This window comes from Pelmatolapia mariae, linkage group LG4, assembly GCF_036321145.2.
Source record: "Pelmatolapia mariae isolate MD_Pm_ZW linkage group LG4, Pm_UMD_F_2, whole genome shotgun sequence".
In the NCBI taxonomy this organism is placed as follows: Eukaryota; Metazoa; Chordata; class Actinopteri; order Cichliformes; family Cichlidae; genus Pelmatolapia; species Pelmatolapia mariae.
The window spans coordinates 7,165,195-7,309,373 of NC_086230.1; the positions used below are offsets into that span (position 1 = coordinate 7,165,195).

Below are 144,179 nucleotides of genomic sequence, written 5' to 3' on the forward strand. Positions count from 1 at the left end.
TTGTCGGGCATAAACCGGTCCGTGGCGCAAAAAAGGTTGGGGACCGCTGATTTAGGATGTAATTTAAATTTAGGAATCTGTAACCTGCAGTACACACCTGCTAAATAATGCAGGATTTCCAAACTATCTATCCAGGCATCCCAGCTAACACTCGGATATGAATATATATTGGAATTAATTCCCCTTCAACACGTAGAGAAACAAAGAAGCTTGACATTCTTGCTTGCTGAGTTCTGAGCTATTGTGTGCTTAACCGTATGTAACTCTGACCCCAGTTTTGTGTCTTCTCCCACTCAGATCCCCGACTACCGAAACGCTGTGATTGTTGCCAAGTCGCCATCTTCTGCCAAAAGGTAGGCTCATCTTCTCTCGTCTGTATTTACGAAGTCACCTTTATCTGTGTTAACATTCCTGATGAGGCCAGGTTGTTGCCTCACTCACTTTCTTTTTGTAGTGCTTTTATTTTTGTCACAGTGTGAACACGAGTTCAGGCTGGTTTCTGTGTATCTTGTATTGGAGTAAGTTATGAAGCGCTGCTGACTTTGTGTGCGCAGGGCTCAGTCATTCGCCGAGCGGCTGCGTCTGGGTATCGCAGTGATCCACGGAGAAGCTCAGGACGCCGAATCAGACCAAGTAGACGGCCGACATTCCCCACCCACCGTCAAGACCACCGGAGCCATTCACCCCAGCATGGAGATACCATGTAATGCACACACACTTGCAAAGAACTCGTCACACACAGGACTTTGTGCACCCCGTATGAATCACAGCAGGACTCACTGTCTGTGTTCATTTCCAGTATTGATCCCTAAAGAGAAGCCCCCCATCACTGTGGTGGGAGACGTCGGAGGACGCATCGCCATCATAGTGGTGAGAGATGACGCACAGTTTCCGAATTTTGGGGTGTCAATGTAGACAATATGTCAAATCTACCCACTTGAAAATGCGTGTGAGTGAAAGTGGCTGCAGTAAACTGAGCCAACACTTTGAGAAGTCGGTCAGCGGTAACTGCAGCCATAATGAGTTCACAGTAACAGTGAAAGTTAATAGTTTGCTGAGAAGATGTAGCTGTGAGCTTCCTGACAACTCGTGGTAGCTGCTCCCTGCAATTAATTAACAGTCTAACAAAAAAAAGCCCCAAACGAACACGAACATGATCAGCATGAACTGCTGTGAGGAAAAAAGTCAATGTCCTTTAATTACTTCAAAATGAAATCCACCCTTTCACTCGCTGAATCCTTTTTGAGGTGAACCAGCATTAGATGTAAGCACAGCGTTACCATTAGCAGTAAAGTCATCTCGTTTTCACAAAGAGTGAAAGGAAACTGTGAGAAAGCGAGTCTAGCCACTCAGGAGTCATCTTTGTAGTGCAGTAGTTAGTATGAAAGTGTGTCACTTATAGATTTATTAGTCATAAGTGATTAGAAAACACACTCAAACACACTTGAATGGTGACTTGTTGATCTCTGTTACACACATTATACAGCTTCATTAATGGCTACTTTTAATCTGTCTCTCTGTTTACTCATACCAGTTCCAGCACTCAACAAATACCCTGATAACTCATGCTATGAATACAGTTAGCCAAGTACAGTTACCTCCATTTTTCCTTACATATTTATATATATATATATGTATATTTTAAACTGTCATGCATGCATCAGTGCCTCAGCACACGATGCTGATCCTGTCCTTGTGTGACTGTTGGTTAGATCTCTCGGGGCAGAGGTGGGACAGCCTCCATGTTTCCCTCACAGAATATATTTCTATTAATGATTCTTGGAGTGCCAGCTCACTCACTCACAGGTCTTTCATACAAACATGAAGTTGAATTCAGTCACACTGGTAATCTGCAAAAATTGGCCTCTAAAGACTAGCAGGACAAAGAGTAGATAGTTGGACACAGCTGTTACAATAACATATTTTCATAACGTAACATTAAATCTTATGATTTTGCTCATTATTGTCCTGTCGAAGTTGGACCGTACATCTCGACCTGTTCTCATAGCGTCAGTAAGGTGGCATCAGGAGAGAGTCCACAGTCTGTGGGACAGTCCCAGCTGATGTGTTTTCACGACAGTGTGAAGGGAAATTTTGTGACAAAGTTGCAATATTTCAACTCGTCTAGATGTGGATTTGTCTTTTTACCTCATTGCATAGTTTTTATATGTGCAAAAACTTTGGGTTTAGCATGAGCGCTCCACTGATGGCAACAACTCTGCATCTTTTGCCCTGAACTGTCTGGATGTGGGTCGACTCTGTCACTCAGTCAGAAAAGGAGGAATGTTATTGAGTAATGTGGAAAATAATCCCCCTCCTCTGTGCCCTGAATGACCAGTTTTAAAACCTTGGTATATATCAGTACAGATCTGGCTTGATGACCATTAGAACAGCTTCTGGGTGTCTTCCAAAGATTAGCCCCAGTAAGCTGCGTAGTCGCTAACTTCTGACGCAAACTCAGACATTTTGTTCTATAAGCAGGCCTGAAGTATGAGAGAAACCGCTCAGTTCAGAAAAGAGAAACAAGCTTTACCTGCAGTAGGTGTCCAAGGTGGAAAACATTCAGTCTGAGAATTTGATTCTTTTCTTTGTCATATTTCAGTAAACTGCAGTTCTGGATGGGTGTGAGTGTGCAAATCAGTTGATTCTAAAACTGATCATTAATTGGAGCACTAGAAGATTTACTGAATGTAAGTGTCCTGAACAAATTACCAATGATGTTAACATAAAAATAAAAGTTCAACATCCATATGGGAAGAACTGAGAGAGGATGGTGAGCTAGGCAAAATTACTGAGCCGGATCAGGAACACTGAAAGAAGGTTCGGTGGGACGGACTGTCCTCAGCACGTTTAAAACCATGCCCGTTTGTCCCCAGGATGACATCATCGATGATGTGGACAGCTTCGTGGCAGCAGCGGAGACGCTGAAGGAAAGAGGGGCCTACAAGATTTTTGTCATGGCGACACACGGCCTCCTCTCCTCAGAGGCCCCCAGGTTCATAGAGGAGTCGGCCATCGATGAGGTGAGTTGTCGTTCTTAGGCTTCCATCAGCATGGCCGCCGCCTCCTCCTCACGTCTGTCATTGTCTCCAGGTGGTGGTGACCAACACGATTCCCCACGAGCTCCAGAAGCTCCAGTGTCCAAAGATCAAGACGGTGGACATCAGCATGATCTTGTCAGAGGCCATCCGCCGCATCCACAACGGAGAATCCATGTCCTATCTGTTCCGCAACATAGGAGTGGACGACTGAATAACCTGTGTCTCACTCAAACACACACACACACACACACACACACCATTTGCCTTCTCAATCCTCTCCTGATACATAGAGATGAATGATGAGCATAGTCAGCACACTGAAGTGCTACCTCTATCATAACATACGAATATGAATGCTAACCTGTCCTTTGATTGCAGCTGAAGGATGTGGTGACTGAACACACACTCTCATACATACGTATCTAAGCACACCTAGTTTTGTTCATAGCTTTGACCAAACACACACACACACTCTGATTAGTGTCCCCAGTGGACATTAAGGGATTACTGCCGAGCTCTCCAGTGGCTGCGCTCCACACGCCTCAGTACTTTTTGTAGTGAACCCTGTCTTGTATCTTTTCCCCCATAGAAATGATATCGAGGTTAAATCAGCTCATGTTAGTACTCATTTGTTAGCGTTGAATGTGTCTGATGTTATTAGTAAAGCAGATTGTACTGATAATGTCAGTGCCTTCCACAGGACACAACACACAGGCCTTCGCTGCTCTTTTACACCTCGCCCTCATTTGCAACTCTGGAATATACAGCTTCACAGCTAATGACCACATGTTGTGCATGTTCAAATCCAAATCTGTGTTTGATTATTTCTGTGGTGTCTGAATGTGCAACTAACACAGCTCATTTCGACTCGTCCCAGCAGCCATACGTCTGAGTGGATGCCATAGTGTTTAGACGTTAATCTGGTGTCAAATCTACTAAATGCTAATGTTGATCTGGATTTAACAGGAAGTCTTTGGATCTTGATAATTGGATGTTCTATTTAATGACAGTAAGTCATCCATATAAATGTGCCATCATCTCAATACTTAGTGTTGAATATTTGTTTGTCTCACAAATAAACACTCCCAGGCTGAAGAGGGCTCTAGATGATTAAAAACTGACGCTCCAGTTCCAGATTTAAAGTACAGTCAGTCTCTGGTTAGAAGTTTGAGGTTGTTCTTAATAAACTGGAAATCTTCCATTGTTAGATCCCTGTGAAGGAGACTGATGAAGTTTGCTTCAACACATTGTCCAAGTTTAAATAAAACTTCAAACTGTGGCTAAAACAGGAAAAATACATTTTTCTGACTAGCAAAACTTGACTGAAGCGGGTCTTTGTCACTTTATCAGATGCTCCCAAAATGTTTTGTATTTATTTTCTGGATTTAATATGAATAAAGATAACCTATGAAAGGAAAATGTCTTCTGCTGTGGTGGTTTCTAGCTTCATAACTGGGACCATGTTTGCTTGAAAGCATGAAATGCTATTTCCATATTAATGTAGTAATATTACTCTTAATATCTTTACTCGGTTTTATCTAAGTGGACTGGATGGAATCAAATGAGTCCAGACATATTGAAATATCTGTTTAATGTAACTACAATCATATACTGTATTTAAAGGATGGAATATTGATGATGTCACCCATCGGTTTGTACGATACTGCGAACTTTAAATACTTTGAATGTTTAGTCAAGATGGAGAACTGACTTTGGTACAAAGTTGGCAAAAGTACAGATATTCTGTACTTAAGTAGACGTACAGATACTAGTGTTAAAAATAGTCCAGTAAAAGCTGAAGTACTGATTCAACCTCTTAAGTAAAAGTGAAAAAGTACAGGCTCTGAAATGTACCCAGAGCGGCTATTTGGAGGATGTCTCTACCAGCTATTTCTGTGCAAAGCTGGCTGAAACTTGTGCTATTTTATGTAATATTAAAATAATATTAGTAGATAGGAAAGCAAACTTTATTTGACTCAAAGTTTTAATTCTAATAAAGGTACTCAGCTTGAATGAGTTAAGCCGAACATGAGCAGAAAAATGGAAAATCGCTCTGTTGTCTGACGCCTACTAGACGTGACTGAACAGGAAATAAGTAGGGAAGAGGTCAAAGTGGATTCAGCAGGTGGGAACCCTAAAATCAGTTGATTTTCAGTAGATTTTCTTAATGTACAAGCTGTGATCAGCTGATTTGGGCTACTACTGCTCTAAGGGTCACTGCTCTTTGTGGATTTACACAACTGAAATGAACAAGATGTCAGCAGATGTTTCCTGAGGCGTCCTGGCTGGTTTCCATCCTCTACACTGACAGTACACTGTTTATGCTGTCTTTAAATTAGAATAATGTTGGTCAGTATTATCAGCTTAACTTCACTTACACTATGTGTAACCTCACTCTGACCATGAAACCACAGACACTGTGCACCAGTCACGCACTGTTCTTTACCTTAAATCTAACCTCTCTTCTTCCTCTGCCCCGTCTTTCTTTCTCCATCTCTGAGCGAAGTTAGCTGTCCTTCTTTTCTCTCCCTCTGAAATAGAGTAGCTGGACCTTTAGCTAGCATCGCACTGACAAACTGCACACAAACTGCTTGTGTGTTTGGTGATGTTTGTTGTGCTGATAGAAAAGTTGCATTTGAATTGACCTGATTCTCAAAAACATCACTCCCTTTATGATTACTCCTCCTTTGTAGCGCTAGCTACATTGATGAGCATCCAAGATGCTTCTTCATGGGGAAGTTACACTGCTTGCAACCATTCAATAGGCCTCTCCTGCTTTGTCTACTTTGCTTGGGAACCATAATTTTACATCATAAAAACCACATTGTATTAAACTAGATGTAAAATTAGCAACTGAATGTTTTTAGGAAAGTGTTCACTAAGGCAATTAAAAACAAAATACTCATGATCATTTTCTCCACAGACTTCTATACAACTGTATGCGGTTCTGGAACTATTCTGCTGGCCATTACCAAAAATGCATGTTTAAGGGGTTTCAACATGCTGGCTTCACTTTTCAGACTCCGAGGTAAAACAGCTTTATTGAAGCAGGAGGTGAATTGAGGTAATTCTCAGTATTTCTTCCATCGTCTTGATGCATGCTCAATCATCCAGGTAAGTAAATCTCCAAAAGTTGATTCTGTTCATCTGGACGTAGCGTTTTGTGGGGGAAACATTGCATCACTCATCCAAGTGACTTCGTCAGTCTCAGCAGACTGCAGGTTTCCCCAATCTTATAAACAGTACATTTGCATAATGACTGAAACCAGCCACGTGAAGGAACAATGGGCTGGGAGGTCAGTTCCTCAATCTTAATTATGCAAATTCTCATGACCATTGATCAACAACCACTGACCAAAACCCACTGATCAAAACCCACTGATCAGTGGCCATGAGAACCATTCACAGAGAGTTGGGAAATGGCTGCAATCACAGCATTGTAAGATGGTGAAAGATGTACCCTTAGGCCCCCTCCTTGATTCAGAGATGGTCTTTCCCTTTTCACGTAAATGGCCTCCTTGACTCCGCGCTCAAACCAGCGTTCTTCCCTGTCCAGGATGTGTACATCCTCATCATTGAAAGAGTGTCCACTGGCCTGTAGGTGTAAATAGACTGCAGAGTCCTGGCCTGACGAGGTAGCTCTTCTGTGTTGTGCCATCTGCTTCGCCAGAGGTTGTTTGATTTCCCCGATATATAAGTCCTGACAATCCTCCTGGCACTTAACAGCGTACACTATGTTACTCTGTTTGTGTCGGGGGACCCGATCCTTGGGGTGGACCAATTTTGGTGCAGCGTATTTTGGGGTTTAAAAGCCACAGAGACCCGGTGTTTAGAAAAAAATGCGTCTCAACTGCTCCGATACTCCTGACACATATGGGATCACTACAGGTTTTCGCTTAGGCAGCAGTTGTCCTTCTCTCCTGGATCGGCTGAACTTTCTTTTGGCGCCTTCCCAGCTTTGACAAAAGTCCAGCTGGGAAAACCACATTTACTCAGGGCCTTCTTGATGTGCCGTTCTTCTGCCTCCTTGGCCGCTGTGTCTGTGGGGATGGTGTTCGCTCTGTGTTGTAGCGTCCTAATGACACCCAGTTTGTGCTCCAGTGGATGATGAGAGTCAAACCTTAAATACTGATCCATATGCGTAGGTTTCCGGTACACATCGTCATGTCCCCCATTACTGATGGTAATCTCACAGTCTAAGAAGAAGAAGTCTAAGAAGGCTAACCTGCCACTTTTCATATCCTCCTTGGTGAATTTGATGTGTTGGTCCACCGAGTTAATGTGATCCGTGGGTTCCTTCACTGGGCTGGTTTCAGTCATTATGCAATGTACTGTTTATAAGATTGGGGAAACCTGCAGTCAGCTGAGACTGAAGAAGTCACTTGGATGAGTGACGAAACGTTTCTCGCTACGTCCAGATGAACAGAATCAACTTTTGGATATTTCTTCCATCATATTTGCATACAGCTGCTGCTAAATGGAAGGTGATTCCAGAGCATCAAGAAATCCCCCTTGAAGCCTGAGGCCATTGTGTTGCCCTTCTTCTTCCTCCAGTACTCTGAGAGAACAGTTAGCTAGAGGTTGGGGAAATCAGATCTGTATATCAATGCACACTTAAAACATATGTGAACAGTGAAATATGAAGTTAAATAAAATGCCGCCATGTTTTTTTGTTGTCATATTTTATCTTTATTAATGCTGACAGACAGGTATTGTTTCAGACAAACATGGTGGCATCAACTGAAGAACAGAACCAGGCAGAGAAGGAAATCTGTTTCAGACCCGAGACACACTCCGAGGTCAGATTGTCCCGCTCTCATCATTTGGCACCGCATGACTGTTAGTCTTTCAAACCACATGACTTCACTGTCTAATTTCAAGCCAAGGACTAATAGTTTTGTAAAGAAAAGGACAGAATTGCTCCAAAGTGCGGTAAATTTTGGCGATGCATGAAAATAGAAAAAACAAACAAACAAAAAACAAATTGCAAGGATTCTCATAGTGCTTTTGTTTCTTGTAACAAGAAACAAAAGCACTCCCCCCCCCACCATTTTTCTTCCAGTTTCTTAAAAGTTGCAGTGTGACACGCATGATGTGAGTACAAGATTGCATCTGCTCTACATAGCAAGCATCTGTTCTTCTAGTTCTACAGAGTCTGGGTGTAAAGTGTTTAAAGATTGGCTACCAGTGGTTACAGCACAGAACATGTCAGAGTGTAGTTTTTGAGCTTTTCACCTTGAAGATCAAAAACGGTCATTATGCGAACACAATCAGAAGCAACTTGACTTTGGGTCCTAGCATTTCAGTGCAATTTGGACTGAGGCTCATCAACCAAGGCGATCTGAAGGCAGAGATAACAGGAAGTACATGTACAAACATCCATCCATCCAGTATAACTTATCAAGGTCTGAACTGCAGGGTCAGCAGTTCAAGCAGAAGTACCTAGACCTCCATCTCTCAACCATCTCCAGCTTTTCAGGAGGGTCACTGAGGTGTTCCAATGGCAGCCAAGAGATGCAATCTCTCCAGTTCATCCAGAGTCTCCTCCCAGTAGAATATGCCTTAAACACCTCACCTTAGAGGCATGTAGGCAGACACCCCAACTGGCTCCTTTCGATGTGGAGGATCTATTTCGAGTGTGTCATCTTATCTGTAAGAGGAGACCAGACGCCCATCGGAGGAAGCTGATGCTTGTATCCACTATCTCAATCTTTAGGTCACTGCCCACAGCTTGAGGTCACAGGTGATGGGGATAGATAGATCCAACCAGTAAATTGACAACTTTGCTCCACGCTCAGCTTTCTCTTCACAGCAATAAGCTGGTATTACATCTGCATTACTGCAGACCCTTCACCAATCAATCTGTTAATCTCTGGCTCCACTTCTCCAGTATTGGAGAACAACCAGTGATACCCAAGGCAGGACCTCATCCCCAATTAGGGGCAGGGCAATTCTCATCTTCCCAGAAAAGCACGACATTGTAAGCTTGAGGTTAACCACTTGACAAAGCCTAAAAGGACCACATCACTTGTGAATTCCCAACGCCACCAAACCAAAACCAATACGCCTTTTAGCTACATCTAGAATATGTTGTCCATAAAGGATATGAACAGATGGAGAGGCTAACCATCTGACTTTCGCAAACAAATCTAATTTTGACTAACCTGAGACACTTGTGAATGATCTATTAAGCAGTTTCTGTGTACTGGCTACTTAAGACTAATTATAACCTCCCCCAACAACAACAATCAGTTTTGACTCCTTGAAATGTACAAAGTGATTAGACAAGAACCGTAATCCTTTACCTACAAGCAAGGCACTGAACCCTCTCACTTCAGAGGCCGCCTGTTGACGAAAATGGTTTTGAAGGTCATTCCCCGAAATATGAATTGGGGGCAAATGATGAGTTTATTATCAAAAATCAATCTGTAACAGCTCTTACATGGCGTAGTGCTACAATCAGTCAGTCTACCAATGTGGCAGTTTGTGTGTAATCACTGGTATTATCTTTAAACTGATGAGGACAAGCTAATTTTGTTTTTTCCAACGTAGACACAGCGGATGGGGCGGGATGGGTAACAAATGACAGTCAGCTACAGTTAGCAAACATCGGAAGGCTTTTTAGAGGCAAAAGCAGCAGGTTAACTTATAGGTCATAAAAAGGCAAGCTGATCACTTCCTGTGTTTAGACATTAAAACCCAAAGTGACCAGGGTTCAATTTGGTGATACAACAGCTTTTGTACAGCTCACACTGTTTCAACACCGAGATGAAACTGTAATAAAAAATACTTAAGAAATAAAAATACTCAAGTGAGTTGCTTATGGCTGATTTTCATTCCTTAAAAAAAAAAAAAAAAAAAAAAAAAAAAAAAAAAGCTCTTTCACCTTTGTTTCCATCTATTAAGACAACACTTTAAAACATACTGCAGGTTTGGAACAAATACTTGGTGTCTTTTTAGAAAAAGAAGAATTCTTACATGAAAATAATCATACATTGTGATTTTGGAGTTACTCCTCCATGTTCATCAGCCAAACAGTACAAACACAAAAAATAATTTTCTGGTGGTTGAATGTCCTCATATTCCTGTTTGTGTCCAAGTCCCCCGACAGTTCTCAAACAGAAAAGTGCACAAAGACTTAGAATTCTGCTCCCATGTCTCTCTAGATATCTGTTAATGCACAAATACTGTAGGTCAAAGGTGAAGCACAGATTCAGATCAGTTTCAGCTCCAACAGAGTGGGTGTGAAGAACAAAGCCAGGCTGAGGCTGAAGGCAGGGGCAGATTGGTCTTAGCAAAACAAGCTTTTTTTCTTTTCTTTTTCTTTTTTTTTTAAAGCAAATACCTCAGGAAAACATGCTTCTACCTAGCAAGTAAGCTTGGAAATGCAACTTTTCATTTTCAAGCAGATAGCAGCTTTATCTAAATAGTTGTGATTTGTCAAAATTATTTTGGGTTTCAAAGAAATGACGATACGTTTTCAATGTAGCCATGCTATAAGCTTTGTGATGCTATACTCAGGCACAGCAGTGCTTCGAAATGCTAACACTGGCATATGAACGTGATCGCAGGCCCAGCAGGGTAATGTTGAGCAGGCTTACCGTGTTCGTGAAATCCATTCAACACGTTAGCATGCTAACATTAGTGGATTTTAGAACCTTAATATTTGATGAATTAACATTTATAACCGGCTGTTGGTGCAAAAGGGAAACTCGGTATGCTTCCTCTGGGCACTATGAATATGAGTACAATGGGTTTGAAGATAATGAGAGCAAAGTTACGATGCAAATTGTACCATTCTCAGAACCAGGGTGCTAGCATGGCTAAGTTTTGTGAAAAAGCTATAGAGATTGGTTTTAACTTGTCAACCTCAAAACTGCTCCATTCATTATGAGTTAAGCTTAAGTAGCCTAATTAGATCTCTGGATTGTACTCCACTTGTGGTTTTTTCAAGTAATGTGACCTAATCAGAGCTTGCCAGCAAGCTCTACTGTCTTTACTCTCTCTACTATCTTGATTAACACAGGAGCTCATAACAACAGCTACCACGGGGAATGACAGCAGCAAAATACATAATCTACTAGTTCAGAATTTTTTTTCACATGTAAAGGCCATCTTTCAGAGCACCATTTTGCCATTCACATGAATACAAGTTTCATATTTGAAACGGTCCACATTATAATTTTCACATTATTTTTTTTATAAACATATAGAGCGTACAGTAACCACAGTGTCACAGGTTCAATCCTTATCTAATTAGTCTATTCTCAGCAAATCAACCTTTTGATTCTGCTAATCTTAAAAAAGGTTGCAACTCATTACATTGATCTGACCAAAGAGGAGTTTGGGGAAAAGAAAAGAAAAAAAATCATATTCGGGTAGATGGAGTTGACACATTGGTTACTGAATTCCTGAAGAAACACCTGACCTTTAATGGCTATAATAACACTTTTAAATTCAACCAGTATTTGGACTACGTCAGGCATGTATTGCTAACTTAAATTCATTTTCTATAGGTATAATACTGGCACTGGGACCCTCTACTTTTCTCCTAATGTAAGATATGTGGAGTGTGTTTACATGCACACAGTTTTCTGAATAACCCCGATGCTCATATCCGTGTGACGGTCTTGTTACACAAACACTTCAGTGGCTACACTATCCTGCTAGCAGGCTTCACTAGCTAGTGAGGTGTTACTAGCTAATGAGAATTGATAAATACTGATACAAATATCAATATAAAACAGAACTGGCAAAGACTCTGGCATCCTTGATAGTTCTAGTTTGTGATTTTGGGAAGTTAAATTAACATATTGACAGCTAACAACTACTACTGTCAGTCGACACTTATAGCCTAACAAGCTAACCGACAGCCAAATGACATTAGCCAATACAGAACCACAGAGAAATGTCACTAATTTAGAACTAGTGACATTTGACTAGTCAGTATGTAATGTTCAAACCAAAGAAACTATTAAACTATTACAATAACACTTACAGAAATAGAAACCACTTTTAGCTAAAGGTAACTTTTAGCTAGTAAAGTTTAAGATTTTATAGGGGTTTTTTTATGTTCAAAAAAATAAAATATAATATTTGAGTGTCCAGTGTTTCACTATACTCCGTTTATATAATGTTAGTCAATTTATGATCTGGAAATTTAAGTCAGCCAATAAAAAAAAAAAAACAACAACTAGGGGATCAATTTTAATTTTTTCAGTAGTAGTTTCCACTTACTTTTTATACTTGCTAGTTTTGGAAGAGAATTAGTGTGATAGTTCTGGGGGAAAAAAAAGTTAAATTCAAAGTTGGATTTTTAGGGAGTCTTGATGCATGCTCAATCATCCAGGTAAGTAAATCCCAAAAGGTTGATTCAGTTCACCTGTTTTTAGGGACAAAAAAAAAAAAAAAGCCCCCGTGGCCATAGTAGTCTTCCATACTAATAAAATAATAATAATTAAAATGAAAATTACATTTCATATGAGTCTTTAGTTAGGTATATAATTGCTTGGAAAAGTTTTACTGCGCAATATAGGAACATTATTATTGATGGGGGATATTAGTGGCAGTAATAATAGTAAACTCCAATCTAAAAGCTATTAATAATTGGACCTGCTTTTGGACAAATTATGAATTTATCTTTTTAGTGAATATCCAATATATTGTTATAGGATTTTAAATGAGCAAATTCTCTAATCTTAGTCCAGTTTTCCACTTTGGATTTGACCTCAATTGCTAATTCAATGAATCAGTTTCTATCTGTAGTCATTCTCTGCTTCCATGACATGTTAGGACGATAGATTTTTTAATATTTTATGTATATGGTAGTAGCTAAGAGTGCGAGCTAAGAGGATATTCTAAAACTAGAAAGGAAGCCTTCCTACACGTGAGAATATAGTGCACGGCTGACCTGAAAGCAGGTTTGTGTGCATGTAAACCCACAGATTATATAGTAAACACCAACAGATATACACAATTAGAAGTTCTACAAGCACAAATTAGACTATTCACACCCTGTTTGCCATTGATGCTGAGAGAAAAGAGATGAAACAGACTGAGGACTACTGAACCATTCCCTCCACAGTAAGGCGTCACCGCCTTACTCTTAGATTCCAGATCCATCTAATTGCTTAAGCCACTTTAACACTTTTAAATAAATGTATAGAATATATACAAACATTACGCCACGTAGTTCAGACCTGAAACGCACACTTCTTCTTTACTAATACCACCGTTTGCAGAGAGTTAGGTCGGAAAAAAGAAAGCAAAAAGCTGGGCTTTGACAGTTTTGAAATGCGGAGGCCATCTTGCTCCATAGTTTTTATTACTTCGCTAATGGGCGGTAAGGTGGCCATTTCAGAGTTTTGTCGAGTCTTACTACCGAGGTTCCACTTCTTGAAAGGTGTCGTGTCTCTAAAAATAAGGTCACCGCTTCTCCTGGTAGTTTCAGATGAAAACGAGCATCGCCACTGGCAGAGAACACGCTCGTCCTCTTCTCTTAAGGGATGGTTCGACAATTGCGTAGTTCAAAGGTCGTATAACAGCAATCCTTTTGTCCCTTTTGCTCTGCTTCATTCCCTCTGTCGCTCTATAAAGCACTTTGTGACAAGCCTGGTTATTAAAAGCGCTTTTTGTTTTTAATAAATCGGAATTATTCATAGAACCTGGGTAAGATGCTGCTAAAGAGAGAGGAGAAAACACATCGTCTACAAACTGAGTTGCTGAATATGGTTTCCGTGTTGAACGCCAAGCCAGTTGCCAGGAAGACACATAAGGAGGATTCTGGATATGACAGAAGATGCATTCTGGGATTTGTTGTTGACTGACGGAGCACTAAGCCACTGGCAGATGTCACATGAGAGGTTGAGTCTTTCCTTCTCTACGGTCCTCTCTTCTACAGTTATACTTGTTGGGATTTTTTCCCTCCTCTGCTACCTGTCCGTTGCAGTGAATGGTTGATTGGAATAAATTACAGCCCCCCTGCGGTAGTATGATGGGGGAGCTCCTCCTTCAGTCACAGACAGGAGGCGGGAAGTAGCAGCAGTCTAGGAGGGTTTGGGGGTCTTCAAGGCATCCACTTTGGTCTCCAAGTCTGTAATCTGTGGAAAACATAATTGATGATAACTTCAAGAAATATAACGTTAAACCTTTTATGAGAAGTGTTAAAGAAACACTTAATTGAAGCAGAGCATCAACTGAATGAAACCTGTGGGACGATAATCTGTAGGTTGATCATTTTCATTTTAAACCCTTTTTCCTAACACATTACCCGCTCTGTAACAGCATAGACTGAGATCAGATGTGTTTTCAAAGTGTTCCTTTAATTTGTTTGAGCAGTGTACTAAAACACAATGGAGTGACACTGCCATCAAGATTTTACAGTGAACTTTTATTACTTCATAACTTGTGTCAAAGGACTTTTTAAAAGGTAGCTTGTGTGACCCAGCAAGCTATGACGGTGACCTGGCGCGCACTAACGCGGGACCCTGGTTGTCACTACCCTAAATGGAATGCAGCCTTTGTTATTAGTGTCTCCTTTGCCTTTCCTGCTCTGAAAAAGCTACCTGCTTGACAGTGAGAGATTCAGGTGAGTCTACTGCGTACCTTTTCCTGCAGGTTGTCTGTCTCCTCTTTGTGTGTTGCCTCACTCTCTTCTTGTGCCCGACGCTGAGCAGTCTCTTTCTTCAGGTACTCGATCTCCCTAAAATACAGACACACACACACACACACACACACACACACACACATTGGAGTGGTGGTGTTTTTTTTTTTACTCCTTTTATCTTTTTATTTTGTCCCTCCTTCTCCTTCCTTACTTCTGCTGGTATTCTTTAATCAGCCTCTTGGCTTTGCTGTATTTCCTCTCCAGGGTTTGATACTGAGCCTGAGTTTCCTTCAGGTGTTCATCCACAGCCTGAAAAGACAAATACTCGCTGTGAGTAAATGATAACAAAACTAGTTTTAGGGTGACAGTGAGCTCATTTTTTTAGTTTTTAAGGGATGAGGAAAAAAAAAAAGAACCACTTGATTCATTTGTGCCTTTTTGAAGTTTAAGTTTACTATCTTACCTTACATAGAGACTGTGCCTCCATCCAGTAGCCCTCAAGTTTTTCCATCCTCTCTTTACTGTCCCGGATATTTTGCTCCAACTGAGCACGCTCCATCCGCCAACGCAACTTATCCTGCTCCGCGTGAGCCAGCTGGAGGTAGGGTGGGGGTCAGTGTGGGAGGAGGAGGTGGTATGTGGGAGGCATTAAGTCATCACAGAGCCAAAAAGAACTGGTGTTATGCATGTGTACATTCTCTTCTGCAGTGCAACCTGAATGTGCCGTTGTTTTGAGTTTTTTTTTTTTGCCTGCATGTGTATAAGTATGTATTAAACAGGCTCACCTTCCTCTTGAGCAGCTGGATCTCAGCCTGGGTTACTGCATGTTTAATCTGGAGCTGCAGGCAAAGTTAGAAACAATCTGATTTCTTTAAAAAACAAATAAACATAAGAAAAAACAAGCTAGGTAAAACTGGAAACAAAAGACTGAATAGAATAATGACATTTAACATCCAAATAATTTATATCACATATACCTCTTTGAACTTGTGGGCCAGTTTCTCTGGGTCCAGCTCCACAGGGGACAGCATTTCCTGGTTTTCTGCCAGATCAAAAACCTCTATCGAGTTCGGAAACATCGGACTCATCTCCTCCTCCTCGTCTGTCGCATATTCACCTGTCTGCAGGTAAACACACACACAAGAAATACAGTTACATTTGGTAATAGTTGTGATATTTTATACATATTGTATGAGTAGGTTTTACAGGTATAAGGTTACATAGCAGACCAATGATTGCATCCGATATGGAGCTGGAGTAGCTGGTTAGTATAGATGGTATAAAAGACTTCCAGGTTTGAAAAGGGAAGCCAACACAGAGTCCCTTAATCCCTACATAATAGCCACCAGGAAACAATACATGTGGTCGTAGTCCAATAGAAGTCTGTGGCATTGACTTCAGCATAGACCTCTAGAGGACAGTAGCTATGAAAGGTGATGTCCTTCATTAGTTTCTAGTCCATCTCTATCTTGGTTTGAAAGGAAAACAAAACAAAACAACAACAACAACAACAAAAAAACACCAGAAAGAGGAGGGTTGGGTTTGACTGAACCCGCCGGCTCACTGCCTGATGCTTGTCAATCTCCAAGTTTTTAGCCAAAGAGCAAATCAATGGAAAATCCAATGGAAAAAAGTTTCACCAAAATAGACTAAATGTTTTATTCAGTATGACCCAAAACAAGTAGCTGACCAGGAAACTGTCTGCAGTCAGGTCAGAAAGCCTTTTCCATGGTCCCAAAATCTTTTTGCAATCAGAGCTATCGCCATCTGGTGGCTTTCAGATCTAATGCAGGCTTATGGCACCACCACATTTAGTTGATTTTTCTAACCCAGAAGCAATGCTCATGTTTGATACACTATACACCGTCCCATTGGGTTTATGAGTTCAGTTGCGATTGTTTGAAGTCAAAAGTCCATTTGGTAAGTTTTGGTCATTCCAAGAGTCAAAAAGGACTCTTGGCTAGGCTAAGCTCATGCATGTGGTTTCACAGTTTGGTGGCTTATACTCTTTAAGCTAGTTAGCTTAAAAGCGTCTTATGCTAATTAGCGCACAGCTAGGTTGCTTTGGTAGACAAAAGGTATCTCAGTCACCTACCAACATCTCCAAAGGTAACCGTTTCATGTTACAAAAAAACTCTAAACATGATTAGTAAAGTCTGTCTTTCACTAAGTTACCTTTTGAAAATTATTTTTTCAAACAGAACTTAGTCATTTGTTAGATGTTAGCTAGCTGCTGGCATTAGCTTTACACTCATAGCACTGTGTGGTACATTTCAGTCGTCTGTCTCTTCATAATCTAATTGGGAGGAGTACCTGTCATATAAAATGATATAAATGGCAACTAGGTCAAGTATGCAGTCACAAATTAAGTGAATGAAACGATCTGGTCAGTGGTTTGACAGTTCAGACTCATTCCCTTGGAACAAAATGCAGCCAGCACATCGGTCTTCCACTAAAAGCATTCACACAATCGATAACAGCCTGCTGATCATTTGTCTTATTCTTCTCTTTTGTGCTACAAAGTAAATTAGCCTCACATTAGCCCGTGTCCAGCATGTTTTCTTCCAGGCTAACAAACGCATTAACTAAAATGTATTACTTAATACATGATTGCTTTGCATAATGACTGTACTGTATCTTCCTCTCTGCTTACTCTTTCTACTCTGACACAATTTGAGGTAAATACTGTAAAGTAACTGTATTTATTACAAGACTGCAGCAAACCAGAGCGCACGCTGCCGTCCATATCAACATCCTCTAATAAATGCAGCTGTGCTCTGTGGCTTCTCTGGCTAACCAAACCAAAGTACACAAGCCTTGAGTTGACAAAATATTTGCCCCCAGGCATGAAATCAGAGCTCTTTCATTTTAGGCTATAGAGTGATGAAATGTTAGGAGTCTATTACTCGCAGTAGCTCAATTGGACAAGGCAAACAAGCAGATTCTCCACAGGAAAAGTGAATGCACAGTGACATTTATTTTTTTTATTTGTATCTCAGCACATTATGACTTTCCCAAAGTTTAAATCTAGTGGGAATTTGTGTTACCTGTTTTGACAACTTTTGGTTTTTTTTGACAAAAACTTCCATAATGTATAAACAGAAATTGGGAACGGACACTTCGTTGCAATTTTTTTTAAAAGGTTATCACTGGGACAAGCCACTAGGGGTGGGTTTTGATTATCGATTTTCCAATTAAAATCAATTCTAGCTTGAGTAAGGCCATATCATTGAAATCCTTAATCGATTTTTAAATATAAATCTATTTTGCCCGACATGCCAGAATCTCAGGTTAAACCTCACAAAATTTCGACAATAACCAAACAGCTAAAACAGCAAACCAGAGCAGGTACACGGATTCTGCACAAAGACGTAAACACAAAGTGCGGAGTGCCGACGCATCAGAGATGTCTGCTTTCTCACCCGACTGCACGTAAAGCCGACAGCGCACAGATTCTGATGCGTCGGCGGGTCCGCGCTTTGTGTTTACGTCTTTTTTGCGCTAGACTCTGAAGCTGCAGGTTTCAGTACTCTACAACCAAAAACGACTGAACCAGCAGCAAAAGAAGATCCAAACTAAGCTTCACATAATCATCGTCATGAATTTCCTCTTACTTTTGCTGTTTTGCTTCCACCACAATAAAATGACACTTCATGCACAGCTCTCTCTCTCTCTCTCTGTGTGCTTCAAGAACAGTCTACTGTTGTGTACAGCGCTGTCTGCTGCTGTTTTTTTTTTTTTTTTAATATTTAACTGATTTCCGACAAGAAAGTCTCATTTCTGCTGTTCAATACTGAAGAAATGTAAACTTTTTAAAATTATGCGAAATTGCAAAATGCTTAGCTATGTCTCTAATTAAACCTCTGTAACTTTGCTCTGCTTCACTTCAGCAGCATCAGGTAATGTTTATATGTTGATTCATGCTACTGCAGAATATTTTTAAGGTTATGTGCTATAAAAACCCAGGCCAGGAAAATCTCCTTCATGTTTTTCTCTGTTTTATGCTCAGTTACTTTGACACAAAAGCATCTGCTGTGATGCTTACACCTTTGATAAAGTCTCACAAGTGTCAGCTTTCTTTTTATAGCTATAAAAATATGGATATGTACCGATAAATGATCAGAATTATAATATTTCTGACTGTCTGAGGCAAAATTTCCCCGATTCGAATCGAATCAGGACCTTGTGAATCGGAATTGAGATGATTCTAGAAATCAGTGACGATACCCAGCCTACAAGCCACACTCTGTCCCATGAGCCATGTTTAGGAAATAGCCTGGTCCCACTGTTTTAATTAATGAAACCTGACGCTAGAAACTAGGAATTTAAATGATTTCTGTATTGATGCAGTTTCTCTCTCTGACCAGAAGGTGGAGATGCTGGACTGAGTTTGAAATGGCATGTGGTGGAGCACAGACAGGCATTTTCCCATGCACACATGTTGGATTTCCTGTGGCTAACAACCACTTACACCATCAAAAGGCTTGTGAAAACGAATTTAATGAATACATGCAGGATATCTTTGTGAAGTAGTGCAATGTTGTCTTCCAAATGCAGGCCAAAGTGCGTTTGGAATCTGTGTTTACTGACTAAAAACAACTACTTTGAAATAGTCCCAAATAATGACAAAGGACAAAGGAGGTGCAGTGAGGAGAACTGACCGTCTATGTTTGAGCATTCACAGTGTTTATCTCCCTCTCAAGCTGAGAGCACTGCTGCTGCAATGTGTCACATGGCATGTGTCAAGAACCACCCCTCAGCAACGCGTCAACAGGAAGACCACACGCAGGGCAGGACAATGAAATGTCATGGGGGAGTTGCCTACTGAGCCATGTCTACGCCGCTGCTTGTCGAGCTCTGCCGACAAGCAGCGGCATGCACCCAGCCAACGCTGGTGCGGTAGCTGTGCCTCAAAAATGATATCAGTGGCTGTTTTTTTCCCTGCCACGCGACTTAGAGAGGTTTAGCATGTACCTCCTCATCATCATCCATGTACTGTTTGTATCTCTGCTCCATCATCTCTCTCTGCCACCTCTCCTGTTCTAGAGTCTGCTGGATCAGCTGAGCCACTTCACTCTGTTCCCCCGGCTTCTCCCGGCCGATCACAAACCTAGAAAACAGTATCAAAAACAAAACGAAAAACTTAGGATTTATCATTCACAAAAAAAGGAAAAAATTAAACATTTTACACAAACTAAACTGTACACACTGAAACTGCATATGTGGAAAACATGAAAAAATTCACACTGTATCAACAGCAAACCTGAAAAACTCCAGAGCTTTAAAACACACCAACTAAAAAAAAAAGAAGTAATAATATGCAATTTATACCACTAATGGACAAAAATAGCTTCCATAATATAAAATGTGTTTCAAAAAGGGAGATGTGGGGACCACACATTGGAATGTTACTATACTTGTGGGGACCAACAGCCCTTATGGGGACAAAATGCTGGTGCCCATGAGGCTCAAAATGTGGTTTTAGTGTCAGGATTACAATGAGGTTATGGTTAGGGTTAGGCATTCATTTTTGATGGTTAGGGTAAGCAGCTAGAGAAAGCATTATGTCAATTGGATGTCCTCATGAAGATATGAAAACACAACTGTGTGCGTGTTTAGAGTGAGTGCGAGACAGACCTGACTTTGCCGGTGGTATTGCGGAGGACAGAGGCAGCAAAGCTCTGAGTAACACCGACCAGGCTGGTCCCATCAACCTCCACTATGAGGTCATTCACCTGGATCCTACATACACAGACACAAAGAGAACACTGTATGCAGAGCGATGTTTGGAAAAGACCAAGGTCGCTCAGTGAACACACTTTTTTAAATCTTCATCTCTCACATGCAAAGACAAATGTAACTATGACTCTGTTCTCTTTGACCAGACAGGATTGTGGACTAGCACTGGCTCCATGTAATATCCTAGCCTATGGCATTTTATGCTTTTGCCTGTTTATTTTAAACTGTTGTCTCTAACAAAAAGCTTTAAAAACTTGCACTGCACACTAATGGGAAGAAGGTAACAGTAGTGAGCAACTAGCTTGTAAGCATATTGGTGCAATTATCAGCTAAAGAATCAAGTTTGCAAAGAAATACATTTAAGGCAAAATGTACTAGTGTACATTTTGCTAATAATCAATAATCATGTCTGCTGTCCAAAGAAAAATAGTGCTAAGCCTACAAAAAAGGCCCAACTATTACTTTTTGACAACTTTCCTTTTTGATAAAGCACATAGTTAGGGTTGGATCATGTGACCTTGAATCGTCCCTTATGCTGCATTAGGTCTAGGCTGCCACTCCCTGAGCCTGGTTCTGCTGGAGGTTTCTTCCTGTTAAAAGGGAGTTTTTCCTTCCCACTGTCACCAAAGCGCTTGCTCATAGGAGGTCATATGATTGTTGGGTTTTCTCTGTTTTCTTTGATTTGTTGCAGGCTCTTTACCTTACAATATAAAGCACCTTGAGACAGCTGTTGTTGTGATTTCGAGCTATATAAATAAAATTGAAAGAATGAAAAATGCGTAATGTTATGGTGGCTACTTCCAACTTTTAGATACAGGTTTTGGTCAAAACCAAAGTCGGGGCAGGTGCAGGCAGGTTGAAGAAGGTACCTGCCGTCTCTCTGCGCAGCTCCACCCTCAGTGACCGTCTTAACAAAGATCCCCAGTTTCTCCAGGCCCATATCAGCTCCTGCACCCATACCAATGATACTGATACCGAGGCCGTCACTGTCTGAAAGACACACAGACAACAGAAGCATATCTCAGTGCTGAAAATTAAAACATAAATACATCATTACTGTTAATTAGAATCCCATCATATTTATTTTGCTATCATAATAACTAATCATATTATAGAGTGACAGAAAAAAAAGCATGTGGGATTTATCCACATTCAAGGCTATTAAATATTAGTCAAATTATAGCTATTATACAGTGCTGAGAGCAGCCGTCACGCATGGTTGCTGGTTCAAATCCATTACCTTCAGAATTACTGCCTACTAATTAGGCCAATCTGTGCTAAATTTAATCCCATAAGGGGATAATGGAGCTGTTAGCAGAGCGACAGTGTATGTCCACTAACAGCAGCAGCCTGTCACTCTTGTGTGAGTGTGTACAGTTACATAAGAGGCTTGACTGAGTGACTCTAGGTGACATGTAAGACGCGTGCAAACCTTTCTCCAGCTCGACGGGAAACAGGTCCAACTTTTCGACCCTCTTCTCCAGCTCGTACTCAGCTGACGCTGCCATGGGGTCAACGTCATCATTACGTCGGTCGTAATCTTCATTAGAGTAGGTGGTAAAGACCTATACAGAGGGCAAAAGTAGGGATGGGTATCGTTTAGGTTTTATCCGATACCGGTGCAAAACCGGTACTTTTGAAACGGTGCCGGTGCTTAAACGGTGCTCGAACCGGTGCTTAAAGAATGGAGAACACAAAATTGGTCCAAAAACCTCTCATGTTCAGCTGTTTTTTTGTAAAAAGATAACAATGTTAGCCTTTTCTTCAGCTATAGGGCATATATGGTCTCACTCTTGGCTGGAAGCAGTGCTTAAACAATGGAAAAAACACAAACTTTGTCCAAAAACCTCTCATGTTTAACTGTTTCCCACTTTTTCTTTGGTCATTTTAGCCTTTTTGGCCAGGGTGAAGGGAGTATCTGTGATCAAACAAGAAGACAGCCGCATGTAACTACGACGGTGTTTGCTAGTTCATCTTACATGTATTAATGTAATAATGTGGTTAGCCTACTCAACGTAAATTACACACGAACAACATTAAGCTACTCACGCAGAGAAGAACAGCTGCTGCTGCCATCATCATCGTCATCATTTCTGCTACACTGGCAGGGCTAGGGGCCAGGACTCTACTCTTCGGGTTTTTGGGGGATGTTGCTAACTCCGGTCCGATAACAGACACCACACCCGCAGTAGATGTGCTCGGTGTGAGGTCCCGCAGCAAGCTATCAAACACGGCGCATTTCTCGGCTTTTAAAAAAACGCTATGCGTCGCCAGGTGTTTCATCGGATTCGAGGAGTTACCTCCTTTGACAGTATCACAGTATCACCTTAAAGCACTTGTTGCAGGCTGCTGAGTTTGCATCTTTTGCTGTGAAGTACAGCCAGACTTTTGACCGCTTCGCCTTGGGCATTTTTAATCTGTAGCTCTGCTCTAAAAGAACGTACGTACCTGGGCCCGCCTACTATCCTCGGAAACGTAAAATGATTGGCTAGAATTGGCTCAGGAAAAAAAAAAAAGCACCGAAATGTGCGCTGCTTTTCGGTCTGGTTACTACCGTTTATGTCAGAACCGGTGCCATCATGGCACCGGACACCGGTACCCATCCCTAGGCAAAAGATCAGATAGCCCTCTTAGTTAGATGCATTTGGATTAGCTAAGTGTTGGACAAAAAACTGTAAAAACAGAGGCACTCGGAAAGTTCCCTGAGGAACTCCTTCATAAAAGCCTCATAAGTTCACAGTGACTGGTGAAGGTTTGATGCTAATGTGTTACACACGTCTTTTTGCATGTTCAGGTATATGTCCCAATCATTTTCCATACAAAAAATTGAAATATTTAACCTTAAACATCATCAATCAAACTGTATCTGCCATTTGAAAAAGGTATTTTTCAATCAACTGTTTGAGGATATTTTGCTCATGTTTTTGCTCACGTTGTAGACAAGAACGAAGATGGCTACTATGTTAGCAACACCTGTTCAACCACTTGTTAAACCGAATATCTAATCAGGAACTTTGTGCACTGAGGTATGGTTAAGAAGACCTGCTAAAGTTTAAACCAAGCATAAGATTTTTTTTCTCTCCAATTATTCTTTTTTGGGCATTTTTTGGACAGGGACTGTAGAGAATAGAAAGGAAACAAGGGAAGGCACAAAGAAGAATGACACAGAGGAAAGCAGCCTTTCAGCATATGCATTGCTGCCTGCTCAACCAAATTAGCTGTAGCTGTGCCCAAAAGAAAGGTGAGCCTGAACATATTGTTGTTGACAGGTTGGTATGAGTATTTCACAAACTGCTGTTCAGACAACACTTTCAGAAACTACTAGATTTCCCCACACCACCATCTGCAGGGTTTACAGATGGCCCAAAAAACAGTTAATATCCAGTAAGCTTGTGTGATGAGTCTCATTTTCTCTTACTCTCAGAAGTTAGAATTTGCCATAAACAGCATAAAAGCATGGACCCATTGTATGCCTTGTATCAGTGGATAAGGCCACTGGTGGTGTAATGGTGTGAGGAATATTTTAATGGTAAATTTTGGGCCCGTGAGTACCAACTGAGCATCATTCTAACACCACAGCAGTATTGTTATTGACCATGTGCATCCCTTTATGACCACAGCGTACCCATATTTGATGGTTTCCAACAGGATATTGTCCCATGTCACAAAACTCAAATCATCTCACACTTATTTTTTGAACAACACACTGTACTCAAATGGCCTCCTCTAGGTCGTAAATCAATAGAGCACCTTTGGATGAGTAGGCAACAAATCTGCAGCAACTGTGTGATGCTGTGATGTCGATATGAACTACAATCTCTGAGGAATGTTTCCAGCACCTTGTTGAATCTATGCAATGGATAATTTAGGCAGTTATGAAGGGAAAAGTGGTTCATCCTGTAAGGTGTACCTAATTAAATATTTTAGACACCTCTTAGTTGCAAAACAATTGATTAATTAATAAAAAAATCACAAATTAAAGCTCAGAAATGATCATAATGTGAAAACAACACCTTTTTGAAAAGGTATGTATGTATATACTTAGTGTGTATACTATTATTCTTGTATTATTATTAGATTATACATATGCTCTCATCATACAGCAACATTTGAGGCCACTTAAAGTTGTTCTTCCTGTCCACACAGTGAATAAGCTCTATATGCATTTACCTCTGGCTTCATCTTGATCAACTCCTAAGAGAAACTGAAAGCTCTCCAATGGGAAAGAGAGCAGATGAGAACGGTGAGAGTCAATCAAAAGGTGCAAGGACACACACCAAAACTAATGAGCTGAGGGGAGCTGGAGAGCCTCATAATAAACCTCCGTCTCAACACTTTTTCCATTCCATACAGCAATTTTGATCCAGTGCTGCTTTAAAAAAGGTACAGCTTTAGCTCTTTTTATTCTAGAGCCATAAGGTTACATACACAGTACACAGACCAGGACATGCAGGAGGACGCTGGGTCTTGCTGTGGCTTGGTTTTGACAGTTAGCATGTTTGCATGCTAGGGAAGTACGCTTCTACATACTTCCCTTGTTTTTAACTGATGCATTAGATTTTCACTGCACATCATTAGTGAAGCATGTGATACTGGGTGAAGCATCCAGAAATATTATCTCACAATAACCATTTCCATCTATTGTGGCTTTAGACACAATCTTTACACTCTCACTGTACCTGTACTGTACTGTGCTCCATATATCTTTCTACTGAAGCCCATCCAAACCACCCACCACCCTTCAACCACCCCACACCCCCCCTCCACTGTTAAAAAAGGTCAGCAGCATCTGTCTCCCTGGTGACCACCTCTGTGATCACGTGGCCTCATTTCCATGGCAACCTCAGGCTTGCCCAGCGTGATTTTGGCACTGGCACTGACATGCTCTCTCTCTCTGTCCCTGTCTGGTAGATATGCTAATATGTGTGTGTGTGTGTGTGTGTGTGTGTGTGTGTGTGTGTGTGTGTGTGTGTGTGGACAGACAGTGAGACACAGACCCATAGGCCTTTATGTAACAGTATTATTACATTCCCTCGAGCGTAGGAGGTACACACACAAATACTGTGACACAAACAGGGTCAGAGGGCGGGATTGTAAGACTGCTTCCTGTTGTCACGCTTCCTTCCTGTCGAGTAACTTTAAAGCTTAGTTAGCGTGTGTGTCTGTGCGTACATGAAGCTTTAGGGTGTTCCCTTAAGATGTCAGAAACACAATCTCTACTTTTCCTCAGGAAAACAAACACACAAACAAAGAGAAAGATAAAACAGCAGGTAGAACATAAACAAAAAAACAAAAATGCAAAGTAAAGCGCACCCACTGACAGGAACAAGGTCGCCTTTAAAGTCTGTAACCCTGTAGAAGTACTCTTAACAGAAAAGCTGACCTCAAAGCTGACCCGTAAAGTTAACATGGACCTGTAACCAAGATTCATGGGAGTAAACAACCTAGATTCAATTCAGTGTTACTTGTATAGCGCCAAAGGTAAACAATAATAGAGAGAAAACTAACAGGAGAAAGCATTTTCTGACAGCAGGAAAGAAAAACTCTCTTTTGACAGGAAGAAACTGGCAGAACCAGGCTCAGGGAGGGGCGGCCATCAGCCGTGACCAGAACATAACAGCAATGATAGAAAAGTTGATTTCTACAGAAGATCAATACACATTCCAATATTACAACAGGTGCCTTAAAAGTCAAAATTGCCACAACACAAAACTAAACACCAAACACGGTTTAGAGGTTTTAAAATGGATAAAATGGATTCTTCAGTAGTTTAGTAATATATTAACTTAAGATTGCACAAAAAAGGAGTGGTTGTTGGGAGAAGCATTAGAGTCCCTAATTTAGACACACTCTGAAGAAGAATCCCATAATGTAACGTGACAGTGATTTTCATCCACTGTGTAACTCAGGCTATCTCTCTGAAATTTATAGTCTCAGATTTCAGGCTGAGATAAACCTAATGACATCATTATGACTTAATCTGGGCTATTCTTCACAAGTGAACCTCCTCCAGTGCTTCAAACCACTTCATGAACATTTCCACAGTACTGGTTGTGGTACTACATAGTATTTAATCGGAGTTAAACAGTGAGTAAAACCAATGGAACCAATGGAGGTTACTCAATTAAACATGAGTTACAGTCCAATCCATACTCACAATTCAATCTCCTTAATGTATTTTAATGAAGTTTGTTACTTTACTAATCTATATTGATTTCTTAACACAGGATCAATACATTCAATTGTACTCTCTTGAAACAGGTAAACATATGCTGGTAGTTTGTTTACTTTGCATAATTATAATAAACCCTTGGTATCAGGCACTGGCTCTTTACTGTTTACTGATTTGGCCAGCTAGCTACCTGGTCAGCTAAGAGGCTCTGTCCTGTTATAATAGTATTCACTTTATAGCTCCACTGGGTTTGGCAGTGTGGCTCACAGACTCTGCTGCAGAGTCAGAGAGAGAAACAAACACTGACAAATATTAAAATGTTCATTTAAACTCGGGCGACTTGGTGTATTTGAACAGATGGAGTTACTTCAAAAATGATCATTTCTGCTTGAGAAGTCACTTCTGTAATGATGACTGTTAATTACAAAAATCAAATCAAACCTGCAGACCGCTTCACAGTTGTGTATTAAGACCTCCTTTTTTGCCAGTTTGAATGAATAAACAGTAATGCGTCTTTGGGAACAAGTGAAACTCATACAGATCAGCACAGCCTTTCAGTGAATATGATGTGAAAACAATACATTTCTTTCTTTCGACTGACAATGCTGTGAATGGAAGCCTCAGCAGAACCGGGCCAGTCAGAAGCTACAAACTTACTACACGCTGGATAAAAGCCAAGCCGCCGAGAAGTGCCCGGGGACCAGCCTGGGCCTTCAACGCAGCCGCCATCACAGGGCTGTTTAGCCTCTCTGTAGCTTACAGCAGTAGGCTTTGTCTCCATGTGAAGTTAAAACCAATCAGAGGTGCCCCACAAAACTCTTGAAACTACACAAATAGCTGGAATGAAGGATTGATTTAAAGCCCGTCAGATCCAAACTGGTGCCAATATTTGCTATTTAAAAATCTCATGTAACTATATCTGATGGTTTTTTCCTAGAGTCCTTAGAAAGGTACAGTTAATAAAAAAAAAATAAAAAAAAATCCTCGTTTAATTTCCTATTTCATTTCAAATTCTTTGCTCAGATCAGCTATTTGCTGATACTGATATATCAGCAAATAGCTGACATGGTCCAATATATCGGCCGGGCTCAGTCTCAGTGTGGATGGGTGGATATGAGGCCGGTTTTTACTGACATTAAACATTTAATTTTACTTATTCAATTAAAAAAAACCCTACAAGTAATAAGTTAAATAAAAATCTAATATTTTTTTTTAAAAAAAAAGTTAAAAATAAAACAAAGCAATAGGTAAAGCTTTGGGGTGTTCACTTGACATGAGCTATATACATTTTTGTTAGATCTCTACAAGCAGGTATGTAGCTGGAACCAGCAGTCAGATAATGTAGCGTAGTATAAACACTATAAACAGGAGGAAACAGCTAGCTTGTTTTTGGGTCAGGCTAACATTGGTTAACCACCTGTCGGTTTTTGTTTACCTTCTGTAGAGATTTTTAAAGTCGTATTAATCATGTAAACATTTTTTTTTAATTTTTTTAGCCAAAACGCAAACAAGCACATCCTGATATTTTGAGTTTTTTGCAGTCATGCTGAAATGTATCGATTTATACTGGTGTACTGGTGAATCACCTCACATAATTTATCAGGTGAACCCCCCCAAAAGACTTCCTAGTTCTGGTTTCTGATACGTGAGCATCAGCTCCTTTTTTTAAAAAAACGAGTTTTCCATGTGATAACAACAAGCTAAACAGTGTTTATATAGAGAAAACTCGCCTTTCCCACTGTAAAATGTCAGAGTAATTATAAACGTGTGGGTGTTCTCAGTTTGTTTGTATCCTCCTGCAGGTCTGCCTGTCTCAGCATGTCTTTAAAACCAGTATTTTCCTGAGGCCTTTGTAAGCAGGAGGTCAGTCACAGAGACCGTGTAATTTACAGTTTTAAACTCTCCATTTAAAGCATCGTGAGACAACTGTTGTTGCGAGCTGGAGCTGTACAAATAAAACTGGAATTAACGTCTGAATTTTAACACCTCTTTCAAATTTGTTCAGCTTAGTCATGTGATCTAATTGTCCCGGCGGCTGGCGCGTCCCAACAGGTAGAAACAAAATCGAATCTGCCGACACCGCCTCTTTAAGTGGCGCGAGCTGCCAGAGAGATATCAAAACTGTCATCTGAGTTAGCCGCCTGTCAACTGAGCCGGAGAGCACTATCACATACTGTACAACAGAGGAGCTAGGTGTGCCTTGATAAATATTTGAAAAAGCGTCTTATGTGAATGCCACCTGGATGAAGCATGGGTCTAAATTAAGGTCTGACAGATGGATCACAAGGAAATTCAGGTTGAGTCATATCTGGTGGAGACGAGTCCTCAGGCGTTGGCACTCTTCTGGGTTGTAATTTGGCCGTATTGAAAGGCAGCACAGAGCCAAGAAGCAGCTGGCAGTGGAAAGTTTCTCACTGAATGCTGCAAGGATTCAGATTTGACAAGTCCAGATCACAGGTCTCCAGGTAAGTTTTATTTTAACTGCCACGGTCTGAATTTGGATCTTTAATTGAATTTCTTTTTGCCGTCTTTCATTCATTTCAGATGGGATCAGAATTTTAGCCAGCCAGTCTTCGTTGGGCGGCTCGGGGTACGGCTGCGTAGCGCTGTCGACACGTGACCTCTGAGTGAACCTCGAGTTAATAAACAACAGGCACCAGATTTAATCGATTTAATTAGTGATGTGACACTGAGCATGAGTTACTGGTGTGGGCAGAGCTCCTCTGGGGATTTGCATAATCTTCTAGTTCTGAATTTGTGAATCACACTACTTTCAGTTTCTGCTCATGTCACAGTTAAAGGAAAGCCACTCTTCCAACTCTTCCTGCCACATCCCATTGACCCTCCTCCCCCTCCTCACTGGTCCTGCAGCGATTAAGGTTGGGTCCATTTTATTTATGCTCATTTCAAGCTCAATATTTTTATTCTCGGACTCTACTAGGGTAACTTTAAATAATCCTTACTTATCTTATTCCTGCTGCAGACTCTCAATTCATCCGTTTTATGAAACACTTCCATTTGAGGACATTCACTCCCTAAACTGTCTTTATGACATCATAAAGATCGAAGAGCAGAAAAAAAGGTCTGAAACAGAGCAGTCTAAACATTTATGCGTATGTGAAACCCTGTTTAATATGAACATCCACCATCATCAGCCACTTCATTAGGTCCACCTGCTTATTACCTCAATTATCTAATCAGCCAATCGCAGCAGTAACTCATTTATTTAGACGTCCAGACATGTTCAAACTAAGCATCAGAATGAAGAAAAAAGGAGATTAAGTGACTCTGAACTTGCAGACGGGCTGATCTGAGTATTGTTGCTGACCACGTCCATCCCTCTATTAGCACAGTGTACCCATTTTCTGATGGTTACTTCCAGCAGGATAGCACACCATGTCCCAAAGCTCCAATCATCTCAAACTGGTTTTTTGAACCTGTTAAAGAGACCAGTTTGAATAGTCCCCAGATCTTAATCCAGTAGAGCACGGGATGAGACGGGAGATTTTACATCCTGCAGCTGGCAAATCTGCAGCCGCTATGTGATGCTGAGCAACGTTTCCAGCATCTTGTTGAATCTGTGACACACGTAATCAGATTCAAAGGCGGCTTTTAAACTGATTTCAGTCACAACTGGGAGCATCATTAACTTTGTAAAGAGATTTTTCCCCTTCAGTTCACATAATTGCACACACCAGGTAGTTTTTTTTAAAAATCCAAACAAAGCTCTATTCTGTGATTCTTATCAGCCGGCTTCCCCTGCTTGTGTGCGCGGTTTTTTTTCCTCCCCAAGGAAAACAAACACACCCATCCACATTCCAACTGCTGCTTTAACAGTCTTACAGAGGTGGCCTTGTACACAAGTCAGCATCTCCACTGTGTGTGTGAGAGAAAGTTTAGATCAATCACACAGCAACCTACAGTGGCCACTCCGACTCCGACGTGTCTTTATCATGCATTAACCTTTATGATGACACAGCGTCCGCGTGCAAGTCTAAAAATCACATGACCTCTCAGACAGGCTTATTAACCCGTGCTGTAATCACATGGCATTTCAACTGCAGAGGACATTTTAATGAAGTGATGTTCTGCAGACTTGCTCAACACTTGAGGAGCTCTGAGCTGTGCTGGCTAACTCTAACTTCATGATGTAAGAACAGCAATTACTCAATTCCAGAAACCGGTTGCTGACGGCACTCAACATGCTCGGACAGTGAGCGTCTTTGTTCCCTGCAGCAGGACACCTCTTAGACGAGCGATGGGTTCAAATCAAACAACGTACGCTCCTCTCATGGGGCTTCGTGTACACCAAATGTGGTTGTTCCAACAAATATGTCAGACTTTAATTATTTGTTTTACCTGAAATTAAAGCTTGTGGGTGTGTTCCCACTAATATTTTCCACACTCATTCATATCTACCCCGAAATAGCCGATATATCACGTAATGTTCTTTTGATTGTATTGTGCCGAGGCCCCTCCAAAAGCATATAACCTGCCTCTAAAGGCTTATCAGGCGCTTCACCCAGCACAACCAATGGTCTTCCTGCATCTGGTTGAGGTCCAACACTCTTTTGAAGCAAGCCAACTTTCTGTCAGACGGGATGTTTATGTTTCCAAGTTTAGCTAGCTTGGCACCGTGTCAGCACTGGACAACTTTTCCTGACAGAAGATGCCCCTGGGGCGAGGCCTGTTGAAAGACTATTGTTCCCTGGTCCAGCTGAAGCTATCGACAGGTAGCTTCAGTACTCTGAAATCAAGTTGTTTTGTTTTTTCTCCTTTAGACTGTGAGTAATCTGCACTGCTGGTTGGGTGTGATTCGCTCCAGAAGAGAAAGTGGTCCATTTCCCCCTCATAAACCTCCGCTTCAGTGCGGCGTCATTTATAGATCTTCTATAACAACAAGCATATGAGTAGGAAGTGTGTGTGTGTGTGTACAGACAAGAAGCTTGTTCATGCCCACACTTAGATAACTGCTGAGTCTAGCTTTAGCTGTTGAAGTTTTAGCCTTCCTCTGAACCAAACAGATTATCTCTGCTGTGTCAGATTTGATTTATTAATAATTCTTCATGTCTGACATTTCTTGTAATACAGTAATGTCAAAGAGACTGGGCAAGTATCACTGTTTTCTTCTTTGCATTGTAAAAAACGGCACCAGTTTATACATGAATGCTTACTCAGTTTCTCCTGAAACTCTAATAGGTCACAAGAGTCTGAGATGATGTCATGTATACTAAAATGTTTACATTTTACAAAGGTGGGTGAAGTTGTCAGATTCTTTACTAAGTATAATGTTCTACAAGTTCCGCATGAACAGCAAGTTGTAGATAAAGGGACTCAAAGAATCCTGAATTCAGATCTGTGGAAGAATCGTGCAACAAAAAAGATGGTTGTAGAAGCGTAACTTCCAGTGGAAAGAGGCTTTTCAACGCTTTATCCTTATTAGGAGTAACCCCTGAATCCTCTGTGCTGAGTGGCTTCTGTCATATTTTGGGCCTGCTTATACGACAGGGTGTTTATCAGAAGTTAGAGCGGATGGTCTCTGCCATGCAGCTACCCCTGGAAAAACCCTGAAACTGTTCTTTGTTGATATGTACAAGGTGTCAAAACTAGTCGTTAAAGGTACAGGAGAGGTTAGCTTGATAAAGGCTTGTTTTGGGGAAAAGTTGTCAAACTTTTTAAGCTATTTTTTAGCACTTTTCATGGCGTTTTTATTTCCCAGTGACCACTTTAGTTAGAATAAATGCCCCGAGGTGTTTCAGGGTGACTACCAAGTGGCGAAACTTACTTGATTTTGACCAGTTTAGAGCGGTCCCAACGATAGCCAAATCTACCGTCAGCTAGTGCCAGGGTTGTACTGGAGAGCACAACAAAGTGAACAGGAGGACGAAAGTGGACTACATGTTATGTATTATTCTGTGACTTTATAAGTCAGCTTCATAAGTGTGACTGAAAGGAAATAACAGGAGGAAACTGGAACCTTCCCAACTGAGTCTATGTCAGCACAGTCAGTCTTTAGCTAGCTTAGGTCTAATTCTGTGGATGTTTTTCTAGCTCATTTTAAGCTCATGTCCACACTGCAGAGGATAAACTGGTAAACAAATATTTTTCTCCCTGTTTTGACCCTCAAACTTGATTAAAACTGTGTTGCTAGCCTCCCAAAATCGACAGAAGCTGTGCTTTAAGCTGCTGCTGTGTTGGAAATCTGTAGGTGTTACGGACACGTTTGTAGACCCATGTCTACGTGTTTCAGCCTTAGTGTACACACAGCTGGGGGCCACTGTCAAAATATGTAGAACAACCAGTAATGTGCACTAGGGATGGTTCAAATGCTCAGAAAATGTTATCAGAGGAATGAAGTTAGAAGGACATTTTCATGAGAAAAAGTACAATTTGTTGGAGTAAAGACAAAGAGGTTTGAACGCTATGTCTTCAGATTTAACTGTTGATTGCATACACGCAGTGTTTACATCTTAATAACCATTAAAGTAGAGTTTAAGTAAATTTAGTCAAAGTTGCTTCAAAATAGCTGCTCAAATATAAAACGAAGAACAGAGTAAATGAAAAATCCTCCTGATGTGGAGGACAAAGAAGTCGAAATCAAGAGTCGAAAACATGTACGATGTCATCTGTGCCAATCGTCTGGGCTCGTTTTTATTCCGATCTTTAACCTCCTAGGACCTGGCGTCCACATATGTGGACATCACATTTTTTGGGTTATTTAGATCAAAATACTCAATTTTGCTCTACATGGGCATGATATCCACTTACGAGGACATTATACTGCTACTGTTCTATCAAAATTTTAAACGAATATCCTCATATGTGGCTCTTATTTTTCTTAAAAACAAAAATAAAGTAAAAAGAAAAATCTGGTAATTCTTTGTTTTTTACATTCATTGGGCCCCAATATGCTCAAATATTAAAGAGAAATTACAAATGCATGTTGTGGAAGAGTTTGGGTCTTAGGAGGTTAATGATTTATTATTTTGTCTTTCTTTGTTGCAAACTCTGCTTTCATTACTCTTCCTGTGTCGGCCAATCAGCACTTCACCTGCATGCATCATCATCATCATCATCAGGTATCAGGCTGGATAAAGGTGCATCCTTGTATCTTCGCTGTTTTTGTCCACAGCTGAAAAGCCATGCACACAAACATCACCTAACTCGCACGAGCCAGATAGTCTTTAGTGCAGAACTCAAATGAAGTGCATTAAAAAGAAAAGAAAGAAAAAACAAACAAAAAACAACCTAAATGTTGAACCTTAGAAGCCGCTGTGTTTTATTCAAAGTGAGAGCCCACTCTCTAGAGATGATGCAGAGATGCAAAGATAGGGCGGGCATGGAGGAAGTGTACCTTGAAAACGCTGGCCACAAAGCTGCAGCTAGCAACCAACTGAATCACTGTGACCGAAATGTTTTTGCAGCCCACTCTTGCACTTCATCGCCAAGAATTATACATCTTCTCTGTAAATCTTTTACAGTTACTTAAATATGTCTTTCAGTCAAGAGGGAAGAACGGCAACACACAAACACGGATATATATTTACTTTAAAAAACCCCAATCTGAATCTGAGACCCAAAGTTGTAAATCTAACCGGGTGCAGCTGTTACCTTTGTAGTAAACAACACAACACAGCCTCAGGCCACAGCTCCACTTTTAGCCGCTCTGTGGCCAAAGAGGTCAGAAGCTAAACATTTCCAGGTCCATGAAAATGAAAGGAATTCCTTTTTTTGCCCTGACGCTTGGCCTGAAATTAAACCCGTTCTTCCTGCTACCACCCCGTATTAGCAAACATGACCGAGCGGGCAAAGCTCGCCATCACTTTCCGTTATACAGTGACATCGACATGCTGCGTTTTGATACCAGCACAGCGCTCTTCCTTCCTGTTCTTATCAGTGTTACGTGCTACATTATCAAACTCTGTGGTACGTCATTCAGAGGTCTGTCTAAACATATTAGGGGACATATTATTATTAATGCAGGTCAAGACTAGTTGCACGATGCAACAAGCTCAACCAGCTGACTGTTGCAAGGCTGCAGGACAGCTCTCCATCAGAGAAAAGAGCTTCTTTTGAATCAAGAGCTACATTAACAAACATACCCACACACAAACACACACTTTGAGCACTGGCAGGAAGTAGCATGGCGAAATCAAAGAGTGAAAATCCCCTGTGCACCCTTTGTGTGTGATGAAGGAAGTCACTGAGTGTTTTTCAATCGTTTTAGGGCAGTGTTAATTTTTTCTTTGAGTTTCCGTGGTTTCATAAATTGTAGAACATGTGTGAAGTGAGTGCCATCGCTCGACTTCTTTATGATCTAACTTACTGTAAACCAAGAGTCTTGAGCTCAAGATACTGAGCAGAAGGCTTTTTTAACTCATATGCTACTGACCCCGTCTTCCTGCCTTTTTAGTGCTTATTAGCTAGCGCTGTGGAGGGCTTCCTTGCTGAAAACAGCAGCTACTTGGGTTGTGAAACTAAACTTGTGGTTCTGAAATACCAACATATATAGCTTCAAGACGCTAAAACACTGAGGCAAAAGGGACTTATTATTCTATTATTCAATCTAATAGAAAAATATGTAACAGGTACAAGTTTATGAGCAATTAAATAAATTGTCAAGTCCTCATATTTATTAAAAGATCAGCGCTTTTTGTTTGGTGCTGCCTTCAAAATTTTAGTTCAGGAGGAGGATGAATCCTAGTGATCAGCTCGTTCCTTAACCTTTCTTTCTGTGCTGACATCAGCACAAAATGCACAAATAAATCCAGAGAATCTAATGAAGCTGATTGTTTCATATTAAGTGTAATGAACACTTAAGAGTCTGTGCACTACTGGAAAGTCGGTGGTGTTTACTTTAAATATCACTAAAGCAGTAACTGCCGTGTCTGGAAGATGAACCCACAGAGGAAGTGGCTCAAGATTGACTTCCTCTTATGAAATCGGAGTGCTGGATACAGTAAAATTAAGACTAATGTGCGCTATGTGAGCACAAAAAAAAGAAGAAGAAAAAACTCACTCTGATTGGCTGACTGCTGAAGCGAATCTTTCTACTGGGTGGCGGAGGCTCCTCTTCCTCAGGAAGGCCTGGGATTTCTGAGCAGCTGGACTCTGGCTGATAAGCCTCCTCGTCGTCTTCATCTTCCTCATCGTCCAGCTGGCTTCCCCCAGAGTCCTCCTCCCCAAGCCCGCTGTATGCGCTGATATCTATCAGATCTCCCTCAGAATAATCCTCCTTCCTTGAACCATCCTCGTCATTCTCATCTTCTTTGGCCCTCTCCTCAGAGTCCTCTTCTTTCTCCTCCGATGAAGGAGAGGAAGACGGAGGCTCTTTCTCTCCATTTTCCAGCGAGGCATGAACCTCAGCTTGCACCAGCCTGCCTGCGGCCTCAGATCCCGCAGTGGCACTGTCCTGATCGCCAGACTGTGGCTGCAGCCCAGAGGCTTCCACTGTACTCGAACCCTTGGCCTCAGTTGCTGCCGCCTCTGGTTTGGCCTCCGATGAAGAGGAGATGGAAGTGACAGTCACTGAGGAAGAGGAGGAATAGGAGGAGTTGGAGAGCTGGTCCCCCGACAGTCCAAATCCATCCTTCTCTTCATTGGTTGCGGCTCCCTCCATGTTCCTTTCTAGAGAACCCGTTTCTTCATGTAGCTCTGTTGCCTTGTTACTTATAACTCCTGCTTTTACCTCATCTTTCTCTTCCTTATCTGCAGGTATCACCTTTGTCTGGAAGAAAAGCACAGGGAGATCATGTAGTAGTGCAATCAAAAGATTTTCTAGTTCAAGAACTTCCCTAGAGCTTAATTGCAAAGTTTTAAGTTTTTGAGAAAATCCTTTTCACCTTCCTCTCTGCTGCTTCCACTCTGGGTGGAGGTTTGGGTTTTGGTGCCAAAGCAGGGGCTGACCGACGCTGGGGGAGGTAGAGATTGTTTTGCAGGTCACCCTTTTCGAATGCGGCGCTGAGTTGGCTCACAGTGGGACTGACGGCCTCGCCTGGCCCGACTAAAGCTGCAGTAGAGGAAACAGAAGGAGGGGTGGGAACAGGGGGATCATCTAGCCGGTCCAGGGCTTCGGTGGACCCATTAAAGCGAGCCACAACATCTAGACGGCTGCCCTGGAAGCCCGACGCCCGCTCTTTCTTCAGCAAGATGCGGTTAGTGGCAGCTTGCTTCTCCTGAAGGACGCACAAATAACCAGTCAGTTAAAGATTATAAGCGAGCTATGTCAACTAAATGATAAAAAATAACAACGCAAGTGTAACATCTGACCTGCAGAGTCCGCTGCTCAAAGATCCTCCTGGTCTCCTGGAGCTTGGACAAGCCCACAGATGAGCCACTGCCCTCCCTACCAACTTTAGAGTCAAAACGGTTGACCCTTTCAGAGACCGTGCCCCCAAGTTTAAGCAGGGCGCTGTGGTCGACGTTCTCATTGAGGCTGGATACCCTCGGCAGGGACAGTTTCACTGCCTGTTCCTTACCTACTAATGACAGAAAATAAACAAGTTGTAAAAAAACGAAATTGTCCTTTAAGGGAAGTACAGGCTAACACCACTGGAGTTCACCAGAGCAGGTGGTTTTATCATTAATGAATTTTGGCTACACGAAGTATCACAGCATGGATATCATCAACACATTTGTCTTTGTTCATAACCCAGTTTCTATGCCTGCTACTATCAATAAACATGGCCTTAAGTGTTGGTGGTTAAATTTAGCCACTTTAGCAGGAGCTTAATAATATATGTTAGCATTGTAATTGGTTAAAAACAAAATCTGAACTCACTTCAAAACCATAATCTTATAAAAAGAATACGCCCATATGCAACATAAGGATACTGGTCACAAAAGACAGGCTAACGGCTAAAGGCTAGTTAGCTAGTTCCTAGTTAGCAACCTTACTAGCTAATCCATGTATAAAAGGGCTTATTCTGTCTGTAGTGTAGCAGTAGTGCAAGTGCTAAGGTTGCAAATACCAGGTGGAAAAATACAGAAGCTACAGTGTTTTTACGTTTAAGAAAAAATCTTTTGAGGATATGAAAATGAGGATCTTTTTATTAACGTATTTGGATGCTCAGTTCCACTCTGACAGGAGGCAGAGGAGAACTGAATCATCACAGCAAAAAATGCTTTGAGCGTGAGGACTAATGGTCCCCATGACTTTATTTTCAGAGCACTTCTCAAGCTTTTGTTGTTTCCAGGTTACAAAAAACCCATCTTTTGATCACAATGCAGATACTGAAAGCCCCACCCTCTCTGACTGTGTTTGACTGGTGAGAGGTAAAAAGAGTTGTTGAGCACAGCACTCAACACACACACAAAAAAAAACATGACTAGCCATGCTAACATTTGAAGCTGACTTATCAGATAATTTGTGTTTTTAAAGATTTCTAGATCAAACTTTTACTATGGTAAACCCGCTTCTCTTTGTTAACACTGGAGAATTTAAAATCTTTCTGTCTTTCGATGGCCAACACCTGAGAATTAGAGGATATTTGTGGTTCTAGTTGTGTAAGTAACCCTCTTGTATATTTCCAACATATCACTCACATTACTGTCTACCAACTTTCCATTGGTAGTCATTCAATCTCGCCTTATATTTCACATTAGGATAACCCTCTCGAGGCAGGCGTTGCCGATTTGCAACAGTTGAAAACTAACAACCTGAATACCCCACATACATATTTTATGAGTTTTTTTTTTTTTTTGATAATTTTCCCCAAATATCAGATTTTTCCTGTAACTAAAACTTAATTTGAGCCTGAGAGGGTTAACTTGATACTTGGCCTCTTCATTTCACCAATTGTTACTTGGCCTGTTATTGTCAGAAGTCAGAAAAGGAATCATTGTCATTGCAAGTATTGGGTTTATCTTTCACATTTGAATAGATACTGGTACCAACCGATATTACTTTTTGGCATAATATATTCTAAATTTGGTGTCTGAGAGCCACACTTGCTGCAGTAGTCTTCTGATCGACACTTGACACAAAACCTCCACATCAGCGCTGGTATAGTAGTAGAAGCAGTCGAGACAGAAAGCAAATACATCAACACATTGCAGAATTTTTTTCAGATGTTTTTTTTCCCCCCAAACTATTGCCGCATCTCTCTCTGTATAACTTGTAATTTTCAGCACTGAAATGATGGTAAAACCCAATACGATCACTGGTCACCCTACGTGTGACATAGAGGGGTACACGAACAGCCGAACCTTATGTACTATGAATCAGTCCTCATTAGTACCAATGTAATTTTGTCGGTACCCTAAAACAGCAGTCCGTAAACTTTTTTTGCGCCACGGACCGGTTTATGTCCGACAATATTTTCTCTGACCGGCCTTTAAGGTGTCTTGGATGAATACAACAAGATTTATTCATAACACACGGGAAAAGACCCAGGGAAACTGAGTTAACTATTAAAAACGATAAAAATAACCCGATAAAAACCCTGAAAACCATAAATTTCACACTTGGGCCTCAACTCTCGCGGCCCGTTACCAAACGACTCACAGACCGATACCGGTCCGCGGCCCGGGGATTGGGGACCGCTGCCCTAACTGAATTCGGTACTGAATTTGGTAACCGACCCTACAAGTTGCTACATTCCTTGATTCTAAAGGGTTCTGTGAAAAGGCTAGTTACCAATCATTTTGGCTCCATCCTCTTCATCGCCGGGAGACTGCATCTGCATAAACATGTTCTTGATACGGTGAACATTTGAGCCATATTTCCGGCCCCTCCCAGTAGGCCGGGGCAGAGGAGCAGGTTTTGAGGCAGGGTCAGTGCCTCCATTGGCGGCATTGTTGAGGTGGTCTGTGGCCTTCTTCAGCGCCGCAAGACCTGCCTCGTAGGCGTTGCGGTGGGGAGACGGACTTCGCAGATTTGAGCTCCCGTTGCTCCCACCGGAGGCCCCGTTGCCTCCCGTGGCCGACGGAGGCTCAGTCTTCATCATGTTTGGTGAGTCAAATGTCCCGTGGTGAATAGCAGGTTGGCAGGAATGAGGGGGGCAGCATCCTGGAGCTGTCTGACATTCACCTCCTGAATAAAACAGAAATAGATTAATGAGCCGTGTACTCTGGACACGTCTGTGCATCTGTTTAAACATTCTGAAGGATATGAGGCAAATGAAATTTACATGTTGGATTTTTTAAAGCTTTAACCAGCAAATTGCTGTGCAACTAAGGCAAACATGCAGATAAGAACCACAGATGTTCACAGTGAACAGCTGAAACCACCCAGCAGGCCTTCATTTTGTTTCACTGAAGTAATACTTTAGCCCAAAATCCCAAACAGCCAGTGGTGCCAGCTTCTCAAGGGTAACTATGCTAGTTTACAAAGGACCTCTTGGCTGTATGCTGTCGCTCAGACAAGGTTTTTGATACATACAATTAGGTTGCATATGATTGTGATCAATAATCAAAGATTCTTTAACGAACACATTTATTTGTGCCACCTGTAGGAGCCAGCTGGGAGAGTGATAACAGAGTATACATAAGCTGAAGATGAGCAAACTTGGCATTAGACAACATCACAATCGCCACTCTGTGTACACCCACACGGCGCTGCCGCAGCCGTCAGTATAATCCAATTAAAACAATGACGCAGTGTGACAACCCCCCCACGCCGTGCGTGTTTATATTGCTGCTCCTAATGCCAAACTTGCTTCGTGATAGACTTGCCAGATAAATACATAGCACGAATACAGAACACCCCTTTGGTCCCAAGATATCACAGTGTTTTCTCGTGATAGCCATCTCATTTACTGGTTGAGAGCATTTGTGGCTTGTGCCGTCAGATCTTTGCAACAGGGATTCCTGATGTTTTCATCAGGCTTGATTGACTCTATAAAAAAACTATGTAGTATAACAGAGACAGCAATTAGAACAGAATGAATTATAGAAAGAGCAACGAGGTTTCTTGATAATCTGCCAATGACATGCTAAACTAAAAAAAAAAAAAATAACGACAACTTTGATTTGATTTGATTATATTTTTCTTTGATAGTTGCGTGACTTTTTATGATTTAAGGTCACAGCAGTAGTTTTGAGTGCACCAAATTTAACAGATCAAACTAAATGAGGAAAGTTAGATTAGCTTAGCTTAACTCGGGTATACAGCTAGCCTTGTACAAATCCAAAACAAACAATTCCTGCTAGCACCTCTAGCTCCTACATTGTGCAACCCCTCACATGCTACCATTGGCAACATTGCACAACCCTGGCAAAGCACAAGTTCCCAAAAAAAACAACAAAACAAACTGCAGTTCTACTAATGACCACTTCAAATTGGCTTAAAAAAAAAAAACGTGACTCAATCTCCACAGATTCCAATGTTAAAACGTCCAACTTTACAATATTAAAAAGTGAACCTGGCACAAGAGGTTTGGATTCCTAGTCTCCCTCTTCATAACAAATGTATAATGCATGTTTTTTTAAACATATGTTACGCCCTAAAAGGTGCTAAAGAGTGTGGCTGCTGCTGAGTCTACGTACACAGCTGATAGCTTAGTGCTACGCCACAGTTCTAATTATTAGCATCACTGATTTGAACGTCTCTACCACTTCTGAAGTATCGATCCATTCTGGAGTATTTTTGGTTTTTTTTGGACTTATCTGACAAATATTATGGCTTGCTGTGTGGTACAGCCTGCCCAAGGACTATGTGCTTCAGCTTTTGTATTTCAGTAGACTGTTGTTTTGCACTAATTAGCATCTAAGCCTCTCATCTAAATATGCTAACTTCTGGCTGAAAGAAATGAACATGGCAGATGCCAAAACACTAACATTAAAGCCTTAAAATGTAAAATCAGAACCAACCACTGCATCCATCTTTTACATACAGTCTATGGTTACCAATTTGTAGCAATCTTCTCTGTTACATCTTCATAAATAGTGCTATGGGGTTTTGTGCAAATACATTTCTTAGCTAGCAGAAGTAGCATCAAGGTGATAAGACAGGTGATTCCCCTTCTTTAGTACTTCAATAATCTAACCCTGATGAAAAATAAATAAATACATTTGTAATTTCAAGGATTATCTAATGGAACGTGGACACAGTCAGAGACACGTCTAATTTTTCCAGCAGACTGTGGGATTTGTGTGAAAATTCACAGCTGATGTGTGAAGATTCATACTGTCATTTATGTTACACTGTCACAATGTTACCTCTACTTAACTTATCATTGCTCAATGCAAAGAAGCGCAACAGTTCATTTTACTGCGAGCAGCATTTACTTGTACTTTGCCTCTTTGAGTCTCAAGTATAAAACCTGAATCAGAATTTCCACTAAGGATTGTACCAAACGGACTCCAAATGAGGATACCCACCAATATAGGAGCCTGCGATTTCATGGGCAAGTAAGGCTGTGTTTAATTTGTCTTCCACAACTTGAATTTACAAGGTCACCACAAACTGCCCGAACTAAATCGCTACATTTTCCAGTATCTTCTGTGCAACGTTGTCGAGTTTGTGTTTGGCTGTTAATCAAAAGTCAATGCAGCAATTACATTTTAAACTCTTAAGATGAACAACTCTCTACTCAACAGACTAAGAAATCTTTACAGCTCAGTAGCAAGAACTAGCAGATGTTTTCCTTTGTTGCATGATAAACTAGAACTTAATGAAAATGAATGTTCCTCAGTGGTTTGTGCTTAAGGTTTAAACATTTCCATCCCCATGTTTTTATTGTTGGAACTTCTGGAATAGCTTTTTAGCAAGTTGTTCTAAGACAGCTTCATTCTGATTGGCTGCCCCTCATAAACAGAAGGTCTGGATTGGCTTGACCTCTGTGTTCACAACCAAAGCTGTGAGCCTAAGATGACGTATTAGGAATAGCTGGAGTAGCTGACATCACAGAGGCCCAAAGGTAGGAAAAAAAAGGTTGAAACAGAATGTTTGTAGAAGCCTGAAGTCTGAGATACTGACTGAGATTCATAGTGCATGTTTGACGTTCCAGCGTTTGCTGTTACTCATAAAACTCCCCTCATTCCCACTTGCAGCTACTTACAAATGCTTTGCAGTAACATGCATCGTTGCTAAAGGAACCCCGAGCAGGTTGGATCATGTAACCGTTTAGCTTTCCATGACGGTGCTAACAAACAGGATGTCGATGGAGATGAAACCATTTTTAGAGATGTGAAACTAATTAAACTAAACAAAGGCAAAACTTTATATTACCGCCCACGGCTGTAGCTACGTGGAATTTCAATGCATTTATTTTGAAATCATTATATTTACCTACAAACATTTTAAGGTAGACACACTAGAATAAGGTCATGTTTTTACAGGAAAGAACAAATAATTAAACTGTAAGTAATGTTAAGTAATGTGCAACTAGTTATACGTGATGCATGATCAGTTTTAAGTATTGCATTACTTCAGGTATTTTACAGGAAAGAAATGGTAAATGGTCTGTATTTATATAGATAAATTTATATTGTAAGTAAATGTAAGTAGTGTGTAGTTACCTGGCAAACAAACAGTATTATGGACTGGCTCAAAGTGTTATCCAGTGATGTCAATATGTACCTTTTCGACGCCTCCTATGAAGATCTAATGATTTCTTACTCAGACACGAGGGTAATCTGAATATCTCTGGATGCTAGCGTAAGGGTCACATGTCTGAACTTTTGCCACCTTTGCCTGCAGGAAGTGTTTTTATGGAGAAAACCAGTAATTAAAAAGAAATTATCAGACAAAACAATTTTGAATTCTACTTGTAAACATAGCTGAAGGGCAGTCTGGGTAATAAGAAGCAGTGTTTATAGTACAGTCTGGCCTCACACTTACTCCAGATGGCACTGCCGGCCACGGGACGAACAGACACACACACTGCAACAACAGTCTTGTGACACTGTCTTGCTAAATACTCAATTCTCACATACTGATCATGTGAAGTCAAGTGAGCAAATTGAATGTAAAGCCAATAACTTTCACACAAGCCACCAAAATTCACACACACACACACACACACACACACACACACACACACACACACACAAACAGCTTTTATAGTTCTTGGCTCGTTTCCTGATATTGTTCAAATGAAGCTCCCGCTCTGATTGAGAAACAGCATGACAAACACACATAAACCCCCAAAACGCACAACACCAGCAAACAGACTCCAACTCCAGTCTCCACCGTGACGTGGGCGGGCCTTTGCGCCTCTTCATTCGTTGGTGTGTAGCCACCAGTTAAAAGAAACGTAACTAAATCCAGCACAAGTATGGTGAAGCACATCTTTCGCAGAACAACTCAATCCGCCTCCTGCCTGCCTCTCATCCCTCGCGGTTTGGGGTTGCTTCCTGCCATTCAGTGTAGAGTCTAACTACCAGCTGGGCTCCGGTTTTCCTGTTCAAGAACACACATGGTTTCACACGCAGCAGCGTCCTTTTCAGTTTATTATAACCAGTTGGTCTCACTCTCAAAACATCAGGGTCACTGATTTGCCTCAGCTCTTACTGACTTCTCTAATCTCTAACTAGATAACAGGATATTGCTTTCACCTGTACTCACAGACAGGGCTCCCATCCTCCACCCACAGACACACACACACACACACACTCAGTATCAAGTACGGCAATACGATCCAAAAAATAAAAACAATGCACCAGAACCACTGCCTGCATGTATGCCTGCACCAGTCACCCTAAGCATATGGAGGCAAGCATCTATTGACTTGTAATCTATTTATGGGAGGTCCCTGAACGCCTCCTCCCATCACTAAATACAGGCTACATCACACGCACAGCCTTCCCTGTGTTTTTCTAAGTGTTTGGGTGGTTAGTATGGCACAAGTGACCTTGTCTCATGATATACTGTAAAACCGAGGAGTGCTCAGTTCACTGTAACCGCTCACATCTGTCTGTGTGTCACAGTCTCTGCAGTAGCTCAGCTACATAATGCTTGAAAATGGCACGATAATACACTGGCCGTTCAGACGCGAGCATTAAAGTCCTTATGCCCTGCGTGCGTCACGCACACAGTGTCTAACAGAAGGCACATTATGGTAAACATAATGACTCCATTTATTCACACGACAATCGCTGCATCGGGCCTCGGCTAGTGCAAAGGTTCATTCTGGCAGACAGTCTGCCTGCGTGCTCCTCCTGCTGCTGCTGCCACTATTGGCAAGCTCGAGAGAGGCTTTGTTGGCATAGCGACATATGCTCCACGCACCAAACTCCTATCCGAAAAACGGCTCCTTTTTTGTGCCGTTTCTTTTCTAGCAAACACGTCAATCGCCAAATAAGACTGAATACGTACTGTTAGTAAGCGCACACTTTTCAACAAATCGGCGTCCGTGCAGCACACACGGCAGCGTTTATCTCACACTAATGTCAACTATTGTTTGCGGGTCGCGTGCCGTGGTCCCGCTCACTGCACGTCAATACCAATACGCTGTAGCAGCAGGCGGCATGCACTATGCTCGCACGTTATCATTGGTTTTAATTTGAAATAAAAAGGTTTGATGAATGAGTCTGGCGCCGAATCCGACAGAGTACCCCGAGGAACCCGGTGAAGTTTCAAATGGTCTGATAAAAGGGTGGGTAACCCTGCTGGCAGTGAGTCGAGTGCAAAATTTCACGTTTTTGTAAAGGACTTTGGCGTGGCGTTCTCTAAGGATAAGCGTGAGCAGTGGAATAGGGTGTTCCCGCGTGTCTTTCCCTGCTGTGTTTCAGCGCGGCCGTTATTACCCGGTTGATACGATGAAGGCGCAGAGCTGTGGCGGTATCGGACGGTTTCACCGGCCGGTTCCAGGACCCAGAGGCAGCCGGTACGCAGGCCCCGCTCAGCGTCTGCTGCGCCGCGTCGCTTCCTTCCTGCAGCCTCTCTCCTCTCCCGCAGACACACGGCAGCTTTTTTAACGCGGGTAAAACGACGGCACAAACTGACCTGTGTGCTAACCTTCAGCCATACCTTGTATTCCAGCTTGATGAAGCTGCCCGGTGCTCGTTAGGACCCGCGGTGAACACTGTCCATTGTCCTTCTGTTGCTGCCGATTCCTCCTGCGAAGCAAAGCAGACTGAGTGCCTGCCTCCTCTCTGCTCCTCCTTCTCCTCCCCCCTCACATCATCTGTTTTCCTCCGTCCCCCTCTCTCTCTCTGTTTCCTCCTCACCCCTACTCTTCTTCCTCATCCTCCCCCTCTATTCCCTCCCAACCCGTTTCCTGCTCGTTCACACCTTTATCTGTTCACACTCCGTCCACACACACACACCCTTCTCCCTCCTCAGTCGCCGTTCATCAGGTGTGGTTGCACACTGATGAATTCATTCAGTTAAACCAAACAAGCGGCAACTACCTCATCTTATATAAAGCGATTCCTGCCGGCCTCCGCTGGTTAGCTGCTTTTTTTCCTCTTTTTTTTTTTGGTTGTTGTTTTTGTGTTTCTGTGGTTGGATGACTTTTACAAGCTGTTCGGTAGAAACAGATCAGCGAGAGTTCCTCTTCAGATACAGTAGAGCTTCAGCGACCTCTGCTGGCAGAAGCTGTCACTGCCAAACGCAAGGTGCAGTTACGCCACCGCTGCAGCAGCTGTAAGGAGAAGACGCTGTTTGCACTCATTTACAGTACTTTTACTGTACTTTTACAGTGATTTTACTGCTTTTTATTTACAGTGTTATTGCATTTTCAATACCTTACAGTACATACAGTACTTTTTTACTAACATTATTGTAATTCTATACTTTCATTTACCTTTATAGCTTTAATTGACTGTATTTTTACATTTTTTTTCTCAGTGATGCTGTTATGGGTGTATTTTCATTTACATTACTTTCATTTTTGTTCTTCTGCTGTGTTTACAATACTTTTGATATACTTTTATACATAAGGCAAGTCTCGGGAAGGGAGCATATGTCAGCCAGTGTTTTGTTCTATAAGGTGATGGAAATGATTTTTTTATTTAAACAACTTATAAAATGTAAAATAATAAAAATCTGATAAAAACAGGTGGTTACTATAACTGTCACTGTGGAGTAAAAAGTATGCCATGTCTCTCAAATGCAGTCAAATAAATAGCGTTAATTGAAAATATCCACATACCTTAAGTACCACAAAATTACGTTTCAAATGAATGCGAGCACAGCACCACAGCCTACCTGCTGTTTAAAACTTTCTGTTGACAAGCAGGAACCAGTCAGAATAAAGACGATTCAAAGGGAGAGACACTTGTTTCAGGCAGAATTGAGAGGCCGCACCACGACCCACTTTCACATAAACAAGGATTATTCTGAACTGTGAGTCATGCAAAGCTACTTTAGTGCACAGTTTAAAATATGGAGCTGTAAATATAAAAACACAATCTTTTGTTAAATACAAGTGAATAAAAGTCCTCAGAATATTTAAATCCACAAGATCTTTCCTTGTAAAGGAAACGGCTTTGTAGAAAGCTGTTAAAAGCACAAGTTTCCTGATGCCATGATCTTTTAACAAGGGAGTTCACCATATTCAAGTGGTCACAGCAAGGAGCTGCATCGTTGTAAATATTCATAGATGATAACCTGAACTTGACTTTATTAAATCAGAAAACACCCAAACATGCTTATTGCTATCCGATAAAGTTATCACACATTGTCACTAGCAGGTTATTTTAAAAGATAGATCATCATCACTGACGTTTCCCAGTATGCAGAGAATTCAACCATCAGTAAGGTCCCTGTAAAGGACAACACACGTGAAAACCCAGCAGGTTCTTGCTCCATCGGCAAAGGTGAAAACATGCACGATGGCACCTGCGGGAATCCACTTCCACACCGTTATCGTCCATAGAGCGGTCGATGGCTGGACGTCAGCGAGCTGTAATGGATAAATGCTGCCAGAGGAGGGCAGCAGCCTTTTTCTGATGATAGTAACCTGTCAGAAAGTGCATCACTTTTTAAAAGCACACATTTATTTCACCAAGATAGTAAAGATAGTTCGAGCCAAACGATCAGGCAGAGCAAGTAGATTCACTCCTACTCACACTTAGTTTCACCCTAATTTGTCCTTTAGTCACACACGTGAATTTAGGATTTCATGCTATCAATCACATACTCATTTTGCATTTTAGGTTTATTTGTTGTTCTATCCAACCTTGTATTGACCACAGTGAGTGAGTTCTGTTTAAGTTCAATTATAAGGCCATATATAGTACTTTAACTATACGTGTGCACTAAACAATCCCCCTTTTGAGTCCTGCTGTTCTTGGGAGAAGTATCAAGTTTTTACTGTAGTTAACTTTCAAAGTTTCTGCTACTTTTCATTTTATTAAAGCTGTCTAAGTGTTTAGTTTCTAACAGCCCACTGAATCTGTGATGTTTCACACTGATCATGCTAATTTTTATATATGTTTTATACATGTAGCCCTCAGAGGAGGTTCATGGATGCCGTGAAGGAGGCCAGGGTGAGGGTGAGCTGGAGGCAGGTGGGATATGTTAAAGGTCAGGAATCCAGCATTTCCCTAAAAGTCTCGCCACATGTAAGTAGTTCCTCCTGAGGCAAAGAACTGGATTTAACATTTACTCGTAATCCTGCGGTCATGATAAATGAGACTAGTGTCTTCATTTAGTATCACAGACACCTTACAAGTTATAATCAGCCTATTAATGTTCATGGCTTCATTATTTGCAGCATACTGATAGGATGAGGAGAGAAAGAACACCTGCTGATGCAAGACTGCAGTATAAACCATACATAAGTAGTCTGATGTTGCTTTGACAGCTTTTATCAGCAGTCCATGAGTCTGCAGTCATCCTCCTGGGTCAGAATATACAAGTAAATTGTTTTCTTCTACTAGTTTTGCTTTGTACAAGACAAAACTATCAGCGTGAAAAAACCCTGAATGAGAAGCTAACAACTGTCCACTGAGTGGCTGTGCAGTCTATACAGGCATGTTTGTTTATTCCTCTGGTTTCCAAGCTAACAAACAGGGTCCCACAAAACGGTTGCCAGAAACATCCAAGAGGTTATAAAACTGCAACAGCAGCCTGCTGCAGTTATCTAAAGCCCGGCTTATCTGTGTCTTTACTGGGTAATTTTGCCACATGTAACAGAAACCATTTATGGTGGTTTCTGCTGCTGATCAACTCATACAGCCGAGATCTGACAAAGGACCACAAAAGGAGATGGATAATGATGCCCCACTCATGAACAGAACATGCTGACGAGTCACAGAGCGTGTGTTTATTCACAGAATAGAAAACAATTAGTAATGAAGCCGTCAAAGAAAAGACCAGCACCTCCTCCTATGAGAGGTTGTGTAATATAGCATCTATCCCAGAAGCTGCAAAGCGTGTGGCACAGATTGCATTGAATCTGTGCGGAGCACATAAAATTCACCAGTCAGACACAGAACAGGCTGACCTGCTATGGTCCTGATCTTAATGCAACTCAACACACACAGAGCTGAAACTCTTTTAAAGATTAAAAACAAAACAAAAACCCTTCCCATCACTTTCCCACAGCTGAAACAAAAACAAAATGAGGAACACACTCAGTCAAACCAGGTGAAAGTTCTTTAATTCACTTGTTGAGCCATCCAAACATGTCAAACACACATTATTAGATAGAAGTAGGCACAAACAGAGGAGTACGCCTCACAGTGTAGTTTGTAGAATAACCCCATGGCGCTGGGTTCATGGGTTCTTCAGCAGCCACGGCCAGTTCAGCTCTTCCAAACGAAAATCTGTGAAAACTTCCAGGAAATGGAAACTCTTGTTTCTTTTTTCAAACATCTCACTATCAATTTTTTTTTAAACAGGGATCTAAAACTCTAACCTAATGTGAAGTCTCCCACTCTATTCAGAAATCTATTCGCATACCACTCAAACCAACTGTATGCACCACCTCTGGCTCCTCCACCACTCCCAGGTTTTTATCCCCCCCCCCCCCTCCCTACTTCATTCTTCCACCCCGCCCCCCCAATCATGCTGACTCCACCCACTCCTCTTCCCTCCCATCAGTGCGGTTCAGGTGTTCAGCTGTCGACGGTGTGCCCCGACCAGGTTTCGTGTTTGGTCCCAGGTTTGAGATGGGTTATGGTCACCTCCACTGCCTGGATCTTCTCGAGTTTAGGAGGGATGCAGCAAACCTTGTAGCTCACTTCATCGCCTTCCACCGGCACATACTCGCCCTCGATGCTGGAGGAGACAGAGAGATAGAGGGGTTCAAACCCAGCTGGATTTTACAGACACGCTAAACTCATTTGTCTCCTTTTAGCCTCCCGAGTGTTGGATTAGCTGTAAATGGAATCGAATACAGTTTTGTGCTCACTGTTGATTCAGGGGAAACAGAAGGAACCAGTAACACAGCTCAGTCTCATCAGCCATTGTTAGGTAAAAGTACTTCAGCTGAGTATTTTTCAAGTAGAGACAAATGATCACTCTGCCACTCAAGTGGCCATTTGACTCCATTCACCCAGTTTGTGCCTCTCATGTTCCACTTTAACAAGTTAGCCACAGAGCAAAGACGTCAAATTTTCCTAAAAAGGCATACCTCTCTCTTATTTAAAAACAAACGAGAAACCAGAAGATGAGACACTTCCTGTTGAAGAGGACATGAACAATAATAACAAACAGTATTATTATAGCTCTCGGGCTTTCTTTGTAGATTTTAGTGTAAAGTTAATGAACGGGATTCTCGAGCGATGATTTCTCGTGTGGTTTCGTTTTCATATCCGTCTATGCGCACGACTCATCGCTCATCTAATTATTCAAGAAACCCAGCAGCATCAACATCACAAATCTGGATATTTTTGTGACAAACATTGTTTAGATATGATGTGTGGGCTCAAAGTGCAGACAGTTAAACGCTGTGCACACAGAGACCACAAAGACACACTAACATGATCAATAAAAGGCTTATTTTTCATATTTTGCAGGAATGCAATACATTACATCGTCTTCACTGTGTGATCTTTTCTTTTTTAAATTACTGTCCTATTGGTGCAGGCTCATCTTAGTTTTATTTGATCAAATACTGCAGCAGCCAAACACGTTTGGCTGCTTTAACAAGTCTGATTCCTCGCCAAATGGCCTCAATCAGTCACGCCCCCCACCTGGTCCCACAACACCAACACCCTGGTAAAGGAGGCCCAGCAGCAGCTGCACTTTCTCTGTCCAGAGGGAGAATAACTTGGACTGAAAGTTGCTGCTGGCCGTCTACAGCTCCTCAGTGGAGAGCGTACTCTCCTACTGCCTGGGTGTTTGGTACGCAGGGGCCATTACTGACAACAGGAAGGCTGTGCAGAGGGTAAATAACACCGACCCCCCTAAAAAAATCAATGCCTGCCCTCTGCCACCCCTGGAAGCCTTCGCCAGATCCTCCTGTCGCAGGAAAACCAGGGCCATCACAGGTGACCTCTTGCTCACCACCTGTTTAACCTGCTGCCCTATGGTCAGCGTCTCAGCTTCACTAACAACTTCTTTCTCGGGGCCATTTGCACTGTCAACAAGCACTACCCCCCCTCCCAGCCCAAACACCCCACCCCCCAGATCCATGAGGAGTTCAGATTTTGTGCATTTGTGTCAAAGGGTGCAAAACGCATTAACAGAGTATAGATGGCAGAGCAAAGGACACTGGGGAAAGCTTTAACACAGTCAAAATGATCTCTAAATCAAAAAAAGAAAAATGCCAGAGGAGGAAATGAGGGTTAATATCAATATATCAATAACATATTATCAATAAACATCACTAGGCTGTGTTATTGTGTCATTAAGCCTTGTTGCTGAGGATAAGCCTGGTCCTGTTATGTTCGACAAACACACGTGGAAAAGTCACTCAAAGGCTTTGTGAACTATTTTATTGTTTTGTGCTTAAAAAGTATCCAATGAGCTGTTTCTATGTGTACGTAGGTGTTTAAGTGTTCGTGTGCGCGCCGCTAACGTCTGTGTGTTTTAGACCTGTGGGTGATAACAAAGGTACCGCAGTGAAGGTCATCAGATATTCTGCGGTCCTCCTACACTCGTCGTCGCCTTGCTGTGTGTGTGTTTCCTTTTACTCCTACAAAGGGAGCTGACAAACTTTAACATCAGTGATTCAAACCAAAGCTACACACGCACCTCATCAGTGACAGAGCAATAAACACATCCTGACCTTTCACCCACAGAACGATGGTGTGAGGTGTGTGCACTCTCCACACCACAGGTGCTTCCCCACGCTGACCACGAACACATTAATCCGCAAAGCACACACACACTTACTCTGAGATGTGGACAAAGATGTCAGCGCCCCCGTCCGATGGCGTGATAAATCCATGGCCTTTGGAGCGCGAGAAATATTTACACACGCCAGTAAACACGGGTCCCTCCGATGCACGAGCCGTCCTACACAGGAAGCACATTACAGAGAGAGGGATGGGAGAAGTGAGCACAGAGCAGACTGATGAACCAGCAGAAGCAGATCCCTCGTAAGATTTTTAAAAACACTCGCGAAGACCCGCCATATATGAAATAAGCATTTTATTTTGAAAGGTCGTTGGCTGCTAACCAGCTGGCTCCGTCCTATCTGCTCTCCAGGAGATCCAATCCTGCGAGTCAGCCGAGTGACAAACAGGACTGCTGCAGGGCAACCTGCAGACAGCGCCAGGCTGGCCCTGAATGAGCTTTTAAAAACATATTTACTTTAAAGCAGATCTTATTATGCTCTTCAACAACCAGAGTAGCTTTGCACGATTCACAGAATATAAACTCTTGTTTACATCACACAGAGCCAAGAGTGAAAAAAATACATGTGCTAATACATAAAATACAGAGTAATGCATGTGCTGACCTCATTGTTTAAAAGTTTATGTTTAAATTGAGTCTTCTGAAGAGCAGCTGAAGAGAACTGACAAACTGTGACACTGAGCAGATTGTGAAAAGTGCTGGCATGCACTGCTGTTTGTCTGCATCAGCCACATATTAATCATTTACACATGCCTTCCTACGAATACCCCACAAATGCTGCTTGAATGCTGCATGAAATGGTAACAATGAATGAATTTGCGAAGAGGAAATTCCAGGACACGAATGATAAAAGCTGTGATGCGCTTCGTGCTTGGAAACAGCAGTGCTGCTGCCGTAGACGCTTCCCATAAAGTTTTCCGATAAGAAGTTCCCACACGTGCGATGGGGGGGGGATTCATTGTCAGTGGTTAGACACAGAAGGTCTCACTGAACATGCTAATCTGACAGTCTGATTAAGAAACTGATCACCATGCAGCGTCCAGCACGAGATTATTTACCAGCAATGACAAGCCTCATAGCAGCGAATATTACACTTGCTTCATTGACTTGTGAATTTGTTTCCTCTCGTTAATATCTATAGATGTGTGTGTGTGTGTGTGCCCTCACGCTGAGCAGGTCCTGTTTCTGCGTGTGGGAAGAGGGCTGGGGATGAGGTAGCCTCTCATAGGGGAAGGCGAGCGATCTCTGTGTCTGCAGGCCGGGAGGTGCAGAGATTCTGAAGTGGGGGGAAAAAAAATCCTCAGTGTGTTACATTGCAACAAATTAGAGCTAGAACAGGGAAACGTTCTGTGCCTGTAATACATTGTGCAAATAAATGAACCGTGGCCTCGGATTGAGAGATGCTAATGCTCCTCCGTGCCACATCACAGCTGTAAACCACCTCAGTGTGAGCTCGACGCTCTCACACGATGAAGTCAGTCACATTAAACATCTCACAGCATCAGGGACGTTTAATTATAAGTGAACCATCCCACCACCACTATAATATTAACAAGAACTGGGTTAACGTGCACAGTAGGTTCACATCAATGCAACACATACTGTTTGTACTCTGATCTGTTTATAGTGAGCGCTCTAACAGTGCACTGTTCCTAAAGTTAAGTTAATACTTATTTGTGTTAGCTCACCTTGCTTCTTTATTCTGTATGTAAATGACTGTGTAGCTTTTTCTGATGAAACTTATTCTTAATTTGCTCACAGCCAACTCTGATATTTCCAGCCATAAAGCAGGACTGCATAGGCTCATGAACTGGTATGATGAGCATCACTTGCACATTAATACAGAAGAAATGATTATAGATCCCAGATCAGTTGGAGAGCAGACACCTATTAACACATGTGGCCATGACATTGGGACAGGTTACTCTGATAGCGCACTTACTTGGCACATGCATATGGAAATGGTGTATAAGACAATCCATCAGTCTTTGTTTTCTCTGGAGACTTTGAATTTTGGACTCTGTACCAATCACCCCTCTAATATACACTTCTGAAACAATGCTTTAACAGGTGGAGGCCAATGAGATTTTCCCCTGCTCATCTTTTTGACTGGCCCCCATGCTCACCTGACCTAAATCTAACAGAACACCTCTGGGACATCATGCTTGGGTTCATCTGACACCAACAGGTCGAACCTCAGACTGTCCAGGAGCTCAGTGATGCCCCGGTCCAGATCCGGGAAGCAATCACCCCATGACATCATCTGTCATCTCATTAGGAGCTTGCCCCCATGTTGTCAGGCAAGTACGTGGGGGCCATACAAACTACTGAGTTCCATTTCGAGTTTCTGTGATCAAATTTCAGCAAAATGGACAGTCTTGTTAAAGTAAAGTGCTGATTTGACATTCACATTGTAGGTTGTCGATGGATTTTGCTCTGTAAATGAGCTGAGTACTTAACTGTCAGGTGACACATAAGAGGGTGTTGTGTGTATGTATTTATGTATATACCTGGAGACCGTGGGGATCTTGGAGAAGGCAGTGGAGGGGTCACAGGTCGAGACCCCTTGATGGCAGTGTCTTGAGAGGACATGTTGGAAGAGGCAGAGTCAAAGGATGGGGAGGGAGGATGGGGCGGCTCAAAAGGGAGCACAGCAGAGCGTGTTAACCACCTGGGAAAGGAGGATGACAGACGAGATTTAGAGCGTGTCACACAGCATGCTTACAAAGAACAGGGTTACCTAACTCTCTCCATTTAACACACACACACACACACACACACACACACACACACACACACACACACACACACACACACACACGTGTGCCAGTCTCACCCAGGTGTTACATGCACTTTTTTACTTCAATAGCAGTTCAAACTGCGAATCCCAATTCCAGCCCCCACCCGCAAAAAGTAAAAAAACAATCTGTGCTCACGGATCTCGTTGCCGTGGCAACAATAGTTTGAGTACACGCCGATGCGACCTGACAGAGACGGTGAAGGACAACAGTGTCCTTATTCACCTCAGCCCAGGACTAATATCAGCCATTACCTCACCCTCGACTGTACGTCAAGCAATTGGGGGAAGGTGGAAAAGAAAACGTGCACCGGCTTCTCCTTTCCATTACAGCTGTATTGTTGAAAGAGAACAAAAAAGAAGAAGGAAAGAGAAAGACGCAAGAATGTTAAACAAATACAACCAGGAGAACTTCAGCGAGGTTGTGAACGCCAGTATTTCTGAGTAATTCTGCAGAAGAAAGTGGAGCAGATTTCCCACAGTGCAAAGGTGTTTTCACACAGCAGTTCTGGACAGCGTGGGGAGAATCAGGTCAGGCCAAAGTTTCCCCACATTAGAGAGACTGACACATTCTCACAAGAATTGTTTTTTTAGGAACTATTTTTTGTGATACAGACTTCAGAATATAGAATATTATCCATCCATCTGCTTCAGCTTATCCGGGGCCGGGTCGTGGGGGCAGCAGCCTAAGCAGAGAAGCCCAGACCTCCCTTTCCCCAGCCACCTCCTCCAGCTTGTCTGGGGGAACACCAAGGCGTTCCCAGGCCAGCCGAAAGATATAATCTCTCCAGCGTGTCCGGGGTCTGCCCTGGGGCCTCCTCCTGGTGGGACAGGCCCGGAACACCTCACCCAGGAGGCGCCCAGGGGGCATCCTTGTCAGATGCCCGAACCACCTCAACTGGCTCCTTTCGATGCGGAGGAGCAGCGGCTCTACTCTGAGCCCCTCCCGAATGGCCGAACTTCTCACCCCATCTCTAAAGGAGAGGCCAGCTACCCTTCGGTCACTACCCACAGCTCGTGACCATAGGTGAGGGTAGGGATGTAGATTGACCAGTAAATTGAGAGCTTCGCTTTTACGCTCAGCTCGCTCTTATAGAATATTAATCTACTCATAATTTATGGTATATTGGTATAGCTTAAGTTAGCGGCATATAAAGTAATTAAACTGGCTTTTTAAAAATAAATGAATGGGTCAACACAAATATACAGGTGGCTAGAAGACAGTCTGATCTATTGGAGTGATGGTTGAGCGAGGGGAAAAACAACATAGCATTCTATCTCAAGGCCACATGACGGTGATATCTTTGGTTGCCAAAAGACTTGCAGTCCTATAGAAGCCAATGGGAAAACAACTTTTATTTAATTTATTTGCTTAGACAGTCACCTTGGGTCACACTGAATAAAATGTCATGGTTTTGGCCAAAAAGAAGAATCCATGTTATAAAACATGCTTATTTTCTAATGACTTGTCAAACAAGTCATTCACCAATAAGCACGTGGTTTCACAGTCAGACCTGCTCACTAAGCCCGCCCCAAAAAACATTCAAAGGACAATACAGTTAGCATTATAACAATATAGAAGTTAAGCATCTTCCTAAGAGAAGAGTCTGGCACAATGATCAAATAGTGCAAAGGCACATCAAAGCTGGATGCTTGTTCAGATGGATTAATGAGCTCTGTGGAATCTGGTTTCTGTAACCGAGGATGAATAATAGCTATTGAAAGGTTGGAAAACAACTGCGGATGCCTCTGGAACAGCTGTGTGCAGACAAACAAAAACACCAAAACAGGACAGACTATTGCTAATGAACACAAAAACTACAGCACCACGCTCTATCTGAACATAATTAGCACTCTAATCTTTAATAATTTGACATGAGCATTTTTTCCCCTCCCAAAATCTGGTCATATATTTATCCGGCAAAGTTTGCTCAGCACACAGCAAGTTGTTTTAAGAATCAGCTACACGCTCTGGCAGCAGTTATACATACACACTTTACGGTTTTGAAGCACAGCTCCGAGTGAGCATGGTGTATGATTCACATTAACTCAATAGGCACGAGGTTAATGTAATCACAGCCCCTCAGGACAGCGTGCTTCCTTTATGACCATCAACACACACACACACACACACACACACACACACACACACACACACACACACACGTCTGTCAGTCCTCTGTTCACACTGTGACCAAAGCAACCTCCTTCCCAAAGTAATAGCAAGCCGCTAAAGTTAAAAAAGGAAAAAAGGAAAAGCTTTTACAGGATGACGGAGAGAACAGACATAAACAAAATAGAGGGTCTTTCCAAGGAGAGGGGGTGGAACAGGGAAAAAGAGGCAGATAAGACATAGCAGTCATGGGAAGGTTGGAAAACAAGATAAGGTGAGTACAGATTTAGCTCACTTAGTGTTACTACTTACTAAATGCTGCTGTTAAAAGGGCCACGATCACATTCCTGCATAACACACTACAAATTCTGCTCTGCTCTGGGTCTTCCTTAAAACAATGCTGTAACTGAATTTTTAAAATGAAATATTTTTAAATTTGTCATAATTTTCCAGTAGTAGAAATAATGTTCAGTCCATTATTATTATTGGCTGGATGTTTCTGGGGCAGGAGCAACAAAAGTAACTACAGGAAGAAGGTGCTGTGTTCCCCCGCCCCTCCCCGAAGTTTCTTCCTGTTTAAAGGGAGTTTTTCCTTCCTGCTGTCACCAAAGTGCTTGCTCATAGGGGGTTTGTGTGATTTTTGGGGTTTTCTCTCCAGTGTTAAAGGGTCATTACCTTACAATATAAAGCAACTTGAGGCGACTGATGTATTGCCAAATCACAACAAAAGTAAAACTGAATTGAAACATTCCTTGGTTGTGCTTCACCAAGTTCAGGTTCCTGGAGGAATTCCAGTGACTGTTTCAGTTGTGAACTTATATTTGCCCCCTTTCATTTTAGCCTTGCTTTGGCCACCCTGAGCATGCCTGCTCTTGTCTGATCTCAGAAGCTAAACACAAACACAAAATCGTGCCAAACAGGTTCTGGAACATAACAATCAGTTCACCGAACTCAAGTGGCTTCCACAGTCACCAGATCTCAATCTCAAAAGTGGAGCACCTCTGGGATGTGGTGGAACTGGAGATTGGCATCAGAAAGTGTGTGATGGTGTGTGTGTTTTGGCATGCTGCTGTAAAAACAGTAAAGCTGAACAGGCACGTTCAAGTAACAGCAGTGGAAGCTTGCCATTTATAAAAAGGGAGCAAAAACCATTATTGTAATAATGTTATTGTAAAAACTGGCCCTTTTTTCTCACAGTACATTGCAGGTTATATATGCAACACTAATCAAGATTAACAAAAAGAAATACCCCAGGTAGATTCAAAATATTTGGTATAACATAAGGTAAAATGTGTTGGAAAATATACACGCTTTCCATGCTAAAATAAAAATGCTGAGTCATTAGAGGTGTGAAGCAAATGTGAGGAGACCAAGATAAGAGCAGGGGACAGTAAGGAGGCCACACATGATAACAGACCCGACATACATGCACCGATCTTTATAGGAAAGTCACAGAAACCACAGCTGTTCTGTTGACATCAAACTCTCTGCAACACAAGAACGAACGTTACAGTCGGCTCCTACAAGGCTGCTAGCTAAGATTCAAATCTTTTATGCTTACTGTCAGTTTGACCGACATATGGAATCATCTGCTCACTAACAGGGCAATTTATGATGCCACTAAACAAAGTGTGTATGTGCATACAGTTAAGCTAAAAGTATAGTCCAAGGGATGTGTTGCTTTGTTAAGATTAATATTTATTTGAATAAGAAAACACTTTATCGTCCTTGAAAACTTGTCAGACTTGGTGAAACTACACAGAAACATTATCATTTTTTTATTAATGTTTGAAAATTAAAGCTGCAATATTCTTTAGTGGAAAAGCGAATGCACCCTTGACCTTAGAAATTACTGCTCCCTTTAGCATGAATAACTTCTCAGAGGTGCCAGATCAGTCCAACAGCCCTCGTCATCATCTATTGAAATCTGAACATATTGATGTTTTTATCCTCCCAGACTCAAAGGAATCCACAGATTTTATCGTTCTTAAATGATCCCACAGTAACTCTGATTTTGGTGGCATAAATGTATTACTTAGCAACAATTGGAAAATCTTCGTCTGTGATTGTGCGTCGCTTGAAAGCCTTAGCAGATCACCTACACTCAATCCTTCAGGTCTGGGAAAAAAAAAAAAACCCCAAACCTGCCTACGTCCATATCTTCAGGGGAACGCCACACTCTAGAAGTCAGAGATTTAAATAAGACGGCATCCAGCTGTCACTCACTAAGAAGGCTCTATTTATTGGCACCCAATGTATGAAGAAGTCGGACTCTAATTTTATCGATTTGAAAGGCTGCCATGCGAGTCTGTGTCGCAAAGCCTTAGTTACCTGCTGCGATGCTGATGAAACATCAAAGTGTAATGACGCAGATTAAGTTTGATAGAAATTTAGTAATAATAACTCAGTTATTCAACATTTTAGAATTTCAAAGGAAGTTCAGCACTTCCATGCTGCTGGACACATAAGCATCCTAGTATGTGTTGTAGTCCATGCATCCTCAAGTATATGATCGTGTGACTCTGCTTCAATTCAAACTACAGACATGCAGGGCAACAGGAATGACTTTTTGTCCGCTGTGTCCCAAGCTGCAGTTGTGCATTTTGAAGGGAGGGCGATAGTGACGGCGACTTTTGGGGGATAGATTTGTGACATTTAGCATGTTTGGAGTGTAGATTGTAGTGTAGTTAGTGTTTAGATAGTTGTATACAACTTTGTTGTTTGCAAAATTTGGCCTTAAGTTTTTGAAATCTACAGGTTATATTTTCATTTCAAGTTATGAAAATTATCATTAACCATGTTTGAGGTTCTCACAAAACAACCCCAAAAACCAATTACTAACTTTTCTGCTTTTTTCTAGAAAAAAAAAAAAGAAGAAACTGAGATTCTGGGTTCATCCCATTCTCATGCAAAGGCAGCACGGTTTGATTCAGGACTTGAAGCTGTATTGTATATTCAGTACTGAAGCGCGTTTTGATTGGTCAGATCAGTTTATTTGTATTTAAAAAAAAATGAAACAAACAAACCATAAATCAATCAAGCTTGGAAAAATGAAATGTTGCAAATTCGTCCAGTGAAATTACACGGTTGGTATGAACGGCTGCATTAAGAATAGATGAGCTGAAACAATATTTTCAACACAAAATGTTCGCATGGATTTTACCCGTCCAGTGGGACCACTTCTGTCTCTCCTACAAACTCAAACAATAGCCACTCTATATCATCACACACACACACACACACACACACACACACACACACACACACACACACACACACACACACACACACAATAGATAAAACCCATGTCCAGTGGAATTTTCCATGATAGTTCTCTGAACAACACGCCACCCAGAGACCCTGCTGACACAGCAAATACCAACGCTACACACACAGTCCACACAGACATCGTCTGTCAGGCTGAATCCCACACACAGCCAGCTTTGGTGTGATAAACAGCATCCATGTGATGAGGTTGTAGCACTATACAAGTCAGAAACAAATGCATACAGATTCTGTCACTGTTTAGTTTCAGAGGTACAGCCTCCTCAAGGTGACGTCTGTTCATCTTGAGCTGCACCCACAGAAATCTCAGTGTTACAGTGTCGGTCCTTGACATTTCTATAAGAGCAAGTGCGCTACGTGCTGATTTTCTGTACTAGCCGCTCAAGAGCCTTCAGAGATTTTCTGCTGCACAGGACTGTTCTCCTAGTATTAGTGCCAGTAAATTTAATTAGGCTTGAAGTACGTGGAGGAGCTCGTAGGGTGAACAGGGAGAAAGACAAATCTCTAATCTTATTCTACCTGGAGTCATCAGACCTAAACTGAATTGAGATTTTGGAAATGAATGTATTGGCAATTTAGCTCAGGGTTACACAAGAAATTAATGCCACTCTCATATCTGTAATTTTAATGATTAGCTAACTGTGACGATGTTAAAGCTCACTGACGGTGATCATTCACACCAACAGTGGCACATTTATCTTTGCAAGTCATCCCACATCATGTGACCCTCTCGGAGGTGGGCTGGCATTTACATAAGCGTGGAAGTATTGATGCAGGTTGCCGGTCTAGAATCTGACCGCCTTCATGAGGTGGTGGTGCAGATAAACACAGCAACAAGTGAGTGACTGGAGCTACTCCACAAAGTTGTCAGGATTTTGGGATCATCGGATTTCTTAGTTATGTCAGATGAGATTCCTGACTATGAAGTGACATATCCCAAACTGCTTTAGTGGACATGTTGTTGTTAATGTGTACAAATCCAAACTGTAAAATCATACACCAGTTTTACTGCAGAGCGTTTGTTGGGCCGTAGCGGTAACCTCACTACACCACATGCTGCCTGGTAACAGCACTGCTGGCTCGTTCTTTTGTCCTCTTTAGTTAACACGTGACGTGTGGCTTGCCTGTACTGTGGCATACGGTTTGTTTTAAAAATAAATGTGTGAAAAACCAGTGAAACAGGGACCAACAAAGACACAAGAGCACAAAATACAGTGCAGAGACTGACAGACGAGAAATTCTGCTTTGAAAGCTTTTATGGGAATATCCGGCACCCATAAGAACATCGAATACAATCAATCAGCCTTTTATCCAATCGAGATACGAGAGCAGGAAATGGAAGGGGAGAAAATGAAATCAAACCAAACATGAGGTCAAACCAGTACAGTGTGCATTAAAAAAAAAAAAAAAAGAAAGATAGAAAAAGAAATAGAGATGACAGATGGAAATGTGTTAAAGAGAGAAGGAAAAGGAGAGTTGATATAATAGGATTACCATGTGGGAAAGTAAAGATTTTAATTTTGCTTTTCCATCTTTTTCTTTACCCCCTGCTTCCCTTCTAGTTTGTGTCTCTGCTGCTCTCTCAGAGGTACACTCAGTTCCTCGTTCACACTGGGGGGCAGAGAAAGATGAAATGTCACAGAGGACAAGATGACACAAAGGCAAAGTAAGGACATGAAATTAGCAGGAACTTTGCAGAAACTTGGAGACTCCAAGGCTGGAAAACTGTTACTGTGGGTGACACAACTACGTCCAGGTAACTGAACACAGAACAGTCTCCTCTTTGTTTCTGAGCTCCAGATTGAAACATTTTACCTTTAGCTTTGCCCAAAAGCTGCACTTGGCAATAAAAAGCAGCTGTTTAAAGGAACCATTTAGCTTTCTTGCTAACTGTAATGTTGCAAGACTGGTATCATACTGCGAGTATCTACCATGAACAAGAGAATAGGAATGCAGCTTGACCAATATTCAGTGTTACGAAACTAAAGTTACACTTTTAAGATTAAAAACGGTAACTATAAATCCTAGAATCCTGAGGAAAACAAAAAAGAAAGCTGGTCTTACTATTACATCGATACAACGATACACAAACATGTCACCAAAGAGCACTCCTAGTGAGCTGTTAAACATGGTGACTATCCAGCATCCAGTAAAGTGTGGCTTGTCTACTATTTGGGAGCATTTCCGGTTTAATCTTCTTGTTAAAGGTGAGATAGCAAAAACAGGAAAAGATTTTTGGATCATTTTTTTTTCTTTGTGGCTAAAATTGTAGCTTAATAGTTAACATTTCAAAACTGCCAGTGTGCCGTCACCACCGCGACTTCATTTCTGTTCTAACGAATCCTCCATCGAGACTCTGTACAGGAATGTAGCACTGTTTTTAGATTTATTACATGGAAATTAAAAGAACTAGTTTCGTTACTCAGAGTGTGGATAGCATTAGTAGTGAGAGCATTAGCAGCCTTCTTTACTCATAGGTCAATATCCATATGTTATTAAGCAATGTGGTTATGTACTGCTCCAAATGAATGCTTCTATAAGGGGTTGTGACAGATTATGTAGGTGGTATAAATTTTTCCATGATATAAAAAAAATGTCATATGACAATATTATTGCTTAAACAATACAACGCCTTTACATGTCCTAGTCTGCACAACAATGGGACAAGGCAAGGCTATAATGCCTTACAAGGTTAAGTCGTTATAAATCCCGCTGCCTGCAAACACCAATAAAACATATTTTTCCCGTATCAATAGAAATATTTTCTTGAAATACTGTGATATTATTTTGAGGCTATATTATCCACCCCTAACCCATATGTCTGCTTATTTTGACAAAAGGCATCCAAATACTTTATAGATCAAAATAGTTCATCTTTCTCATCGACAACATCCAATCTGTGTGTTAGCAGAGGAGATCTGTAATGCAGCTGCAGGAGCGTGTCTGCTGTGTTACACAACCGCTGTAATATAGTGATAACATTACTAATTCATTTAAACAAAAAACCCAACAAGGGGTTGCAATATTGAATCCTTCACTCAGCTAATAACCATCACATCCTTAGCTACAATAACTTCTACCATCAACAGCTCAGCTCCCCCCTAAACAAAAAACTCATTTATCATTCACCCCTGTGAGGTGCCAGGAAGGTATAAAGGTATGAACAAAACAGCCCCTTAAATGTACCGCTTTAAGGGGAGTTTGAAATCAAACTCCCGTACCCTAGCACTGGTCTCACTGAGTTAAAGATTCCTAGCTGACATAAACCACGGTCACATGTTTGCATCTGCACTGCGACATTCTACGAGGACCTTGAGCCGTTGCAGCTGATGGAGGCAGAGTCATTGTTGCATCTCCACTCTTAAGCAGTCAAGATGAATGAAGTGGACGGCAGATGCAAACGGCTCCAGGCCCCTTATTGAAGACCTCAATGTGTGCACACAAAGAATAACGCAATCTGCTTTACAAACATTATGAGCCTGTGTTGAATGCAGAAAGCAACCTTAAGCATAGCATATGAAGCTCTCTTTGGAAGCCACTGTGGGTGGGTGCGTTTGTGGTACTGTGGATGCTTGTGTGGCCGAAAGTGAATTGCATGTGTGTGATGGCAAAAGATGGTCCCGATCCCTCAATTTGATGACTCACTCCCTCGATGTGCGTCACTGGATTTGGTGTTTTAAACATTACGCAGACTTGTGAGGGCTGACTGTGACCGTCAGCAAACTCCTGCTTCACACCTGTTTACACGAACAGCCGTATGAATGCATCTACAGACCTGAGCCCCCACCCACCCACACACCCAGGAACCCACTGTATAGCTTCCAGGTGCATGTAACCCCTGTTTCCCCCACCTCTCAGAGTCCATAGTCACCCAGACCTGAAACAATACATACATGTTAAAATGGGTCAGTTAGGCTTCTAGGGTTTGTTTAAGTTCAAGCTAAGTTCTTTTAAAAGTGATCAGCTAATGCAGAACTGAGACTACAATAGAAAACCAAAAAGCATCCGGTATCAAAAATTGCACCTCCAGATACACTCATATGCAACTATTTCTTTCTAGGGACTAGTTCAGCACCAAAACAAGCAGCAGCTATTATAAGTTACTATACTGTGAACAGCACAACTCACTTTTTACTGCAGTTTTCATTTTAATATGAGAGAGTTTTACATTTTTCTTGATTTAAAGGAGTTGGACTCAAACAGCATTATACTGTCCTTGGTGCACAAAGTGTCAGAATTACACCACTTGCAAAATAATTATACGATTTTTTTTGGTACGTTAGCATACTGTTTTAACATTGTTTTTATGCTTTTTATTTTTTAAGCAATGTTTTCATGGGCTTTAGGCACCCGTGTCTCTTGTATATTGATGAGGATCATTACACAGAAATCAAAAGAAGTGGCTCATTTGAAGCAGTGATTTATTCATATGTGTTCTTGTGGTCGAGAGCAGGTGAGAAGTCACGACATCGCTTTTGATTCAATTAGTAATTTTGTTGCTTTTTTTTAAAATTATTTTTGTTGTTAATCTCATAAATTTTAAATAAAGCAAAAAAAAAAACCCCAAAAAACCTAAATTATTACTTTTTTGCCTCCTAATGCAATACTGTGCAAAATTGTTACAGGCTTTGTAACAATCTTTTTACAAGCAGGTCTTCACTGTGTTTATATTGTACACATGCTGCAGACTCAGATTATACTTCTGTTTGTTTATGTGAAAACTCCACTGGGGAGCTGAAGCATTCTTCCTTTTCTTTAGGCTAACATCTTCACAGTTCTGCCCTCTCCTGTGGGTGTCATAACCACAGCTGGTGATTAGCACTTCCTGGATAAAGTAGGAAAAAGGAAGTGTCCAGTGACTGAACAGTCACTGGACAGGGGAAATGCTTTTACTGCCATATGTGATTTGCATTTTGAATCTCTTCAAGCTCACATGGGCAGCCAACATTCTCCTTTTAGAGCATCTTTTATAATGATTTGACTATATTTTTTGCCCCAAAACAATAAGAAAAAATAAAAAGATAACTTTATAGAAAGATGTATCGAAAGTAAGAAACCTGAAACTTTTGAACACCATGTGTAAGTATTTTTCTTCCTCCTTAGGGTCGTAACTTCCCGACATTCCCCATGTGTATCTTAAAAGCATAAATCTTCTGGAAAATATTGACAGTATGATGCACAGACTGCTGGAGAAACAGAAAGGGATGCCGAGTTTCCCGTAAGATGATGGATCTTTAAAGAAAGAGGGCGACATCCCCTCCCAGAGGGTCATACTGACCAGGGTAAACTAAGTGAATTTAAACACAGTCTTCTTTAAAGGTTCTTCACTGTAACATGTAACAATCCACCTAATGTTATATGAAATTATAAATATCAAACCAGTTATCTGATATGCACCACAGCATAGCTGATGAAACATATTACACTGGAATCTAGTTAAACAGCAGCACAGACTCACAGCAACATACAGTAATGTTGCTTGTTATTGATGTACTGGGATTCTTATGCTTGGCTTTCAGATTGCCCAGAATCACAGCTGCAACAGCCAATAAAAAAACTGACACAATCATGTCAGATGCCACTTCTGCTCTACTGCAATTTTGGTTGTGCAATTTCCACACTGCAATAACCACAAGCTCCTGAAAACAGTGATTTGGGGAATTTAGTTACAGTCGCTTGAAGAGAACTTAAAGCAGCGGGTAAGCAAGCTCATATCAAGATCAGGTCAAAGGAGAAATAATCACTCATAACTCATTAAAGTTTTTTCTTTTAAATATATAGATTAGATTTATACACACACATTAACATATCTAAAGTGCGAAGGTTGCAATTATGAGGATTCAAACATATGGTTTGAAATAAACGACCAGCAGATTTAATGTTTATAGATGTGGGACAACAAAAGACCAGTATACTGCTAGATCAATACTGGATTAGCAAACTGATAACTGTATAACTGAATCATGGGTATTTCTCTATAACATGACAGTATATCCAAGTAAACAACCAACAACAGGTTTTATGCATTTGGGATTAAATTTTCCTCGCAGACTGATTATGTTTCAGATACTTGTTTTATTTTTCTAAAAGAGTCCACTTCAAACTAGCTAGAAGAGCAGCAACAACATTGTTTAGTGTTTAGGACCCACTGCTCAAAAACAGAAGGTTTGAGAAAACAGGTTTAGGTGGACTGTAAGTATCACTCTGCTCTCGACCTGAATGAATATCCTTTGCTGCACTGAAGGGCATCCACAAACGTTTTTGATCTTGGAGAGCTCTTTAGATTTTTGAGTGATTAAGTCTCTCACTTCAGTGGCAAAGACAAGAGTAGGCCGTAAATGTTTAAGTGTTTCGATAAGACGGCTCTGCACTAAAACTAAGGTGGTTTGAGTCGTGAGCACCAGGTCTGATTTTAAATAGTGGAGTACATTTTTGTCCATGTTCATTATCTGTTTTTTTTTTCCCCATCCAAAAAGATGAAATGTTTGAAGTTGAGACAATATTTGAACAAAGCGCAAAGGTGGATTCATGTTCTCATTTTGATAAATCCACTAAAAATAGGCAGTCTGTGTTTCTCAGTGGTAGCAATCATCAGCTACTGGATGGATACAATAACCATTAGAGCGCTCTGGACACAACACATGAAATAAACAACGAGCAATTAAAATCATTATGTCTACAATAAGGGCACAGAAACGGAAAATTACATCTGCTGGCCCGCTCACAAAGCTCTCTCATCAATTGTTAAATTACACGTCTGTTAATAACAATGTTGAAATGAAGTTTGCAGTGAATCCATTTCCCCCGTAATCATTTACTTTTACATCATTCAGAGCATTCAGCAAGAAATCTGACACCTAAATGGTCGATGTTGGATACGGAAATAATTCCCGTCGATCCTTTGGACAGATAAAACTATAGTTTGTTACAACATCGACGTTCAGATGTTGACACATTTTCATAAAACATGACGGGCCTTGTTTTTGCACAGTGAAATCAGTCACTCCGATTTTAAATTCTGCGGAGCAGTAAATTCGGCTTCTATTGCCCGATTTACACGACTGACCCCTCCTTTTAATCATTTGAGCCAATAGAATCACGGTAACGTCACTGCGAAGCGGTGAACATTTGTTTTGGATGCAAGACAGCACAAGTAAGACAAAGTTTGTGCTGCTGTTTTTCCAAATGTGATGCGTAATTTTGGTCTTCGTTTATGGTTGGTTCAGTGAATTTTGTTCGGAGCGTGACGAAATTTGCAGTTTTGGAATCTGTGAAATGTCAGCGTTTAGTAGAGGCGTTACTCGTCCGTGTACATGCCTTTGGGTGAATCTGGGTTATGCCTGTATTTGCATAACAGACCTGGCGTCGCGGCCCATTAAACTGGACGTTCCCCCTCTCGACCCAGCAAGTTGGAAAAAAATGCTGCCTTAGAAGTTAGCATGCAGGGAAGTTGGGGGTTGTTGGCAGACAGGCTGATTAAAAACACTTTGGACAGCAAAGCCGGGTGGCAGACATGGAGAGGGGAAAAGTAGGCCTGGGTGAGGAAGAGAAACTATAGCTGTGTGAGAAAGGCTAAGAAAACAAAAGAGTGAGGGAAGTTTGTGGGGTCACTGAGCAATGCAGCCTTCTTTGAATGGAGCACAAATTTATTGCTGTTGACAGTTTGGATAAGAGCCACATTTTGATTTATCACCTGTTGTGATTAATGATGTCCTAGCAATAATTGTTACCCATACTTGCATATCAAATATGAAACTTTAAAGCTTGTAAGATCATGGGGATAAAATGTGTTTGTATATTTATCAAGTAAGGTGTGTTTTATGTTTGGAGGTCTAGAGAATCTCACTTTACACCCTGCTGCGGATTCAAAACTTCACCTGCTGCAGACAAACAAAATACACACATCGAAGTCAAACAGTGCAACCTTATCCTGTGGTACCATCACTCAGCTCACATGTATACTTTTACAGCTTCCCACAGGATGCACCTTCCTTGACAGAAACTTAGGGGGGGGGGGGGGTCCCAAAGTGTTTTAACCAAAGCCAAAGTTAACTCACCAGCAGTTCTAAAGCTGTGGTGGCTACATTTACTCAAACACAGTCAGAAATCAAAGGAAAATGCCTAGATCTCTATCAAATATTGTATCATAGATTGCTTGTAATTACTGCAAATTGTATTTACTAATGTAGTCGCACCCAAATGGAAATGGAAAGTCCCTGCAAACCAACATGGCATGTCTAAACAAAGAATAATAAACGTAAGCGCTATGAGAGAGGAGTTCACCTGCATAAAGAGTCCATTATCATTTAAATTGTTTGTCGGCTTTGTACGTTTCCATCAGTGGCATCAGATGACTTTTACAGAAAGGTAAGCAGAGATGATGGATTAATATTACTGCTGCATATGTTTGAGAAATACTTCATATTCTGTTTATTTACAGCATCATAATCTATAATTCATGTTTGTTGTCCTGTAAGGACAAGTATCTCTTGCTACAATGGCTGAGCACAGCCTTACATCTTCATTTAAAAACAACAACAAAAAAACCCCAATCAGTGGCATAAACAGGCTAGCTGTGTTTCCACACAAAGCTAGCTCCATTGCCTCACTTCTTAAAGCAACTAGATTGATGAAAAAGACGAGAGCAGTTACTGAGGTCAGTTACAGGACACATAATGCACACTCTCACCATTACAGAGGTGAATGACAACAAAGACATGGCCTGTAAAAGCAAAGATTCCTTAGGAGAGAAATGAAAGCTTGCACACATACAAGGTAATGCTTGCACTTTGTTCTACTCACTCATGGCATTTTGTTCAACTGTATATAAAAGAAAGTGTACTGTGGGTTTTGGCGGTGATCTGAACCATAGTCCAGAGGACTGTACTATGAAACCAGATTACTGGATTAGCAAACCAGGTCTCGCTTTAAGTCAGAGTTTTCTGTGTCACGAGAGAGGCTCGGTTTTTACCTGGCTAAATCACCATGGTAACTTATACTGATAATAAAATCTGATAATTATGTTCAGAGATTTGGTTTGTTTTTAACTCTTCTGGTCTTTACAGTATGTTTTAAATTTGATACAGATTCTCTTCCAGGGGAATATAATTTAAGTTGTTGAGTTGTATCTTACTAAAACCACTGAATGAAGCATTGCATTGTCACATTAATGTATAAATGTGGTACTTGATTCGAGTCTGTTGCCAAGTCTCTTTCACACCGCTGGAACTGCAGCTACTACAACAGAGGACACACACCAAGACTACCTGCTCAATCAATATTACAATTTGATCTGCAACAAACTAAAGTGATTTCCATGCCTCCTTTATTAGGCTATGGGACATTAACATATAATGTCTAAATATATCCAGTTTAAAGTTTCAGAGCCCTAATGTGCAGCAGCAATCTTAGAAATAAACAGCAACACTGAACGTTATCATCTGATAATGTCTGACTAGAGTAGGCGGCGCACACAGGGATCATTTCGGGTTTAAGAAGAATGACATTTTGGGGGGGGGTTGTCCCAAAACGTTTTAATGTTTGCAAAATGCTAATTTTTATGAGAGCACGCTCGCAACCTGAAGCAGAAAGGCCGGCTTAACAGGGTAAGTAAGCTGTTCTGTGTTGAACTTGTTGGTAGAATACCCCTCAGTAGTCCTATCATCGCTCTGTGGGATTGCTTATGACTGACGCTGTTCTTGTCTGTGTTGTTATGCGTTGTCATCAGTCGTCTGTGTTTGTTTTTAAAATGTGCATTTCAGGATGGTTGAGTCGTGCACTGCAGACTAAATCTACCTCGTCGTAGGCCAGACGCGGAGGAGGACCCATCAGAGTACTGCTCTACACCCTCCATTAAACCCAGTGTGGGACCAAAACACAAAAACCACAATAGCATATAGGTGAAAGAAATGTGCCACAATAAATACATAAATTCACAGAGATGAGGCAGACAAGCATCTCTGCAAATGCAGTCACATTACACTCTAATATGTAAATCAAACCAGCAGTCAGAAGTCAAAAATATCCTCTTGCTTTCTGTCATGTGATGACAGATCAGTATTCCCACTCCAAACACACGCAGACACACAAACCAGTCCACGCATGAATTTATTTGCATGCACTCAGATGCATCTTTGCTGCAGGTGTCTATATGAAAAAAAGAATGAGGCAGAAAACAATGTCATCTCAATAATGATGACATTATTGGGGAAATGAGGTAAAAATGTCACTGACTGGCTAGCTACTGCCATCACTTTGACTACCACTGATCTAACAACCCTGAGCTGGCTCCAGGTGAGACACAGTCTGCAAATCTTCCAATCGGTGCTAGCGACAGGATTTGACAGGCATCATATGACAGGTGATGGCAAGCTGGCAGCACTTATTCGTACAAGTGAGTATGCGAAAGTATGATTTATGTGTCAGCTCCAAATGACAAAACTTGAAGTGTTAAAATGTATCCAGCACGCTGACATGATTACAGGTCGGTCAGTTAAACAGTTCTAATGATGGTTATTGATACATGCTATCAGCCGTCCATCCTTATCAGGTAAATGATTCAGTAATATTAGCACACACAGGCGTGAGATTTTCCGATACTTTGCATATATTTAAATAACAAACTCAATGTGTGACACAGTCTTACTTTAGAGGGGAAAAACCACACCTAACCTATCACTACAGCTTAACTTTAAGGAAAAGTCATTACTGAAAAGAAGTCCAACCAACACCAAATAAAAGTCTGTGTGACCTCTGCCACAGAGACTGTTCTCTCACTGCATAACCAGCCCAAATGCTGGGACAAAGACAGGAAACACCTTCTCAGGCTGCAGGATTAGTCCAAACTAAATATCACTGACAAGTTGTCTGGCTAAAAAGTTTGGAAAAACAAAATCTGATTGATGACAAACTTTACATTCTCCTTGTAGCCTTGACTCTAACGTGCATGCAAACACAATGGATATTCAGCCATGACTGCTAAGATGGCTTGTGCTAACCCAGAAAGAGTCACAGAAAAAGAAGCCAGCAGTATCGCTGTGTCCCCCGAATGCAAACAGTTCCAGCCATGATACGTTTGCATGCAAATCTTAAGTTAGATTTACCAGTTTAACAAAGTGCTTCCTACTTTCCAAAGTGTGAGCGGCGATGTGCTAGGCATAGATTGCAAGAGCCATTCCAGTCATAAATCCCTACCCTGCGTGGAATTTGCTCCCAAGGTAAACAACAGGAAACATAACTGCGCAAAATGCAGTCACATGCATTTCACTCGTGCACACACACACACACACACACACACACACACACACACAACTTTACAGGAAAGAGGCAACAAAGCAAGGCCACAAAACATTAGCAGCTCTCTTTTATCTTCTAGTTGTAGCTCGCCGGCTTCCCTCTCCACCTTCAGTTACGCACCGTCATGTTTACTGCACTTTGGTACAGAAACACACGAGCGTTATACTCGATACAGATAAAAATTAAGACTTGAAATGAGATGCAGAATAAGGTGACAGTTTGGATTTCCATCTGCTTTTGTCCGTCCTCTCTTTCTTGTGTCCTCTTTACGCTATTACACCTCTTTCTCATTGTCTCACGGGAGATTATTACACCCGATCATGTTGCACAACAACATTCAAAACAAGCTCCTTCTCCTGGCTTCACAGCTGTAAAAAGGAACAGTCATAAAAAAAAAAAACAAACAAAAAAATCCACTGGTGAGAATTAAAGTGGCCTGATGGCACCGTTATCGTTTATGAGGGTAGCGTCTACAGCTTGTATTGCCAACATTCAAATGAGTGAGTGTCTACCGCCATGTGTAAAACACGGTGGAGGCTCTGACCAGAACCTACAGCAGGTGGAGAGCTGGTTCAAATACCACACCCATCTCCAGCTGCAGTCAAAGAGTTCGAGTCTGAGAAGCAGCTGATTATACAGCTCCAAAATGTATTGGGGTAGTTTCTTCACAGTAAGTTGCCCTCAACCTTATGAAAGACATGGCTGATAATTCAATAAATAAGAACTCAATAAAAATGAGTAAATCCAGAATTGTTAGAGCTCAGCATAAGATCACAAACAGGCCCAACAGCACGGGGGTGTCTTCTGGGTTCACTGCATTCTACTGTGCAGTTTTACTGGTCGAGGATGGCGTTCATATTTTGACACAACATGCTAAATCATCACGTCAGTCAAGCTGACATCGAATGCAGTGTTTATAATATCCTTCTTTATACTACGAATTTCTAACTCCACTTCAGCGGCCATCTAAAGTAACATCATGACATTTGAGAAGTTGTTCAATAAAACAGAAAAACCACAATAAAGCACTTAACGATAAAGTAGACCGGCAGAGATCAAAATACATCTGAAATTTAAATATGTGCTACCTTGAAATTTTTTTTAAGGTGGGGGAAGTTTGAGGCGTCTTATACAGTTTAAAAATACACACAGACATACAGGTGCTGGATAAAACCCCAGACCTGCAACTCACTCTGTAATTTGTGTGCAGCTCTGGAGAGACCTCAGCCTTTAACTGAAAACCACATCCTCAGTGAAACTGTGATGATAGCCAGTCAATACCTTTCCTTAGAAATCGAGGATTTTTTTTTCTTCACACACAACCAAACAATAAAACTCAACGATATCCCTTGTTCAACACATCTAATGATATTTTTCTTGCTTCAACCAACAACAGGCAGGAATCAGGGCTCAAAAACACAGGATCATCCTCCACCTTTGCTGTCCTCTGTGGCTAATGCACTCACACCCACACACATACGGAGAAAAACAAACATGCACTTGACCAATAATGAGCTGCTGATAGATACTGGCAATATCATGCGGCTCTTAAGCGCCCACAGATGCTCGTCTTCCAGGACTTCATTAGCTCTGAATGGGGGGGGGGGGGGGGGAGTGTTGAGAAAAAGCCTTTTCAAGTTTCTGAATGAAAGCCTCTGACTTTCATAAACACACACGCGCGCGCGCGCACACACGCACACAGAGAAAGAGAGAATTAGCTCAGACTGGTATCCCCTTGCATGCTTTTGAGCCCCAACCCCCCAAAGGAAATGAACGCCAGCTCGCGCCAGGAAAACACGATCCTTGGTGGAAAGCAAAGACTGTGGAAATCAGTGAACTTTGGCGCCTCCAGTAACTTACAAATACAAACGAGCTTAAATTAAAAAAAAAAACACACACACATTTCGTCCGCTGAGCTCATTTATATAAACCACAGTATTTATCGAGCAGGTGTAAACTAAAAGTTGACAGCTTCCTTGGGACAAAAACTATTAGCTAGCTGCTGCAGAAATTAGCCGCGCGACGCTCACAGAGCTGCACTGTGCTGCTTGTGTTTGAGTCTCACCTTGTTACCTCCAACTTCAGCACTGACGTTTCTTCTGAAGCTGGAAAAGTTTCAACTCTGAACACAGTTTAATGTCGTGCTGCGGGTTTGTTCCTCCGCTGTAGAGAATGGTGAGGATGAGCTTCAGCCTCCCGGAGTCCAGCAGAGTAAACTCTTTCGCTCTCTCTCGCTCTCTTTTTCCTTTTTTCCTTCTTTTTTTTCTCAATGGGCGTAACACCATCGGAGTGACGTCACCTGTTACCGTAACGGGCGCTACAGCGGGACGTCAAAAACGATCAGCAGTAAATACGCGACACAACACGCAAAGCGGATTTGTTTGGCTATTTTATACAGAAAACCACTTTTTACAAGAACAAGGAATAAATAAAATGTTTATGTTATGTTTGTTGCATTCGTATGCAAGTTACTGTCATTTTATTACGTTTCAAATAAATAGACAAACTCGTGTTGTGTGGGAATAATAAACAGCATTATTTGCATGCTGATTCGATTTTTCCTTCTGACTTGTGAGCTTCTGTAAGAGGTAAATTTCTTCAGTGTGGGATTAATTAAGGTGTCTTATTTTTTTTAAAAACTGTCACACACCCTGACAAAAGAGATTTCATACATTTTTGAACCAAGAAATTGTAATAAACACCTTACGTGGCACAAAGACAGCACTTATTGGAATAAACAGCTAATTTAACATATTTTATTACCATTTCATGTTTTGGTGTGCGTTTTATATGAAGCTACGCTTATTCTTTGTTTTGGTTTGTTGTTGTTTTTAACCATGACTAAAAATAAAATGAAACTTGAAAGGAATGTAACACAGGAAATAAGATGGAAAAGGTTCACATGAAGCAAACTTAAGCTCAGAATAAGTGGGAATTAGACATCAATTATATTTTTGTAACGTTATATCCTATTAAATACAGTTAGTCATTGTGTTCTCTTACCACCGTCTATTGATGCTGTCTATATAATCCATGTGGGAAAAGCACAGAGAACAACGTATATGTACAAAGGAATGAGAATGTGGGAACAAACTACATGCACCTCCATTTCAGTTCCATTTGCCCTTTAGATGACGAGAAAAGTGCTTCATGAAAAATGACTTCACACTGAAAAGTTATTCATCACAGCAGCGCTGGTGTGAGGGAGGATAATATAAGTTGAATTTCAAAGAGCATCAAAAATGCTCTGGAAATGCATAGAAAGTGGCACATGACCCACCAACTGTCCAATAAGAGAGTGACATAATGAAGCCTAGCTCTACATTACTTTGTTTTCATGGGCATTTTTACATTCAAATTCGAGGTCTGCTGACTTTTAGATACAGCTTCATATCACCCTATCCCAATCGGTTTTGCCCGCCAAGTTAATAGTCTGCAAGGTGACCTGCTGTCAAGGCGCACACATGCCAAACCAAACACAGGAAGCTCGCAGTCTAGCATATTCACAATGAAACAAAAAGAGAAAGTTATGGTCCGGCCTGCTTCTTTACCGAGTTAAAGAGGCTCCTGTATTGATTTTCCATTTGCAACTTTTTTTTCATATTTGAATCTACACACCAGGAAAGATATAAAGCAAGGAAGTCATATAGAATTTACACATTTAATCCTGCGATACTGAAAAAGAAATGCAATTTTGAGTACATGGTGAAGAAATGCTGCTGCAGTAAATGAAAGGAAACTGTCAGCATGACTCTCTGGGAAGAATTCTTAAGAAATAAATGTGTAAAATGACAGAAAAAAAGCTCGCTGTCTGTTAATTATAAAGTGGAAAGTGTGACTAAATGAAACGCAAGACTAAATGGTACATACGGTAAAATATTCTTTTGTCGACTGGTGGAGGGCTCAGTGTTGAACCACACTGTAAGTGAAAAGGCTTTCTAATCAAATGAATCAGTAAACTATATACACTCCCTGGCCGCTGGTCAGCTGCTAATTAACGCAATTATCTAGTCGGCCAATCGCATGGCAGCAACTCAATATATTTGGACAGGGAGACATGGGTAGGACAATCTGCGAAAGTGCAAACCGAGCATCAGAATGAGGAAGAAAGGTGATGTAAGTTCTCTAAGTGACGAGTATTTGTCAAGCAAACCTCCACAAAAACAAAAAACAACTGAAAAACATTTGATTGATAGATTTTTAAACCCTCTGTAAGGATTTGGAAACTGAAAAGCCAAATTATTTGTATATTGTATCAAAGAGAGTGATAGCATGTGGAATAAAACATTTCCTGTGCAGAGGGCGATCGGGATTATTCATGCTGGATAACAGTTTGATCTGTGACCTCCTCCCCGCCACAGCATCAGGTGTCCAGTTTGTAGCCAGTCACAGGTTAATCCTTCATAATCAGTTCCTTCAGTCTGTTAGCATCACAAGTTCTAAAGCTGCTCCCTTGTCAGACCACAGTAAAGTATCTGATGGAGCATTTGCTGCATGTGTTGAAGGATCTGAGCTTCTATAGGAAGTCGAGTCTTCTTGTATGCAGCCTCTGTGTTGGTCCTTCAGTCCTATCTAATGGAGATAGGTCCTCATCTCCATGGACCTACAGGGTGCAATATGCGCCAAACTACTGTGCTACAAAAATGGGAAATAGATGCAGCAGTTTGAAATTAGGCATGAAATTCCCCTTTCTGTTGGCATAGAGACATTTAACTGGACATTTAATCCCTGAGATTTGTCAGTATACGAAGAAAAACTGTGCAACACCAGCAGTAAGTCTCAGTTTTTCTACACAATAAAGAAATGTTGCTGTAGTTTACTCTGTATACATTATAAGATCAAACAAACAATAAAAACAGGAACTTTCTTTCATTTAATCATTACTGTACCATGAATGTGTGCACGAGAGGTCTGTATCAGTAGGACAAGCTGTAAAACTGATCAAAATACAGTTAAAAGCCCCAAACTTTGTCCTACTTCAAGATGTCTTTGCCGGGCCGATTCTGGCCCACGGGTCTTATGTTTGACACCCCTGGAAAGCAAACAGCACACTAACATACATGCCTAACTGACCACACATCTTCATTTCGTGCTCATACATCTGCAAGGGTGACACAAAACCATCCAACTTAACCACACAACACAGTCTTTTTTAACTGTAATTTAATTTTAAAGCTAATCTATTTTATTTTTCAGATCTAAAATATTGAGAACGACTTCTACCATCTCGTGTTTCTTTCTCTCTCAGGAAAGCCTAATGTTGGTTGACTGCTGCCGCATACTTTCAGTTGTGTTACTCTTTTTTTTTTTTTTTAGTCTGTCCCATTTGGTTCTTTAGCTGTCAGAATTGTTGTCTGAAGACCAACAAGGATACCAAATGGATTTATTTTGCCAAATGGATCATCATGGCATTGCCGTATTGGTCCATTTGATCAAACTTTGTTGTTGTTATTTATTTTATTTTCAGTTGTTACAGATGGGACAGACATGACTGGGGGATAGGAAAGGGAGAAAGAAAGAGAGGAAGGAAAAGAAAAACAGAAGGGAAAAGGGACAGTGAGAAAGGGCACTTACAAAGACAAAGAGAGAAAAAAAAAAATCTCCTGGATCACCTGTTGAGAGAAAAAGAAGAGAAAACAAGCAAAAAAACCAAAAAAACCCCAAAGCAACATACTAAACACAACACCATCACGTTAATCTAGCTAAGTGTGAACAGCAGTAAATACTAAATATTGAATGTTGTTGTGCAGCATGCAGGACAGACAGCGCACAATGTGCTTTGAAGTAGCAGCTAAGAAAGGTGTAGTTTATGTCTACGAACAGTGAACACCCGTGTGCAAACCTGTGTGGATCAGCGCGCTTGTATACAAAAGGTTTCTCCATGTAACGGTCTGCTAGAGGGTGTGGAGGGCCATAGCCCCGTCCCCCAGGGCATGAAGCAGGCATGGAGGAGATCCAGGCTCCAGACATCCAGAGGCCCCAGAGTGCGAGAGCCCAAGGAGTACCACCGGAGGGGCATCCGTACCACCCTCCTGGGAAGGGCTGAGGAGATCCCCAGACGAGGGGTCACCCAGTAGCCACGGAGCAGAAGCCAGAGGGGGCTGCACCGGCGTGCCCGCCGGCTCTGCCGGCAGCCAGCTGTGCCGGCAGCCAGCTGTGCCAGAGTGAACCGAGTCACAGGCCCTGCCAAGTAGCCACCGGGAGTGAGCTGGTGCATACCTGAGCGCCCAGCCCCGGACACCAAGAACCACCAATGCACCAACCCCTGAGGGCATCAGTTACCGGCAGGGAGTGTGGTGAGGGGAGATAGGCCTCCACACTTTGGAGGGCCTGGGAGTTCCCAGGGAAGTGGAGTCTAAGACCCGACCTGACATATAGACACAGACAGGCACACACAGACACAAACATGCTTTCCCACCCTCATGCACACATATACAAACACTCAGCACTCACCCAACGTAGGGATAGACATATATGGACATGTACACACAATCATACTCCCCAAACATACTCTATACCCCGGGTCCAGGTACCCTCACCCCCAGAGGGGGAAACAGCACCCAGACCCAAGAGAAGTGACCCTTTCCCCCGGGGTGGAGGCAAGCAGACCGCCCCAGGCTCCGCAGCAGCAGGGAGGCCAATCGGACAGCCAACACCTCCTCCCAGTCCCCCGCCCCGATGGCTAGTAGAGAACGGGGGTGTGTGAAGACCCCATACCTCCCTCCTCCCGCTCATGTGTAGTGTTGCTGCGTGTTGTTCTAAAGTGCATTTAAAACAAGGGAGGGCATGGTGCTGCTGCCAGAGAGCAGCAGGTGTTAGCACGGCCCCTTCCGAGAACCCTCAATGTCTACATGGATTTAAAATTGAGAGGTGGGCACCAGCGCCAGAGGTAGGGTTGAATACACAGACCGTCCACTGGACGCCGTTAACGTGGTCACCCTCAAGGCCCTATATATATGTGTGTGTTATGTGAGTGTGAATAATGTGGATGTCTAAGTTGTGGAATAAAATTGAGGCACAGGTGGCCAGAAGGGGACAGAGGGGGGGGAATGCCTCCCCTGCACCCTGGTGACACACCCGCACCCCAAGGCCCTACCTGTGTGGGTGGGTGTGGTGGAGCGGGAAGAGGGAGGCAGCCGGGGATGGGGAGGAAAAGAAGGGAGGGGCAAGATGCCCCTCCTTAGGGCCAGCTCCCCCGCTGACCCCAGTAGGCACCCCCGTCCTCTGGTACCCACCAAGGCAAGGGAGCCCAGGCCCATCCAGACCGGGGCCTACGGCAGCAGCACCGCCAAGCCCCACAGGACCTGGGGAAGCCCACCCTACCCCACCGCAGAGGAAACTGTACCCACCCCAACATTCAATCATCTCCAGACTACACAAGACAACAGACACCCAGGTTAGGTTTATTCTCCACCTCTCCTATGTCTCTCCCCCACCTGCAGAGTGGACTTCTGCAAGGATGGAACAACCTCCCTGCCAGTTGAAGAGCCCCCCAGTTAGGCCGATGCACCAGAGGCCCCCTGCGCCAGGGCTGAGTTGTGTTACTCTTACAGTCGGGTGAAACATTTCAGGGGAAACATCGGAAGCGTCGGCTCTGAGTGGGTTCCTCCTGTTGCCCAAAGAGCATCAATCAGCTAAGTAACACAAACACAACCAGTGCACAGGACGATGATCTCACCCATGTGTTATAGCTCAAAAACATTTTAATAACCAATTATTAAACCATATGCAGAAACCTCTTAATAGCGCTGTGACCAAGCAGAGCCATTTTATACGCACTCCATATTAAAAATGAATGAAGCTTAATGAGAAAATCAGCCCATTTCCCATCATCTGCTTCTGCATCAGTACTTCAGGACTCGAAAAGCAACATTTTGGCAGGATGTTAATGCTTCTCTTGTGAATGTATGGCACCAGGCTGCTTCAGGTCACACATTAGCAAAGCACTGACACATACATACACAACCCACAATAAGTATGAACTACTATTTATTAACTCTTATAGCTTCAATATAGCATAATATGCCTCAGTTAGCGGTGCAGTGGTGCATATCATACTGATAGCAGGATTCTTGCTTTTTGAAATAAGGACTCAGGTCTTCTGGAGAGCCTTTTGTGAAAGAATCTGTCATGTCTGCTGAATTCCCATCGTTCAGCACTGCGTCTGCCATGCTTCAGGTCAGTGTTGGCAGTCTCCACTGACTTCATCTTAGTCAGTATTGCTGAACCCTGCAGGTCACGAGGATCTAACACAGAGGCATTTGAAAATGTGTTTAAAGTGTACACAATATTTAGCTCATCAAAATATTTATAGTGCATTTTCCAACTCTGGAAGATCCAATGGGAAGATTATCCCAGTGATTCTGTCAGTTATGTCTTTGATTTGAGAAGCTTTAGCTGTTTTTTTTTTTGTTTTTTTTAAAGAGGAAGCCCAGAGTGTGGGAATCTGAAAAGTCAGAAGCTGACCTCAAGTTGCACTGTTGGAAGTGTTAGGATCCTGTATTTGTTTTAGCTCGACTCATTCACGTCTTCAATGGTAATGAAGTGGAACACTGAGACACAAACCACTGAAACCAGGGCATGCTTGGAATGAAAACAAGGCTCAAGTTTATGATAATAAGACAATCACAATGAAAACAATAGAACACTGTAGTCCTACAGCAGGGGCAACTCCGACTGACTCAGGCTTTACAATCGCTCAAATGACACAAATTTATTGCATAAACAATGTCAGATGTTTTCTTTTCAGAAACCCTCGGGGCTGGTAAAGTGAGAAATGAACACTCTTGAACTATGATTATGATTTTTTTGTTTTCACAGTCACCCTGACCTCATTCAGTGCTGTGCCATGTACAAAATCAAACATTTTTGCTCTCTGATACAGTGGATCAGGTTTTGTGTAAAGTCCAACGAAGCTCTAACAAAATGAAGAAACCTCACCGCTGCTTTCTGACAACATTAATCAGCAATGTTTGTCTTTCACCTCCTAACTTTGGCACTTGCTAGGTTCTAATTTTGGGACCCTGTGTGCTTATACGTACACACCTGCATGCATGCAGGCACGTGTGGTGGATGATGTTTTTCTTCAGCTCTTCTACAGGCCGACATAAAAATTTAATCTGGGACAAATTTTAAAAAAAGAAAAAAATCTGAACAAACATACGGACATTTCTCTACATTAGCAGCAACATCACAGCCATCAAGCAGACCAACTGGGCTGCAGCCAGTTACATTAAAAACCCCCTAAAATAAGCACCCAAGCTACTCTCTCTCATTCCCATCTGGATTATACAAAAGAGACACTTGGAAACAATGCAGAGTCCTTTTTTTGTTTGCTTAGAAATGTGACCGTACGTTACCATTACAATTACTGCACTGCACAACAGAGTGCCAATTTCATGAATGTTGTGAAGAAAAATGAAATAAATCTGACTGCACTGTGCCTCAAAGTTTCCTTTGTATAATCACCTTTATTCTTATCTACTAGCTAATGAGCTCAGATTCACAGGCCAATGAAATCTTTCTTGAGTGACTTCCCGATTCAGTGTATACTCTTAAAAGAGACAGGGATGGGTTATCTTCCAGCTAGTCCTACTAACAGCATAGAATAGACATACATATTGAGAGCAATGTATATATTATCTTAGTATATATAATATACAAACAGTGTACATAGTCTCTGACAGTGGTGGACAGGATGAAGGGAGACAGAATGATCGGCAGGCCTGAACCTGTAGTCTCTGTTTGGTTCCCAGTGTGTGTGTTACACCCTTTCCACATCAAAAATACAACCTGTGTTTGCCGTTTGTGCATCTGGGTTGACGTATCTGAAGCAGGTCCTCCACTCCGTGCTGCTGCCTGGCCTCTAAGGGAGTCTGCCACTCGCTCGGCTAAACTCAGATTACAGCTGGAGTACAAATGGGACAGTGTGATATGTATATATGGGCTAGTAGAGGATCTGATTAAATTAAGAAAACAGTGTTTTTTAACCATAACTCCCACTGCCTGTCAGTGTAAAAACAACACTGCACATTTCATGACCCTGCAGTGAAACAAACCCTGTAAATCAGTGGGCGCTGAAATATAGCTGCGAACCCCGATCTTATGCGAGTAGTGCCAAATGTGGATTTCATCGACACTCATGTTCTGGCATGTGAACGGTCAAATGCAGGTTGAACCTGAGGTCCTGTGTGTCACACAGGGTGTGGAAAGCTGTAGGAGACTGAGAATGTGAGTGTGCGTGTACATCTCGGCGTGTACAGGGGAAGACTGACGGGAACATCTGTGCTCCTGAAAAATAAAAAGGAAAACAAAACCAGTCAGATTTAATTAATTAATTTAATATTTAATAATGTGGGTGACATGTGTCACCATAAGCCCCACCCACCATGCTGTGTCACATTGTTCTGCTGTACTGGATGCCGGTCTTGGAGGCGATGTTGGACCAGGGGAGCAGCGAGCGCAGCAGGGACTGGGCCTGTCGGTACAGCCTCTGAGGGATGGAGCAGGGGCTCAGGCTGGCCAGGGTTGAACCGATGTGCTGGATATAATCAGTGGGACAGGAAGTCAAGGAAAAAGAAACAATGCAACATTTACTTTTGCTTTTTCTCCTGCAACATCTGGACAAGTATGGCCCAGAGGAAATGAAATAACAGTGACTAAGTGAAGTATTTTCCTGCTTCCAAAAAAGGATATAATATTGTCCAGGGTGGATGACCCCCGTTGATGTAGAGCACATATGTGAATCCATCTTTGAGGACGCCTCGTATGGAGTAGTAGTAGGGTAGGTAGTGGTGCTGCCTGAAGTCCCTGTTCTCGTAGAAGTTGATGGCAGTGTTGTTAGTGGTGAGAACGTGTAGGTAGATTGCCTTACAGTGGTCCTGGGCTGTCGTTGATATGTGCTCCTTCAAACTGTCCAGCAGCAGTGAGCCTGAATCGTTTCAATCAATATTAATGTACTGCAACATCAAATTAACATCAAGTCTCACAGCAGATGAGTTTTGAGCGTAGTTCTAACATGTGACTCAATTGATCAAATCATTAATTTCTTTGATGAGACAGTGTCTAATCCCCGATTTGTTTAGATTCTTGCTAACTGAATAAAGGGTGTTAAATTAGTTTTGAACAGTTTTTGCCTCATCTTGGTGTTGTGACCTGTAACGTGACTTCAAGATGTTAGTGGATGTGTTTTCTTCACATACTTTTCAATTCAATTAAATGTAATTTATATAGTGCCAACTCATAACAGTCACCTGAGGTGGCTTTATATTGTAAGGTAAAGACCCAAGTCCAACAATCTGATAATCCCCCATAAGCAGCACCTATGACTGTGGGAAGGAAAAACTCCCTTTTAACAGGAAGAGACCTCCAGCAGAACCTTCGGGGAGGGGCGGCCATCTGCTGTGGCTAGTTGTGGTGAAAGAAGATAAAGAAAAAGAAGAAGAAAAAAAGAGGACTAGTGTACGGTGACTGTTCTAGTACATGTATGCCACATTAAAAAAAAAGCTAGTAAGCCAAAAAATGTTAAAATGTAACAAAACACAAATAAAATTGTATAAAATTGGACTTACTCAGCCTAAATGGCATGGAGGTTTTATAACCCCCAGATTAGTTTAAAGGGAAATTATTAATTGCATTTTCTGACCATCAGGTTTAAGGCACGTTTAAGGCACTCATGCCCTGGCTTCACATTTCAGACCTAGAGGCTATGTTTGTCTTGTACATAAAGCCTTTGGTTTTAGCCACAACTGCAAACTGTGTGTCTGTTTACCTATGCCATGTTTCCTGAACTCTTTGACCACTCCCAGGCTGAGGATGTAGGCTACCTGTGTGTCCACAGGGAAACTGGAGGCCAGGATGTCTCCATCCTAACACGCATACATAGAAAGAAACAGACATATACACAAGTTGATTATTTCACCGTCCACAGTGGGTGACAGAATAAATACTACACTTCTTCAAGCTTTGTTATCTTAAGTTAATCATCCATACATAAATTTTCTCTCCGCCCACCGAGATCTTTGCCTAGGGAAATTTACCACAGGCAAGGCAGTTTATAAAATGCAAATCCTGTACCAACGGAAAAAATGGCAGATTAAGAACACCTTACGTCCTAAAGTGAGAGAAGCAACGTTTAGACATTTGTTAAATGGAATCAGTCGAATTCCAGTGTTTTGTAAATCTACATTTGCCACTTTTTGTACCGATTTCTCACAAGTTAGATCAGATGTTGGAAATGTCACATTTAAAACATGCCAGAAATTTGCATACTGCACATTCAAAATTGGAGCTTATAGCCTAAACTCATTCAAACAAGATAACATTGATCCCGATCAAAGCAAAATCAAATCCATTGCACGTCGTTTACACAAAATTAAAAGCGACCATAAGTTACAGCTCTTCTTTAATCAGTTTCTTTCTCATTACCCTCTTATCCTATATTTCGGACTAATGAACCTATCTTTGCCAAAGGTATCCTTTTTGCCAAAGCAGTGCACTAAAAACAGTCTACTATGTCAGTGATCTACTTATGACATCTCTAAGCAGTAGCAGACATTCGCACACTCAGTGACACTATATCCAGAGAATACAATGTCATATTTTGGAGGAAATCCACATTAAGGAAGTGTCACTTTCTAGCTGCTGCTGCAAAACATTAAAAATATTATACTGCACCTTTGACTGGACTGAGCACATGTTACGCTTTGGAGGTTCTGATTTCTCAGTCAAGTACTGTGCAATATTCAGCCTTACTTTCTGAGTGAGAGATGGCATATCAAAACTGAACCTCTTACCTCTTTGTGTACTTTGGTCCGACCTTTGATCTCGGCCACAATCATTCCCACGATGCCTCCTCTGTAGGTGGCAGCGAGGGAGAAGAACTTCTTGTTGGAGGTGATGTCCTGATACCATGAGTCTGGGTACCTGGAATCAAATGTCAGACAGGTCTCATATCAGACAATTATTCAGACTCCAGAAGGTCTGCTTAACTTATGGGCCGCTACTTGTTAGCTCACTGGGCATTCGGTTAACAGGAGTCCATTGATGCCAGTCAATAACAATGAAACAAAGACAGTTCCTATACACACAAATGTCCGCCAATGACACACTCAGTATGATAACTTACTCGATTGGGAACCAATCACCACAGAGCAGCTTAACGTTCTCTATGTCATCGTGGCAAAGGAAGCGGAGCTGGACTTCACTGAGGGCTGTGGGAGGCACCACGTCACTCATTCACACCTGCAGGTTCCAACAGAGTGCACAGGAGAGATGGTGAGACTGCAAAAGCAGACTAAAAAAAAAATACCCTTTACAATTAAGTACAAGGTACTGACTAGCACTGAAGCATGCAGACCTCTGCTATTGTGCAGTTCTAGATAACAAAGAGCAGTCAGGTAAGCCCTCACACAATAAATACGCATTACTGACATTTATAAAAAGGTTAGAATGACACACATATAAACGGACCAGCAGAATGAAACGCAATTATGACGTAAAAAGCCCCAGAAAATTAAACGCAAATATGTAATAGACATCACACAAGGTTGCCCATAAAAAGTGATGAGAGTTACACTTAGCAGTCGTGTACACAAACCTCTCAAGTTTTTGTAAATACAAAAACAGTGATGTTATTTCTTTATTCAGGTAATATCCCGGCAGAAATGGAACATGCTGCCACTGGTATCAACATTGTCACTTTTGTGTCCGCAGGTTTAACCACATTTCAGCGTACAGCACACACGCTAGTGTTAGCTGCCGCTAGCTAGCGCTCTGATGCTAAGCTAACGTACCTTGTTTCTACACTCGGACCGGAGGAAAGCCGAACAGAATTAAATTCCTTGGGTGTCACTCGATACAGTCACCACTGCGGACACAGCATGATAAAACACTGGTTTATTCCCGACTCTCAAAGCCGTTTCATTACGGAGCCACTGCTACAAGGGTTGCTACGCTAACCAGAGCTCTCCGTGCTTTGATAACAGCTGGATGTTTTCTTCCTGTTTGTGGCTGCTACACGAGTGACGTCACTTCTAAGGCGTTTCCTTGTTCTGTTCAGTCCGTTGGCGATTTGTCGCCACCTGCTGGACAGAAGTGTGTTCTACAGGAGTGACTCCATAAAGAAATGGGATGAGAAAAAATTGAATTGAGTTAAATTCAGTTTTTTTGTTGTTGTTTTTTTAAATTTAAAAGCATATCGATCAATTCATTTGTGTTTTTGTTGTATTAATAAATTATTGCGGAAAGTAAAGACAACAGTGGTTTACTGGACATTAAAATGTTTTCAGAATTTGCAAGTATCAGTACTGGTATCGGCAGTACTGGCCCTGTATTTACTTGCTATCAGACCGGCGCGAACATTTGCAGTATGGCACAGCACAGAGGCGCTGCATTAATAAATAAGACTTGCTCTGGCTGAATGAAGGCGAGGAGTTAATTTCATGGCACATATCAGTGTGCAGATTCAAAACACACTTAACCTGAAATGTTAGCAAGTTAAAGTTCGGAGAGCAAGAAAAAGAAACCGGTAAGAGTGGACATGTTGTCAAAGTCAACAAAGCGATAAAGCCAAGGTAAGGTCTGTATAGCCCCGACTCACTGATGATGATTTCATATTTTATTTGGGTGCATTATTGATATGAACTGGTTCGCAGTCATGTTGGAACAAGAAGGGACCATCTCCAAACTGTTCCCACTAAGTTGGGGGTATGAAATTGTCCAAAATGTTTTGGTATGCTGAAGCATTAAGAGTTCCTCTCACTGGAACAAAGGGGCCGAGCCCAGGTCCTGAAAAACAACCCCACACCGTAATTCCCCTCCACCAAACTTGCAGTCAGACGAGTATCGTTCTCACGGCAACCGCCAAACCCAGACTTATCCATCAGATTGCCAGACTCAGAAATGTGATTCGTTATTTCAGAGAACAGGTCTTCACTGCTCTAGAGTCCAGTGATGGTGAGCTTTACACCACTGCAGGTGACGCTTTCCGTTGTGCTTGGTGATGTAAGGCTTGGATGCAGCTGCTCAGCCCCAGAAACCCATTCCATGAAGCTACACACTGTTCTTGACCTAATCTGAAGAAAATTGCAGAAATTTGGTGACTTTTTATATACGTGTGGCCATGAAAGTGACTGGAACGCCTGAATTCAATGATTTGGATTGGTGAATACTTTGGACTATATAGTGTATACTTACATCTCCCAAGCCTGAAGGATTTGTGTACCTATATTGTTTTGTGTCATATGTGTCATGTCATTAGCAAGAATGGGATTGGCCCATTCAGCCTTACCAACCTCATAACTATTAAGATCCACTGTGTTTCAGAGGGTGCACAGTTTAATTTCCTACTACAAAGACACGTTTGGAAGAACTAGTTCCATCCGGTATCCTTCAGACAGAATTTTCATGCATTTATGAGAGTATATTTAGATAAACACAAAGTCAGAACAATCACAGGTCTGCAGTTAAAACAAGGTCAGCCAAGCCTGAGGAGGATATTTTTCAGTTTTATTTACACACGGAAGCACAAAATCACAACAACAGTCGAACCCACCCAACATTTAGACGACCCCCTTTAAGCAAGCACTTGGCGACAGTGGGAAGGAAAAAATCCCCCTTAACAGGAAGAAACCTCCAGCAGAACCAAGGTCAGAGAGAAATTTGACTATCATCAACAAAAACAAGTGGACTTTAAAAAAAATCAGAAACCCATCTAAAAGACAGAAATGAAAAATGGCCATGTGCACATTTCCAGTATATGCTCTGGGCCTGGCTGAAACCAGAACTTTAACCCACAAGGTCCCTGAGCACCTGGGAGGAATGGTTATTATGTTAACCTTTGTATGGCAGTCTTAGATTAGCAATTGTAATTAAACAACATTGCTTAAACTTGTGTAATAATTTTTTAAGCACATTTATTGGTGCCACCCTATTGGCCTCTTATCAAGACTTTTAATTGCCTGTCTGCTTATCATGTAGATAAGATAAGATAACCTTTATTAGTCCCACGCATGGGAAATTTGTTTTGTTACAGCAGTGGACAGTGCAAAGTTGCATAGAAAAATTAAAGAAAAACACTAGAATAAGATGCTACTCAAGAGTAATTTGAATGTTTGGTAAAGAAGGAGGGAGCCTAGATCCTTAGAACCTAGATCAGTCTGGTCAATCCAGGTTTATAGAGCCATTAATGACCTTTTGACATTAAAACCCAGAAAGCTGGTATTTCTCCAATGATTTACATCATTTATAGCTGGAGCTTCAGTACTGACAACTATTTCCTGTTTCCACACATTAGCCTCAAGGGCACTGAGTTTTTAGTTTACTATTTCAATTCTGTGTACTTGCATGTTCTGACTGTTTGATCCAGGTTTTTAACGTAGCTCCTTTAAGAGGCTCCTTCATGGTGCTAACCTGTTGGCACACCTGTTCTCCATAATCATCAGTGAGCACAGCAGTTCATCCACGGAGCAGCAAAGATCTCTCTGGGATTCGAAACTTCTTCACAGCAGAGCTTCTCTGAGTTGGTGGGCCTGAGATCCTTCAAAGGTAAACACCCAGTTTACGTTAGCTGGAGTTCTTTTGCATGTTTAGATTAGTTTACCTCTTGAATATTTGTAGCTCAGGTGTGGTGTGGTGTGGTGTCTTTGGAGAAAAGACCACAGAAAATAAACTCACAGCTTTACTATGACTGCATGGTAGTCTCCTTGTTTGCCATCATGGTTAATGCCAGATCCTGAAGTTAATGAATGCTTTCTAAATAATAAGAGAAGAAGTCAGAAGAATGTAGTAAAGAAGATAAGACATCTGTAACAGCAGTTAAAGTGGGCACCATGTTCACACTTGGGGATCTGTGGATTTCCTGAGTTAGAAATGAGAAAGACAGGTCAGTGTGATGGGAACTCTGGTGGGTTCAAAGAGTGGAAACCACACAGTTCAGCTGTATACAGTACAGCAGCAGCTGCAATGGCTCAATGACAGAATTAATAAAGCAGATTGTGAGGCATCTTTTGTAACTGCAGAGATTCACCATCAGTACGTTGCAAACATGTTGTTTGTCTGTGAGATTCAAATATATGGAGTTGCTGTGACTCATATGCTGTTTTTCTTGCTTGTGTGCAAAATCCTGAAGTTGAGCCGGACCTTGCCAACACGCAAGTGTCTGCCTTTTTTAATTTAGTGATTGCACACAACCAGGAAGCCAAATTAAAACCAGTTCTTCACCTCCTACATCCTCAGCATCAAAATTTTGATGCTTGTCAGGGACATGACGTCCGGGTAGCTCTTCTGAAGACCCTTAATCGTAGAATTCCAGATGCTGAGAAGCTTTTCCTCAAAATGATTCAAATAATTAGTTCAGTTAACAAATCCAGTAATTGTGTAGCTGGACTCTTTGGTTTCTGTGCAGTGCAGTTCATTTAGATATTGTATGCTGTCCACACTGACAACAAATGTGGGAAAAGAAATGTTAAAACTGCAATCATCAAGGTAAGAGAATCCCAGAAAGCTGATCGTCTTCATCAGGGCGTAGCATTTGCTCACTGATCCAAGTGACTTCCCTGGTCAGTAGAGCTGTCCTTAATAGTTTTTAATCCTACATCTTGCAGTCATCTTGATTTAATCCAGAACAGGCTAAATCTTTGTAAAATGTCTTTAATGTGCATTTTATTCTGGGACTAGGCTCAAGCCCTGTCTGTGAAACTGGCCCAATTAAAACCAGTTTTTCCACAGGTGTTGGGGAGATGAAAAGAGTGCGACGGAAGAGCAGAGGAACGCTGTCGGCCATCTTAGTCCAGCTCAGCCACTGAAGAAGGAAAAAGATGGCTTATTTACAAATGGTGAGACAACATCCCTGCAGCAACACAAAGACTCCAATCCAACCCCCTGGGCAGCTTTGGAAAATGTAAAGGAGGACGTAAATTTGAGTTTTAACTGTGTTTTCACAGGTTTTGCAGCTTTTGAGCTCTACCACTGCGATTCACACGACACCAACATGATTAAGTAATAGACAAACAGCATACTTGGCTCACTCTTTGCACAGCACACAGTGTTACTTGTAACAACAATAATAAAACATTTTTAGTAGAACTTAACAAATTCTATGGAGGCACTAACATGTCTGCACATGATTTAACACAAACACTCATTAAGCTTGCTCCATGACAGCTGTGTCTTTGTTGCTATAGGGACAAACGGACCTGGGCGGGGAATGCTCTCAGGAGGCTGAGGATGCTCGCCCAATGACAAGCGGAGATGAATCCTACACTTGTGATCAGTGTGAAAGGACTTTTGCTACCAAGAGTCGCCTCACAGTACACAAACGGATCCACGCAGATGTAAAACTGTATCGCTGTGACGAGTGCGGGACTTCTTTTTGTCGGAGCAGCAGCTTAAAAAGACATCGAATCATCCACAGTGGGCTCAGACCATACACGTGCGAGCAGTGTGGGAAGACTTTCAATCAGATGAGCATCTTGGAAAGGCATCGACTCCTCCACAGTGGAATTAAACCACACATATGTCACGAGTGTGGGCTGGCTTTTACCTGGCTGCCAAGCTTGAGGAAACATCAGCTGTCCCACTCTGGGAGTAAGACATTTTGCTGTGACCTTTTGTGGACAGACTCTTAGCTAGCCAGCAACGCTAGAAGAACACACAAACAGATTAAGATGGTACTGTGACCAGTGTGGGGAAAGCATAAACCCAGTTTAGAGACCATTCCAATCTGAAAAGTGTGATTAAACCACAGCAAACAGATCCACACAGGAAAAGGGTTACGCAGCCACTGTATACTTTTCAAAATTGTCTTTTCTGCCAGACTAATTTTGGCTGTTGGACAGCTCCCCTAAAATTGTGTGGCCTGCTAAGATGATTTTCTTTGTTCCCCTCCTTCAGGAAAGTCCCACTCTTTGCTCTTGCATTGTGCTTCTGTAATATATTCCATAGAGGAGATCTGTTAAACACAGTTTATGACCTCATTCACATTTTCCAAAGGTGCTATGACACTAGATTGTGTCATGAACCTACTTTAAACTAAGTGTGCTGCCAGTGGCTCTGAGGGAAGGTGATTTTGTACTATCACTAGTTAGCTCTTCAGCTGGGGCCCTGTTTTTGTTCTTTTTCTTGGAGCTTCACATTATTATGTTGGGGCTGGATCAGGTTAGCCCTTAACTATAAGTCTAAGGAAGAAAAAGTACAAGTCTTAAAAGTAGAGAGGCCGCCTGTCTCCCAAATCCAAACTGGGAGCTGATTGCACAGGGGCCTGAAAACTGAAGGCTCTGCCTCCCATTCTACTTTTAAATACTCTAGGAACAACAAGTAAGCCTGCAGTGTGAGAGCAAAGTGCTCATATGTGTTGCAATGTCTGTGTAGGTTCTCAGTCAACCAGGTCACGGTTGGTTTTGAAATGAAGGCAATTTGACTTCTTTGGTTTGTGAAGATGTTTCACCTCTCATCCTAGAGGTTAAGTAAAGTGGAAGAGTACCAGGAATTTAACTTCTTGTCTTAGACTCTGTGTCATCAGTGAAGCCACAGTATTCCCAGCATAAAATGACACAGACAACCCTAACTTACTTTGTCCTTGTTTTAGTTGCAGACTGAAGCAGATGAATGCAGTTGTCACCCATCAGCTCTGTAGTAGCCACTGTTCTTTACCGGCTTCTTCACAGTGGGCACATACTGAAGTACTGAAAAGAACTTGGAAGATGTTTCTCCTCAGAGGCTCATTAAAAGTCCATGGAGTCACCCACAGACCGGAAAAACCGGGAGATGGGAGTTCCTAGAACGCAAATGTCTTTTTTTTTTTTTTTTTTTTTTTTCTGTGATCTGCAGTATCTGTAATTTCTGAAGAGTCACAGTGAACCAGTCCATTTGGTCACTTGCATTTCTAACTTTGAACAATTTTAATGTCCCACTGATTGAGGTGTGCATTCAGATCTCCCATCAATTGAACCTGACCAGTAGTAAAACATCCAGAAAGTAATCAGATCACCAAATGAAAGCTAAAACTACTTTTAACTGCTTATTAAACTGACTGCTTCTCTTAAGTAATTGATTAGCTGCTTATAGGAAAAGGTGATTCTTCCCCCCCCCCCCCCCCCCCCCAGCAGTTTAGTATTTCTAATTGAAAGAAATCTGATACTAAGGTAACTTTTTAAATCTTAAATTGTATATTTTTTGTATTCACTGTATTTTTTTTCTTTTTTTGCATGGAATCAACACATCTGTACATATAGTACTGCAGTAAAACGGTGTGTTTTTAGCAGTGTTTAAAGTTTGGTTGAGTTGTACTATTGGACCGTGTGTTAACTCATATCTGAACATCATGTATTATGACACAATGCAACATTTTTGAATGACTTGGCTTCTTTCGTGTTTAGGCGGTATACTGAGAAGTAGCTACAAAATGTTACATGTAATGATTTTCCACAGTGTTTTTATAATTTCAGTTTGTACTGATGGTCAGTGAAACAGTAAAGCTCTCTGACTTGTAGTTGGATGCTCATGTTTGAGGAACGCATATTAATTATACAGGTTTAAGTTAAACCTACTGGCAGTCAAACTCATCATCTACCGTCAGTCTAGAGGTGGAAAGTAGTCCAGTGCTGCAGAGTGTTTAGATACTTGTACTTTATCACACTTGATCAATTTCCTAATGCTCTATACTTAGACTGCATCAGAATTCAGAAGGAAATAATGTCACTTTTTGTGCACCACATTCATCTGACAGCTTTAGTTCTTCACACATAAAGATTTGACCGACACAGTGACATGAATCACTGCTCTGAATAAAAGCAGCCAGCATTGTTCATCAGTTAAAATGCTGCTTTGAAAGCCCTACATTATTCTTTGATCAATAATATTGATCAGTAGGAGGAACATTGACATGATCTGGACCATGTTTTTCACCCTAGAAGCACATCTCATCTCTGTTTGCTGCGCAATTTCAAAACATTGCTCTTGTATAAATATTTTAAGGATTACAATTTCTAAATTTCCTCCTTTTTTTATTTGTTTATTATTTATTTTTGAATAGTTTAAAATTACCAAAACATTCAGTTATGTTATTTATTTGAACATTGCTTCTATTAAAAGGAAATTATGACCCACTTGTGACACAGTCACTGTGTGATGGCTGCAGGAAGCAGCACGGTAATGCTCACCGGTCACAGCTCGTGCACGCCCTACAGGATTTGCAAAAAAACACAGACATCAGTATTTCCACTCACAGATGATATACTGTACCTATGTGCACAGAAAGTGTTCTTAAGTTGGTTTGATTTCAGGACGTGAAACTGTAAAAGGGAAATTAGTCTTGTTTCTTATTAGTTTAGCCCCTCCCACCAGTGATGCAAGCAGAGGAGGTATCATGAGGAGATGGGAGTCAAGGCAACAGGCCTGTACATCTGTGCCTTGGATTTTCATTTTAAAGTGATGTTAAAGCTGAGTTTGAAAGCTCTGCATCTAATCAAATTCAAAATGTAGCATAATATGAAAAGATCTGTTCACATGGAGAGTCTGATCATCAAAGAACCAGCGTTTTGTAGAGTCGTCCACAGTTGCTTGTTATCCGTGTTGTGTGCATGCTTATTTATGTGCTGAATTTGAAAACACTGAGCAAAGGGAGGAGTGTATGATCTGTAGATAATATGGAAGCTGAAGATTACAGGAAGATTATATCCTGACACCCGTTTGCTGCTGCCACCTTCTGGCCTTCAGGTGCACTGGACGTGTTGTTTTTTTGTCCTACAGCTTTAAGAGGCTCTGTCTTGGCTCTTAGTTGTTGGCACACCTGTTCACCATAAGTCATCACAGCACAGTTCATGGACTGGGCTCCTCCAAAGGTAGCCACCAAGCTGATGTTGGCTGGAGTTGTTTCATATGTTTAGATTAGTTTGTTATCTCCTGCATGCTGTCATCTGCTGCTCTCCCTCGGGTATGTTCCCGGCTCAGGTGTGTTTGTGATGGAGTGTTAGGGAACCGGAGAGACACTGGAGACAATAACTTGTACGAGCACAACTAAACTCATGGCTGCTGATCATTTAAGGTTTACCTTCAGTTTACCTTCAAAGTAGGAATTTGATTGCTGTCCTCCCTTAAACTGTGTATACAGTGACTGGAGAACAATCCTCAAATGTTGCACTTTTCCAACAAATAACAATGTTTGCACTTTTAATGGAGTGCTGGCATGCACCTGGAACACTGCAAACCAGGGTGCTTTACTAGAAAGCAAGTTCAGCACATGCAGCATGTGTTTCTGATATCGGGGTTTCCCAATCTAGCTTTGAGCACATTCATGGTTTCATCCTCGGCACCAGTTGCCACTTGTTGGGAACATGACCTCCAACTATCTGTCCACTAACTCTTGGGAAGAGCCCATACTGATGGGCTTCCACAGTTTTCATCAGGATGCTTGATGAAAAACCTCATTTTAAAAATAGCCCTGCACACTGTTCCTTCACTGTGACCAAAGAGTTTCATGATTCCAGATGTTGACAAGTTATGTTGCTTGATTGTAACAGATCAAGTAGTGTAATTGTGTTGGCCTGCAGTTCTTTATTTATATATTTATATTGTCAGTCTGTACAAGCACAACTAAACTTACAGCCGCTGATCATTTAACCTTTAGTTTGACTTCACTTGCGTCAACATGCTTGCAGAAAATATTGCCCAGTTAAGATGTTCGCAGAGAGTGAATGATTAAATCAGGGTGTCATTTCTCATCTGCATGTGTATGTTGTCCATGCTACCTCAGAGATATTTCAAAGAAAAGGTTAAACCTGTCTCCTTGAGGGATTATTTAAAGCTTCAAGATTAAGTCCTCTGATCCTCTGTCTTGCCATCAGCTCAGTTTAATCTTGACCAGGCTAAAAGTTTGATTATCTTAGGACAGTCTAAGTCATCTGGATGTAAAGTGACTTTAATGTGCATTTCATCCTGGCTCAGGAGCCTAATAAAAATCTCTTTCCTGGCAGGTGTTAGTGGGTCGAGAAGAGTCTGACAGAGGAACGTAGTCGGCCATCTTGGAAAGAAGAAAATGTCTTCTTCACACACGGTGAGAAAAACCTCATTTTTATAAATCATGAGTCCAAACATTTTACAGACAGAGCAGAGATTGATGAATATTTTTATACGTGAAATTGTTCGTACTTTATAAACACATTTGGAAGTGCCATGCAAACCAAGGCCAAGCTGCTTTTAGGAAATGTGAAAGCGTATTTAAATTGACGTCTATCAGTACAACTTTCATGAATGATCATAATTTATTGTTATTATATCATTATGATTATTGTTAATTACCACCTTTTTGTAATTATTTACAGTTTTCCAGAACATGAGAAACAAAATGCATGTAAAGAAAAGAAAATACTAAATGAAAAGATGAAGGCTTCAACCTCTAAGACCGTTCCTTATTTCCTTGTCTTTTTAATTAAAATGCTTTGTATGACTTGATGTTGTCATTTACAGTCAAAGTTCTTGGAACTATCTCACAAATATTAGTGAAACCAATTAAGGCTGATTTTTAAGGTTCATTTCAGTGTAAATTATGTCAAAATTTTAAAAACTTTCTTTCCAAATATTGGAAAGTCATTCAGCAACTGTATTTTAGTCTATGAACATATTTCATGAGTAATGCAGTGCTACCTATTATTAGGGTTATTTAATAAATCAACAGCACATTCTGATGTAAAAGGAAAAACGATGAATTTTGATAACATGTAAGCAGTGTTTTCTTAGTGTTCTGATGACGGGAAAAAGGGGCCCAACGTTAACTGAAAGGAGTGTGGAGCTGGATTAGTTTTCAGGGGGCCATGTTTGGCTTGTACCTCTTGTAAACCCTTGTCCCCCCCATGTCCATGTCGTGTGTTGGACAACACTACATGTATTATGGCAAATTTACACCATGGAGCCCTGTTTAAATGATCAGATTTATCCAGACGAAGCTGGATTTAAAAAAGAAGTGTTTAAAAATTTCTGTGGTGTTCTTTTTGTTTTTTCTTTTTTTTTTTTCATCATGTGTGGCGCCTTCTTGTACAATTATAAAACAAGATGTCAGAGTTGGTTTGCTGGCTGTTTGCTGCAAACAGATGCACATTAGTTTGATAGTTAATGGTAATGGACCCGATAGTTTATTGGAAAAAAAGAATACAAATCAGTCTGAGTGGGTCACTTTTGTACCACCTCTGACAGCAATGAGTTATATTTAAATGAATAAATAGACAATCAAAAAAATACAGAAGGCTTATACCATCCACGTTCACACACAGGTGTCGAACTCCAGGCCTCAAGGGCCGGTGTCCTGCAGGTTTTAGATCTGTCCTTGATCCAACACAGCTGATTTAAATGGCTAAATTACCTCCAGTTCTTCAGAGGCCTGGTAATGAAATAATCATTTGATTCAGGTGTGTCAACCCAGGGTGAGATCTAAAACCTGCAGGACACCGGCCCTCGAGGCCTGGAGTTCGACACCCCTGGCACTCTTGCACCAAGGGCTAAATCGTTCATTTTTGGCTAGCTGCACTGTAACGGGGAATATTGTTAGCCACAATGCTGTGATTTGCAGAGCACTTTATAAATGAGGACTGTGTGCAAGAGATGCAAGTGCACGGGTGGAGTCGCACTGTCCCCTCTGCATTTGATTTTCCCTCATTGGGTCGGGCGTAAAGACTGAGCAGGGCAATCAGCTGGTAGAACCGAGGTCCACAAGATGCAATCAGCGATACACTTGTTTAAATGTATTTTATGCAATAATATAGTCTTTCTTTTCCAAAAAACACATCCAACATTTACAACATAACAGGTTACTATTATGGGCATCATCCGACAAACAGAGGTTTCTTATCGAAGCACAGTCAGGATCTACTCACGAGAGGCCTGCACTACAAAACGATTTAATTCAGAGACTTATGAAGCATCTGACTCCCTGCCTGTGTCTCTGTTGCTATAGGAACAAGAAGACAAAGAGAGCCCAACACCTCAGTGCTCTCAGTTGGCTGAAGATGCTCACGCAACAAGCGCAAACTTACTTGAGCACTACAGTTGTGATCAGTGTGACAAGAAGTTTCATACCGAGAGTCACCTCAGAAGACACCAGCGCATCCACAGTGGGGAAAAACCCTTCAGTTGTGACCAGTGTGGAAAGACTTTTACTCAGAAAAACCACTTAAAAAGACATCACCTCAGCCACAGCGGCGTCAAACCACACAGATGCTGCCAGTGTGGAAGGACCTTTAGTTTGATGGGCAACTTGAGAACTCATCAGCTCCTACACAGAGGAGTCAAACCATATGCATGTAGCCAGTGTGGGAAGGCTTTTACTCAGATGACCCACTTACAAACCCACAAGATGGTCCACAGCGGAGATAAACCACACACATGTGAGGAGTGCGGAAAGGCTTTTATTCAGCTGGGCAACTTAAAAAGACATAAACTGGTCCACAGTGGAGTTAAAGCACACAAGTGTGACCTGTGCGGGAGGGCTTTTGCTTTGAAGGCGAAGTTGGCGTCACACAAGCTGATGCAGCATGTGATTCCTGTGACCTTTCTGGAAAAACCTCCAGCCAGTGACCCCAGAAACACACCAACAGACACTGATGCGTGATCAGTGCAGCAGTTCAGTTTACACAAACTCTAGCTTAAATCAACTCTACACTTACTGACCATGAACCACGCACCAACATGACCAGTGTGACAAAGCCTAGAACCAGTTTAGAGGTAATTCAGTCAGTTTTTATTTTTAATTTTTTTGGTCTTTGTAAAGAGGAAACTCAGGAGGCAAGAAAGACAGACTTAGACATGTAGATCTTACATGGGCAATGTCTCCGAAGAGACACGCGACGAGGCATCAGTTCTCTCTTTATTTATAGACAGCTCTTACGTAGCACATTTCAGGGCGCCACCCCTTGTGAGTACAAAACAACTCCTTACAAGGTGATAAGCATAAAACATATACGTTCAACTGTCACAACAGGAACTGGTCAAGCTTATCTCAGCAAACTCAGCAAGGGTGAGGTTTCCTGTGGCAACTTCCTTATGCAAGCATTGTCATGAAACACAGTGAAAATGAAGCTAAACAACTAGGGATTTTTAACTACAATAGAGCAGAATACATATAAAAATACTTTAACAGTCTTCTTGTCCCTTCTGCACATTTCTGCCACCAGATTAACTTTGCTGCCTGAATCGCCTTAACCTTCAAGCATCCATGAAACCTTATGTTGGGTCTGTTCCCACAAACCCCGCTAGTTCTAGAGACTTATTCATCATGAAAGAAAACAAGGCAACAGCATTCGATCGATTACTTGCGCAAGGGAGGCCTCATCTGTGTCCAGCACGAAAATGACCCCAAATCCGGCCTCCTCTCGCTGCCTTTTATTGAGAGACAGTTCACACAAAACACAGCAAAGCAACGCCCACATAGTTCTAAGGCATTGTATGTATATGTGTGAACTTCTGTATGTAAGTAAGAATGTGTGTGTGTGTGTGTGTGTGTGTGAGACCTCCTGCTGGGCAGGAAGCTTACATCAAAAAAGACCTTCACAAGGATGTTGCCTGTAATAAAAGACTACAGCCCCCCACCCAGAACCTCGAGAATCTGGGGAGGGGGACAGTGAAATTCCTTTCGTAGGGATAGTAAGCATAAAAATGACAAACATTTAACAATTCACTCTAACACCTTAACTATGAACCAAGTCAGCTGGCTCTGAACCCCCCTAGAACAACCAGGCATCTTACCAAATCTCTAAAGGATAGTCCAGATATCCTTTGGAGGAAGCTTGTGTCTGGATAGTCTTGTGGGTGAAGTGAGGGTAGGAACACACAGTTGCTTTTAAAACCTTGCAGAACCACCTTAAGTGCTAGTTTTCCTTGAAGCTCAACATGTGGTGTGGGTAGAGGTGCTCTTTTGGTCAGTCAAGCTGTGATGCTGCCAGCAGGAAATCCTGCAGGAAACTCTGACTTACTTCGTCCTTGTTTTAGAAGCAGACTGGCAGAGATGAACGTTCCCACCTGCCAGCCATGCTGTGGCCACACTGAAAGAACTGTCAGTATAAACATCAGGCACACACTGATGTACTGTAAAGAATGAGGAGCTGTATCTCTATACCAGCCTTGTTTAAAACTTCATCAAGTCAGCCATGAACATGGAGATCAGGCTTTTTAGAACTTGGATTTATCTTTGTGTCTGTGGTCTGAAGAATTGGTCATTTCTAGAGTGAAACGGTGCATTAGGAGACAGTTTTTTTCCACAGTGTGTTATTGGTCTTTGAAATATCATAACATGCATGGGGAGACTCCCAGCTATATGACAGGATAGTGGATCATTAAATGTTATGTACTTTAAAAAAATATATATAGAGAGAATTTTGATGACTGAGGTGCTCACTCAGACCCTCATACTGACCAGTTTTAAATATGCATAAAGTTAAATTTGCAGTCCAGGGCTGGTCTTCTTTCTGTTGTAGATGCTGGAGGAGTGACATGTTTTGGGCTTTTGCTTGAAAAGATTATAAAGCTGCAGGTGCATATGGTGTTTTAATATTTGGTGTTTGATGAATTTTGATGCTACGGAAAGTTTTCCCACTTTGTTATTGAATCACAGCAAGGAAACAAACTGTACAAATAATTTGTTCACAAATGTTTTAATGTAATTTCCTGGTGTTGCAGGTCTGCAAGCTGCATGTGACACAAATCAAAGCATTTTTTTTAACAAGCTAATGTGTATATAAAAGATTTGTTACTGGTAATACAGCAAAACTTTATTGTAGTTTTTAGACGTTCGAGTTAAACCATGTGAAATAAGTTGGATAATACACAGTGTTACATATGGGACAAACATGCAGCGTTTTAGGACAACGTGGTTTCTGTTGGGTTTATACAAACTGTAAAAATATTATTACAAGCGATATTAGGTCTACATGAGCGTTAAATAGATTTCAAAATAAAATCCTTTTAAATGATCGGCTTGTTTCATTTATCACCAGCAGAACAGTCCTCTCCCATGAAGTGTCCAACTTTATGGCTCATAATGGGCAAAGACCAGACGCAGCTACAACTTTCTGGGTTATGTGTGGACTCGAGGGTTAATGCTAATCTGAAGGAAGTGAATAAAACTATAATAGGACATGAAATGCATTTAGATTTGTACATATGCTGTAATGATTACATGATGTGGCGTCATCCTTTCTGAAATCATGACTCTAAAAAATTAAACCAACAACAGATTTGTTGTCTGTGGCGTTTAACACAAACTGATTTAAATAAAACTACATCATGAATGCAAAAAACGATGTAGGTGCATTCATAATTCCTCCTCGGTTCCAACTATTAATAAAGAAATGCAAATATACCTGTGTTTAAATTTCAAGAAAAGAATGATACAAGTATATGGTTTATAAATGGTCTCAGTAGTTCTTAAGTACATTTAGTAAAACAGGTAAACACAGTATTTTGGTCTGTGTATGTTTGTAAGTATACAATACGGCAGGATTTGTGATCAAATCTTTTTACTGAAACACAAACATTGTGTCCTTACATGCTGTCGTCTTAGCAGGCTCTCAAACCATTTTCAGTCCATTAGTGTCCATATCACTGCCGCCCAAAACCAGTATCACGGGCTCAGTGTGTCACATGGCCTTGCTTGACCAGATGGTGCTATTCAAAATGTTGCTAAACGGATAATGAACATTACTCTCATGACATAACAGTTATGGAAAAGAATTTATTTTGCACGTTTGATCTGAGACACGACTGGTTATAGATCAAAGTTCAACACTTTAAAGTCCACAATTTTCCACAATCTGATGATAAGCACATTCCAGCGGTGACTGCCCCACCGGTTCCCAGACAGCAGCCTTGGCGTTAGCTCTGTGGCTTATTTTTAGCTACACACATGGCACTTTTCCATTTCATTAAGCATCTTACAAAGAAGTATTTACTTAACTTTAATTAGTTTTACCAGAGTTTGCATGTTTATGGATATTAGAGAAAAATATAAGGTGCAGATACTGCACATCTGCAGTCCCCAACAGGTCACATGTGCATATAACTAAAAGTCAAATACAGAAAATAATCATGCTAAGTTGGCCCTAGTGCCAACTCTCTGTCAGTCTTTGGTTTAAACTGCAAGAAGAGTGGCTACAAATATGTGGTTAAGCTGCACTTCCTGGTGTTTCTCCCTCTGTACTGGTTGCTCTTTAGGTCAGTATGTGGTAGTTTTCCATGTCCCAGTGGAGATTTTCTCTCTTGCAAGCTTTCCTCACCATGACAACAACACGCGCACACTGACCACTCATCCTTTCTACACAAAATCCTCGTCGTTTGTCTACTTCATAAACAAGACTAATAGTCAGCAAACATCCTGGCTTCACTTGGACTCTCAAGTTTACCATGACATTTTAATGGCAATACATTCAAAGTTAGAAAAACTATGGTTTACCCCGACGGGAGCATGAATGTTGACAGCAGCGGTGGCACGGAAATTTATTCAGTATTTGCTGAGGCATCAGATTCTCGACAGCTGGCAGTAAAGAAAAAGTCAGATGGCTGGGTGTAGTGGACACCGGTATATGTCTAAGTATTCTAAGCACTGACCTGGCAGATCTGATTAAAATGTTAAAAAAACTTAACCCTAACCCTCATCAGTTTGCTGCTCATCTGGTAAAACAACTGTAACATGCTGTAAGTATGAGCACTTTTCCTGCCACACTAAGTAAATCTTATGAAACTTCACTAAAGTGTATTATTATTTTGTCAAGCTTGAATGCATTGTAAGTGGCATTGATTTGTCTAAATGAATGGAATCTGTTTGTTCAGCTACTACTGGGAAGAAAAACATTCTGACCAATAAGGTGGAGACGGTGGCACACTTGTGTTTTATCAGCCTATCGAAAGGTTTTGTGAAGGTCTTGGTAGTTACATTTCAAGATATAACATTGGGACACTTGATACTTTAACAAGGCTGTATCAATATTACTATTGTTATTTTTAATGACTTTTATGCGTCTCTGCTGGAGCAGACCTAGAGTAGATGTTATGTTTTGTCTGTCCCTGTTCTCATGAACAAGGCATCTTTCAAACAGCTTGAAGGAATTTCTTCAATTTCCGTAAGGATTTTGCCAAAGTTTAAGTCATTCCAACACTGCGACACTCATTCTGAATTCATTTGTGAAGTGTGACAGAACTTCACACAAATGTCAAACAGAACAACAGTAACTTAAAACAATGCTGAAGTGTTACTTATTGTATGACGAGCAGAAAAGAATTAGAGGTTGCAACGTTATCCTTGCTGAATTGCAATCTTGGGATCTGAGAACCTGAAAACCTGAACACTCTGTACCCCATCCACAACACACCTTTTCTCTGCACTCCTCCCCAGCACACTGCAGTCACATGCACCTGCAGGTAGATAAAAACCTCAAAAGAGACACTGTTCGCCATTCTGCTCAGAAGCTTTTCAGGAGCATTCAGAAGGTTGATTCAAGAGTTCAAGCGTCTCCTTACCATGCAGACATACAGGAGCAGGTATGGACCTCTCACTCTTACTTGCTACAAAAACATCTGAGCTGTATTCGGTGCAATACTGTAAGCCAGGTTTTTTGTTTAGAATGGATTTTTCAGGCTAAAGCAGCATTACAGTAACTTTTGTGCATTGTCACTAATTCATTTTTCCCGCAGTAACGGATTGTGCTTTTACAAACACACTTCAACAGCACATGCAAACCATCACAGTATAAATACAGCTCTCTGTTTCCATATTTGGCAACCTTTGGTCTTCCACAACAGCTCCAGGACGGTGTAACCAGGGCAACAGAGTAATATATTGTCCTAAAAGAGTAATATTTTACCAAGCCTTGCAACATGCTGCAAATAGCAACACGCTAAATATCATGTTAGATAAACTGCCAAAAATACATCCAGAGGAGCAGGTGTTTGGTCTCTCACTCTCACACAATTATGTCATGAGCTCTCAGCAGATGGTGAAACCTGAGCAGTTTTGTTTTGGAGTAAACTCCATGTTAAACTGGACTTTATGATAGAAAAATATCGAGTGAAAGGAAAGGCCTTACTTCAGCCTGCAAATCAGTTTTTAATGCACAGGTTAGGAACTGAAAATTATTAACCTGATAACCTAGTAAGTCATTTGCATACATACGTGTAAAATAAATGTCAAATCATTTGTAAATGTCAGTGTTTCATATGATTTCTAAGTCATTTTTTAAACATGTAACCTGTTTGGTGTAGGATGCATTTGGTGTGCACTTTGGGGCTTTTTCTGACCTTGCTGCATCTCTCCAACTCGCTGCTGCTTGGAGCCTTTAACATCAAATCCTTCGGGGACACCAAAGCCTCCAACACCACTCTGATGAACATCATTACCAAGGTCTGGAACTTTTCCCTCTTTGGTAGATATGACAGTTTGTAAAAAATGTTTACATCTACCCATTTTTAATGCAATTTGGGTCAGAGTGCTTTCAAAGCCAATCCAAAAGTGTTATCTTGTGTGTGTGTTTTAAAATAGTTTGAATTGAATTTTGAGGAATGCTTTGGATTGTTTGGCCTGTTGTAGAACGTGAATATTCCCAGAATATTCCCACCTCTATGCTTAATGCTTAAGGAATGATCAATGAAATAACTGGATGTGCAACACCTGTAGCATTGCCTTTACAATCTAATGCTAAACACATGAATTTTTTAGTACAAGTTAAAATATTAACAAATGTGATGTTGCAAGATGGACAATCAGGTGATTTATTTTTAATTTTTATGTGTGTTTTGCAGATTGTCCAACGCTATGATGTCATTCTGATCCAAGAGGTCAGAGACAGTGATCTCTCAGCAACCCAAAAACTCATGGAGTATGTCAACAAGTGAGTCTGTCTACACACCTAACATGGAACATTCAGAGTAACAATGAGCATGAAATGCAAAAATATGGAAACATTTTCTAAAAGTGTGTGTTTGTGTTTCCCCCCAGAGATTCTCCTCAGTACAAATACATCGTCAGTGAGCCTCTCGGTGCGAGCACCTATAAAGAGCGATATCTCTTCCTTTACAGGTACACCAAGATGAAAAGCAATTTAAAAAAATAGTCCAAGTCTCTACTCTACACCCAGTGAAATAATATTTATTCAATTCAATTTTATTTATAGAGCGCCAAATCACAACAAGAGCCGCCTCAAGGCGCTTTATACTGTCAGGTAGACCCTACAATAACAGATACGGAGAAAAACCCAGCAATCATATGACCCCCTATGAGCAAGCACTTTGGCGACAGTGGGAAGGAAAAACTACCTTTTAACAGGAAGAAACCTCTGACAGAACCAGACTCAGGGAGTGATGCAGTGTAAAAAGCATGTTTACTTCTGTAGTTTCTCAGTTTCTTGCTCTACCCTAAATATGTATTTTGTAGAAACGGAAAATGTCTTTTTCATGGCAGAACGTGAATAGTTTTTCCTGTGTTTAAATTAGAATGATTGTTTTCTTTGTTTCTTAATTGGCAAGCCAAACAATTTAACAAAAATAAAAATGACATGTTCACATTGCCTAGGGTTAAAGTCAGGATTAGTGTTGGATCATCATCATTACTTAGACCTCAGAGGGTTAAAGAACCTCCCATAAGTTTCTCAAATAACCATTCAAAACAACTTGATTAAAAAAAATATTTCCAGCATGCTTGTAGTGTATGAGGCATGTTTGAAGTAATTTAATGGCAAATGTCCTCCGTCTTTTTTCTGGCATAAATATACATCTTATACACACTGTTTTTCATTCAGAATTCAGAAGAAGTGATTTAAAAAAGGACAAAAGCAGAACTACAATAAATTTGTCCCGAGAAGCCACTGGACATGTTTAGAAATAAAGTAGACACTGGCAGCAAATGAAATGGTGGTGATACGGTATATTTTCTCCACAGAGAGGCGTTGGTATCTGTAGCAAAAAGCTACACCTATGATGATGGCCCGGAGGAAACTGGACAAGACACCTTTAGCAGGGAGCCGTTTGTCGTAATGTTCTCCTCCAAATACACTGGTATGCTTTGGTGCTGTGGCGTGAGTTATACAGCTGTTTCTCCATCACACTGATAATGATGTGGATTTCCTCATTCAAACATTTGTGCGTGATAGTTCCTGGGATATGTTAGTCACTAGTCATTTATCATTATCATGCAGTGTAAGTGCCTCTGTCACTCTCAACACTCTCCTTCGTTCCCTTCTCTTCTTCCTAGCTGTGAGAGACTTTACTCTGATCCCCCAGCACACTTCCCCATCCTTAGCTGTTCGGGAACTAAACGCTCTCTATGACGTGGTGGCAGATGTCCGCGCTCGCTGGAACACCAATGTATTTACAGCCTACAAGTAAAAATCATTTATTTGGGGAATTTGTGTGGAAAAACACACATTCGGTAAATGCGAATCACACTACTCTCCCCTGCAGGACATTGTGCTCCTGGGTGACTTCAATGCAGGTTGTAGTTATGTGTCCGGGTCTGACTGGCAGCAGATCCGCATCTTCACTGACAAGACTTTCCATTGGCTGATCACTGATGCGGCCGACACTACCGTGTCGCAAACTGTCTGCCCTTACGACAGGTAGACACAGATTGTGGCAGGTCGTTCTCATGTGTGCACGCAAACTCTAAACTCTAATCATCTTTCTGTATTTGCAGGATTGTGGTCACTACGGACATGATGAGAGGAGTGGTGAAAGATAGTGCTAAGGTGTATAACTACATGACGGACTTGAATCTCAAACAAGATCTGGTAACAGATGAATTTCAATTCTTATCTCTATAGGAATTCATTTTAACTAAAAAGCATAACCTGCCTCATGGAAACATTAATATAAAAGGTTAACTTAATGCTGTATTCACTGCAACTGAGACCATAAACTCGCCAGCAAAATGTTTACTGAGCTCCAATAAGAAGAGAGACATTCTACACAAATGGCAAAGCAGTCGCCCCCTGCTGGCCATTAGAAATAATGCAGTTTTAAAGCACTTTTGCTTTTTTAATATCTGCTTTGAGCTACAGAAAATCGGGCAACTGTGTAAAGCAGTGGCTGTAGTAATGACCACAGAGATGCAAACAAAATCATAATGTAGCGTATACTGTAGTGATGGCTTTACCATGCAGGCACATTGAGCTTTTCAGCACAGTGCACTGGAAAAAAAACTGTGGAAACTGAAGCCGTCTGTGGCAGCAAACTGTGAGCCACTAAAAGAATGATTTCTCTGTCTCTCTCTCTCTCAGGCGTTGGCTGTCAGCGACCACTTCCCTGTGGAGGTGAAGCTGAGTGGTTAGGCTCACGTTGCTTGAACCATGACTTCCACAAGCTTTCCACACATCGTGCTCAATCTGCAGCCAGCACAATGATCATTCAGTTGGGGGACTACTGTCAACCACAGCTTCATGAATTGCAAATGCACAATAAAGCTACTAAAAAAAATTCACTGAAAACTTCTGTCTTGTAACTGGGATGGAAAAAAAAGAATTCAGTTTCTTATTGCAGTAGAGCACATTTGTCTGAAACAAGTCTCTTTTAAACATTTACTAAGACCCTTTCTTGATTTGGAAATCTTTTTAGATTTAATAACACATTTGTATTTTATTTCACTTCCTTTGTCTGCTTAAATGTCTTCAGTTTTGAATTTCTAAAAAATTTAAATTAATTTCCCAAAACAGCTCATACACACAGCAAAACACTAACCTGCAAAAATATGCCAAAAATGTTGGAAAAACGTAAAAGAGAGGTAGAGAATCTGTCACAGTAAATACATCTGTACACAGTAGGAGAAAAAAATGTATTAATTAAAGATTATTTTCCAATTATCTTCAGTTACTCCTGTAAAGCTGGAATGTGTTCACTACATATGTTAACCTGGGATTTTTAAACACTGAAATGGAAAATCAGGCTGTCTGCATACAAAAAGCTAAAGCAAGACGGACACCTGGGAAATAGAGACACTAGAGTTTCTAATAGCATCCAAGAGAAGTGTGCTTTGAGTGACAACAGCTGACTGCAGCCTCAAGATGGCAGTGATGTAGAAGCATGGAACTTACAGAGATCACTTATGCTTTGGTATAATTGACTAGGCAAGCACTGCTTGTCCTGGCTGAACCGCAGTTCAGTTGGGGTTGCCATAGTTCAGGTCTTCTACTAATTGTAAGGTTTGTAGTTCAACACCCAGCTGCTGCAAAATACTTAACCTTTTTTTCCCCCGAGGATGTAATATTAAAGTCAATACACGTGCTGATTTCATCTCTTTACAAGAAAGAACATTTACTTTTTCAGTAGTCATATTAGTGACTTATAGCTTTAGGCTTAGTAGACGACTCACACATTTGAAAAATCCAAACACATTTAAAAGTAAAACTATTAAATGTGTAAATGTAGTGCTCAAAGAAAAAAGGGAATACCAAAGCAGATGTCATTCATGTCTGTCACACACAGGATGTGACAGTGAAGGAGTGTGGAGACACTGCACACAGGTATCCCTGAAGTTTAGCCGCTTGTGTTACGCTGACACTCAGGTTCTTTTGAATAGTGTTGTATATTGATTCAATTTTCTAAAACACGAACATACACTAACAAAGAACGAAAAATGCTCCTTGTTATAAGAATGCAAGATCTCGCATTTCATTTTGATATGGTTGTACACTGAATTTTTAACATTCTCAACTGTCATTTGAATGCAGAGACCTCTGAGTTACAGTGATAATGAATGAGAACCACACATTTTAATCCATTTAATGTATGAATCCACCCATTTATTCTGATATTTCACAGTAAAAACCAAACATTTGTTAGAGATGACAAAGGCTTTGCCACATTTAGATGCACTAAAGGTCAGATTTGCTGTTACAGTTCTTCATATGTGCAACTTTTGTGACTGAGACTTTTCTCTTGCAACAATTAGCAGTTTGCTTACGTAACCATACTGCAGGTAATGCTGAGTGATGGAGAAGGCTTGGCAGGTTGCCTGAGTGTACGGCTCTTTAAACAAAAACAAAAAGTCACACCCTAACCTCATGTATTTTTTTTTTTAAAACCTCGAGGTGTAAATGCTACGTGTTTTATCCCCCAAACATGCAGACTACTCACTGCTTAATGTCAGATCACATTTGTAACTGGTGCTACAAAGTCCCTCTAGTGTGCAAATATGTTTTCCCTCTCTAAGCCTTTCTTCTTTTAAGCATCTCCAGATACATCCCCAGTGACTTCTGAATAGAGTCCTTGGTGATGAACTTGACAAAGTTATTGATATCAGCCTCTCTGTTAGACGTCAGCTTGTCTATGGTTGGCTTCCTCATCATGGACTTTGTGAGCTGTCTGGCGTGATCTGCAAATGAAACAAATTAACATGTAAGGACTTTCTTTACATTTGCTGTGCATTAATATACAATTTCTTCTAGGAACACTGACATGGGCTTGAATTCATTGCAAAATATAAGTATTCAATTGCAGCACTATTGTGGAGCACCTTTTATTTCTTATGTGGGAAAGTGACATTTCAGTCTTGTGTGTCTATGTGACATTTCTAACAGGTGCTGAAAGCTTATGCTCTTTTTCTGCCTCCTGCACATCCTCCCAAGTACTAGGATCTACTAAATATTGCTGTAAAGATGGTAATACACCCATATCGACACTTCTGAGGTACGAGGTTACATCTCCCTAGCATGCGAGTTCATGGCACCTCACCTTAAAACAAACATACATTGATAAAGAGCAAATTATAAGAAATCATAATAATTTTAAAAGCAATGTTAACAGCTCGTTGTTTTCCTACCTGCCTTGGAAATGTTACCTGCAATTTTATTACCCAAACAAATCTACTTTAAATAAAAGATAATTTCCTTGTCTTTAATAGTGTGCAGGAACTCTGGTTTTACACCCCATGATGCAGTAGATTGCAAAACTACCTTGAACAGCAATAAAGTCATTATTGACTGCACGACTTTCAGTCTCACATCATCGGAGGAATTTTGGCCCGTTTGTCTTTATGGTGTTACTCCAGTTCATTGAGGTTTGGGGGGAATTCTTTCATAAGGTCACAGCATTTCAATCAAGCTGAGGTCTGGACTTTGACGCGGCCACTGCAAAACCTCGATTATTTTCATTCTTAGCAAGTCTGTTGTAGGTTTGCTGCTGTGAAGGGATAATGGCACTTCCGATCAAACATTTCCACTATGGTGTGAAATGAGTCATGCTTGTTTGGTCTTGAAATGTTGACAAGTTTTAACATGCTAACTGAGCCTGTAGTCTCAGAGATGTAGCTCTTGTTTTGTTTTTTAGAGTATTGTAGTTCGACCTTGAGAAGACCGTGGAATTAACCATCTGAATGCTCCAAAACTTCAATGTGCCAAAACTTCTGATTTTACAGAGGTGATCACACATTTCCATCTAACATCTGTTTGACTGAAAAAAACCACAGCAGGCATTGAGATAATAGGACGACCTATTAAACTTTGTTCTACGTTTTATTATTTATTATTTATAAGTTTATTATGCCACATATCAGCAGCAGAGCAGCGGCCGCTACAGGAAGAGAACGTCAGTGGAAGCTTACAGCAGGGTCAAAGCTATTTCACCCCGACAATGTCAGATTATTTTCATGATTTATGTACATTTTTACCTTGACTTCAAAATGTGGTCAAATGACTTAATGACTAAAAAGCTGTTGAAATTTTATTTTATTTTGAATATAAAAAAGATTAGAAATTTTGACTCGGGTGAATCTTTTGGCAGCAATAACCTGACATACACATGAACATATTGTGCAGACCAAGTTGCAGCACCACAGGTGGGAAAAATGACAAGTATAACTAGAGTGGACAGCTTAAGGTGCAGTATGATGTTTAGTATACCTGGAATAGCCAACCACTTGGTCATGGTCTCTGTGGCTGTAGTGAGGACCTGGTCTTCAGGCACCAACCGGTCCACCAATCCTATCTTCAAGGCCTCTGCAGGGCTGTAGAGCAGCCCCAACTGTAGGGCCATCTCTGTGGTCCGATGTCCGACTGTGTTTACCATTGTGTCCTTAAACCTGCAGGAGTAGTTTTACAGTGACAAGACAAAAAAAAGGATGGGTGTGAAATGTTAATAAAACACAAAATTAAAGTTTTTAAACTGAGAAGTTGTATTGGTTTTAGGGGCTTTGGCACAAAATTATACAGATCCCGATTCAAAAAGATGAACAGAAGTAAGACTTTTATTTCCACAACATGAGCAGCAGCGTTACAGCGCGGGAGAACCATGGAACAAGCTAACCGCATAAGGAGCGGCAAATCTCTCGCATTCACTGAGCTTAAATGAGACTAATGCATGTAAATTGTGGTTTCTACCTTGCTACTGTTACTATGAATTATTCTTGTAATTACTGCTGGTGTAATTTCTTACCAAAAAGGTGCTACAATGCCGAGCTGGGTCTCATTGAGACCGATGCTGTAACGAGGGTTATCCGCCATTATTCTGTAGTCACATGTCATAGACAGCAGGCAGCCTCCTGCAGGACTGGAGCCCTGGGTGAAGAGTAACGAGAAGCCCACATGCTTATTTCAGTGTCTTTTCCCCCCCAGAATGCACCACTCTGTCCTTGTGTGAGGTACAGACAGTGTGGAGGTAGGTGCTGGGTTGTTCTATACGTACATTGACTGCTGCTATAGTGATCATGTTGGAGCCATAGAACTTGAGCCACATCTCTTGCACAGCTTTCCAGAACTCCGCACAGTGCTCTGGACTCTTCCCATACATGTCCAGGATGTCCAGTCCAGCTGAGAACACCTTGGGCTGGCTCTGGATTTCAGGGTAAAACACATCGAGAAGCTAAACCTGCTGGATAAACTGTCATTATACAGTAACAACAGCACAGTTAACTCAAAATACACTCAGAGGGCAAACCATAGCTTAAGGTACATGTCAAACTTCGGCTGTGGAATTGTAAACATGAAAGACTCCACTGTAACACAAATGTTAGTCCATCTGCACAAAGTTGCTTTAATTGTACCGAGGTGACGATGAGGCCTCTGCAGCTCTTGTCCATCTCCAGCTTCTCAAGAGCGATGCAGACATCAGTGAGAAACTCTAAACTAAGACTGTTGACAGGAGGACTCTGCATGCGCATCACTGCCACACCTGCAGAGACACAGAGGCGATGATCATTCACTTGAATGCTGCAGTGACTGCTGTGTCAGTAAACCTTCGATGGAGATTTTGCATGCTTTGTGTCTCCTGATGACGGAAGCTGAGGTCACACTGGATTAAACTCAAATTAGTGATTGGTCTCACTGCCTGAGAGGAAAGACAAACAACCTGAGCGATCGCCGACCTGCTGCACTTTGCATCCGACTAATTAACTCAATGGGGTGAGACGATATTGATTTATACGGATGTATCCACCTGCTAAGTTGCTTTAACACTTTAATTGGACTGACAGTGATGTGAGAAACTCATTATCTTCACCTCAGCGGTCTCCCAGCGGCTTGGCTCTGCTCTGGATGTGGTGAGAGGAGGGGCTTTGGGGGCCACCACACTGATAAATTCTTTTCTACTTAATCACTCACGTTATTAGATTTCACTCTACACGGCACTGCGGCTATCAATATCAATGACACACACACCCCTATAAAAGTCTGAGAGAAGCTCCTAACCTAAGCAAACACTTTCCTGATGACTTTATGGGCTCAGTCAGTCATCACAGCACCAGATCCACATATTTTATTTGGCAGGATTTTTTTGCCCCTCCCTCCTCTGTCTCCTCGCAGTCAGACTGGGAGGCGGGTATTATATAAGATGATATTTATTATAGTATAATAAATATACTAACATTCTTTTTCTGATGGAGAAGAAACCCAGGGAAGTGTATTACACCTCCCTGGGTTGGTTAATAGCCTCGAGAATCAACAACTGATGTTTTAAATATTCAAACAGTTGCTTTTTTGCATCATCTATCACGCTGCTCTAAGCATGCTACGCGCCTCAGCTTTTAAAAATGCTCCTTTTATACTGGATAATAACTTTTATTTAATTTCATTATAATGCAGCTTTGGTGAGTCACAGGTCTGTTACCAGTCAGAGTATTTCTGTTGTGGCTGCCCTTGATGTAATTTGGCTACTTCTAGTCCAGCGGACTGACTCCAACTCCCCCTGGTGATCGTAGTGCTCGCTCAGCTCTGAGCTGAACATGCTACAGCTGGAGAACTGCCTCATGCGCCAACTGAGGTTAAAGACGGGGGAGTTAGAGTCTGTGGGACAAGAGACTTTCTGGCAGAGCCAGCTGAATTTTCCACACACAGCTGTATTTACATAACCTTCTCCTACATATCTAGAAGCAACTCACTTACAGTTGTACTTCATGTCTCATTTAAAAAGCATCCTTTCACCTGCACAGTCTGTATTAGCAAAATGCTCACCTGTGCGCTGGTCAAAATCCACTTTGATCTTCTGTGAGGTGGAGCTGCTCCTCCGCTGAGCAACAAGGGCAGGAGACATGCGAGCAGCACCATGACTGCTGCAGGAGGAGAGCTGGGACAGAAGACCTGCACAGGAACACACAGCACACTGGGTCAGTTCAAAGACATCGGTCACAAAGTAGCAACACACACACATTCAAAAGACAGGAAACATAAGGATAGTTTACAGCCATATAGCATAATTATTATAGAATTTGATATAATATGTATCAATGTGCAGTCATCTTTATAGTTTGAAGAGATCCAAGTTGAAATGATGCACGAAAATATATTTTTCTTTCGCTAATGAACAGAAAAACAAATGTTTCTTATGAGCTTTTGTTTTCAGAGCCTCTGTGACAGACAGCTGAAGCTAACAGTTGGCATGCAGCACATAACAAACACACTCTTCTTTACACGTTTAGCCTCGTATGTAATTCCCTCTCAGCTCCCGTGTTGTGGGTGAGTGGAGTTGCACACACCGACACAAAGAGACATGTACGGAGACTTTGTGCTGCGACCTTTGCTCCAGTTTCTGCAGCGCACCGTCGGCAGCAGGAGCTCGGTGTTTTTTAGGAAATAGAAACGCTCAAACTCAAACTTTCTCCCCCCAAACTTACCTGTTAAACCCGGCTTGGTTCTCAAACATGCCCTCAAAGCCATTTTCAGTCGCTCAGACAGTCACGTCCTCTCGTTTTCTTCTTTGACGTCTGGTCTTCTTCACCGGGTCTTTTACAAGGGCTTTTAGTTTGACTGTGTTGTGTCCGAATAGCGCCATCTTCTGGTTGGCTGGCTTCATGATTTTAAATCCTGTCAGTAATTTCTTTTTTTGTTGGTTTTTTTTTTCGTTTCTTGAGCCACCCCTCATCTCTTCATGTTTTGTTAGGAAAATATAAAATAGGTGCAGCCATTTAAGCGCAAACAAACATGCAAATACAGTATATGAGGCAAAAACAGAGTTTGCGCAATTTAGTGCGCTTGAGAGTTAATATTTGGTGTGAGGCCCTTTATCCTCCAACACAGCCTGAACTCTCTTAGGCAGCTTTCTTGTTATTTCTTGAAGTAGTCTTCAGGAATAGTTCGTCTGGGCTCTGGAAAAGCCAGATCATGACTGATAGTGTTCCACTGTGTATTTTCTATCCAGGTCTTTTTTCTGCATTGCCAGTGTGTTTGGGATCATTGCCTTGATGAAAAAATGAAGGCTTTACCAATCAGACACTTTTCAGATGGTATTGCATGGTGGATCAAACTCTGATAGTACTTTTCTGAATTCATAAATCCATCAATTTTGACATGAATCCACAACGCCACAGGTTCAAATGCACAGAACTGTGCTTTAGTATTTGCTGGTTTATTCCTGTTTCTTGAGGACATGACTTCCAGATGCTGTTCATCTGCTGTAGATGGGTTTTTAGTCCCGTCACTTCTTCTTTTGTCCTCCACTTGTCCAGTTTCTTCAGACTTTTTGAGGACATGGTGCACATCATCTTGAGATATGCACATATGATGAGTTTTTACTCGTCTGGATTGTCCTTGTTTTTCTCAAAAGTAATCCTTCTTCCTGCTGCCATGCCTTTTGATTGTGGGTAACTATAATATTGGTACTGTTCATCCATATATTCATAAAGTGTCACAGACTATAGAAAATCACTCCTATAATTTGCCTCACTGCTCTTGTGCTCCAGTCAGTCATACTCGGGACCCAATCCTGCAAACCTCTCTTCATTTAGACTGATGGCCAACTGAATCCAGGAAACACAGGTGATCCACAGAAGCAAGACAGGAAAAACAATCAAAACATTGAGCTCAGTCTAATTAACAGACCGACATGTATACCAAAATAAACAACAGAAACTCATCGTGTGATCAATAATCACACACCCCACTGATAATGTTTGCGAGCCGGGTATAGTGAAACGAGGGATGGAAGATCTGCCAGTAATAAAGAAAATATCCATCCAGGATTACCAACTAACCAACAGCCCTGATGCTCAAAGAAACCCTGTATCATAAATCACCATATAATCAATAAAAAATACAAGGTGCTTAAAAGCTACTTTTTGTATATTTCTGATCTTCAAATTAGCTAAAAACCTTCCAAAATGAAGTAAAGCTATCAAATAATCCAAAAATGTTCAAAAGATCAGTTTTGTGTTGAAGAGACATCAACTGAAGTTGAACTAGAGCGGGGCTGTACTTCTGTGCAAGACCAATTTGTACAAAAAGATAGTACATCACATTAATGTAATTCATTATTTAACCAGGCAAGTCACTGAGAAGCATTTTTATTTACTATGGTGACCTGGGAAAAGGAAATCCCGGCCCCCAGAAGAAATGGGGGCAGGGCTTTAAAAAATACAGCAGCAGACATCTGAAAACATGCCAACTGGTAAAACAATGCTCCCTTTGGGTGATTTGGATAAGCATAAGAGAATGGATGGACTACGAAAGTCCCTTTAAGGACATTATGAGCATCTATGGATGTAGATGTACTTTAATTCCATCCTCTTCTGCTTATCCAAGTCAGGGTCATGGGGGGCAAGGAGTCTATCCCAGCTGCCATAAGACGAGAGGTGGGTACACCCTGGACAGGTCACCATTTTGTCACACGGCTAACACAGAGAGATTATTCATGCTCACATTCACACCTATCACCATTTTCAAATTAACCTGATCCCAATAACTGCATGTCTGGACTGTGAGAGGAAGCCAGAGTACCCGGAGAAAATCCACACAAACACGCAAACCCTGCATGGAAAGGCCAAAGCCAGGACCTTCTTGTTGTGCCACTGTGCTATCTATTTTATGCTCAGTTGATATAAAATTTATCAAGAAAAGAACACATCATAGACATCATTTTATTGTAGAAGTACTGTGTGGCTGAAAACAATTGTTTTCATCACCAAGTCTGACAGCTAGAAAAACAACCCATTTCCATTCTGCCGGCAACTGACCTGAGCAATGATATGACTTCCTTTAAAACAAAATTATCTCTATAAGCTTCAAAAGCTCATAAGACAGCTCATCCCTTCCAGAAGCGTTTTTTGCTCTAGGCAAAACCACGAACAAAGTCACCGAGCTCCTTACACATGCACATTTCACCCACATATAACATGCTGACGACAAGAACCAACTGTTAACCCTCTGAGGTCTAAGTCATCATCATTGACAAACCCTAACCCTGACCCTAACTCTAGCCTTTGAATTCATATGTATTTTTTTATATACTCATTGAATTGTTCTCACAAGTCTTTGCAAACAGATGACGAAAAAAATAATAACTCTAGTAAATATCAAAGACTTACTACCCAACAGGTAGAGCAGGTCATCTACTAATTGGAAGGTTGGTGGTTCAAACCCTGGCTGCTCCAGTCTGCATGCCAATGTATCCTTGGGGAAAATACTCAAACACAAGTTGCTCTTTGATGAATTGGAGAACATCTATCATTCCATGTTCAGAGATTTTTAAGTGCTTCTGTAAATGAGTGAATGAGGCAGGTTATATAAAGCACTACATAAGGACACTTACTGTTTACTGTTAGGATTAGGTTTAGCACCTATGATGGCTTAGACTGCAGACAGAGCAATGGCGTAAACATCCAGATTCAAACTGTACTGACAGACAGAAGTCAGCAGTAAGTTCACTGAGAGAAACAAAAACAGTCAAATTCCTGACAAAAAAGCAGATTCTGAAAGTTATTGATTCAACAATGGACAATGTTTCAAATACAAAGATTAGTCTCCAAATTCTAACATGTGGATGCCTCGTAGTCCAGAACATCCGTAGCATCACCACTCTTTAAAGGTGGGCACCCACAATTCAGTATCAGACAAATGGAAAATATGATCACCATCGACCCTCCCATTCGTGAGTTTTAGTTTTAATTATTTGGGATCACTTGGATTATCAACAAAATGTGAAAATTGTTATAATTACTCATGAATTAATTATGCTTCTTGGGAAAAACTTGTTGTATGAGATGACAGTCATATTTTCCATGAGAATATTTGTGCCAAATTTGAAAATATCACCTTAAGACCATTGTGATACATTGTGTTCATGAGTCTTCGTGTTTTATGGCCTCCACCTTTAAGTACAAATTAAAAACTGCTCAAAATAAGGACAGTGATTTGTGCATAGTTATGAGACAGAAGTAAATGCTTAGACAACATCTTTGAGGAAAATACATGAATTTATTGTCCTGTTAGGAACCAAGCTGAGCTAACAATCCAAGAGGTTTTTTTAAAACTCAGAAAGTTATTTCTTTTAGAGCTTTAAATTTCCACTTCAGAACTATAAATAGTCAAGTGAAAAATAAAGTTTGTCACAAACTAAGAACAACCGTTCTGTATCCGTAACAATCGAGAGAATGAACCTGGTTAACTGATAATCAGCGAGTGTGAGCGCCCCTATAAAAGCAGAAAGTTTGGCAGTTTGCTGGTTTGAAACATTCAGGTATTAACACAATGCCACAATCGTCCCAGGTGCGGACATCTCAGCAAATTCACCCCAAGCTCAGACTGTGCAATACTCAGACAAACTCCAAAAAAACCCAGGAGATACATCTCACGGGCCTCGATTAACATGTTGAATGAGAATGTTAATGACAGCACAATTAGAAAAAGAACAAGAATTTCTCATAATGGACGAGTTGTACGAGAAAGCCTCTTCTCACTAAAAAGGCCGTCAGAGAAAAGGTTTACAAAGATACATCTGAACAAGAACAAGATGTCTTGAAACAAGTTTGATTTCATTACGACATGAAACAGCCAGTGGCATCTTAGGAAACATTAGGTGGCGTAGTGTAAAAGAGGCATGTGGTGTGCAGGGTGCTGTACACAGTAAGACGTGAGAGAGAGAGAGGTATAAGAAAGAGAGTGAAAGAGAGAGGGAGAGATTGTAGGTGTGTAAGTCACGGCCAAGGCAGACGTGTGTGTCCGCAGCAGAGATACATGACACGCCGAGGCTCACCTCAGTCAGTGAGTACATTATTTTAAGTTATAACTGTGTTTTTGCATGTGGCTAATTTTTCAATCTGAAAATGCTAACACAAAAAATATGTATGTTTTTGTTGTTGTTTTTGTTTTCATTGATATTATTTGTTCCACATGGTAACAAAAGTATTGCTTGGAGAAATGGACCATCACAGTCAATATTGAATATGCGTACCCCCATATTTGTACATTGGTTTTCTTGATGTTATAAAGTTGGATTCTGACATTTGGAGCTAATTGTTGAGGGCAGATGTAAACACTGGTGTGCACTCTATAATGTTGTTGTTAACCTTTAATTTAAGTGTACTCACTTACATCACCAACACTTTGTCTTGTAAACTCGTCTAAATGTGTTTTTTCCTCGTTCCAACTGGACCGTTTCTCTCCCCTGAACATCCCTGTCAGCGTCGGCCCCTATCGAGCGCCATAGGAAATCCATCAGCGTGCGTCACCTCTGCACCCTGTAACCCGAGGGACATACTCCGCTGCTTTTCCTGCTGTCACTTTTCTTGTCGATGCCCACCCTTTCCCCCCTCGCACCCCATCCATTATGGATTTGATGGATGTAGACGGGGGCAGTGGCTGTGGAGAAAAAAACTGCGGCCTTACATCCAGCTTCCCAGAGGACTGCTCCAACCAAGAATGCCACTGGGAGGAACCTATGTTTGGACTGATTGAATTAGGTGGGTAAACACAGTTGTAAAAGTAGTGATAAATAAGGTCTTAGAAATAAAATAATAAAAATAAAAACCTGAAGCTACAGTGCATCTTTCTCTTTAGAAAGAAAAAGAACAAATTGTTGATTGAAGGAAATTGTGGTATCTGAATATTTCAAAGTCATATTTTCTCTTGGTGTTAAAGTAGTTTGGGTGTATAATGCTGTGTTCAGAGTATTGCTGAGTACTGCTTGATTCACTCCAGAAACTTGCTTTGCTCTATACATGTGGTTTTGGGCTAAAGAAAAGGATTGGTTTCATGGGTTGTGCAACTCACAGCTAAGCAACTCATCAGCAGTGGATTGTCTTGTGAGATGTTAGTGCAAGCTTGCATGGCTACATGTCCCTACTGTTAGTTAAATTTGTCAATATCAGTAGTAAACTTTATCTGATGTAAACATGGCACAAGGCACTTAAATCTAATGCCAGAGGCTCGTTTGCTTATCTTAACATATAGAGTTTCTTTTTCTTTTCTTCTTTTTTTGTTTATTAGCTTTTTGCGTTTTTTTTGCAAGACCTAAGCTAGCACTCTCTATTTCCACTTTTTGTGTCACAGAGCGTATATAAAAGTGTATATAACAAGAAACACAACACATGGTTATTGAAGTTGTGTATTGAAGGCTCAAGCTGATGTTTTAAATCCAGACTTTACAAGCAGGGGGCCTGATCTGAATGTGAGGGATCTGAGGGACACTGCAGCCTTATCCAGTGTTGCCAACTCCTCAGTAAGGAAAATCGCTATTGGCTGTCCCAAAAGTTGCTAGAAGTTGCTAGAAGTTGCTAAATGATGTCATCGCCTAATTTGCACAATTGGTCATGCTAATGTCATTGTAACCTACGCTGTTGGAGAGAGAAATAACATCGTGGAATAGACATAAAGTGAGTAAAAAATGTCCTAAATGCATTTAGAATTTATTTAGAACTACAAATTACATTTCTTTTAGCAATTATTGCTTTTTTTAAAGTCACAATTCCAACCCTGCTCCTTTACCCGGGCTTGGACCGGCAAAAGTGACCCGAAATAGGCACTCTGGTGGAGTTACTTTGTGTGTGTGTGTTTATAAGTAGTTTTAAACCTTGTGATCCACAAAACAACATAAAAGTAAAAGAAGAACTGAGTGCGTTACAGTCAGTGCGGGAGCAGCGGCTTCGCTCATGTGCGATTAATTTGCAGTTTGGACGCATAGGTGTGAACATCTCCTGCCCTGATAGCAGCTGGGGGAGGACTATCCTCCGCCCGTGAGCGCTTTGGCACAGGCGAGGTGCCCACGGCAGCACCGCTGCTTGTTGAGAAAAGTCGCTAAGTTGGCAACACTGGCCTTATCGTTGACTGGTTTTATGTTCTCCTTTTATGCAGTCAGTGATAAGGAAAGGTGGGCAACTTTTCTAGGGAAAAAAAAAGGTCTGACTCTAATGAGGTCCTTTTTAGAGTCAGAAGCCTTTTCAGGTATTTCCCAAGTTGCTAGCCTGTGAACATCCTGTGTTTCCAGGTAGATCCACCCTGCATTTTCCTTGTCATTTTCTCATAGTATCAAGCTGGCAGTGGTGGTAATATGAGGATATGATTCTAGCTTCACTCTTTGTCTAGTATCTGGAAATGTTGATCTTTTTTATTATCTGTGCTAAAAAGGCATGTCCACCTTTATATACAGTCTATGGTTTGTGCTAAGCTAACCAGCTGCTGGCTATAGTTTCATTGCATTATTTGTAAAGAAATCTATACAATATGTAAAACACACACACACACACACACACTGTCTGAGGAAGATAGATGGAAATAGATCAAACTGAGATCTGATAAAAACACATAATTATTTCTTCTTGCAGTGTGCGTGACTGTGATTTACATCCCCCTGATGTTATTTGGCCTCCTGGGAAATATACTAACAATTTTGGTGGTTTGGCTGCGTCCACACATGAGAACCTCCACCTACCTCTACCTGAGTAGCATGGCTGTTAGTGATCTGCTGATACTCCTGCTGCTGCCTCTGGATTTATATAAGGTATCTACTGACACAGTGCATATTTTGTAATTCATGCATGTTGTGGCACTAAGCAATCAGATCATGATGTTAGTTAGGTTTAGGGTCGAGTCACAGAAAATCACTCCATTGGGTGAACAATGCAGGCACAATAGATTTGCTTCCTGTTTGGGTTTTCTAGTAATTGTTTAAAGATGTTATTGTTGCCTTCCCCTCAGGGGGATCCCTGCCTCTAAATTAAGTTTTGTTACATTGAAAGCTTGTGTCACACTTAGAGCAATTTTAAATCACTCTTCTATCGCTGGTTTGGCACAATCACTTTAAGTATGTGGATAAATAACAAGTCATATTTTTGTTAGTTGCATGGAGTTTTATCATGTTCCTCGTGCAGCGTGACTTAATTAACACAAGCGAAGACAGATCTGGCCTTTGATTCTGTAAGACGCCAAGAGCTTGAAGAACAAACGTTACAACTAACCCATATTTTGCCACAATAATAAAGAGCCCTAATAAGTTTTTAATTTTTTCGTTTATATATATTGTCAGAATGGCAGACGCTCAGTATCTGAACACTGAATTTCAGACAGTTTCTTTCTACTCGTCTTCTTCATGAAATTTTATTTATATAGCCCCAAATCACAGCAACGGGTGCCTCAAGGTGCTTTATATTGTAATGTAAAGATCCTACAGTAAATGGAGAAAATGGAGACAACCCTAAAAATCAGACAACCCTCTCTGAGCACACAATTTTGGTGCTAGTAGGAAGGAAAAACTCCCTTATAACAGGAAAGAAACCTCCTGCAGGAGCTGGCTCAGGGAGGGGTGGCCATCTACTGTGACTGGTTGGGGGTGATGGGAGGAAGACAGCACTGTATAATTTAATAAAGAGAAGATGTCTTTAAAATAGTCATCTGAAGCATACAGCCAATCAACAGATGGGCCGACAGGAAGGGTGGCATTAAAGGAGCTAAAACAACTCAGTTCAGCGAGGATGATCTGGTCACACTGGAGCAGTTGGGGCAATTGTGTGTGGAGTTTGCATGTTCTCGTGTGCCTGTGGGGGTTCGCTTTGGTTAGGTGGGCATTGACTGAAAACGATACCTTTTGTCTTGGAGCATGATAAGTAGAAAATTATGATTTTCCTTATAATAAAGTAGTATTCAGAATGTTAATTTAAACTAAGCAGCTGAGTTAATATTAAATATTTGTTCTTATCTGAGCATGTTGACATGCTATGCACTGCCCACATATTCTTTACAGGTTAAAAAAAAGGTATAAAATGCAATCAGAGGAAAATAATTGTTCTGTCTCTCCAAGCTCTGGAGGCCCAGGCCCTGGCCCCTGGGAGACCTTGCCTGTAAGCTGACTATGTTCCTCTCAGAGTGCTGCACCTTCTGCACCATCCTCCACATCACCTTCCTCTCCCTGGAGAGGTACCTGGCAGTCTGCTGGCCAATCACAGCCAAGACAGTAGTGACACGGCGCAGAACCCGGGCCATCATAGGCTGCCTCTGGCTGAGTGCGGCTGTGAGTGCTGCACCAGTGCTGGTCATGGTTGGAGTGGAGGACGTTGGACGAGAAGACCTCGGGCTCATCCAATGGAAAGAAGACGGGGGGTGGTCAGGCAGGGAAGGAGATCAGGGAGGGTTTATGATGGGTGGAGGAGAAAAAGAAAGCAGACACATGGATGGAGGTCTAGAGGGAATAAAGTGGGGTGAAAAAGAGACAAAGAGTTGGGAGGAACGAGTTGGTGAACTGAAATGGATCGGAGAAAAAGTGGAGACCGAAAAAGCAGAAATAGATAACAGGCCACCAGAAGACAAAGGTGAAATGAAACATGAAAAACATACAGTTGAACATGGAAGGGAGGGAGACGGAAAGATGGGATTTGAGGGAGAGCAGCAAAACAAAAAGGAAGATGAGGGAGGAGGAAAGGATGGAAGCTCCAATGAAAGCCGTGGGGGAGAGACTGACAAGAGAGAGTGCCGCTGTACACATTTTGCCATCTCCTCTGGCCTGTTGTCGGCCATGATGATTCTCTCCAATTTGTATTTCCTGGTACCTCTCTGCATTCTGGGACTGGTATATAGTCTGATTGGGCGCACACTGTGGCTCCGCCCAAAAAGCAGCCGTAGAGACCAGAGTCACAGGAACACTGTCAAAATGCTGGGTGAGGAAACACACACACACACACACACACACACACACACACACACACACACACACACACACACACTGTGCTTTATATCGTGTTATATCTTTGTGGGTACATATAATTGACATGATGTATTCCCGAGCCACTTACACTAACCCTAGCCATCAAAAATGAATGCCTAACCCTAACCCTAACCCTAACCTAATAGTAACCCTGACACTAAAACCATATTTTGAGCCTTGAAAATACCTTCCAACTTGTGGGGACGTGGATTTTGTCCCCCTAAGGGCTGTTGGTCCCCACAAGCATAGTAAACTTCCAATTTTTGGTCCCCACAAGCATAGTAAACTTCCAATTTTTGGTCCCCCACAAAGATATGTAAACACACACACACACACACACGTCCTTAGATAACTTGTATGTACCCGTAAACAGACAAACAATCAGAAAATATACAAATATGATTAAGTATTACGACTTGCATCTTGTAAAGCCTTTAAAGGCCCATTATTACTTAACCTTTCTTCCCATTCTTGTCAGCACTGCCTCAGTGTAACCATACATATGAAAAATTATTCTCCAATGCTTTAGAAGCTACTTATCTGCTGTCTACAATATTTATACAGTGATGGAAAACAAAAACAAAACAGTTATGTAAATGTATAACTGAAAATGATTACATATTATAAAAGTAAAAGAAGCTGCTAAATTGCAAAATGGAATCTTGGCAGAGTTACTCAAAAAATATGAACATTCACATCAGTGTAAAATTAATAAAAACTAGTGTTTTCCTAATAAATAATTTAGAAACATTAAAAATTTTCTTTTGCTTTATTAGATATGAAACATTTCATCCACCAATTTAGACATACATAAACTATAAAAATTATTAGCTTGAATTATTCAATTAATTATTAAACTATTAAAAAGATTTATATGTATAAAAGTAAATTACTGCAAGATTAGTTTTGATACTTTTTGATATAACATATGTCACACAATGAATGACTTTTATAAAACTTTTGTTACATTATCAATACTGTTATTGCAATGAAATACTGTTTCCAAATCTGTGCTAATGGCTAAGAAAAAGTGGGTAAATCTAAGATTACGAAGCATGGTTCCTTTTTCCCCCTCAGTTGAACCAATGGGGTGTGATAGGTGATACCATACCAAACTATTTCAATGATTAAAGCCATTTTTAAAAAAAATCAATTGTATCTTTAGGCACTTTGTTATTAGCAGCCTGTCAAACCATTTGTTCCCATTTCTTTAGCTATATCTACTAAAAATGCAGTAGATAACATAAAATATTACTTTTTGTACAATGTAATTCCTAAAGAACTATTAGCTGAAAACTTGGCATATCTCAGCATGTTGTGCAATTTGTCTTTAAGCATTATGTGAAAACTGGACAAATGGAAAAAAGAAGAACTGGCAGGCCAAAAAATATATCAAAAAATATAGAAAAGAAAATTAAGCAAAGACCTGAAATAGGACTTGAGAGATGCATCTGACCTTTCAGTTGATCCATCTACTGTAGCCCCTGCTGGGAAATGGACTGAAAAAAGGTCTTATTGGAGTGATGAATTTCCAAATTTGAAAATTTCAAATTCTTTCAAATTCTCACCAGTATGGAGGCCAGGTGAGAGGCATGTTTTTGTTTTTTTTGTTTTTTTATATTCAAGCAGTTTTTTTGTTGTTGTTGTTTTTTTACATTAAGTTGGTACAGTTGTTGATGGGTTAGTTAGTTCTTGGAAGGCTATCCGTCATGGAGCGGTATAGAAACAGCTTGATACAGAATGGAACCAACAGGTCACCAACATACAAAGAAGAGCTTTCAAAAAACCTGGAGAACTATTCCTGAAGACTTCTTCAAGAAATTATACGAAAGCTGCCTGAGAGAGTTCATAAAGGCAGTCATACATGACTCAGAAGCTCATTCGACCTGTATTTCTATGTATGTTTGTACATGGTTACATTAATGGCTGTGCCTATTTTCCATTTTTTAAAACAAAATATAAAAAAACTGAGGGGTGGGCAAAGACGTTTGCATAGTGTAGTACATGCCGTGATTGGTCAGGACTCGATCTGGAACTTTGGCAGTTCTGACTTAATGTTCTCATCTTTTTTTCTTCAGGAGTGATCGTCTTGGCGTTCGTCTTGTGTTGGCTGCCATTCCATGTTGGTCGAACCATATTTTCTCTTTCTCTGGGCACTGGGACTGAGAGACAGGAAACTTACCTGGACACTAACTCCCAGTCAGACACTATCACGCATCCGGATGTCAGCATGGACAGAAAAGATGTCACCATACCCACTGTTACTAACCCACCTAGCCACTTAGACTTGGACAGAAACACTGAAGCACTGTCCTTGCACTCTCATATCATGTCACACACAAAAGGGCAACATGAAAAGACCGACATAAAGACACATAATGGACACACTCAAAATAAAAATGTTTCAGCTCATGTTATTAATACACAACCAGACAATAGAAACACACATAACCAACTGCAAAGAAGCACAAACACAATCACACACAGAATGCAAAGTAAGTTATCAATTACCGTAAAGTCACAACATGACAAACCTGAAACAGCGTCTCCCATCCCCACAACTGAATATTCTGCAGCATCTACAGAGCTGTACTATGACCACACCTACAATGACACAGTGTTCAGCGACACATACTCACCCCCTGATACACACTTGTACTTTTTATATTATCTGTCTCAGTATTTTAATCTTGTGTCCTCCGTGCTCTTCTACCTCAGTGCTGCTGTCAATCCTTTATTGTACAACCTAATGTCTGCCAGATACAGACACGCTGTACGCAGCCTCATACACACACAGTCTCACGCACAAGCTCGTCGCATGCACACGCTCACAGTGCACCACTCCACAACCACTTTGTGATGGCAAAAAACAAATGTATGCACAGAAATGGATGCACCCACTGCAAGCAAAAAAGAGGAAACAATCAAACAAACCTCAATTTCTTTTCATTACAATGTGGTACTGTACCACAAATTGAGAATGTTGACATTTATTAATATAAAAATATTTTAGGCATTGATTAAAAAAGGCATATTAATGCTTATGGCTCAATATAGACCAATTCTAGCACAAGTAGTTTTAATTCTTTATGTAATTTATGTATAAGAAAACCTCCTCATGAACTTCTAATACTGGGCAAAAATATTGTGAATGGCATTTCATCAGTACATGGATAGTTCATGCAATAATGCACAGGCTAAAACACATAGTCCAGTTTTAGCTTGTGCATTATTACATAGCCGGTTTGTTTCACCCAAAAAAATCTATGCACAATAAAAATACACTAAGTCTTTTATTTTGTCTAAAAATGAGTGACGCTAATTCAGTTAGACTTTTGGGCTAGATTTTTATATCCAGAATCCTCTCTCATAGACTTTAGCCAAAGTCCATATAAGCTGTGTCCGATGACGTCACAGCCAGGCGACGAAGGCTGTCCAAATTCGAAGACTCCTCCAAATGCGGCCGACAAATGCGTCCTTCATTTCCCCATATTTGAAGGATGGGTCAGTTGTATCCTTCGTGGCCCAACCTATCCCAGAATTCATAGCGCAGCCAATTCCAGTTTCCATCAACGTCGGCAGCTACTTAGTTTTAATATTACTCTTATTACTCTTTCTGGGTCACAAAATAAACTTTTAAGATTTTTTCAGGGAGAATGTAGCTGTGTAAACTTCAAATATCTGCTCGATTTCCCAAGACATCTCATATTTGCAAAAGTGCTCCAACATTTTTGGAGATGTCTGTTACCCACCAGCTAGATAGCTTGCCGGGGTTCAAGGCTTACTAAAGCGGGCGAGAACTCCTGGCACATCGTTTTCAGTAGGGGTGGGTTTTAATAATCGATTCATCGATTAAAATCGATTCTGGCTTGGATAACGTGAAATCGATTCATTAAAATCCTGAATCGATTTTTTAATATAAATTTATTTTGCCCGAAACGCCAGAATCTCAGGTGAAACCTCACAAAATTTCAACAACCACCAAAAACAGCTAAGACAGTAAATGAGAGCAGGTACACGGATTCTGCACAAGGACGTAAACACACAGCGCGGACCCGCGATCAGAATCAGTGAAATGTCGCCCTTCTCACCCGACGGGCGCTGCAGCTTTAAGCGGCTGCGCGCGCTCCCGCGGACGGCAATCACTTTTTGGCACAACAACTGCACGAACAGCTCGCTGATTCTGATCTGTCGGCGGGTCCGCGCTTTGTGTTCACGCCCTTTTTGCGCTGATTCTAAAGCTGTTAGTTTTATCTCTCTCCAAACAATATTGACCGAACCAGCAGCAAAAGAAGATCCAAACTACGCTTCACGTAAACATCATCATGACTCTGACTTTTACTGTTTTGCTTCCACCATGATAAAATCACACTTCATGCACAGCTCTCTCTCTCTCTCTCTCTCTCTCTCTCTGTACTGTTTTCTGCATTATTCGCTTGCTTGTTACGCACAAGTCTACTGTTGTTTACAGCGCTGTCGGCCGCGTTTTTTTCCTTTTACTTACTTCTGAAAAGAAACTCTAATTTCTGCCGTTCAATACTGAACAAATTTAAACTTTTTAAAATTATGCAAAATGCAAGTGTCGTGTCTCTAATAAAACCGCTGTAATGTCAGAGGTAATGTTCATATGTTGATTAATGCTTTTCTTTCGTTTTTGATGTACTGCAGAATATTTTTTATAAAATCCCAGGCCAGGAAAACCTCCTTCATGTTTTTCTGTGTTTTATCTTCAGCTACTTTGACACAAAAGCATCTGCTGTGACGCTTACACTTTTGAAAAGTCTTGCGTGTGTCAGCTTCCTTTTTATAGGTACAGAAATATGTAAATGTACTGATCTGAATTATAATATTTCTGACTGTCAAAATTTCCCAGATTCAAATCGAATTTAATTGAATCGAATTGAATCGAATCGAATCGAATTGAATCGAATCGTGGATCGAATCGATTCGGGACCTTGTGAATCGGAAACGAATCGATTCTAGAAATCAGTGACGATACCCAGCCCTAGTTTTCAGACCCCGCGGTTTTTCGCTACTCAGGTTAAGCATGATATATAAGTCACTTAGATAACTTAAAAATGTTATTATTTGACTTTTTTCAGTGTTTTATTTGTTCCTGAGTAAATTGGTTTGGCTGAGATTAAAGTTATAGTTTTCATACAGCTGAATAAACGTCAAACAGAAAACTGATTAAACAGAAGTGTGAGATGGTAGGGAAATTACTCCAGTGTCCTGTTATATTTTAGGGAGCAAGGAGCAGACGGCTGATTTTATTAAAGTCCACCGAGACAGCAGTGACGCAAATCTGAAGGCTAGACCGTCCCATTTCACAGCCTCGCACTTCCGGCCTTCTCGGTCTTCGAAGGACCCGGCCCACGTAGACCGTGAAGGCAGCTCTTGAATTTGGACACAGCAATAGTTTCACTCAGGAGCCATCATGGAATACCTCCAGGAACCCTGTCAAAAATCTTTCCTATTGGTTTTCCTAAAAATTCAATTTTCCTATCTTTACAATACAGGTAGGGCTGCCACAAACGATTATTTTGATAGTCGACTAGTCACCGATTATTTTTGCGATTAGTCGACTAATCAGATCATGCATCCATTGGACGTAAAACGTACAGCTTATTGCACCAGCATGCATCTGCTCTTATAGAACGATCATTAGCTTACAGCTTGAAGTGTTTAAGGTATGTGCTAACTAAAAATAAAGACAAGATGATAGTTTATTAAATTTTAATGAAATTTGCAGATTGTTTCGGTGGAGTTTAATAATCTCAGCCGTCTGCTCCTTGCTATCTAAAATATAACAGGACACCGGAGTATATTCTCGAGCATCTCACACTTCTGATAATCAGCTGTCTGCTTGACGTTTATTCAGCTGTGTAAAAACTATAACTTTAATCTCAGCCAAACCGATTTACTCAGGAACAAATAAAATACTGAAAAAAGCCAAACAATAACATTTTTAAGTTATCTAAGTGACTTATATATCATGTTTAACCTGAGTAGCGAAAGACGGCGGTGGGTTTGAAAACGATTTGCCGGGAGTCCGGTGTTCTCACCGGCTCTAGTGAGCCTTGAACCCCGGCTAGCTATCGAGCTGGTGGGTAACAGACGTCTCCGAAAATGTCGGAGCGCTTTTGAAAATATGTGGTGTCTTGATAAACCGAGCAGATATTTGAAGTTTACACAGCTACATTCTCGCCTGAAAATATGTTAAACGTTTATTTTGTAACCCAGAAAGAATAATAAGAGTAATATTAAAACTAACTAGCTGCCGCCATTGTTGGAAACTGAGCAGGGCCGCGCTGGGCCGTGCTATGAATTCTGGGATCGGTTGGGCCACGAAGTATACACCCGACCCATCCTTCAAATCAGGGGAAATGAAGGGAGCATTTCTGGGCTGCATTTGTTGGAGTCTTCCAATTTGGACAGTCTTCGTCGTGTAACGTAATCGGCCTACAAATGAGGGCACAGGAGGATGCGGTTCCTGAATTTGGACACAGCTATGATACCGGACACGGCTTCTTCTTCTTAGGGGTTTAACGGCAGCTGGCATCCGTGTACATGCAGTGCTGCCATCTTCTGTTTCAGTCCGTCATTACACTCTTAAATCCTACTACTTATTCCTGCGTCTTTTGGGATCTTACAAAGCTTCAAACGACACATCAACTATTAAATCAGTCGTCGATGAGTTTGATAGTCGATGTAATCGTGACTAGTCGACTAATCGTGGCAGCCCTAAATACAGGGTTAGTGTTACCACCTATAATAACCTTCTCAGCTCAGACCTGAGAAGGTTAACCAGACCTGAATCCTAACTTTAGATGAGTTATTAATGACCAGCTGAATGTCAAAAGGTTAAAACATGTTTTTCCCTAAAACTTTTATTTCTACTGTACCACCATCTTTGCTGTTGTGAAATAATCCCCAGTAGTTCTATTAGGGATATTTGAGTGTCATGTCTCCCCTGTCATCTCTGTTAGTCTTATTGATTAATAATTATGTTTGTTTTTTTCTCCCACAGTCAACAATTATATTTGACTATTTGTATGATCACAACCGCAGTACGTCCGTTTGGTGTACAAAGACTTATATTCATTTTTATTAAATGTAAGAAACATGTTAATCTTATTTATGTTCATCCACTTGTAAATTAAATTGGTGTCACTGTGTGTCACATGATGAGCTTATTTGCTTTTTTTGGTGAGTCTATGAACTGCAACCTGTAGCTCTAGTCCATAATATCATCATATTTTCTCAGTGGCTGAATAACTCAGCAGGTTAAGAGCTGAACTAGCAATAAGAAGTCATAATTTTGAGACTTGGGTTTCTGTTATATAACTGCATCATAGGTGCTGAATCAGCATGATTCAGCGTCATGCTTGATATAACTGGACTTTAGGCTACATCTCTATGTACCATTCAAACCAAAGGCAGGCAATTAATTTTCCCAAGGTGCTCCTGGGACTGTTGTACGTAGAGTGCTGCACCAATAAGCTGAACTCAATTTCGTATAATATTACTTTTATCTCTATAATACATAAATTATTATTATATAAAATTGCCAATGGTAAGAGTGGATGCTGCAGGGAATGAAAATATGAAACAGGCATTGTAAAAATACAAACATTTTATCACTATTTAATCAAATCCAGAAAAACAACTGTAAACAAAATGTCTTGATGCATTCTCAATCATCAAGGTAAGTAAATCTCCAAAAGTTGATTCTGTTCATCTGGACGTAGCGTTTTCAGTGACGAAACGTTTCTCCCACTGAAAACGCTACGTCCAGATGAACAGAATCAACTTTTGGAGAACTGTAAACAAAATGTGGATGTTCTGGCAAAATGTTAAAGATTTGAAGTGCTGTTGCAACTTTGCATTTAGTTTTTTTTAGTTTATCTGGTATTTTTTATTTATTTTTTGTTAAGTGAAGAAATACTTGCCTGTTTTAGGCTTGAATAGGTGCAACAAGAGGTGGGAATACAATGGACACTGGACAGGTGATCATCGCCAAGAGAGAGGATCTGTACCTGGACTTGTGAAATTTCATAAGTAAGAATGTTTGTTCACATGTGAAGGTAGATCCAAAGACAGCCAACATCTTCTGAGCTCGTCTCCTTATGTGTGCAAAGTTCTTTTCTTTGAGAAAATCCAGCAGTGATCCTGACTTGAAAATACAGTGAAGGAACTGTTGGAAGTTCAGAAAGCACTGGACAAGGAACCGTTAGAAGGGAAGGAAACAGAAGTAGAAAGGTGAGACACTAAGCTGACAACATTCTGACTTTCCAGCACAACCTCACGTGTCTGAATTTACAGTTATGTTTTCATTTTGACATACTGTATTAACACAATTGATCTAAAATCAGACAAAAAACATAAAATCAGAGTAGAAAAAGTTATATTTTTTACTGTAACAACCCCAAACATGTTTATTGAATCATATTTCATAACTTAAAATGCAAATAAAAATTGTCAATTTTCAAATCATATGCACAACTTTTGCAAACAACAAAGTTATTTGCAGCCATTTACCTTTTACCCCCCCCCCTTTTTTTTTATAACCATTTCAAACTATTTACATAACAATCAGCTGTTCTGCATTCAGTAAGATGCCACACAAATTATTTGTGCCACTCTAAAAATGTCTGTCCACTATAAAGGAGAACATCACAGCCTGATACCTGCAGGTCTCACAGCAGCAGGTGTATCACTCCTGTTTCTACCTGGAGACAGCAGTCGCCTCATTGTTCTGACACACAACACAAAACTATCCACAACACTACACACTAACTACAAAAGATAGCACATTAACTACACACTCCAATCACGCTAAACGTCACAAATCTCTCACATCTCAAAACTCGCTCTCTCTCTTTTTCTGCTGTCTTTCTGTCTGTCTGTCTGTCTCTCCCTCTCTCTCTCGCTCTCTCTCTCTCGCCGTCACTCCTAAAACTTCCCCCTCTTCCTAAACAACCAAATGTCATGTTGCCATATCATTTTTGATTGGTCGACATGGTGCATTTTTCCACCAACACGAACGGGCTGGTTTTTGTTTTGTTTTTTGAATATTTGGCCATAAGCAGAGAGTGCTTGCTAGCGCTGTCCTTAGACAGTAAACGTGACGAAACTATTCAGGAAAAAACACGTGTATATATTATTTATCATGACTCTGGTTTTACGTGGCCTATCAACACAATTTAAAAACTGGTATATATCACCTTGTTGCTTTGTCTTCTTAAAGTGGTCATGTGATTGGGTTACCACGACTACTTTATTCTTCCTCAGTCAAACAGCAGCACTCATTTTGGCACCTAGCTCCAGGTGTTTTGCCAAAAATTGATCGTCTGCCAGGCAGTGATTGCCGCCCACAGGAGCGCGCGCAGCTGCTTAGAGCTGTAGCGCCCAGATTACTTACAGCTACTTCCGTGCAACTGATATAAGATGCGGTAAGCTGAAGACAGCTTCAACCGTCTGTTTGCTGAAAAATAGTTATGCGGCCGCACCGCATTTTTTTGTTAGTAACGGTAATGGCGTTGTAACGATTGCAATAATAATTAGTTACATTAATCGTTAATGAAAAAAGTAACGCCGTTAGTAAAGCCGTTACTTGTAACGCCGTTATTCCCATCACTGGGAACAACTCAGGATCTTCTGGGAGAAACTGCAAAATGTTGCTGGGGAAAAGTACATCTGGAATAAGCTGCCTACCCTGCAACCATCAACAGATTTCAGTTAAGCAGAAGAAAATCTAAATCAAAAAATAAATGTAATCGTTCAAGCGTGAATGTGAAAACTTAAATCTGAGTTATTCAAGTCCAGTACGTCTTATATATATTTACTATTTGGATCATTGTTTTATATTACTTTAGCTTAGCAGCTAATAAACACAGATGTGGCAAGCATGGCTAAATAATTAGCTTAGCATTTGGATCTCCAGCATACACAGGCAGACAGAAAAAGCCGGTTATTGATGCATTACTAGCATAAGTTTAGGATTAAAACATATTTTATCTGTTAATAGTATTGAATTTAAGATCCTCAGGCATTTTTTAATGTGACACCCATCTTCTTATCTGTTTAAGAAACTTATTATCAGCAGCTAATCTAAGAGTTAGCCTCCAGTGATGATGTTTGCTGCTTAAAGAGTTTTAGCTTAGTGTGTGTTTGCAACATAGACAATGCTATACCATTTTACACCACCAGGTGTAAATACTGTATTAACGTTCCTAAGCACACTAAAGCACAAAACCTTGGTTGGTATTGTGGGGATAACCCTGAAAATTTGACAGGGTACTCTTTCTTTCTTTAATTTACAGAGTTTGATGTTATTTTTGTTGGGACCAGATTTTAATCCAAACTAAAATTTGGGTCCCCACACTTGGAGTGTGCTGTAAGTGTTCTCACAATGTAATGAAGACACACACACACACACACACACACACACACACACACACACACGGAAGATTGCTATCATGTTGATTCATGTAGTTTCATAGAGGCTGATGTCTTTTTATGTAATATATATGACATTTCATATACTGCGGTGTCAGATACTGATATAAATGCCTTTGTTTGATTCACAGTTGAGGGTTTATCTCCCTCATGAAAGAGGTTATGCTTTCTTCAATGCTAGTCTGTCTGCCAGCAGAAATGGATTTCTTGAAGTTTGGTGGACAGACTGGCCTTGGGCTAAGGGACAATTGATTTGATTATATCAATAATCCAGGCCATTTCTGCTATGAGATCAGGTCTTTTTTTAGAACTATGTGAAAAAGAAGCTGTCTTTTTTCAAATCATATGCGTATGACAAATCTCTCAAATTTATAAAGTTATCAAATAATGAAGTTACCTCTTTTGCTCACTCTTTTAGTCACTTAACTACTAAATTGTGGACTTATAATACTTTTGATTCCAGACTGTATGTCACGATCCTGGGCCATTTGGCTCAGCGTTTTGAGTGTATATATATTTTGATGTTTTTTGTCTTATATTTAACTTCTTTAAGTCGTCTAAGTTCTTTCCTGTCATGCCCAGGTTGTTGCTGTAGTTCATTGTTTCTTAGACTTCCTTTGTGTTTTCTCCTCTATGTTTACAGTTTTTTCTGATTGCTTAAGCACATTTTTTGTAACTATTGGCTATTTTTGCAAAACTCTACACACAAATAAGAAAACCTGTCACCCAATTATCAAAACATTGTAGTTCTCTTGCAAAAGCGAACACAGCTAGATTAACTCTTCACACCTTCGTAAAAATGGTGTTTTCGTATCAAACAGTACACACAAGCCATCATCTACTAAGCACACAATGCGCCAACTGCACACTGATGGTATGAATACAAAACACATCTGGCTTTTGCTTTTTCTGTGTACAGATGTCAATTTGAGGTCACACTTTTGTCATAGTGTCATGTAAACATACAAGGATCCAAACTTCAAGTATTGGTGTTTATTCACACTCATCAAAACCAAGACAAAGTCAGAACACAAAATAGGAATTTCACAAAAAAAAGGAAAAAAAAGACAATCAGCCTACATCATGTCGTCTTTCTGGGTCCGGCCACAAAATTTCGTCCACATCGCATGCGATATCCTCCAGTCCAAGGCACCGGGGAAAATATCTCCTTGAATGCCGTATCCAGGCCTGACATGATGCCTGGTCAATATCTCCACATGCCTCCTCCATTGCCTGTAAAAGGGGTACCTGTTGATGAGGATGACGGTCGTACACTTTCCAGCGCCAGGCAGAGAAGAACTCCTCGATGGGATTTAAGAATGGAGAGTATGGAGGGAGGTTGAGTGCCATGAAGGATGGGTGGTCTGTAAACCAGTTACGGACCAAAGCAGCCCTATGGAAACTAACATTGTCCCATATGATGACATATCGGGTCTGCTCTGGTCTCTGAACAGTGAGCATGTCATGCAAGGTGTCCAGGAATGCAATAATGTGTGCAGTGTTGTATGGGCCTATGGTTGCATGATGGTGAACAACACCATTTTGGCTTATAGCTGCACACATGGTTATGTTACCACCACCTTGTCCTGGGACATTGATGATGGCACGGTGTCCAATAATGTTCCTGCCACGTCTCCTGGTTTTACTGAGGTTAAAACCGGCCTCATCCACAAAAAGGTAGCTCATGTCCCATTGCATCTGCTTCTAGTTCCATCACTCTCTGGACAAGACAAAACAAATGCAACACATCAGGCCCATGCACAGCACTACAGTATGCACTTCCAAATTCAGAACCAATGACACTAGCTTACCTGCACATAGTCATATCGCAGTTGCTTTACACGTTCTGTGTTTCTCTCGAAAGGAACTCTGTAAATTTGCTTCATTCTTATTCTGTGGCGCGCAAGTACACGACTCAGTGCAGAAATGCTTGCACTGTGTACATTTTGAAAGATGGTGTCATTATCAATTATGCGCTGCTGTATTTCGCGCAGTCTTATTGCATTATTGGCAATCACCATGTTCACTATATGGGTCTCTTGCTCTGGAGTGAGCATTCTGCCTCTGCCCCCAACATCTGGACGTCTAGCAATTCTGTAAAGGAACAATTTCAGTATTTTTGCATGTATGGTACTGTTGTGTTTCTCATTAGAGTATGGCAGTGCTACAAAGTACTTACTGATTCTCATTTCGGAATGTCCTAATGATGCCTGCCACAGTGTAGCGGCTCAGTTTAGGCTGAACCCGTTGGCCAGCTTCCCTCAGGCTCATCCCATGGTTGATGACATGGTCCACTATTGTAGCTCTGATGTCATCAGTTATTCTGTTTCTTACTCTTCTTACCCTTCCTCTTTCCCCTCCTCGTCCTCTTCTTGCTCCTCCACGTCCTCTTCCTCCAACTTCTTCACCTCCACGTCCTCTTCCTCCAACTTCTTCACCTCCACGTCCTCTCCCTCGGCCTCCTCTGATTCTCACTCTTCTCACTCTTGCTGCTCCTTCCATTGTACTCCACATAGACAGCTTACCTGTGGCCTGTTTATAGTGCTTAGGCTGATTGCAAAGTGGACTAATTATCTAAAACAGTTTTCACATGTGAAAGTGTGCCAGACAGTTGGCAAAATAGTGTTAATGATAGCCATACATGTGTATAATTTTGCTAGGAGTGTGTTGGAAATTTGGTAATTGAGTGTAAGCAGTGAGTTGTGTTTAAAGTTCTGCAAAAAGAGTGTTGTGCAGTGAATTGTGCCTACAGTTTTGCAAAGTGTGTGTTACAAAATGGCAAACTGAGTGCAAAGCAGTGTTTGTGCTTTTAGTTTTGCAAACTCAGTGAGTGGTTTTGCTATAAGTATTAATAGTTTTAGAAATTGTGCTATAAGAATCACAGTTAGGGTTTAAGCATTCAGAAAAAACTGTAAGTCTCCCTTGCCTCTCATGTATTTCATGTCTGCGTGTCTTATGTTGTCAAGTTCATGTTGTCATGTCTGCGTCTCATTATGTTTCCTGTTTTATTTTGAAGAGGTCCTGTGTTCTACGTTCAATGTGTTTAGTTTTACTCCTCCCCATGACGTTCCCCGTTTGCGTACTTGCGTTCTCGTGTACTCGTGATACGTCATCAGTCTGAGACCAAGTACTGTTCCAATTCGAAGTACGTTTTATTAATAGAGGTTTCACTACTGAGGTTAGAAATGATATATAAGTCACTTAGATCACTTCTAAATGTTAATGTTTGGTTTATTTCAGTGTTTTATTTGTCCCTGAGTAAACCGGTTTGGCTGTGATTAAAGTTAAGCTTCATAACATGTTACTCACAGTTAAATTAAGAGGGGACGGCAGTAGAAACTCCGGACCTGTGACATCATCACGTACGCTGGTGTTACAATTGTACAAATCGCGAGTCCGTGCTCGCATTCTCGGCGAGTCCGTACTCCCGTGCGTTCTCGGCCAGTACGTACTCGCCAAGAACGCGAGTACGTACTCGCGTACTTGAGAATTGAGAAACTGCCGTTGTTATGTTCATGTGTGTCAGCTGTTTCCCCATGTGTTGTCACTTCCCCTGATCACCTCCTGTGTATTTAGTCTGTGTGTTTTCAGCCATTCCTTGGCGGATCGTCTGTGGTTTTTCCATGCCATGTCATGCTTTCAGGTTTCCATATGACATTGCCATGTTTAGAGTCTTTCTTGTTTGTTTTTCTATTCACCAGGGTTTTTCATGGTTCATGTTTCCTTTCTAGTTTACCCAGTTTAGGTTATTGTTTAGTTTTGCATTGTGTTTGCCATTTTATTTTTGTACCATTTTGTCTGCCTTAATAAACAGCTCATCTTCAGTTAAAGTTGAGTTTTAGTATGCCCGCACCTGGGTCCACTCTTCGCACTTCACACAGTTTGTCCCGGCAGACTGTGAGAGAACGATCCGACCATTACATGGACCCAGCAGACTTACAGCTGTATGAGCGAGGCTGCCTTCGCCCAGCTGGATGAAGAGCTCCGCTGGAAGCCGTGGCGCACTCCTGATTATGAGCGCATATTCTGTTGAACTCGGCTAGTTCTCAGAGGTCCCCTGAGCTGCCGAAAACCCCCACCAGTCGCACCCAAGCTTCAGCCGCTTCAGGTGGGAGTGCTCCGTTTTTCTTCCGACGCTCCAGCTTCTGCGTTGCCGTCCCGCATGTCAGAGGCTCAGCTGTACGCCCCGTCAGCTTCTTTGCCTCGGAGAAAGCGACGCTCACGCCGCCGTCACTTTTCACCTGTTGAGCAACTCCCGGTGGTGATTTATAATGACTGCCTTTCACACATTCCACCTGAAGCCATAACTGAAAAGAACAATAAACTCACCCCAGATACTATTGGAATCTCCCTTTGGGATGATGACATAGACTGGGAAAAGTTTTTTTTATTTTGCTCCCTTTGAACAGGGAAAAATCAAAGACAATAATCACTCGCCTGTAAGTGCTGTTAAAGGAAGAACTGTGAGCAATGTTACCAGGTCTAAGACACTCAGTTCAGGTTCTGTCAGTTCAGCTTTTGTCAAGTCTGGTTCAGTCATCCCCATGTCAGTTCACTCTAAAAATGTTAAACCAAGGACGTCCGTGTCCGGTCTGCCCCGGCACCCGTGCCGGTCCCTAGGGTGAGGTCAGCCAGTATACATCTCTGCACCCGTACCTACTCCCCAGGTGGGAGCGACTAGTGTCCAGCAGGTGCCTGTACCCATTCCTGTTTCCGCTGAAGGCTCAGGTGAGCCCATCCAGCAGTTTTCCTCGTGTTCTGGAAGCTCAGGGGAACTAGTTCAGCTAACTGCTTATCCACTGCCACTACAACCTTCATTATAACAACCACCTCTACAACCTCTACTCCAGTCTCTAGCTCTGTTGTCAGCTCTGTTACCTGTTCAGTCTTCAGCTCTGGCATCAGCTCTGTTTCCAGTTCACTCATTAGCTCTGTCACCAGCTCAGCCACCTGTTCAGCCACTTCCATCCTCTGCTGGAAGCTCTGATGAGCTCATTCAACCAGCAGGGTACCGCATCTCGCTAATAAATCCTTGACAGACTGTTTGCCGTTGCATCCTGAGCCAGCTGTGTGCCCTGTGCAGCTACAGTTAGCTCCACCCCTGCCAGAGGTCTCTGCACCTGCTGGCCCTGCCTTTTTTCCTGCTGGGGGTTCAGGAGAACCGCTCCAGCCTCATGCCACGTCAGCTGGAGGGCCCGAAGAATCCGTCCAGCCTCATGCCATGTCAGCTGGGGGTTCTGGAACGCCCGTCCAGCACCTCTCCGTTTCTGCTGATGGTTCATCCACCATCTGCTCCACCACCTGTGGCTTCCACGCTGTCGCCTGCAGCGCCACCATCTGCTCCATTGCCTGCGGCTGCCACACTGCCGCCTGGTCCTGCCTCGCCTGGTCCTGCCTCGCCTGGTCCTGCCTCGCCTGGTCCTGCGGTTGCCACACCACCGCCTCGTCCACGTCTGGCTCAGCCAACTCAACCTCGTCCATGTGTGGTTTGGCATCGGCAGCCAGCTTCCAGGCCGCTGACTGGACTTCTTCGCTGGCGCAGACAGCCTTTGGAACTGCTTCATTGCCACCGCTGGCTCCGCAATCGGCCTCCTGAACTGTATAGACTCTTGTGCTGCCATCCTCCGGACTGGCCTCCTGAACTTTTGCTTCCTGGGAGTCAGGGTCGACCATCTGAACTGTTATGAACTATTCCCTGAGCTCCAATCTCTTGGGGAAACTCTGTTTTGGACTATTCTATGAGCTCCGGGGTTTCTTGTGAATTTTTTTTTTTTTTGGACTTTGTTAGTTTCAGGCCTCCGTACTGGAATCTGCTGGGGAAGACTGTGACACTGCAGAGCCTGTGACGATTTTTGAGGTTAACAAACTAACTGGACTATTGAGATATTCTCAGGACATTTACAGACTCCCATGTTATAATGTGCCCAAAGGGGCCACAATGTGGAGCTCCTTACATTAAGGAACAGTAATATTTGGGAATCTTTACTGGAGCATTAAGAGACGACCTTGGAATTGAGTCTTTCCAGTACTTTCTAACAATATTTGCAGAACCCTGTGCCATGTCTAGTGAAAAGTGCATACCCAAAATGCAGACTTTGATATGAGTAAATGAACAAAAGCAAACTTTTGGTGAAGCAAAAGTCCAAAAGGCAGCAAACAGCAAAATCCATACATTCTATCAGGCGGAGAACAATAGAAACTCACATGCAGACAAATGATACAAAACAGTACAACAAGACTGTGGAGCAGTTCTGAGAGACTGGCTGTTAGCTTAACTACTGCTGTTGGTGATGACGGGGGAACTCCTGTGTTGCACTCCTAGTCTCCTCAGACTTGTGCCTTTTCCAACTGTGTAGCACCTAAATGTGCATCATGTTAGTAACACAGCATTTGTATGTGACACAAACACAACACAACAATGGAGGATGTGATGGTATACCTGCTGCTTATATGTGTATATAATATATATCTATAGCTTTTTGTCAGGTTTTTGTGCAGCTATTTAAGCAGGTGCTAAAAAAGCACCTTGTACCAGAGACTACCACCTAATAGAAAACCCTAAAAACTGAGTCGAGTCAGGTCAAGCCGAGTAGGTATTAGTGGAAAAGGCCTGATACGGTCAAAGGTTCAGCTGGCTCTAGAAGCTTTGCAGGTTCAGGGTCCTCTTGCTTGTTATGAGCTGGCTTCACCACATGAAGTACAGGAATAAATAAAAGTGTCTGGGCTGGCACAGAGGCTGTATTATCTTGCTTCACCATCTTGTGGTACAAATCAGTATTACAAGAAAGAACAACCTGGCCCTCGTTCAGCCTCTTCAAGAGATATTTCAGATATAAAGTTACATCTGGTGTTTCTTCACATTTTGTTGATAGCTTTAGTTAATTATGGAAGATTTAAAACTATTTTCTAATTCACCAATAATTAATTAATTCAGCCCTTTAAACGGTGTGTTGGTGTTTCAGTTGTTCTTCTTTACATCAGGCCATGTAAATAATTTTCTGCTATAAAGGAAATCATTTTAATTAATTCACAAATTCAAGTGATAAACATATTATAGACCAGTGTGAGCATCCTGAGAAGGCCACACTCACAACAAGATGTTAAACATGTTTCAGGTTGTATCTCATAATAATTAGCACTAGCATCATACTCATATCCTGTCTGATATATAATCTGAATGTGAAGTTTTTCAAAGTCACATATTTAACTGTGGATGTAAGAGCTGTGCTCCACCACTAGATGATGGTGTAGATCAAGGTTTGTAATGGAGCAGCTGGTCCACTGTGAATCACTGCACCTTTGTGTTTGTTTGTTTTATGAAGATTTGCAACTGAACAGAGATTTAAACACTGAAATAGTCACGACTCAGGCACGTTAATGAGTAAACATATTGATGCCTGTTAATTAGGGCAACTCTCTTAGGTGCTCAACTCACATGAAACCCGGGGACATGATGCTTTAACACTGCATTGCAACATTATTACATTTTATTATAACAGTACTTTTCTTAAGATAGTATAGATAATTCTAGTAATCCACTTAATACTAATCTAATTACTAATAACCTAATCCTCCATATATTTTATTTCTAATAGCTGCATCGATATATTTTTATTGTCCTTATTTTGACCTTTTTAGCGCTGAATGCAAATAGTAATAACAGTTACAATTATGTCATGATAGATTTTTTGTAATTTTCCTGTCCTTTGCACAATACTGGCTCACTGCACTGGTACATAAAAATGTTTTTCCTATCTACGGTAAACAAAATACTGTACAGTGCTGATGTAATTAGCAGATAATAAGTTATGTGTTATTCTAAATTTTGCTTGTGTATACCAGCTCGTGCAAGTCCCTCCTCTTGAAAACATGTGACCTCCCCACACTAAGAGGCTTTAAACAAAGACAGCAGTGAGACCAGTGTCAGCACTGGTCTTGTTTCCTGAAATGGAGCAGCTGTTAAAAGAGCTTCAATGTTTGGCTCCCGTTTGTTGATGCTTGTGCTCTAATGGTTCTGAAGGTCAGAACGTCCTTTAAAGGCCACCGTGTTTAACATAAGAGACATGAGAAATATCATCATTCATTCACCCGTCTTCCCCGCCTTCCTCTCTTTTTTGTTGACACAGCTGTGGTCATTTTGAATTTACCCAAATTAAATATCACTTCCGTCCTTCTCCAGCATCTTTGTGATTATGACCCAGTTAACGAAATAAAAGCAATGTCAAGCTCATTTTCAAATTCTTTATTAGCAATTTTAATGACATTATGTGGAGCAGATGTTTACCAAACCACCAGAGAGGGGTCTTATTAAGCTATTAGTTAGCAGAGGTTAACCCGGCAGTGGCAGGGCATGAATTCAAGAACCTTATCTGCGTGTGTCGACCTACACTCGAGGAAACATGGTTGTTTGTTTTTGACACCAGTGTAGAGCATTTCCTTATATATAATCCACAGGCCTAGATGTCAGGAAAAGACATTCAGCTAACAGCCAGTGCCAAAATGTTTGTTATCACTTCTCTCTCAGTAAATAATGTGTATATTTCTCATTGTTCGCATAATTAAAACCCTGAGTACATATATTTCATTCAGTGACAAAAGCACTTACAGTACACAAGCACATGCTAAAAACACACAAACAAGCAGATGTTAAAATACTATCCTCCCCTCAAACCCTCGCACTCAAACACTGCACGCAGACGTGCTGTAACTCTCTCTCCCAGCCCCAAAGCAGGGCCAGCATCTCTGCAGCAAATGATTTAGCAATCTAATTATAAAGTGTGGAGAAACATCCTTTCATGTTTACTACCAGTATTCATTACCTGTAGAGGTGCAGCTCAGGGAGAAGCATTTCAGTGGAGACCCGTAAGATTTAGAGCAAGTTAATGTGATAAGAATTCAGCACTTTAGGGTGGAAAAAACACTGGAAGCTGTTTATACTGCTTTATAACTTTCAAGCTTTGAGTAAATGTCTTTAAGTAAACGGACATATTTTTGACTCTACTAAAATTATTGAAACATTTAGATACATTAAAAATATATGTAAAAATGTAAAACTTAATGGCTGGTGGACATAACATATATAATCTATTAGGGTAGCTTTGCTTGATTCACAGTTCAAATAATGTTTATTTGCTTTAAACCAGGCCATGGTGTGCCTGAGGTGACCGTATTAAGGATATCCCCTCTGTTTGACAACATTTGGATGTTCACAATAAGGACAAACGTATTAGGCCAAATCAACAGGGTTTGCCAAGTGCTGAGCCAAATAATGCTCAATAGCTCCAAACCTCCTCTGGAATTAACTTTAGCACAACAACTTTGCACAGAGAGCTTCGTGGCATGAGTTTCCACACCCAAGCAGCTCCTGTAGCTGTAAGGTGGCCCAGTACTTTTGTCCATGTAAGGATGAAATGTAAGGATGATCACATTATGTGTAACTTTGCCCAATTTTACTATGTGTATGCACCAATGTAAAAACATGGCGACTTTCCCAGTTTCTTTTCAACAAAAAAGATCACATTGATTGTTTTTTTTTTTAAGTACTCTGCAATCGTTGAGTGTAATAATTAGATTACAGTAAATAACATTAAACAACCCCTAAGCACCTCCACAGAGGTCCAGGTGAGTCACAGCTATTTTGGCTATCTGCAGTGGTGCCTGCGAGCAGGTATACAATGTATACCCGCTTGTACCCACAGAGATTTATAGTTTGCCTATAAATATTAAATAATAAATAATAAAAGGCTGCGGGATCTAAAGGAGCAGTTGCTCCTTTTTGACAACAGAGCTCCCTAAAATGTAATAAAACCTGCAGAAAGGAGCAAGGAGACAAGGGGCATCAAATCCATTTAGAATTATTTAGACTGAACCCCTGCAGACATGCTTGAATGAATGAAATGGATTACAATGAATATGATCCTGGTCCTGTCCTTTCTCTTGTTGTTCTATAACCTGTGAGCATCATAGTAGGTATAAAATGAATTCACATTTAAAACGCCAGCTGATCAGGAGTACACATGTACAAATATAAAAATATGAATCAACACGATCATCAAATCTAGGGCTCAAAGTGGGTGTGTAAAGTTCCTCTAGTGGCTGCTTGAGTCTGACTCCTGTGGTAAAATGTCCTGCTTAATAACATTATGAAGCATGTTTACAGCCTCGTGCAAAGAATGGTTTGGGCTCGTGTAGTTTCCTCCTCTGACATCAGACAATGGTTGAAGTCATGGTGGTTTTATGCACCCGCAGAATTTAATTGAAGCCCAAAGTAGTTGTCATGCTGACATCAGTATTTGCTCAAAGCACTTTTTCTTAAACATCAATTCAGCAGGGAGCAATAAGCTGCATAAATGAATGAGTCCATTCCATGAACAGCAGATTTCCCATATCTGACAATCTTGTAGCAGGTGGGACTTGCTTGCTCTTCTCTGCTAAACTTAGATTTTCATGCTTGTTAATAAAAACGTGCAGCTTTAAGTCCTTCCATATGTAAAAAACAAAAGACGGACAGAAGGAAGAGCTTTCTGGCAAAAAACTGCTTCTCTGATATGTTCTGTATGTAATACGACGCTATCTAGTGTCGTGCTTTGATGTGATCTACACTGTGCCAATACTCCGCCTGTTACCGTGCTTGCGGCTGTGCTCCGTTCTCTGCAGCTTGCTCAGTTGGGTTTGCATTTGCAATTGCAATTTTTTTGCTTTTTAGCCTGACAAAGAGAAAGAGAGCACATGAGAGACATGAGAGATGAGAGCAGTCTGATCCAACAAATAAAAGCTGATTGGATCTGCAACTGGCAGCATGACAGGAGGCTGCCTCTTTCACCTCCAATTCTGGACCTCAGCATTCCTTTCAATTTTGACCAGCCATGGCTTATTTACAAGTTGGCCACACGCAAATTTGTTTTTCCTTCTGCTATACCCGCGTCACTTTGTGTTGTTTGAAATAAGTCGGAACATCTATAAAAGTCACACAGCAATAGAAGCCGTGCAGCTGAAGCCACGACGCTGCCTAAATGAAGTGTGTCATAGTCCCAATAACTCTTATGTGCATAAATATAGTGGCACACAACTTGTAATGTAAACCCAGACTGATTGTTACTAAAGGTATAAGTGAAGTTAGTGAGCATAACTGGGCCTGAATGTCTGTAATATCTTAGTTTTAAAGCCTGTTGTAATGTTAGTCTGTCTTCCTGGTCTTAAGACCATTTAACTGTTAAAGACAGCAGAGCTCATACCAGAGCTGATACTGAAACCATTCAGTTGATTTACATATTAATGTTGGAAGTAGTTAAATGAAATATCTGAACAATTCTATGTATTTCATCAGTTATTAACTTATGTTGCCAGCCTTTTTAAAGTTTAAAGTTAGCCATTTAAACTGAACGTGACAAATAGGGAGTTTTTCCTTCCCACTGTTGCTAAAGTGTTTGCTCATAGAGGTCATTGTTGGGTTTTTCTCTGCATGTATTATTGTAGGGTCTATCTTACAATATAAAGCACCTGAGGCGACTGTTGCTGTAATTTGGCGCTCTATAAATAAAATTATATTGAATTGAATTGAATGATGTGGTTATGGATTTAATAAGGAAATGGCCACTTTGTGGGACAGGTGGTATTCATTTAAGCTCTAGCTGTCTGCTAGCTATCCCTTACCTGCACCAGCCAGTCCAAGAACTTTGTGCTCCAGTTTCAGTGAATGAAATGTCAGCATTTTCTGTATCTGTGTGATATGCTTGCTAGCTGATGTTAGCGCTCTGTCCTCTTGTTTAAATATGAACACTTCTCCTTTCTTCTTACTCAAAAACAAAAACAAGTAAAAAAAGATGATGATGGCCTAATGGGAGTTTACAAACGACTGGGTGACTACACTGTGCTTTTTCCATCTTTTATCTATACTCTATACTTTTTTATATATATTCTAGATGTGTTGAATATAGCAAAGGGCTTTTTTAAAACAAGCACCAAAATGAAAATTGAGGAAAACAAAAGTAAACATCATCATTAATCATTAATTTCTATCATTTCGTACATCGCTTTTGACATTTCAAGCTTCCAGCCACACTGGAAAACATTTCATATGACTAGTACACCCAATAATAGCAGCAATAACTTTCCTTTTCTCAGTATCTCACACCATTTTGGAGGAATTTTACTCTGGAATATTTTGGTATACAGAGGAGTC

The 144,179-nt window shown here is 41.2% G+C and overlaps 8 protein-coding genes across 9 annotated transcripts in view; 4 read left to right on the forward strand and 4 right to left on the reverse strand.

Annotated features, from left to right (window-relative positions):
* prpsap2 (phosphoribosyl pyrophosphate synthetase-associated protein 2) overlaps positions 1-4,442 on the forward strand; it is a 15,845-nt gene extending 11,403 nt beyond the window's left edge. Inside the window, exons 7-11 of one of the 2 annotated variants that reach the window (XM_063471240.1) lie at positions 298-353; positions 555-703; positions 800-870; positions 2,877-3,023; positions 3,094-4,442. In XM_063471240.1, the coding sequence (XP_063327310.1) occupies positions 298-353; positions 555-703; positions 800-870; positions 2,877-3,023; positions 3,094-3,252 (582 nt within the window). In that variant the 3' untranslated portion in view covers positions 3,253-4,442. Of the gene's footprint in view, positions 1-297; positions 354-554; positions 871-2,876; positions 3,024-3,093 lie in introns of both variants that reach the window. The other variant, XM_063471239.1, reaches the window with a different exon arrangement.
* Positions 4,443-9,923: 5,481 nt separating this feature from the next.
* LOC134625889 (neurabin-2-like) lies at positions 9,924-45,579 on the reverse strand. The gene is made up of 15 exons (XM_063471243.1): positions 45,471-45,579; positions 39,195-39,590; positions 36,827-37,035; positions 36,400-36,732; positions 35,577-36,284; positions 21,818-21,950; positions 21,255-21,375; positions 20,284-20,388; positions 19,621-19,756; positions 15,624-15,767; positions 15,432-15,485; positions 15,110-15,241; positions 14,858-14,955; positions 14,646-14,742; positions 9,924-14,140 (listed from the first exon to the last, which is right to left on the reverse strand). Exons 2-15 carry the CDS (start codon positions 39,502-39,504, stop codon positions 14,087-14,089), a joined length of 2,634 nt encoding a protein of 877 aa, XP_063327313.1. The 5' UTR covers positions 39,505-39,590; positions 45,471-45,579; the 3' UTR covers positions 9,924-14,086.
* Positions 45,580-49,452: 3,873 nt separating this feature from the next.
* carhsp1 (calcium regulated heat stable protein 1) lies at positions 49,453-73,424 on the reverse strand. Its single transcript, XM_063470465.1, has 5 exons — positions 73,251-73,424; positions 54,206-54,366; positions 52,863-52,971; positions 51,732-51,854; positions 49,453-49,670 (listed from the first exon to the last, which is right to left on the reverse strand). The coding sequence occupies exons 2-5, from the start codon at positions 54,285-54,287 to the stop codon at positions 49,508-49,510; spliced, it is 477 nt and encodes a 158-aa protein (XP_063326535.1). The 5' UTR covers positions 54,288-54,366; positions 73,251-73,424; the 3' UTR covers positions 49,453-49,507.
* A 7,941-nt stretch (positions 73,425-81,365) lies between these two features.
* On the reverse strand, positions 81,366-85,177 carry naa60 (N-alpha-acetyltransferase 60, NatF catalytic subunit). Its single transcript, XM_063471244.1, has 7 exons — positions 84,979-85,177; positions 84,312-84,427; positions 83,980-84,109; positions 82,956-83,052; positions 81,881-82,115; positions 81,573-81,738; positions 81,366-81,475 (listed from the first exon to the last, which is right to left on the reverse strand). Exons 2-6 carry the CDS (start codon positions 84,419-84,421, stop codon positions 81,582-81,584), a joined length of 729 nt encoding a protein of 242 aa, XP_063327314.1. The 5' UTR covers positions 84,422-84,427; positions 84,979-85,177; the 3' UTR covers positions 81,366-81,475; positions 81,573-81,581.
* Positions 85,178-89,001: 3,824 nt separating this feature from the next.
* On the forward strand, positions 89,002-96,782 carry LOC134625711 (zinc finger protein 239-like). The gene is made up of 3 exons (XM_063470963.1): positions 89,002-89,019; positions 89,368-89,697; positions 96,219-96,782. Exons 1-3 carry the CDS (start codon positions 89,002-89,004, stop codon positions 96,780-96,782), a joined length of 912 nt encoding a protein of 303 aa, XP_063327033.1.
* A 4,899-nt stretch (positions 96,783-101,681) lies between these two features.
* On the forward strand, positions 101,682-105,480 carry dnase1 (deoxyribonuclease I). The gene is made up of 9 exons (XM_063470466.1): positions 101,682-101,701; positions 102,422-102,560; positions 102,959-103,047; positions 103,155-103,235; positions 104,094-104,209; positions 104,406-104,518; positions 104,615-104,769; positions 104,847-104,940; positions 105,430-105,480. Exons 1-9 carry the CDS (start codon positions 101,682-101,684, stop codon positions 105,478-105,480), a joined length of 858 nt encoding a protein of 285 aa, XP_063326536.1.
* A 1,447-nt stretch (positions 105,481-106,927) lies between these two features.
* On the reverse strand, positions 106,928-112,359 carry eci1 (enoyl-CoA delta isomerase 1). The gene is made up of 7 exons (XM_063470467.1): positions 112,248-112,359; positions 111,589-111,714; positions 110,184-110,311; positions 109,826-109,972; positions 109,577-109,698; positions 109,045-109,223; positions 106,928-107,519 (listed from the first exon to the last, which is right to left on the reverse strand). Exons 1-7 carry the CDS (start codon positions 112,288-112,290, stop codon positions 107,353-107,355), a joined length of 912 nt encoding a protein of 303 aa, XP_063326537.1. The 5' UTR covers positions 112,291-112,359; the 3' UTR covers positions 106,928-107,352.
* Positions 112,360-117,172: 4,813 nt separating this feature from the next.
* On the forward strand, positions 117,173-124,397 carry LOC134625712 (growth hormone secretagogue receptor type 1-like). Its single transcript, XM_063470964.1, has 6 exons — positions 117,173-117,305; positions 119,166-119,341; positions 120,638-121,145; positions 121,194-121,490; positions 123,616-123,761; positions 124,218-124,397. Exons 1-6 carry the CDS (start codon positions 117,173-117,175, stop codon positions 124,395-124,397), a joined length of 1,440 nt encoding a protein of 479 aa, XP_063327034.1.
* The last annotated feature ends 19,782 nt before the right edge of the window (positions 124,398-144,179 follow it).

Coding starts and splice junctions, on each gene's coding strand:
- carhsp1 (XM_063470465.1), bottom strand. CDS start 54,287: ATGTCCTCTCAAGACACTGCCATCAAGGGGTCTCGACCTGTGACCCCT. Junction 52,972..54,205: donor AAGATCCCCACGGTCTCCAG/GTATATACATAA, acceptor CCCCCACTTCAG/AATCTCTGCACCTCCCGGCC. Junction 49,671..51,731: donor ATCTTTGTCCACATCTCAGA/GTAAGTGTGTGT, acceptor TGTCTCCTCCAG/CATCGAGGGCGAGTATGTGC.
- dnase1 (XM_063470466.1), top strand. CDS start 101,682: ATGCAGACATACAGGAGCAG. Junction 101,702..102,421: donor ATGCAGACATACAGGAGCAG/GTATGGACCTCT, acceptor TGTTTGGTGTAG/GATGCATTTGGTGTGCACTT. Junction 102,561..102,958: donor TGATGAACATCATTACCAAG/GTCTGGAACTTT, acceptor TGTGTTTTGCAG/ATTGTCCAACGCTATGATGT.
- LOC134625712 (XM_063470964.1), top strand. CDS start 117,173: ATGGATTTGATGGATGTAGACGGGGGCAGTGGCTGTGGAGAAAAAAAC. Junction 119,342..120,637: donor TGCCTCTGGATTTATATAAG/GTATCTACTGAC, acceptor TGTCTCTCCAAG/CTCTGGAGGCCCAGGCCCTG. Junction 123,762..124,217: donor ACACTATCACGCATCCGGAT/GTCAGCATGGAC, acceptor TATCTGTCTCAG/TATTTTAATCTTGTGTCCTC.
- eci1 (XM_063470467.1), bottom strand. CDS start 112,290: ATGGCTTTGAGGGCATGTTTGAGAACCAAGCCGGGTTTAACAG. Junction 110,312..111,588: donor GGATTTTGACCAGCGCACAG/GTGAGCATTTTG, acceptor GTGTCTCTGCAG/GTGTGGCAGTGATGCGCATG. Junction 109,224..109,576: donor GGCATTGTAGCACCTTTTTG/GTAAGAAATTAC, acceptor CTACTCCTGCAG/GTTTAAGGACACAATGGTAA.
- LOC134625711 (XM_063470963.1), top strand. Junction 89,698..96,218: donor ACAGTGGAATTAAACCACAC/ATATGTCACGAG, acceptor CTTGAGCACTAC/AGTTGTGATCAGTGTGACAA.
- naa60 (XM_063471244.1), bottom strand. CDS start 84,421: ATGAGTGACGTGGTGCCTCCCACAGCCCTCAGTGAAGTCCAGCTCCGC. Junction 84,110..84,311: donor GGTGATTGGTTCCCAATCGA/GTAAGTTATCAT, acceptor ATTTGATTCCAG/GTACCCAGACTCATGGTATC. Junction 82,116..82,955: donor GTTCAGGAAACATGGCATAG/GTAAACAGACAC, acceptor GAAACGATTCAG/GCTCACTGCTGCTGGACAGT.
- LOC134625889 (XM_063471243.1), bottom strand. CDS start 39,504: ATGATGAAGACTGAGCCTCCGTCGGCCACGGGAGGCAACGGGGCCTCC. Junction 36,285..36,399: donor TGGAAGCAGCAGAGAGGAAG/GTGAAAAGGATT, acceptor CTTTTCTTCCAG/ACAAAGGTGATACCTGCAGA. Junction 15,242..15,431: donor TCCAGCTGCTCAAGAGGAAG/GTGAGCCTGTTT, acceptor CCCTACCTCCAG/CTGGCTCACGCGGAGCAGGA.